This window comes from Macrotis lagotis, chromosome 1, assembly GCF_037893015.1.
Source record: "Macrotis lagotis isolate mMagLag1 chromosome 1, bilby.v1.9.chrom.fasta, whole genome shotgun sequence".
NCBI lineage: Eukaryota > Metazoa > Chordata > Mammalia > Peramelemorphia > Peramelidae > Macrotis > Macrotis lagotis.
In genome coordinates, this window is record NC_133658.1 from 435862336 (window position 1) to 435984231 (window position 121896).

General features: G+C 36.6%; 2 protein-coding genes across 4 annotated transcripts; one reads left to right on the top strand and one right to left on the bottom strand.

Annotated features, from left to right (window-relative positions):
* Nucleotides 1-23505: 23505 nt before the first annotated feature.
* RAD50 (RAD50 double strand break repair protein) lies at nucleotides 23506-104365 on the bottom strand. The gene is made up of 26 exons (XM_074213270.1): nucleotides 104191-104365; nucleotides 103510-103681; nucleotides 99539-99622; nucleotides 95480-95631; nucleotides 92139-92324; nucleotides 89026-89230; nucleotides 86007-86135; nucleotides 85578-85743; nucleotides 82520-82713; nucleotides 82026-82232; nucleotides 79365-79547; nucleotides 78819-78976; nucleotides 74988-75163; nucleotides 74322-74559; nucleotides 63826-64015; nucleotides 61942-62068; nucleotides 53819-54012; nucleotides 52320-52430; nucleotides 51093-51185; nucleotides 50903-51016; nucleotides 46253-46380; nucleotides 40582-40806; nucleotides 32141-32226; nucleotides 30925-31067; nucleotides 28343-28476; nucleotides 23506-23843 (listed from the first exon to the last, which is right to left on the bottom strand). Exons 2-26 carry the CDS (start codon nucleotides 103636-103638, stop codon nucleotides 23657-23659), a joined length of 3939 nt encoding a protein of 1312 aa, XP_074069371.1. The 5' UTR covers nucleotides 103639-103681; nucleotides 104191-104365; the 3' UTR covers nucleotides 23506-23656.
* A 108-nt stretch (nucleotides 104366-104473) lies between these two features.
* On the top strand, nucleotides 104474-118629 carry IL5 (interleukin 5). Of its 3 annotated transcripts, XM_074213271.1 has the most exons (4): nucleotides 114053-115956; nucleotides 116175-116207; nucleotides 117203-117331; nucleotides 117417-118629. In XM_074213271.1, the coding sequence occupies exons 1-4, from the start codon at nucleotides 115804-115806 to the stop codon at nucleotides 117504-117506; spliced, it is 405 nt and encodes a 134-aa protein (XP_074069372.1). In that variant the 5' UTR covers nucleotides 114053-115803; the 3' UTR covers nucleotides 117507-118629. The 3 variants fall into 3 exon arrangements, 1 of the variants encoding a protein (XP_074069372.1); XR_012473891.1 differs by lacking the exons at nucleotides 114053-115956; nucleotides 117203-117331 and adding an exon at nucleotides 104474-104964 and having other exon boundaries at nucleotides 117417-117503; XR_012473890.1 differs by lacking the exons at nucleotides 114053-115956; nucleotides 117417-118629 and adding an exon at nucleotides 104474-104964 and having other exon boundaries at nucleotides 117203-117255.
* Nucleotides 118630-121896: the final 3267 nt, after the last annotated feature.

Consider the following 121896-nt stretch of genomic DNA (forward strand, 5'->3'; position numbering starts at 1 on the left):
AATAGTAGGAACAGGAGCAACTAGGTGGTGTAGTGGATAGAGCACTGACCCCAGAGTCAGGAGGACCCGAGTTCAAATTTGGCCTCAGATGTTGGCTACTTACTAGCTGTATGACCTTGGGCAAGTCTTTTAACCCTATTGCCTTGCAAAAACAAAAATAAAAGCAACTAAATAGTAGGAGCAAAAGATGTGGTGCATTCATGGTAACTAGAATGTAAGGCAGAATGAGAGAAGTTTCCAAAGAAATGTGAAGACAAGTGTGGCAGAGCACTCCAGCTGAAGGTTCCAGGAGAGTTATATTCTGCTTGCTAATCTCTTGACCCAGAGGAGGGAGAGATGAGAGGAATTCTCCCTTGAAAGAATCTGCATTGACACTCCCTATCCATTGGTTCCTCTGGATCCTCCAGCACCACCCTCTGGATCCAGGAGAATTCTCAGTTGTCACATTGCTAATCCTCATCCTTCAGTGGTCAGAGCTGTGGTTTACATAAACTTTACAGGAAGACATCTATTGTAGCAAGTTAGGTTAACAGTATCAAAAAATCTTTATCTCTTTTAAAAGTGGTTGAATGATAATTCTTTTTAAGGTTTTTCTGCCCTTGTCTCATATCCTCTCGTATGGGACCTATGCCCCTGACTGATTTTGTTCTTATTTGACTCAAAAGAAGTTCAGTAGGAAATTGAGGTGGGAGAGAAGAAATGATAAGATGGATGTCATACTTGACTCTCAAGAGTGGTTGGTTGGTGCTCTGACATGCCTTGTTTCTTTCATCTCTTTACCAGTACTTAGTACAATGTCTTACACCTGGTAGGTGCTTTAATAAGTGTTTCTTAGTTTATTGATTGCATGAGCCCTTTCAGCTACAAACTCTACTCTGTATGTGATCCAAGATTCTCTCTCTACTTCAGCAGAGGTTCATATTTTATTCTCACTTCTAGAATTGATCCGTGCTCATCTTTCTATTCCCTGCCTCCCCAACCTTCTCCACCTCCACCTCCCCAGCACAGGATTTTCTCTGCACAATGTTTGTTAAATTAGACAGAATACTCCCATTGCTACTGAAAGTCTAGGAACCTTGATTAGCTATGTTTACCTCTTTGTTCTCTTCCTCTCCAATTTTGAGGCTCAAATGGGCAACGTTTAAAAAGATAGCTGCAAAAGTTAAGGGGTAATCTTGGCAACAAACTAACTAGTCTGCAACATTAAGGTGGGGGAAATGAACTTGGAGGAAGATCATGCATTCCAAAGTCCCTGAGAAATGGCTTTCATTTCTTGAACTCAGCTAGGTGTGTAACATCTGAAGAAAGTTTGTTTTATAAAGCAAAGAGTTGAGGGGAGAGAGAGAGAGAGAGAGAGAGAGAGAGTCTGTCAAGAATTCCCTTGTTAGGATAGATAGGGTATACAATACAGGGTTTTTGTAGCCTTGGGAGAATGGGCAATGATTCAGTGGAGCCAGGAGGACTCTATCTTTTTGAGGTCAAATCTGACCTCAGAAACTTACTAACTGTGTGACCCTGGGCAAGTCATTACACCCCTTTTTTGCCTCAGTTTCCTCATCTGTAAACTATCTAGGAGAAGGAAATAACAAACCACTTTTTTTTTTGTCAAGAAAACCCCACATTGGGTCACACATAATCAGACCTGACTGAAAATAACAACCACAACAAAAGTCTCAGGGGATGGAATTTGGTCAATAAGATAAGCTAAGACATCAAGTAAAACCCATGGTTTCTAAACTAGAAAGGAAGAAAAAGTCAGCCCAAGGGAACAAACTAGGGATACTCTTGTTTTTGGTGACAGTATCTAATCTTGTCTCTCTTACCTCTTTGAAGTTAACTTGCCACACCAAACTTGAATTGCAAGATACCTGAGGAAATGAAACATAATTCCCATGAGGAGATGCTCTGGCACAGGGTTCAGCCTCCTTTTTCCCTTGACCAAGACATCCTGGTCAACAGTCTAACACAGTAACCCATGCAATTGGTTTCCTTGCCAGGGAGGGTGGGAAAAGGACTCTTCTTTGGCCTCTCAGTGTCCAACTGCTCTTATCGTTAATGCTCCCCAAATCACCCATCCACCTCTTCCCACCCCCATGTCCTGTCATGGAAAGAACATAAGCTGTGGAGTTAGAATACCTAGCTCAGAAGACTTTGGCTCAGCTGTTCCATAGCTCTATAACCTTAAGAAAATCATATCCTACCTTAGGCATTAGTTGCCTCAGTTTGGATGAGATGAGCTCTAAAGCTTATGAACCTAAAATCCTGGACTTCACATTCCAGGTCCATTGAAATCCCCTTCTATCTGTCCCCCAAGCTGGATTGATCTTTTCCCTGTGGTCGTAGAACCTAAAAAACTAGTAAATACTTAAATGCTGTGGCTACAGGTATTTCTGGAACCTTAATGAATCCCAGTTCATTCTCTCAGTTTAAAGTTTAATTCTATTAGGTCGGCTGATTGAGTGAAAGGAGTGATCAGCAAAGCTAACATGTTAAAAAAAATAATGCCTCCCCCCCCAACTATGAGTTGTCTTGGGTTGGCTCTTTTTACCAACAGGTGACTTCTCTCTTTCTTTAATATTGACCTGGTGACCCGAGCATAAAAGGCCAGGCTGCTTATTCCAAACCCCAAAAGTCACAGAACCCATCTCACCACCTCCAGTGACTACCACATATCCTAAATATCCCCTGATTATAGGATGATCACAGACCCCCTCCACACAATCCCAGTCACTCACCACTTTGGGGTTTTTATTTAAAGAGTGAAGCTGTTTGATGACTTCATTCATGGTCCAGTTGTGGAAAGGATTGGAGGCAATATAACCTTCCAAGCAAGTTAGAAGAATGATCCCTTTAACCCAGAGAGCCATCTTCATCCCAACCTCTACTCTGATCTTTGTGAATTGTTGAAGAAAGCGAAATAACTTCTTAAACTGCAGCTGTGGTGACCCCTCTGTCTGCTAGTGACTTTTATAGACAGAGGTAGTGACATGTGACTTTTGCCTCCATTCTGATAAGTGGCGAAGAGAATCTGGAAACCACATCTTTTTTTTTTTCTAATAAAAATCATTTATCTTGATTTTACTCTGCGGAAAATCCATTGTCCCATAAAGGAAAGGGTTTGATTTTATATGGAAGTATTAGAAAGACGTATTTTAAGAAAAAAGTTTCCATGGCTGATACTTTTTTCCAGACTTAAGTGCTTAGTAGCAAATACCTCATTAGGGGATGTGACTTTTGAGGGGGTGACTTGCTTGTTCTCATGGCAATTGAATGTCATCATTAGCTATTTCTCTATTCCATTGATGTCAACATTACCCCTTCTAAACTGTTTTAACTTTGACCTTCTTATGCTCCTTCTGAATTAATCCCCTGAGAACTTCAGATATTGGTGCTTATGTATAGTTCAGTGTCTATGGAACTATGCTGGTAAAGCTCATATCACAGAGTTACAGATCTGAAAAGACTTGGGAAGTCATCTAGAACAGAACTGCTTCCTGACCGAACTCTCCCATCACTAACCTGTACCCCTCCTTTAGGCCGGAAGTATATAAGTTAGATGGTACAGTTGATGGAGTTCTAGGCCTTGGAGCTTAGAAGACTCATCTTCTTGAGTTCAAATTTGATTTCAGACACCTACTAGCTGTGTGACACTGGGCAAGTCATTTAACCCTGTCTGCCTCAGTTTCCTCATCTGTAAAATGAACTGGAAAAGGAAATGACAATCTACTCTAGAATTCTTTTTGAGAAAATGGGGTCATGAAGAATTGGACTCAACTGAAGAACAACTGAACAATTGAAAAACTATTACAAGGGAAGGGAAATTTCTACTGTTTGAAGGAGATTCCACAGTCTTGTCGGGGAACTCTTAAACCTAGCTCCTCTCTTTCACTGTAAATTAACTCCTGCTTTACAAAGCCTAGAGAAAAAAGTGGAGACAGCATCTGTCCATATGGTGCCAAAGTTTTGGAATGGGAGTCCTAAGTGACTTCATCTTTCTGGTTCCCAATCTCACCATCTACAAAATGAGAGGATTTGAGCTGGATGGTTTCTGTGGTCTCTTCTAGCTCTTGGATTCTGTTGTTCACTAAGGAGCCTGCCAGATCCTATGATCATAGATTTGGAGCTGTAAAAGGACCTTAGGAGTCCTCTAGTTCCCCACCACCACCATTTTACCAATGAGGAAACAGAAGCCCAGGCCAGAGAGGTCTTATAGCTAATAAGTATCTGAGGTAGTCTAAATCAGAAGTTTCCCAAGTCCTTCAATACCTAAGCCAAATATTTATTTACATTCAAATAGTGTTCAGTTTACCTCCAAGATCCTGCTCTATTTTCTATATTTGCAGAATAATCAATAAAGAAAAGTCTCAGTAATCTTTGTATCTCAGCCTCCTCAGCCATTAATTGATGAGTTTATGATAAATTCTTCCTGTTAAATCTATGAGTATGTGTGTAGATACCTCAACCTTCTTTTTTATCTTCCTTCATTTTCATATTTGTCCTTTGAAAACTTCCCCTGAGTAGCCCTCCTAAAATATTTGCGTATTTTGTGCTGATTTCAAGGTTTCTGTCCTCAACCTATAACTGTTAAGATTTTGACAATTACATGCTCCTTCCTCAGCCTGTTATCCTGTCCATTCACCACCACTTCTTCAGCCTCTGCATAGATTTAGGCTTTTTTTCTTCTGGGACAATGTCCTTTACCAGGGGTGGGGGATTGGGAGAGAAGAGAAGAAATATGAATCTCAATGGTTCCCAAGGTAGTCTGTCTCTGGAGTTGTAAATAAGAACAACCAAGGTCTCACACTAAAGTACTAGAATTTCTGTCTCCTCATCCCACTCCCATACCATTTGAGGAGCTGAGAAGCCACTTGACCTGGGACAAACATTTATACTTAGAGCTCTTTAGTACTAGAATGGACTGAAAAAAAAAGAGGAGAGAGAAAGAAGAAAAAGATAATGATAAAAATGTGTGGTAAAGGGGAAATTCCCTTGCAGTATAGTAGGGATATGTGGGCAGGGGACTTTTAGGGGTGAGACAGGGGGATGAGGAAGGGAGAGGCTGCATACTTTGTAGGAAAGAAGTAAAGAAATATATGAAGAGTAGCTGAATGGCACAGTGGATAGAGCACCAGCTTTGGAGTCAGGAGGACCTGAGTTCAAATCCAACCTCAGTTAATCCAACCTTTGTTAATATCCTTCCTAAATCATGATACCCAGAACTAAGGAACTAAACAGAATGACCCAGGTGCATTCTGACCTTACAGGGCATAGCCAATCTATCAACTTTCTTGTTCTAGAAACTATGTCTCTTAAGATTATATTAAATTTTATGATTGTACACCCTTATCAGACATATTGCTGTCATGGGGAAGGGAGAGGGAAGGGAGAAGGTAGAAAAATGTGAAAATTAAAAACTTACAAAAAGATAAATGTTGAAAACTATCTGCATGTAATTGAAAAAATAAAATAAAATTACAATAAAATATTATATTGGGTTTTTGGGGTGCTATATTACATAGTTGATTCATACTGATTTTATATTCCCCTAAGACCCCTCCTTTTTTCCCCTCATAGGAATTTTTATGTACCATTGAGACCAGATACTATCATTTGCCTTTCTTTGTAGCCCCAGAGCTTAGTTCAATGTCTGAAATTCAAGAGGTACTTAATAAATGTTTATTGACTATACTGAGGGGTTGATTTTTTAAAATGTGATAATATTTCATAATTTAATATAAGAGCTTTTAAATTTCATCTTAGCATAGTTTTATTTAATTTTGGGATAGCATATTATAATAGAAAGAGAACTAGATTTGGCATCAAATCTGGGTTCAAATCTCAACTCTGCTATTTATGTCAAACACATGTCAAGCTATTTAATTTCTTTGAATCTATAAATCTCTTCTTTGCAAAAATAAAATATGGCTTCTAAGAAATTCATCCAGTTTGGTCTATCACCCTACTCTGTCTTCTGTAAATTTCTTTTTTAAAAAATTTTATTTATTTAAGACAATGCAGTTAAGTGAGTTGCCCAAGGTCACACAGCTAGGCAATTATTAAGTGTCTGAGGTTGGATTTGAACTCACGTCCTCCTGACTCTAGGGCCGGTGTTCTATCCACTGTACCACCTAGCTGCCCCCACATCTATAAATTTCAAAAGTCCATTGGCTGAGTATTTAGTCACTGATAAAAATGTTGAAAATATATGACCAAGGTCAGCTCCCACTAGAATTCCAATTTTGCTGTTGTTTAATTGTGTCTGACTCTTTGTGACCCCATTTAGGGTTTTCTTGGCAAAGATACTAGAGTGGTTTTTCATTTCCTTCTCTACATCATTTTACAGATGAGGAAACTGGGGCAAACAGGTTTGAATGACTTGCCCACAGTCACACAGTAAGTATTTGAGGTCAAATTTGAACTCAGATGTTTCTGACTTCAGGCCTGGCACTCTATCCACAGTACCACCTACTAGTCAATTAATGTCTCATCTTTGATCTTAATTACTGAACTAATTATGAATCCATTTTACTGTACTATAAACCTGCATAATTCCTCAATTTTGTCCAGGAGGATAACATAACTTAGTTATTTTTTTGTGAAATGTAGGTTTACTTCATCTATAATATTCCCCTAATCTACCTAGTAATCTAGTTTTTTTAAAAAAAAATGCTTAGCATCAATTGCTTTTTTTCTCTAAGGATACATTGTGTTTTGATATAACACACTTCGCAATAAACCCCCCAACAAGAGTGACTACAAAGTATATTCCCTGAAGAAAATTAAGTAGAATTACCTAATATAGTATGACTGCAAGAGATCATACACGTCATTTTCCAATTGTGTAGTTTGCAGATTATTAACAGAAAGGAAGGATGTTTGCTGTAGCTCTGATAGTATGTCACCACCACTACCTGTTGTAGTTAATCTGAGTCTTATTACCTCTTCATCTTGTCTTTATTTATGTTATTACATCTACATTGCTCTCTTTATTCTGTATTATTTCATACAAATCTTCCCATGGTCTTCTGAATTCTTCCTATTCATTATTCTGACAGCATAGTAACATTCTATTGTATACATGTACCATAATTGGTTCAGCCATTCCCTACTTTGGATATATGTGTTTTGTTTCCAGCTTTTGTTTCTTTTTTCTTTTTGCAAAAACTAGTACTGTTATAAAATAGAATGGAATGTAAAAGTATTTATTAAACACACTATGCTAAGCTCTAGTAATACATACAGAAAAAAAAAGTTCCTACTCTCAAGGAGACCACTTTCTAATTATGGGAGACAACACATGGAGGAAGGTTCATTTTGCAGGGCAAATAGTAAGGCCCAGTTGACCTTAGGGAGCAATAACAGGCCCACTGTCTTACTGGAAGAATTGTACTTGGTTACTCACTATTTAGCCAAGCAGTGTGAGCTATATCTTTGACCAATGACTATTAGAAAGGGGATTTGATCCCCAGAGTTGAGTGCAGCAATGTTACCTCCACTGAGAATATGGAAGAGGTATGGAAAAAGAGCAACATCCAATTTGGAGGAGTGGCCAGTACTGAGTGGGAACTAGGGAACAAGGATCCAGACAGGAAAAGGTGAATAGAATCTGAATACTTTTGTCTTTTCTTTCTGTAAAGAAGTTTCTTGTAAGCTCAGCAGTTGGGATATCTAGGTTAAAAGGGTTTGAATTATTTTATAACTTTTCTTACCATATTGATTCCCAAATGTTTTCCCAAATATTTGATCCAGGTCACAGCTATTCACAGCAGTGAGTAGGTGTTATCTTTGTTACCACAATCCTTCCATTAAGTTTTCTTAGCTTTGTTAATTTGATGAACATAATTTGTGATTATTTGTGATTTTTAACAGTTTTATGTTGTGGAAGATAGTTTGTCTTTCTCCTTTTGAAAACTATTTGCTAATGTCTTTTTGTCATTTTTCTTAATAGACAATTTATTCTTGAAGTTTTGCTTGACTTGTAGTAATCACCACTTCTATTCCTATATAAATGTTCATGAATTATCCTTTTAATAATATGTCCTAGAACAAATAGGAAGAATCTTTGCAGCAAATTTCTCTGAAAAAGGTCTCATTTCCAAGATACGTAGGGAAGTGATTCAAATTTATAAGAATAGGACCAATGGATAAGTGGTCAAGGGATATGAACAGGCAGTTTTCAGAGGAAGAAAGCCATGTGAAAAATGCTTCAAATCACTAATAAGGAGAAAAATGAAAATTAAAACAACTATCTCACACTGGATTAGCAAAATTGGCAAAAAGAAAAAGAAAATGACAAATACTAGAGGGACTGTAGGAAAAATAGGCTATAATAATTGTACTGTTGGTTGAAAAATAACTTGATCTTCCAATTATGGAAAGAATTTGGAACTATGCTGCCAAAGTTACTAAAGGTTCAAACTTTTTGACCTAGAGATACCCTTACTAATCTATACTCCCAAGAGATCAAAGTAAGAGGAAAAGGACCCTTATTTTACAAAAATATCCATAAAAGTTCTTTCTTTATGGTGATACAGAATTGTAAACTAAAGGGGGATGTCAATTGGGGATGGCTGAATTCATTATAGTATATGAATATAGGAATACAATATTGTACTAGAAAAAAATGAAGAAGAGATCAATTTAAAACAAACCTGAGAAGACTTATATGAACTGATACACAGTGAAGAGAACAGAACCAAGAGAATAATTTATATAACAACAACACCATTGTACAGAAAAACAACTTTGATATATTTAAGAACTCTAATCAATACAATGAATAACCATGATTCTAGACAAATGATGATAAGTATAGTACCCACCTCCTTACAGAGAGGTGATAGAACTATGGTGCAGATTGAGATATATGATTTGGACATAACCAATGGGGAAACTTGTTTTATTTGGTTAGGTATATTTTTAATAAGGGTTTTATTTTTGTTTTCCTTTTCCAGTGAGATAAGGAAGGTAGAGAAAATAAATTTTATTCATTGAAAAAAATTATATTAAAAAGATTCTAGAATTTACCAAGAATAGATTCAAGGTCCTTGACTTGCTTGAAGACCATACCATCACCCACTTTTTGAACACTGGGACACTTGCCCCTTTGCAAGTCTAAGGCACATCTTTCATTCTCCATGACTTTTAAATGATTGCCAATACCTTCTCAGATTACCATCACTAGAATTTTTATGCCTTGGTGACTTGACATGTAACGGGGCTGCTAAGGCACTCTCTTACCATTTGTTCACTTATCTTAGAATTCAATTCCCTGGTGATTATTTTTTTTTATTCTAAACTTCCCAGTCTAAAATTCATTCTTCTTGGTAAAGAAAAATTGAAACAAATCAAAATCGAAGAGTTCTGCTTTTATTATATCATCTCTTATTCTTGTTTTAACCCCGAAGTTCCATCCCTTGTATCTAACATACCTTTTTTAATAACACATTTTTAATAACACATTCTTGTTTCTATAAGTTCTGTGTTTCCACAGATATTTCATTTTATAGCATTCCCTTTTTTTTTGCATTCCCTTTTTATCCTCATCAGAATAATCTGTTTGATTCTTTGGAATCCCATTCCTAAGAATTTCCCATTATTCTTGGACCAATTTCCCCTATAGATACCATTCAGCTGAGGCTACAGGGCTGGTGATCTGTACTATTTCCTGACCTTTGCCTAGTCATTTTGATTTGCTTAAGTTCAGTTCTGGGGGAAGTCTGACTTCTCAACTCAGAAAATATTCTCCCCATTCTCATATTTATTGTACATTACTCCCCCTCCTTAGCTTCTCTAGTCAAAGTGACTAATATTGTCTCTAGTCTAGAGTCAATATACACATACACATACAAACAAAAAGGGAAAAAATAACCAATACAGAATATGAATCAAGTATAGAAAAGATTATTATTTCCCTCACAAAAAAGCAATTATAATCAAAAGAGAATCCCAGTTTGACTTAAAAGAATGATTTAAATAGGTTTAAATATCTTAACTTATTACTATGCCCCCATCTCTACCTTTTTGATCTGCTCATCCTAAATATATCTTCACCTCTGGGGCCCCTTGTCTAGGGAGTTCCAGTATGAAGCAACTATTTGAAGAAATTTCCAGGCCATCCATGCTCATTTTTCTCCAGACTCTATTCTTCGCCCTTTGGACTTTTTCATTTTCATCTTCTATTTGAGCGTCCTCCCTCTATACCCCTCGCTTTCCAGATTCAACTGATATAACTTAATCTTCCTCCATTACAATGTAAGCTCCCTATGGGTAGAGACAGTTTTTTTTTTTTTGGAGGGAGGAGGCAATATGTTTGTGTTTTCAGTACTTAGCACAATGCTGGTACATAATAAGTACCTAAAAAAAGGTTTTATCTACTTGTCGATCTATTATTTCTAATTGACTGTTGTGAAGATTCAAGCCTCAATGATACATAAACCATTCACCATCACCTCATCCCCCAGATTACTAATTAACCATGTTACATTTCATCTCAATTGGCTTTGTTCCAATCAAGGAGTGTGATTGTTTCTTTCTGAGACCTGCTCTTCCCTGGATGCCATCTCTCTCCTGCTACTGTGTATTAAGTTTCTTCCTACTGCTGCTTCAGTACCAAGGAAGAGGAAAACATCAGCGATATTGAATGCAAAGATATAGAGGCAGGAGAAAGGAGTATCCTGGAGAGGACCAAGAGAGTTAGCTGAATTGAAGAGAGCATAAGAAGACTGGAACAGTGGGAGAAGCGAAGAGCTTTAAATGCTAAACAAGGACTTTGATATTTGATCCTACCTGGAGCTTTAGGATAATCACATTTTTGTGACTATATTGTAATCATATAGTTGGCATTCCCTAGCCAATTTGTGTATATAACCTCTGCCTCCCCAGACAGGCTGAGATGAGGGAAATGATCATCTTAATAAATGGTTGATATTTGTTCGGGATAGTAAATTCAATAAATAAAAAAATTGCTTTAAATAATTTGAGTTAATAAATAGCTTGCTCAGGAGATGCCTGGAAATTTCACCTCTCTCTCTCTCTCTCTCTCTCTCTCTCTCTCTCTCTCTCTCTCTCTCTCCTTCTTTCTTTCTTTCCTTCTCTAAAGCTGCAACATTTTTCACAAACTAATCACTGAGCCCAGCAGTTGTTCAGATGGATGCAGAACATGATGTGGGGTTGAGGTCTGACTTTCCTGTGCTCTTCTTGATTCTGCTGGGCAGATGTCGGGGGTGGGGCGATTGAAGGGGTGGCAAAAATTTCCACCAGATCCACTTTCTGTGGGCACTGACCATGGAGCTCCTACAGAGAAAAAGGAGGAAAGAAGAGAGAAGGGGTAGAGACAATCCTGCTGCTGCTTTGTTAAGGTGTATATATAATTTACTACCTCTTTCATATTCATTCATTCATCTGACATTTATTGAATACTCCTTGGCATTGCCTGAGGCCCTATGACAGACAATGAAGTTCACTTTGGGATGTAAGAGTATCATGGAGGCTGAGAAGTATAGTTTGGAGTAGTCTCAGAAATCCCTGAGTGTCTCCTGATCAAATATGCTAGTACCAAATAGATTAGAAACCTGATGCCTCCACTTCCTAACTAACCATCCTTTTCTCTCCCTTGCAACTGGAGTTTGGTCTTCCTTCCTTCCCTCCCTTCCTCTCTTTCTCCAAAAGTAGATTCACTAATGCAGTTCCAGAGAGCTCTGAACTGGGGCAGGATCTAATATGGGGGATGGAGGTAGGAGGAACCCAGACTGGGACAAACAATCCTCTGCCTATTTATTCTTCAAGGTTTCTCAGCTGACTCATAAGTCTAAGGATACAACCCCACCAGACAGCCATGATCCAAAGCAACCAGGCAGGTCAAGCATTTGAGGACTCTACCAATACAAATCAACCTTGAACCTTATAATTACCTACCTTCAATCATCAAATCTCCTACTTCTACCCACTCCTACTCTCCCTTATCTGCAATAACAGCTTTTGCCCCAGTTGCCAAAAATCAAACCTCCTCCCCAGCTTCAGATGCCCACTCCCATATTCTCATACCCCTCAATTGTATAACCCCTAAAGTCCTCCAGACCTACCCACTTCTTCCCCCGTGTCCTCTGACTCTTAGAATTCCATTCTGCCTCTTCTCCTTTTGTCATCCTAGAGGACACCCTGACACATGTTGACATCTCCTTATATACCCAACTTTCAAGTTACTCAATCTATTCAGTTCCCATGATCTACTGTTCCACTCTACCTCAACTACTCACAGAAGTGTCCTTGATCTTGCCATCATCCATAAGTGTTCCACATCTATGTTTAAAACTGTACATTTTCTTTAACCGATGTCTCTAAAACAGACACCTTGGGGATACACTCTACCCTATATCATCTTGCTTCTAGGGGAGAGTGGGCTAGTAGGTAGCACAGTTTTCACAAAGGAATAGTTCCAACAATTTCATATCCAGATGCAGCATGACTTTCTGGATGAATCCTCATCTCAGTCATCATTGGAATGAATCCCAAAGGTTGCTCCTGAGGGCAACACAGTGCTGAAATGGCTACAAAACCAAAAACAGACTTTATTCCAAGAATACTTGATTTTTTTGTATTTTAGATAACCAAGTGGCCAGATGCCTCATTCTCTTTTCAGAATTTACAAGATTATAGTTTCCAGATTATTCTTCACCTAAACAAAAGAACAAACAATAAGACAGGTAAAATACTGCTAACCATATTCATAGGGCCACATATAAACCTCAGAGGAAGAGATTTCAAGACCTCTCCTTATTCAGCATTGTCTCTTAGAACACCATCAGTGAAGAAGTCAGATTGTAAGCAGAAGTCCAACAAATTACAACCTAACACAACCAATCACAACCAATCACAACCAAACCAATAAGCTAATACCTACTGTGTGGTGAACAGAATAGAACCAATTACAGAATTTCTATGCCTTCTACAAATTTCTCCAAGACACTCCTACAACATGCCATCTCTTATGGAAGTAGATTTCCACAAGGGAAGTTGCATCAGCTGAGTATGTTAACATAATTTGTGCATGCTCATAGAGACTGACTCGCTAGTCAGTCCCACTTTACCCTTCAATGAAAAGAAATGAGGTCATGCAAGGAGAGATCCCTCTGCTCCCTTCTTTAAATATAAGGAATATAATTATAAAATATAGTTACATCCCTTTGATGGAATATACTTTTCTAGTTTACTAGTTTCTCCTTCACTCCAGGCTCTGATGATAACTCTTTGAATTGCCAAGGCCAACCCCTTTTACATATAGCCTTGATCCTGTCCCCTCCTATCTCCTTCAACAGATTGCTCCCTCCTCTAACATCACCACTCTTTCAAATCTTCATTTTCTCTCTCTAATGACTCCTTTCTCACCTCCTTCCAGCATGTTAATTCTTTATTTTACTACCATACCCATCAGCAATTGTCCTATACCTTATCCCTTTCTCATCTACAATCTTTGAAAAAGTCATCTACACTGGATGTCTCCACTTCCTCTATTCTCAACTTTTGTATTCTGGAATCTGATCTCATCATTCAACAAGAATTGTTCTTTCTAAAGTTGTCAATAGTTTCTTAATTATCAAATCTAATGATTTCTTCTTAATCCTCATCCTTCTCAATTTCTTTGTAGTATTCAGCGCTATTGACCAGCTTCTCATCTTGGATACTCTCTCCTTTCTAGCTTTTCATGATTCTGCTTTCTTTTGAGTCCATTCTCACCTACCTGATTCTTCTCAGTCTTTTTTTGCTGGATCTTTATCCATGTCTTCCCCATGTCCCCACAAGACTGTCTTGGTCTATTCTCCCTCTCTATTCTTTTATTTAGTAATCTCACAAGTTCCTATAGGTTGTTCAATGATCTCTATTTCTAAGATTCTATTTATCTTAATATCTCTCCTGATATCTAGTCTCCTATCATGAACTACTTGTTAGACATTTTGAAAAATTTAGGTATCTTAAACTCAACACGTTTAAAACAGAACTTCTTATCTTTTCCCTTCAACTCTTCTAAACTTCTATTATTACTGCAGGGATCACCATCCATCATTCAGTTGGAGAATGGTCAAATACAAGTCAGCAACTTGGTGTTATTCTCCACTATTCTCTCTAATGATGTTTTGCCCTTCATTCTCAAAGAAGACCATGATATCAGGGAGGTACTGCCATGACAAGGATGTGAATTGGATTTGAGTGAGGGAGTACTGTACTAAGTTACCAGTCTCACCTTCTCCTCCAGAACCATCTGGATTCAATAGCCAGATATAAATCAGGATAACTGGAGATGGCCCTGGGTGCCATCAGGGTAAAGTGACTTGCCCAGGGTCACTCAACTAGTAAAGTGTTAAATATCTGAGGTTGGATTTGAACTCCCATTCTCCTGACTCCAAGTTCAGTACTCTATCCACTGTGCCACCTAGTTGCTCTACTACTCTCTCTAGTACTTCCAATATACCTAATCAGCTGCAAAATAATAACCATAACATCTCTTCCTATGACCTCTTTTTCTGTTGCTATGGGTACCCCTCTAGTTCAGGTTTGATCATCCATTACTTTATTCTATAAGTCTCTTACTAGATCTTGTTCAAAATGCCTCAGATATCTCTCCACTCTAATATATCCTCCTCTACTCAGCTGTCAGAGTGATTTTTCTAAAACTTAGGTCAGACCATATCAAGTCCCACCTTAGTAAACACCACTGACTAATTATTACTTCAAGGATAAAATATAAAGTTGTTATGTATTTCACTCTCTTCACAACCTGGTCCCTTCCTACCTTTTTAATCTTCTGAACTTCTTCTGTGTACTGGATAATTCAGTTACATGGACCTATTGCTGCTCCTCATACAAAATCTGACACTCCATTTCCCCTTGCTCTGCTTTTGTGCTGGTTGTCTTCCCTTCCCAATTTCTCTGAAAAATCTCTGGCTTCCCTTAAGATTTAGCTCCAAGGCCATCTCTTCCAGGAGATCTTTCCTGGGCCCCAGCTTCTTTAAATTATTTTCCCACTTTTTGTTCAGAGTTATGTTTTGTCTCTCCAATTAGTATGTAAGCTCCTTGATGGCAGGGTCTAATTTTGCTTTTTCTTTTATTCCCATTGCTTAACATAGTGCTAAGTATATTGTAAACACTTAAATATCAAATTTGATGAAAGGTGATAGATTCAGGATGTGAGAATCATGGCTGGTCATGGCATTGATTAGAATTCTTCAGTCTTTCAAAGTTATTTATTTAAAACTAATTATAACTAGTACTCTGCATGAGTTCATACAAATTCATCACTCTTTTTAGCACAATGGAATTCCATTATATTTAAATGCCATAATTTGTTCAGCTGATGAGCAGTCCCTTAGTTTCCAGTGTTTCCTACTACACTCCAGGAGAAATACAAAATGCTTTGTTCAGTATATAAAACTCATTATAACTTAGCCTTCTCCTACTTTCCTGACTTCTTACATCTTCCTCCCCGAGCACACTTTTCAATCTAATAACCCTTGTCTCCCAGAAGTTCCACAAACAAGACACTCTATCTTTTAGCTCCAGACATTCTCTCTGTCTGCCATGCCTAGAATACTGTCCCTCCTCCACTGGACTATTCACCAAGAACAAACAAATAAACAACAGCAAGGACAAGCAGCCTTTCTTTAATTCTAACACATTTCCTCTTTTAATTATTTTCTATTTATTTTGAATAAAGCTTGCTTTGTGTGTGTATATATATATATATATATATATAATATTTGAATATTGTTCCCACCTCCTCCCCATCCCCATTAGATTTTTGTAAGTTCCTTGAGAAAAGAGACTATCTTTTACCTCTTTTTGTATCTTGTACAGTGCTTGTAACAATAAATGTTTATTAAAATAATTCCCTGCAACAACAAAAAGAGCTCCTACAAATAGTTCTGTATATATGGATCCTTTTCCTCTTCTTTTTTTAAATTTTTTTTAATTTTGTAACATTCAATTTTGATTAATCTATTTCATGTTGGTTTTCAGTTCTGAATCTGTGTTCCTATATACAAAATGATCTAAACATACATGTTCTTTTCATAGTTTGCTTTTCTCCTGGCTGATCCTAGCATGACCTTCACATGCTCTTAGGTTCTAGGTAAACTGGACCACTCTTTGCTTTTCCCCCATCCTATTGCCCCTCCCCCATGGAGTTCACTCCACACTTCTATATACCTTTCCACACTTCTTTTGCCCATTGAATTCCTATTTTTCTAACCTACTTCTTTCAGGAAGTCTTTTTTGTTTGTTTGTTTTTGCAAGGCAGTGGGGTTAAGAGACTTTCCCAAGGCTACATAGCTAGGTAATTTTTAAGTGTTTGAGGTTGCACTTGAACTCAGGTCTGTCCTCCTGTCTCCAGGGGTCGATGTCTTTCAGAAAGTCTTATCAAATCAATGGGGAATGCCCTCCTCAAAACTGCTACTTTCTTTTGTATTGGAAGGCACTTAACATATGATGAATTTAATTGCTGTCTTTATTTGTGTCTTAAACTCCATCAGACAAGAAGTTTCGGAGTACAGGAACTAGGGTTCATTGTAGTTCCCCCACTAATCAGTACTCTGTTTTGTTGATATTAGGCCTTAATAAATTTGTATTGAGTGTACTGTATTATTGTTGTTGGTGGTGGTGAATTGTCTCTGTCATATATGACTCTTTGTGACCCCATTTGAGGTTTTCTTGGTAAAGATACTAGAATGGTTTGCCATTCCTTCTCCAGCTCATTTTACAGATAAGGAAACTAAGGCCAACAGGGTTAAGTGCCTTGCCCAGGGTCACACAAGTTGTATCCATGGTTAAATTTAAACTCAGGCCTTCCTGATTCCAAGAAGGCATTCTATCTGAGTCACTAAGCTACTTGTGGCTATCATGTCATATAATATTGTATTGTACTGTGTACTCTGCTGTAATGAATTAGGCTGCATTGCCATTGCCTTACTCTATCAAAAACCCCTTGGAAAATTTTTTCATATATTTTATTTGAATACAATTCCTGGGGAAAGGGAACAAGTCCAAACATATGTAAGTCTTATAAACAATCCATGCCAATTCAATTCACTAAGTATTTATCAAGTGCCTACTATGAACTAGGCCCCCTTGTAAGGCTCTGGGGATACAAAGACGGAAATAAAACAATCCCCTTGCCCTCGAGCAAGTCATTGAGTGGGACTTCCCTGACCTGTGAGGCTGAGTTACACACCCACATATGTGGGCTCCAGCTCTGAGGGTATCACTGACCAGCAAAGGAGTAGGTAGAACCTACTGAGAAGTTGATGTTTTGATGAGATAAAGAAGAAAAATGAGTAATGAGTTAATGGCACAGCTGGGATTTGTCATTTGGGAGATGAAACAAGATGCCCCTGATTTTATCAGTTCCAACTAGTGGGATTCTTTATTAATCATCTCTCTAATGCCTTCCACAAAGGTCCTACTCTGATGTCACATTGTGGTATGGAAGTCCTGGAGGGTCATTAGAGACTCTGGAAGTCTGCTTCAGTGCCTATCCCCATGTGATGTCTTAAGATATTAGCCTAGCTTGTTAGTACAATGGATAGCTTCCTGGGCCCAGAATCAGGAAGATCTGGGTTGAAATGTATCTCAGACACTTACTGTGTGACCATGGGCAAGTCATTTAATCCCATTTACCTCAATTTCCCATCCATAAAATGAGAACACACTGGACAAAGAAATGACAAACCACTCCAATCATTTTGCCAAGAAAAAAGTCCATGGATGGGGTCATGAAGAGTTGGACATGACTGAACAACAAAGTGGGAAAGATCTAAACTGTAATATTGGTAAAAAAGCACTTAGCAAGGTGGCAGTATATATCAATGCTTATTTTCTTCTCTCCTCCTCTAAATATAGAACAGCCAGTAACTAATAATGTTGTGGGATATTTTGGCTTAAAATAAAATCAGAAGATTTAAGGAAATTCCAACGTAAGTGGTCAGAAAGTTCACTGATTCTTCTTGAAGGGTCAAAAGAGAGATAAGGAAGCTATCAAATGATTAAATCAAATGATTAAAGTACTACAAAATGTTTCAGATGTCTATTTTTTCATTCCTATAACTTTTTATGAGAAGTGACCTCAAGGATGGGAGGAATTTGAAGGAGAGAAGACCAGAGTGGCAGGAAGAATTTTGTGGACTACTGCTTAAATCAAATTTAAAGTAATTTTTCAGTTGGACAATAATCACATATATTTCTGGGAATGTATCTTTGCAGAATGGAGGAAAGGTAGTAGTTTAAAAAGTTTCATATACTGGGAGAATCTTATCAAAAGAAAATTTCTTTTGACCAATTTGGCAAAATCTCTCTGGAGAGGCATTTCAAGAGCCAGTTGAGGGGAGAGAAGCAATCTATATCAACTATTGGGGGCAGAGGATTCCATGGTTGGTTGGTTGTTTTCTGGTTCATCTTTCCTTGAAGACTTTGTGCATAGTTGTTCTTTGCCCTTCAGTTTCAAAGAAGACTAATGATTGCTTTCGGGTTCATCTTTGCACCTAGTTGTTGCTGCTGTAAGTCCTTTGTTTTCAAAGAGGACCAATGACATCACAGGATAGTCTTTACTCTTGTGTGCCTTCAAGTGCAGCAGTTAAACATGAAGTTGTCAGCCTCACACTCTCTTTCAGTTATTGAAGTCCAGTCGCAAGACAAAAATCTAGAGAATTGGTGATGGCTCAGGATGCAATCAATGACCTTGGTATCTTTGATGTCTTGCCAAGCTCTAAATGCTCCAGAGGCTACTTTAGCTGTCCTCATGGCCATCAGATGAACACCAAAGGTGAATGAGCAGCTATGAAAAGGGCTTGGCAAACCCTCACACACAAAGTGTTACTCCTTCTTGAACAACCATACATTCCATAAAGTAGATATTTAATAAATGTTTGAATTACCAATGGTCATTTTTTTTAAAAAAGTGAGATAATGGATATCATCCAGTTAATGCATGATTGTAAAAGGAGGACCAGTCTTGTTGCAAGAATAAAGGAAGACATATGTACAATCTGAGGGCTTTATAGGTTCCTATGGAATGTTACAATGAAAAGAGAAAGAACTCATCCTTTATTTATTGAGGCAGTTGATGTTGTAACTTACCCAGCTACTATCTTGGCTGAATTTGAACTCAGGTCCTCCTGACTCCAGGATTGGTGCTCTATCAAGGGTAGATTCTATATTGAAAATTTATTGGAGAACTTGAACAAGAATCTCAGAATTTGAGTTGGAAGGACCCCAAAGCCTTCCAAACAAATTCCCAGAATCCCTTTTACAACATTCCCAATAAGTGGTCATCAAGAATAAAATGCCAGGCATGTGAGTTTTTTGATGTGTTTGTTTTTTTTTTAATCTCAGATAATGGGGTTAGGGAGGTAAAGCAAAATAAATGTGTCAATTTGGCAGCTGTGTGGAAGACAAATAGAATGAGGAGACACAGGAACCGGGGTAAAGATTAGCAATCTATAAACAGGTATAGGCATGGTTTCCCCTGAAGGGAAGAGTTTGGATTTGAAATACTATGGAATTTGAATTTACAGGAGTCAACGATTAGATATGAAAAAGATTGAAAGATTACTCTGAGGTTGTAAAGCTGAGTGACTAGGAGAATGGTGGGCCTGATAGAAACAGGAAAATTTGGAGGAAGAGCAGATTGGAATGGGAGGGAGAGGAAAGAACAAGATCTAAATAATATTGAGTTTGAGATGTTAGTGGGATAGCTAGGTGAAGTTTAGGAGGCAATTAGTGATGCAATACTAGAGTTCTGGAAAGAAATTGGGTTTTCATATGTACTTTATCAAATCATGTGGGCAGATTAATTGACTCCATAGAATGGGGCAAGATCACTAAAGGATATTTGATGACAGCTAAGGATAGAGCTATGCAAAATCCCTTTGCTTAGGGCCTGGAGATTGTGAGTGCAGATAGGCTGAAAAAACAAACACAATAGTCAGCTGAGAAGGAAAGCTAGGAGTGTGACAGAAGCTAAAGGAAGAGAGAATATTCAGGACAGTGTGGTTAGATCTTCTAATTTATCTATGGCCCATTGGTTTGGAATCTCAGTCCCATATTTATCAGCCTTTCTTCAATGTAAAAATATTGGATTTAATCAGTTCTTACAAAAAAAATTTAATTAGTAACATTTTTTAAAAATACTGTGTGTACAAGTGGGAAGTTTACATCATTTTAGTTTCTTATCCTCAGGCAATATGGGCTTCCACATACAAAAACCCATTCTTCCTTTATCCTTTGGGTATGTCATACTATTCCTGAGATAAATATCAATCAGGGATGGCAGCTAATCACGTAGCCTGGTTTTTACCTTTGGCCTGGGTATCAGGAATGAAAAAATTATAAGACTCCAATCTGGTTATGACTCTGTGGTACACTTCATTTCTGAAATGTACATCCAGACTATTGACTCAGAAACCTGACTGGCAGACAAATGGAAGTCCCCACTGAGGACTGCTAACCACATCACCCCTACCCTACACGTCCCCATGACACCAGGCCAAGTGTGAGCCAAAATGCTGTACCCATGTCAGGAAGCAAATTTCAGAAAACTTAATTCTCTGGCTCCTCATCCACTCAGGAAAACTAGGTCAGAAGCATTTGGAAAGCCTTTTCTTTCAAAATCAGAAATAGGCATGTTAGAAAAGGGTAGCTTTTATAGTGGAGGAATTCCATTTTGGACATGTTTAATGTTAACATGCAGCTAGATACCTACTGGGTGTTAGTGATGTGAGACTAGAACACAGAAGAGAAAAGGGATGGATATAGAATCTGATTCATCATTAGAATAGTTTGCATTTATAGAAAGCTTTAAGGTTTACACTTCACCTAGAATGTAAATAACTTTACACTAATAGAATGTAAGCACTTTAAGGTCAAGGAGTTTTTTGTCTTGGTATCCTAGTACTTGGCATAAAATTCTGTAAGATGTGTTATCCCTGTATTAGAGATAAGAAAGACAAGTATCAGAGAGGTTGCCCTCATCAAATAGCCAATAACAATGTAAGGATGGACTCAAACCCATGTCTTCCTGACTCTAGGGTCTATCTTTTATGCTATGAATGCTTTCCTTTTGTCTAGATGACATTTGAACCTAGAGGTACTTAAGAAATCACTGAGAAGCTTGAGAGAAAATAAAAGGTCCCAGAACCTATCCACAGTTAGGGTGGTGATTCAGCACAAAAGATTGAGGAACTGCTAACCAGGTAGGAGAACCAAGCAAGAGTCCTGGTCCAAATACCCAGGGAGAATATCCAGGAAGAAGTGGTGAGCAGGATCAATAACAGGTTAGGAAAGATAAGGCTCAGGATGTGTGGGTCTACCTCTGTCCATGGCACCACCCAGATCAACAGGTCTGAAATGTGGCCACTTTATGTGGTAGAGGTGGAGGTGGAGGTGGGGTAGGTGGTGAAGGTGTTGCTGTCTCTGGAACTTGATTTTGCAGGTGTGAAAAGCTGCCAGTAACTAGTGAAGAAACGAAAATCCTCCCACAGATATTTTGTTTCTAGGAATTTTTTTAACAGTCAAGTGATGAATTAAAGTTCAAAATGATGGCATTTTCTTTAAATGAAGTAATTTCCTCCCGTCAAAGGATATACCGGCCACAGAATTAACCCAAAAGATGCTTCACTGGTAGTTGTCACCCCAATCCCTCCAACAGCAGAGGAAATCTTACAGGATCTTAGAGAGCCTGAAAGCATTTCAGAGGCCAGAGGCCACCTTTCTAACCCTCTCATTTTTGCAGAGAAAACAAGCTTAGGTAAGTTAAGGATTTGCTCAAGGTTACATAGGTGAGAAGTATCAGAAAGAGGATTTCAGCCTATTTTCTGCTTAAGTCAGAATTCCTACAATACCATCTTGTTGGGCATTTTGGAATTGGGTTTGCAAGTGGGGTGAATCTGGTAGGGGCCTGCAAGGAACCTTTTGATAACTGATCCAAAATACTTATTAAAACTGTTTTGATATTAATCTTTTCCCCAGCTATGATTATTGTGTTTGTTTTATAAATAGCTTCCTGTTTTCCCAGAGAAAGGAATGGTCTCTTCAATGTTTCTTACTCATAGGTAAGAAATGTCTGCCAACAGGTATTCATTAAATGCATATTGTTTGCAGAATACTGTGATGAGCCCTGGAGAAATAAGAAATGACATCTGAGTTGGGTTTTAAAGGATGGGCAGAAATTCAATGAGAAATTAGAAGGTAAAGACAGATGAGAATCCTGTCTTTGCTATTTACTTTTGTGTAATCCTGGGAAAGTCACTTGACCTTTCCAGATTTATTTCCTCATCTATAAAATGAGAGAATTAAGATGAGGTGATCTTTTAAGATCTCTTCCAGTTCTAAGTCCTAAACATATGCAATTATTGTCTAAAGTAAATTACCCAACATTAAATCATTCCTATTTTTGTCATAAAAATCAAATTTTCACATTTCTCCTAGAGATATTTCTAATGGCCAACTGAAGTCTTGACTAGAAACTGGGGTTGATTTTGATAACAGGTAGAAGGGGGGAAAGCCCTAGAATATCCTGTAATCTATCTTCAGTGGACCAAAGTTCTTAACCTGTTTTTGGCAGTAGGTGAGACTACAAATCCCTTTTCAGAATGTTTTTAAATATACAGAAATTACAAATCAAATGTATCAAAATGCAATGATCAAATTATTAAAAACAACAACAAATTCACTGACCCTAAGTTAACAGTCCTCACATTAGACCCTGGATAGTGTTTTCTAAATAATATACATCTTAGTTATTTCCTGCCACATAGTAATTAGCAAAGAGGGGTAATTGAGGTGCCCCATAATAGTTCTTCCTCTGGTTTTCACTTTAAGTAAAGAGGAAATGCATCTTAATCAGCTGGAATCAACTAATGAAGTTATGATTTTGATAATGTTAAATTATATAATTTTAGTTGCTCAGATCTATTTTAAACTATTGCTGATCTTGACTACAAGTTGGTACTTCCCATGAAGGAAGTTCTTTCTTGGGTAACCAGGGTATACAGGAGGGTTTCTATTTCCTGCCAAGAACAATGCAATTCTCCCCTATGTCCCTCTGAACACCCATTATGGAGCCATATAATGTAAATGCAGAAAACAGACACAAATCTGAAAGAGCACAGAGACTCCCAATTTGGAAAATTCCATAGCACTTGATTATTTTCAAAGCATCTTTTCATGTAATGATTTCAATTCAAGAAACAAGAACAAAGAGAGGCGAGCAGGACAGATACTTCAGAATTCCCATGATACCCATGAGGAAATTGAGGCTTAGAATGAGGAAGGGATTTAGCTAAGTTCACAAAGAAAGTTCCTGGCAGAGTTGGGACTAGAAACTGCCAGGGATGGCTTTCCCCTATACTCTACTGTAGTTATGGGTATATATTAGTGTGCCTCTTATGTATCAGAAAAATCACTTGCATGTTTAAAATCCCAGTGAGACATTCAAAGAATTAGTAAATAAGATAAATGCCATTTAAAATTAAACATCATTTTTATTACATTCAAACTGTCCAGAAATGTTCAGAAGCTCAGGTCTGGGCGGCTTGAGGCAACTAGCAGGTTCTTGTTATTCTTGCTTGTCAAAATACAGAAGCTCTGAAAGGCAGAGCTACCTAAAAAGACTTTAATGAACATAAGAGCCCAGGGAGCTGACATTACATTTGATTATCTCTGAGCACTGGTCAATGTTCTTTCTAATCCTGTAGAATTTCTCTACATACTCAGAACGACCCAAAAGTTCCACGAAGTCTTCATCATGGGTGATTACAAGAAGTTGGAAGTTGCGCTGTTGAGAACGACTTTTTATTATTCTGGAACAAAAGATTTACAACATGTTACCAAAGGTACAAGAATCCTTTCTCCAGAGCATGCACTGCAACTACAGGAAGCCTCTACCCTGCTGTGCTTAGTCAATAATGATGCCCCCCCCCCCCGATCTGTCACAACTTTTTCTTAACTCTCTACAATACATATTATGAGATGAAGTGTGGGTACCTCATTCTGTTACTAGAATGTGAACTCTTTGAGGTTAGGGATCAAATAGCAAGACCCCTGAATAAACATTTGCTGCATTGTATAGATCTGAGCAAAAATAGGCTGTCTTTTGTGTGGTTCACAGTGTACCAGTATGAATGATGACCACTACATGTTTTCCTAACTAGTGTCTTAATCTCTCCTGTTGGAAAGATGGGAGGTTGTGTATGTGTGTGTGTGGGGGGGGAGGTCCATCCTCTATAGGGCCAGGTAAGAGAGGAGTTGAGGATAGAGATTAAGGAGCTTTATATTACAATTTGAAGATTGTTGCTAAATCTGGATGACACATTTATAGTTCATTTTATAAGGAAATAGGTCTAGAGCAGTTAGATGAGTTGCCCAAGGTCACAGATGTCTATATAGGAGGATCAATTAAAAAACCAGATTTCCCTGACTCTAAATACATCTTTTTACTATGTTACACTGCCTCAAAAATCTGGCAGCCTCACTTGAATTCCAATTGCCTACATGAAAGAAGAGTTACTTAGTCATGAACAGTAGCAGTTGTGACCCAGAAATTCTAATCATTCTAAAGAGTTAAGAGAAATGAAAGAGACATTTAAATACCTAGCTTCATTTAACAGAATAACTTGGTCTCACTCACTCTCCTTGCTTTGGGAATTTCCCAGACTTGTCTGCTTTTCTTCTCTGGTGATGTTAAAAACAAAATTATAGATGATGGATGGGGAAGAACACAAGCTGTCCCCAAAAGTTTTCTTAGGAGTTGGGTCTACTTAGAAATGAGTCCCAACTAGTTATCAGATCTATCACTGCTATGACACACAGAAGTTAGTGAGTAGGCGGGTTGGGAAAATTTTGTACTTCTTTGTGGGGAGAGCTGAACACATAGGTTAAGAAGTTTGCTCAGATTTAGTGGGGCAGCATGACGTTTCAGAAAAATGTTAACCCATGTCATAGATAGGGCTTTGAGTGGTGGCTGTCTTAGTCTAGAACACTGCACCCAAATACAGCCAGCACAAAAGTTGACAGATGATGAGAGGATGGAGAAAAATTCTATCAACAACTATTCAATAGCTTGTAATCACATCAATTATCTAACTCTGAATGCCCCCACAAGGAGGGATGGGCAAAGAGGAAATGCCCTGTCAAACATGTGCAACATCACCAATAGGAGAAGTGGAGGTAATGACAATGACTACCTTTCAGGATGTATACATCTTAAAATACAAAAAACAAGTTCTTCCCTCATCCCTAACAACACAGGTGACAAAACGGAAACAATTTTGTAATCTTTACCTAATGTTACTATTTAAAATTATCTTACTCTGTCTGCCTGACATACCATACAATGCCATAAATGAATTATTGTTTATTTTCATTTTTATCATAAATTTTTTAAAAATGGAAAATATGTTTATTTTTGAGGGTATATAATGTATTTCCATTGAAATTCTGGGGCCAGTGGAGCACAAGTATTCATCCAGCAGGTCTTACTCATCTGAACAGCTTCAACTACAGACAGGCCTTGCTAACAGCAGCTTCCTTACCACACATGCCAAAGGATGATCAATTTTTTGACCACAATGACTCTCAGAGACTATTTACCCAATTAAAGAGGGTTTGTACTCTGATATAGGGAAGAATAACCTTATCTATGAAATCACAGATCCTTGAAATATTAAAATATTTATAACCCCCTACTTCCTCTCTAAACAAGAATTTCATTTCAAAATAAGGATTGTCTAGTCATAATTTCACTGGTCTGATATAGAAATGATTTCATCCCCTAACTTGGCAGAAACTGGAAATTGTAGCTATTAAAGAATATTTTGTTAAATCAAGAAAACAAAGAGTGGGTGTCTTTGTCCACATTTCTCCCACTAATAGATATTTGGTTAAAGTGATTCAACTTTTTAATATTAAACACCTGTCAGACGTTCAGATAAAATTAGCCTATCTTGAGCTGTTTACATGTTAATGCCAATGATGTTCAAATTAAACAAGGTATCCCAGGGTATGAACAGTTGGGATGACCTGGGATCTCAATTTCTCTGATCCATCTTGGCTGTGTCCCTAAACAAGTTATATAACCCCTTTGCAATCAAGTCTTAGATTCCAAGTTGTAGAGAAGTGCTGATCTGCCTTGGTCAAAGACAATTCCTCACTGGGTGCTCCCTAATGAAATTATGATCAGGACCAATGAAGAGTGGTGCAACTGTTCTGGGGATACACAACAAACTGTCTTGCTTTTAAGGGATCCATAGGGAGGGAGTAGGGATCAAAAAATTTTAAGGAAAAGTGGGGAGCGGGCTCTGAAGCAATCCTGTTAAGGTCTGAGGGTCAAGGAAAGTAGCCAGGATGTACTGGGGAAATCAATCTTGTCGATTCTGCCTCTATCATGCTTCTACAATTATCTTTACTCTGTTACCACTCTTAACCCATCTCCCCTGAAGGGGCACCAGAGGTCCCTAACAATTCTCTGCTTTACAGCCCTAATTTCCACCTGTCTCTCTCACTATTGCTGTCCCCACCCTCTATGCTCCCCCTTTAGCTTCAGGATGAATGGACTTTCCTGATCGTCCCCAACTGAGGACTGATGTCTCTCCCCTTCCTTGATTCTTCTTGTAGGAATAGAAATAAGGACTAGGCCTGTGATTTCAAAGAAATAGGAAACTCTCTCTGCCATTGTAGTAAGCCTTTCCAATATAAGTGATAGTTGTAGAGTTGCCTAGAACACCAAGAAGTAAAAAAAAAAATGTGGGGGCAGCTAGGTAGTGCAGTGGATAGAGCACCAGCCCTGGAGTCAGGAGTACCTGAGTTCAAATCCAGACTCAGACATTTAGTAATTACCTAGCTGTGTGGCCTTGGGCAAGCCACTTAACCCCATAGCCTTGCAAAACCCTAAAAAAAAAAAAATGTGCCCAGCTAGGGTCACACAACTTGTATATGCTAGAGGCAGGATTTGAACTCAGGTCTTCTTATGGTTCTGAGGTCACTTCTCTACTTACTGACCCTTATTTTACTTCTCTTAGTAGAAAGTCAATTTTAGAAGAGGAAAGAGAGAACAAACAGAGCAGAGCATCTTGCACAGAACAGTTGTTTAATGAACATGTGCTTTGGTGTCTGGGGATAGAAGTTAGGGTAGATAATATGATCAGATCGTGAAGCAAACCTGTTCAGAAAGGAGAATGCCAGGAGGACAACAGGATCTGGGCAGGGATTTCTGGACTGAGGCCAGGCTGTATCATAAGGTTCTTTCATATTTTAGTCAAGGAGCAGAGAAACCTGGGGAGACTTATTTGAACTGCTATAAAATGAAGCAGAACCTGGAGAATAATTATGCAATGACTACAAACTGTAAAGGAAAAGAATGTTAAAAAATTTAAGAACTTTATCTAGAAGACTGATTATGAAACATGTTCCTCATCTCTTGACAGAGAGGTTGAGATGGATTATAAATGTGGAATGAGGCATATACTTTCATATATATATAAAACCAATGTAGGATTTTTTTTTCTGCCTGATTATATTTGTCATTGTTTCTTTCATTTTTGAAAGGACCATGATATCAGAAAGATGATTCTTTGATATGTACATTAAATGGATTTGAGTGAAGGGATGCTGTGAAAAGTCACCAGCCTCACTTTTTCCTCTGGAGCCTTCTGGGTCCAGCCAGATATGGCCCTGGATACAAGGAATATGTGACTTGTCTAAGGTCATACAACTAGTAAATGTCAAGTGTCTGAGGTCATTTTTGAATTCAAGTTCTCTTGATTCCAACTACTGTACCACCTAATTACACTAGATGCAGTTATACTTACTTGTTACAAGAAAGGGCTTTAAATCTTTTTTGGGTGGGGTGGGAACAGGAATAGGAGGGAAAAGAAAAATAGAAAGAAATTTAGAAGGGATCACAAATAAACAAGGCAGTGTTATTACCATGTTAAATTTAATATATACTCAAAAAACTGAAGTTGCCTATTATAGATTCATAGTTGGACATACAATCTGCATTTTCTGTTCTTTGTGTACAGATATATTCGTGTTTTCTGATACTGGTAAAGAAAAAAAATCAAAAGAAGGAAAAAATATCCAACCTCTTTCCTGAAGACGGCCTAATGTGTGATTAGTTAAGAAAAACAACAGCTGAATATTTTTTTAAACTTCCAACAATCAAACCTTTATATTTTAAATTAAATTCTTCATGAAGCCTCAGTTTTTACTCAAAGTTTATTTTAAATGAGCACTTACCTATCTCGATTTTATTTAAGTTATTGCTATCAAACAATAGCTTCCCCATATAATAAACACTTACTCCACCAGTGCATGTGCAAGAGATTCAATGTTTTCTCTATCAAGGTTTGTTGTAGGCTCATCCAAGGCAAGAATGCCACAGTTTAAACAGAAGGTTTCTGCAAGGGCCAAGCGAATGATAAGAGAAGCAAGCACCTGAGGAAACATCAAGGATGGTTAGAGCTGAGTTTGAGGTGTAAAAAAATACCCAGAAGAAACAGGTATTGGAATCTGAGCCTAGAAGACAGACCTCTGTGTAAATGTCTTAATTGTCATACCCAACCAACAAGTCTTAGGAGGTGGTAAATCTCAAGGCCTCAACCACTCAGGCTATATTATGGATAAGCCAAAGTTCACAAGAACTTTGTGAAGATTCCAGCGAGGATTATATACTGAGAATCTAATACTACCAGAGAAGCAGGGTCATGTAAGGGAATAAAGTCTTGGAGTTAGGAATACTTGGAGGGGTTAGGAATACTTGGAGGGAAATCCTATGTCTAAACAGTGGCGCTCTCTCTCTCTCTCTCTCTTTATATATATATATATATATATATATATATATATATATATATATATATATGCATGCATATGCATATATCAGTGGAGAAAGATTCCTCATTAAGAGTTCCCTACATCAGTGAAATCATAGCTCCAGACAGAAAACAAGAAATGAAAGAAACTCCAAATCAAAACTAAAAAAAAGGTGGAAAAAAAAGGACAGATAAGAATAAGATAAAAATAGTAGCTAATGGAAACCTATGAACAGGTTCTTATTAAGATCCTCTTGACTAGTGAGGTAAAAAAATATGATTATACTATGGCCACATATAGTTATGACTAGGAAGTTTGATAATTTCTCCCAGTGCATTTTAAACCATTTCTAATGCTGTCCTTAGCAAAGGGAAAAGGTTATTTTTCCTCTATAAAGATTAAAAAAAATTTATAGTAATATGTTACTATTCTAATCTGGACAGAGTTCAAATATTTTAAATTTCAATTCTTTCAATAAAGTAGCATCACAGGTGCTACTTTATTGCTTTTTTAATGTTTTACTTCTCCTTTAGATTCTTTAATATTTGCCACTTCTATTTTAAATAGTAGCTATCTGAATTGAACCCAATTGCTCTATGCCTGATTCAGGGATCACAATGTAATTCTATCTTCTGGATTTCCGTGTGACTTCTCCCAGATATACAAACTAATACATAATTCATGCTAGAAGCAGAATCAATTAACCTTATAGATATTTTTTGTTAGATCTTTAAGGGATGGCATTTATAGTTATTCATTATGTATTTATGGGCAGATATTCTTAGGAAAATGTGAATGAAGCCAATGTCCCAGAGATAATGTCAGCAAGTCCAAAGAGACAAACATGCCAGCTGGCACTGCTATTTTTTCACAAAGTGTGAGTTCAATACATACCTCATATGCTACTACTAGGTTTCTGGTTTGCTAACATGACCAATTATGCTTCCTAAACCAATGAAGACTTCTAGAAAAGGCAGAGGGGCAAAAGGCACTAGACTTGGAATTAAGAGGATCTGGTGTCAAATCCTAACTTGTATGTAGCCTCTCAGTCTCAGTTTCCTTATCTGTAAAATGACAGGCCCTGCCCTTATGGTCTTCAGGGTCCCTTCCAGTTCTAACACTTTGAACCCATGATCTAATTCCTTTCCAAGAGTATCCTATAAACTTTCTGTTATTGTAACATAATAGAGTTTTTAGTATCTTATGGCATTTACTTATGACTTGCTCCATTTTCTCATCCGGTATTAATATAATTTCTTATTTTTGTTGGTTTGTGTATTATATATTTTTTGCAGATACTCATCCAATCTCTTTAATGACAGGATCAGAATCCCAGAATATCTTGACAGGCTTGAATACTAGACTAAGATTCAACAAGGATAAATAAAAGTCTTGAACTTGGGTTAAAAACATCATTTCAGTGTGAAGTGGCAGGATAATAAAAACAACTAATATGACTTTGGGCTACACTAATAGAGGCACACGTTTCTAAGGAGGGCTTTACTGAGTGTTCTGCTCTGGGCACCTGGTTTTAAGAGGGTAACTCATAAGAGAAAATAGGATGGGGAAGAGGTCTTGAGTCTACATCATAAAATAATAGGTGAAAACCAATGGGGAAAGAGATGACTCAAAGGGAGATGAGAGTTGTCTTCATGTATCTGAAAAGGGGAGTAGCCAAAGGGCAGAACCAGGAACAGTGAAGGTTTGTATCAAGAACACCAATAATCAGAGCTATTCCAAAATGAAATATACTCTTTCATGAGTGCAGTGTCCTCCTCAGTGAAGGATTTGGAACAAAAGACTGGCATTGGGGATGTCAAGGAAGATATAACCAGGATCAGATGGACAAGAAAATCAAAGGGATTAAGTAACCTGACCAGGGTTACCTGGACAGCACCAGAGTGAAGAAGAAAATCCAGATTTCTCCTGCCTCCGAGTCCCATACTCTATCACTCATACTACTTATCTCTCTGGATCAGAATTTATATTTCTCATTTTTGCTTAGAAAGTATCACAAGATCCCTTTTAACTCTATCTTTACATGTCATTGCTAAAACAATTTTGTACACGTACCTTCTGCCCAGCACTGCACCGTCCTCGCATATCCAAGGCTGTATCTCCTTTTAGCATTACTACTCTATAGTTGTAACTCCTCCTTTTGTCAGAAGCTGAAATGTTTTCATCTGTATCAGATCGAATTTCTATGTATTCAATATCTGATATGATTTAAAAAGGAATTTGAGAGAAAAAAAGAATGTTTTTTGTGAAGAAAACATTGAGCAATATGGGAATTAACCAAATAACAACAGTAGCTTCCTACTGCCTCTAGAATCAAATACAATTGTCATATGACTTCTCAGTTCTACACGTGTGACATACTATTACCTCCTGACTCAATGCCTTTGAATTGGCTGCCCCCACGTCCACCTCATCCACAACACACAGAATTCCTCCTTCCTTCAAGATATAGCTTAAGCAACACCTTCGATATGAAGGTATGTTTCTGCCCTCCCATATTTATTTTCTTTATATTTAATATAAATACACACACACACACACACACACATATTTAAAGATGGGCTCATCTCCCCTGTGAGAATGTAAGCTCCTTCTATGAAAGGATTGCTTCATGCTTTGTGCTGATGTCCTCAGAGCCTTGCTTCTGGCTGGCTGGCACAGAATAAGTAGGTGCTTCTTGGTTAACTGAAAAAAATTTCTAATTTGTTTTAGAAAGGCTTGCTGACAGATGATGTAAGTTTTAAGTATCACTATTAAAGTGGCACTCTGGGTGGGGTTCACAATACAACATTTTTATGCTTCTCTTAAAATCTGAAGTTGAATCTTTTTGAAACTGATTGCCAAAGTCAGGAAGTTGTAATCACATGATGCTAAAAGCAAGGTTAGGGAACCCTTTCTGCCTTTTCTAGTTCCACTATCAATTTTCTCATGATGGTTTTCTCCTTATCTGAATTAGGCTTATCCATACATATCTACATTCTTCGAAAGAATGCAAGCCCAAACCTTTTTTTTCCTATTACAGCTCAGGCTAATTGATATTTGCATTGTAGCCAAATTTTGTAAAGTCTGACCAGATAGATGGTGAACAGAAATTACTGTCTTATCTTCTTGGTATAGTATCATACCAAGATAAGAAGTCTAATGAATTCTCAGAAAGAAAGTTAGTGGGGAAAATAGGAAGTAATAATGGAAAGAGAGTGATAAAGAAGAGGCCTTAAGAATTGAACAACACTGAAGGAATAGGGCCATTAATTAATTAAATATGAATCACCTTGGCCTCGGTAGGTACTTCGCCAAAGATCACGAATAATTTTATTGATTTCTTCCATTTTCATGCTATGAAACTTCATTATTGCACTGAGAAGAGAAAATAATTTACCAATAAAAAAATTTATATTTATAACCCCTAATTATAAAACAGCTACATCAACTTTATTTCATTTCATTCAAGTTTCCCCTCTATTCCCCTCCAGGAAATCTTAAATTGGTCATCTTTGTTCCAAGAATCAACTAAGAAATTAACTAAGAAATTAATTTCACTAAGCTGCTTCTTAAATATTTTAGAAAGTATATTTCTTTCAGAAGTTTTAACAAATTCTTCTAAGTTATCGAAGATAAAGGGAAAGATCTCTGTCCTCTTCTTCCACTTACCACTAGTGTAAAGTACAATAATTGCTTATTAAATAGTCTTTCCAAGGTTGGAATCAGGTCAAGGGGAACTAAGATATAGATAACTCTAATTTATAGGACAAGTCTTTGATTTTTCAATTCTTACTACCTTACACTGAAGCTAAGAAGCTGAGTAATGAAGGAGAAAAATCATTCCATAGTTCATCTTGTATTTAAGCTGGATAACAGCTGTTCTTATTTCTCCAAACTAGAGTCTAGACAATTGGGACTTAGGGATATGACCACCACTTAATATAAAACTGATCATCTGCCTATTCTGCTAATTTAGCAAAGGGAACAATTATTAATGGGTAAAGTGTGATATTTTCTAACAGGAATTCATATACTGGCAGAAGCACTAAAGGAAAACTTCCTTAAAGGGAGAAAGAGCTAAAAAATAAAATTTCAATTGGGAAAAAAAGGCAGAAAAAGCTGATTGATATGCAATGGCAAAGCAGGCCTTATGGGGGGTTGTTCCTGGAGTCCCCAGTTCTGCTGCCTTCTTCTCTTACCTTAGACAAAGCCTATAGAGCTTCAGTTTTTTTTGTCACCCAATATCTGGCCTGGGTCTTCTAAATATTTTGTCTTTTGGACAACTTGTTCCAGTTGAGAAGCCGTAATACAGAAGAGATAATACTATTTGGACTAAGGTGTTTTAGATGCCAAAAAATAAACCTCAAACATCTGCACATTTTAATCCCACATTTTATTCAGCTGTGATAAATCTTCCCCATTTGTGCTAAGGTACCTTTTCTCGGTTTTATTTGGTAAACTGATAGCTTTTCAACTCCAAAGAAAGAAAAAGATAGCTACAATTAAAGTGACATGACTGGCTGCAGTGAAATTTTCAATTATCTTTCAACAAAAGATTCTCAAGTTTCCTTGGACAACTTAGAGATCTTAAAAATCCTACATAGAGGCAGACATTATTACTCTTAGGTTCAAATACATACAAAGGATGTGAGGTGGATCTTACTTCCATAGCGGGTTTCTTATCTGATTGCACAAAAATGAAACTTAACTTTATGCTACTTACTTCGGCAAAATCATTTCATGATCTTTTGATTCACCAGCAAAAGAAACAAGAAATGACTCAACATAAAATACATTTTTAAATATTATCAGATGAAGGATTATAATGCAAATTATAAAAAGAACTGGAAAAAAACAGCAAGTGACTAAAACCCACTCTCAGCTTGTTGATGAAGATGCCATCTGTTGCTTTATAATCACCCACATTTTCTTTACTTTTAATACCTATTCATAAGATATTTTCATTCACTCATCACATTCCAACTCCCAAACTTCAAAGTATTTCGTTCTGGGACCATCATGAAAAGGGAATTCCTATATCTTTTATAACATGAATCTAATATTTTAAAAATACAAATTTCTTCATTCAAACTTAAAAATCTACTTCAACTAACACTGAAACCAACTTATCCATGGTAGAAATAAAATCCTTTTGTTTCCCTTTCATTCCTACCTTGGCTATGAAATGTAAACTTCAACAGCATTAGAACATAGGTGGAGGGAAGAAGGGAGAGGCATTGTCTGATTTTTGAACTCAAAGTTTCTTAGAGATAAGGAGATTATTTAATAATCAGAAGGACCCCAAAGAGAATGTCAGATATTTCGTGAGGTCTGGTATGACTTAAAACATTTTTTAAAATGTTTTGAAATCTTAAAGAAAACCACATATAACTCATAATTATAATAATAATTTTTGTCCTTCATTCTTGAAGAAGACCATGGTATCAGAGATGATGCCATGACAAGCACATGAACTGGATTTGAGTGGGGTGGTACTGTGCTAAGTCACTAGCCTTACTTTCTCCTCCAGAGTCATCTGAACCCATTGGCCAGATATGAATCAGGATTACTGGAGATGACCCTGGATGTGAGGCAATCAGGGTTAAGTGACTTGCCCAAGGTCACACAGATAATAAATGTCTGAGGCTGGATTCAAACTTCTGTCCTCTTGATTTGAAGGCCAGAACTCTATTCAGTGTGCTACCTATCTGTCCACACTCAGAATATTATGTAATGGGGAAATATACTGACTATAAAATTCAACCAATTTACTGAGTGAGTGCAAGGCTGTGTTTGAAGATGAGGGGGAAACAGGTTGAATAAAGACATATCTACTTCCTTGTGAGCTTTTACATAGTCCACTGAGAAGATGCACCTAAAGAGACCTATAATACAAGGCAAAAGGAAAAGTGCACAAAGGGAATGTAGACTGTTATGACTGTTCAGAAGAGGGAAAGATCACAGGTGGGGGCAGAAGTGGTGAAGGGAGGGTTCCTAACTGATGTTAAGGCAGATTCATCAGGCAATGGCATGGAGAATGAGATAGAGGATAGAGAAACTATTCAAGTTACTGTTATAAACTGGGGAAAGAGGAATAATAAAATATTAATTTTTTTTTAGGTTTTTGCAAGGCAAATGGGGCTAAATGGCTTGCCCAAGGCCACACAGCTAGGTCATTACTAAATGTCTGAGACTGGATTTGAACCCAGGTCCTCCTGACTCCAAGGCCGGTGCTTTATCCATTATGTCACCTAGCCGCCCCTTAGGAATAATAAAATAACAGTAAAGGTTGACATTTATATGATTTTTTTTGGTTTTTGCAAGGCAATGGGGTTAAATGACTTGCCCAAGGTCACACAGCTAGGTAGTTATCAAGTGTCTGAGGCCGGATTTGAACTCAGGTCCTCCTGACTCCAGGGCCAATGCTCTATTCATTGTGCCACCTAGCTGCCCCAACATTTATATAACATTTGATGGTCACAAAGTGCTTTACATAATCTCACTTGACTATCAACAATTTAATAAAGAAGGTATTGCAATATTACTATCCCCATTTTGGAGATGAGGAAACTAGAGAGGTAACTATTTTGTGCAATCCTACAATTACAAAATCAGAGCCAGCATTCAAAACAGCATCTCCTGAGTCCAAATGTATTGCTGTTTCATATTGTATGATGATCAACTGTGAAAGCCTTGGCTATTCTCAGCAATACGATGATCCAAAGGATTTATGAAAAATACTTTCGATCTCCAGGGAAAGAAATGATGGAATTTTAATGCAGACCAAAGCATACTTTTAAAACTTTCTTATTATTTTTTGCCTTTTTTGGTCTGCATTTTCTGTCACAACATGCTAATGTAGAAATGTTTTACATGATTGCTAATGTCGATTTATATCTAATCGTTTACCTTTTCAAGGGAGGAGAAAGGAGGGGAATGGCAAAGAATTTGGAACTCAAAATTTTAAAAAAACAAATATTAAAAATATTTTGTTTATGTATAATTGAGAAAAAAAGAAATAAACATTAAAAAGTATATAGCTGTTTCCACCATATCATACTGCCTCTTGGGATGGTGGTAATCATTTCAAGTAACAAAGGATCATACATCCCTGCAGAGGCCAATGGCTTTTCATGTTTCCATAATACTTCCGTAAGTGCTGAAATGTGTGCTGAAGTCAAGGCACTGTGCCAGTACTGTTAAGTCTCCTTTCTTTTCCCATTCCTTGGCAAATTATGCTTGCTTGATTGGCTCCCTGATATCTTTAACTATTTCATTAACAATACACAAAGTAGGAGAGGAGGTAGCTAGCTGGTGCAGTGGATAGAGCTCTGGCCCTGCATTTCAGAGGACCTGAGTTCAAATATGGCCTCAGATAATTAATAATTACCTAGCTGTGTGACCTTGGGCAAGTCATTTAACCCCATTGCCTTGCAAAAAAAAGTTTAAAAAAGTAGAACAATACAAAATGGACTACAGCAAAAAGTTAATTTTAATAGGCAGATATGGGAAAAAAAGTGGAAAGAAATTTATTTCATTCAGTGAGTTAGCTACTAAACAGTCATTTACTTATTCCTTACTTGCTGGAAATAGTTCCTGTCCTCAAGAAGGTCACTTTTTTTTCTTTATCTTTTTTAGGTTTTTGCAAGGCAAATGGGGTTAAGTGGCTTGCCCAAGGACTCATAGCTAGGTAATTATTAAGTGTCTGAAGCCGGATTTGAACTCAGGTACTCCTGACTACAGGGCTGCACTACCTAGCCACCCCAAGGTCATTTTTCTAATGGAGGAGGTATGTAAATAAATATATTGAAAGTAGATGAAGGGGTGGCTAGGTGGCGCAGTGGATAGAGCACCGGCCTTGGAGTCAGGAGTACTTGAGTTCAAATCCGGCCTCAGACACTTAATAATTACCTAGAGGTGTGGCCTTGGGCAAGCCACTTAACCCCATTGCCTTGAAAAATCTTAAAAAAAAAAGAAAAGAAAGTAGATGGAAAGAGACAGCTAGGTGGTGAGAATGACACCAAGGTAACAAGCCTGAAGGAAGATGGAGGGTATCTTCAACCTAATAGGAAAGACGGAAAGTAAAAGAGTTTGAAGAGAAAGACAATCTGTTTTGGATAGGCTGGTTTGGGATATCCACAAGCTATCCAGTACAAATTGTCTAAAAGTCAGTTGGCGATGAGAAACCGGATCTTGTGAAAGAGTAGAACTGGATATGTAATTCTAGGAATCAGAAGATAACTGAAACCATGGGAACTGATGAAATCACCAAGTGAAATTGCATTGAGGAAAAAAAGAGAAGAGAGTACAGGACAGAGCATTTGTGAATATCCATGGTTAGTGGACATATAAGGAGACAGAAGCATGGTCAGAGAGGCAGATAGGTAGAAAGAGAACCAAAGGAGAAGTATTAGGAAAATTTAGAGAGGAGGGAGTACCCAAAAGGAGAAAACAATCAAGAAAGTCAAACCCAACGAAGAGGTCAAGAAAAGTCAACACTGAGAAAAGGCTTTTCAATTTGGAGATTGAGAAATCATTGGTAACTTAGGAGAGGCAGTTAATGATGTCTATGCATCTTTCATCCCTTTACAAAGATGAATGAAAGATCTATTCTGTCCAAAGTAGAATGCTAGAGACTGGGGAGACAATTTAGGTGAGAAATTCATGAAGCTTACAGTCAGTAAGAGGATAATACATAAACACAAAGCAGTTATGCTAAACATTACATGATTAGTGCATTAGAGAACTGCAAAATAAAGTGCTCTCTAAGGTCCAAGGGTGAAGGTCAGCTTTAGCTGTTACTTAAGAGTTCAACCTTAAAGGACTGCTTGTTCTGTAACCAGTGAATATAGGGTCTTTCCTTTCTTGTCATACAAAAAGTCATGAGGCAGAAGAGAAAATTTGCTCTGTTTAGTAATATGTTCCAAATTCAGGGTGAATATTAATTGATACATTATATATCCCAAAGTGAGAGGGGGAATGGATTTTTCTTACATGTACATTTAGACTCAGAATTCTCTGACCAATGAAGATATTTAGTCTCAGTGATTTTTTAGGATGATTACTAATAACAGATACCAATCAGCTTTTCTTAAAAATGCAAAGCTAATTTCCTGCATTGCCTGAAATAAACACACAAATGCAACCCTAAACTGAATTCAGGCTTAACTTTAAGAGGTAAAAAAAAAAAGTATCTGGGGCTATGTTTTCTTGAAGAGAGAAAAGCTGAATTCAGTTTTTGCAGGAAAACTTGTACAAAACGGGGTTGCTGGGTTCCCTTCAGTTCAGTCTACTAATAGGTCACTGAGTTCTTATACAGCACATGGCTTGGCAAGGCTTATGAATATGAATCTCTGCCATCAGGAACTTTCAGCCTAAAATGAAGAATTAAGATAAATATACAAATAATTGTAATACAATGCAGAATACAGTTAAGTGGTACAAGAATGGTACAGAACAAGGTAAGGAGTTCAGAAGGGGAAGTGAGATCCATTTAAATAGGATTGAGGAGGGAAGTGGCACTTGAAATAGACTTTGAAGAATGGGGAAGATTTCATCAGGAGAAGATGAGGGGTTGGAGAGGTGAGGAGCAAGGATATAAGGAAATGGGCAATTTTGGATGAGGAAATGACATTGAGGAAAGGTGTAAAAGGCAAAGAAGTGCAGAAATGAAAAGGTGGTTTGATTTGATAGGAGAGTAAGGGAAAACAGGTAGGCTACAGGGACTCTTGAATCCTGAAATAAGTAATCTGAACTTTATCCTGGCAAATGGGACTCACTGAAGTTTTCTGAGCAGAATACTGACTTTTTCCCCAATAATAAAAACCTTAGTGTTATCTTTAATTCTTTCCTCATCTGACTTCTTTTGTCATTTACCAGGTCCTATCATATCTATCCCTTCTTTCCTCCCACTGCCATCACATTAAGGACCCTCACCTAGATAATCAGTGAAGGGCTTTAAAAAAATAGAGGCATTTATATTTGTTCCTGTCCCTCCCTATTCTTACTCATGCCACATCACAAAGTCTTGTCCTTACTATCTCCACAACACATTATGTGTCCATCCCTTTCTCTGCACAACACCCCTTCAGTCAAATCCTTATCACCTCTCACCTGGACTACCTGTAATAAGAATCCTAATCAGTATCCTTACTTTCCCACACTAATTCACACACTTACAAAAGTGATTTTCCTAAATCAGAGTATAAATTGGACCCTCTTTTACTAAAACTCTAGTGTTTCTCTATTACTTCTAGGAACACATATAAATACCTCTATTTTTTAAAAGTCCTTTCCAAATTAGCTCCAAACCTGCCTTTCCAGTCTTTTTTAATTACCTCCCTTAATGTACTCTATAATCCAACTAAACTGACCTTCTTACTGTTCCTCATAATCTTAGAGGTAAAGAATTTGAGCACCAAGGAGGTTAATAAACCCAGCTCACTGAGGTAATACATGTCAGAGGTTAGCTGTGAAGCCAGGTCCTCTGGCTCCAAATCTGTTCTTTCTACATAATATACTGCTTCACCAACATGTTTTGAACATAATAGTTCTACATCTTTAAATGTTGATCAATCAACTTTTAAAAGCTTATTTTAAAAGACAGGTCCCATTACAACAAAAACTCATACCAAGAGCCCTTTTATTGCAAACCACAGTCAAACAACAAACTATTAATATAAACACCTAATCAATCCTTCTGAAATTTCTAAGACTGAATATAACCCAAATAAAATCCTCAACCTTTCAATGTGTAGATAGTGGTTTTTTAAAACTCCAAAGGCCCATCCATGTGTAATTCACCTCATGATTTCCATGTACCCTACAGAGTCTGGGCATACCACTTTGTGGCTTATTTTTCTACCATGTCTATTCCCTTTTTATGTATTTGAGATCCTAAAGAATAGTTCTTTGAGATGAGACTATTTATAGAGTTGTGGATTTATGTAAATTTGTATTAAACAAATTCAACTTTATATAAAGAATTCTGAAAGAAATCTGCATTCCAAAAACCACCTACTTAACTTGATTAAAAAGTACAGAGCTTTCTCCCACTCTAAGCTGAGTGCTTCAAGACCTGCCTCCCTCCCCTCCAGCTGAAAACAGAACAACAGATGCCAGGATAGCTGCTGCCAGATTGGGGACTTGACTTGTTAAGTTCAGTGCTAAGAAAGGTACCTTTACCTCATCCTACCCATGTAGCCACCATTTGTCCCCTGTGTCCTTGAACTGTGTGTCCCTATCACATCCCCTCAAGTATTCTCTTTTCTAAGATAAACAGGTCTAGTTCCTTCTAATGATCTTTGTATGGTCCAAATTCAAGGTTCTCTACCAAACTGACTGCTTTCTCTGGAGATATTTCAGCTTACCAAAACCTTTCCTAAAATGCGCAATGGAATACAGTGCAGACATGATTCTACCAAGGATGAAGATTCACCAAAGGAGAATCAAAGGGTTAAACAAATATCTAGTGAACTCCTTTCACTTGTGTATGGAATCTTTCCTACCTTTTTTCCTCCTTTCTCTTCTCACACCTGCAGGCAAATTTGTATTAGAGTAAAAATCACTTTACTTAGGTATCTGTGGAATAGTCTACTTATGCAATTCAAGAACTGCTCATGTACAGGTAAAGATGTAAATTTCTGGAGAATTAACAAAAAAAATTGAATAACTAGAGAACTGTGTATTCTTTGAAGGAAATAAGAATCAGGTCTATAAAATGATACTTACTGGTCCAGTGCCTTGTAATAAATGTCGAGGTCCTTGTTCACAAGTTCTGTTGTTCTCATCACAATCATCATTTCTCTGTACTTTTCCTCGGCATCACAAAACTGTGGTTCCCGCAGTTCTCTCTTAAAATGAATAATTTCTTCCTCATAGCCTTTTTGTCGACCTAATGCTAAACTGTGATTTCTTTTCAGTGTTTCTATTTTTTCTTCTAATGTCTGATATTCACTGAAAAGGAAGGAAAAAATTAAAACTTCATTGAAAATCACTATGTGATTCACAACAGCTTCAAGAAAAAAACTTGAAAAAAATTCAATTTGGTAAGTCTTTAGTAAATATCTCCTCTGTGAAAAGCACTGTGCTGGGGCTAGAGATGTGCAAACAGGAACAAAATACCCTCTGATCAAAAGGAATATACATTTCACTGAGAATATCTGATATACACACATATTAACTACTGTACAAAGAAAGCTGAAGAGGAAAATTGTTTTAATATGGGAGATGGGGGAAGGTTTCCTGAAGAAGGGATCACCTGTGAAAACTTTTAAAGACAAGGAGAAAAACTGCTTCTCAGACATGAGGAGTGGCTTATAGGACTGTTTGGAAACAGGAGATGGACTGTCAGTTTTGGTGAACAACTCCCTAGTCTAGTTTCACAAAATCTTAGAACATCAAGAGACAGAAAGGACCTCCAAGAATATCTGGTCCAGTTCATAGACTCTGTGGTACATGATTGACACACTGGCGTGTCCTTTCTTTCAGCTGTAGCTGTTTCATATATACACTGAAGGAAGGGAACCTACAATATCCTTAGGAAATTCATGTTATTTTTGGATATGAGTTTTTTTCTTTCCTCAAGCCTAAATTTATTTCTTTGTAATGTCTAACCATTGCCCCTGTTTCTGTCTCATGGGGCCAAGAAAAACAAGTTTATTCCCTCATCTATATGGCAGCCCTTCAAATACTTAAAACTATCACATCCCCTCAAGTATTCTCTTTTCCAAGATAAACAGGTCTAGTTCCTTCTAATGATCTTTGTATGGCCCAAATTCAAGGTTCTCTACCAAACTGACTGCTTTCTCTGGAGATATTTCAGCTTACCAAAACCTTTCCTAAAATGTGCAATGGAATACAGTGCAGACATGATTCTATCAAGGATGAAGATTCACCAAAGGTAGAGATGAAAAAATAGGAAACAATGATCAGAGAAGAACTATCAAAGATCAGAATCAGGAAGGTAGCATTTACAGGTAACATAGTTATAAGTATGATTATCCCTACTGATGTTTGCAGTGGAATGAAGATTAAAGTCAGAGGAACTGAGGAGAATGATGAATTGGGTAACCAGATTAGGATCACAGATCTAAAGCTGGAAGGGATTTTAGAAGTCATTTAGTCTAACCCTCTACAGTATAAGGAAGAAAACTGAAGCTCACCTAAGTTAAATTACTTCCCCAATATTACACAGCTAGTGGCAGAATCATAATGTAAATCCGGGTTCCCTGTCCTCAAAGTCTGCTGTAGCAACCTGTCTCCCTCTCTTTGGGAAAACGTAAATCACTTTCAATCACTCCAAGACACATCCTGAAGCAAACACTATATATTAAAAAATAAATCAATGGGGGTGACTAGGTGGCACAGTGGATAGAGCACCAGCCCTGGAATCAGGAGTACCTGAGTTCAAATCTGGTCTCAGACCCTTAATAATTACCTAGCTGTGTGGCCTTGGGCAAGCCACGTAATCCCACTGCCTTGCAAAAACTTAAAAAAAACCCAACAATGTTTTTACATTGACTGCTATGAATCATGGAATAAATTTCAAGTAAGTCAAGGGTCAATGGAAAGCTGTGGAGTGATCATTCCCTAATTATTAAATGGTCAAAGTATATGAACAGTTTTTCAATAAAGAAATGAAAACTGTATAGTCAGATGAAAAAATGCTTTAAATCAATGTTAGAGAACCAAAAATTAATACAACTTTGAGATATCTTACACTTATCAGATTTGCTAAAATGGGATAGTGACAAATCTTGGAGGGAATATAGAAGAATTGGGACACTCATTCACTGCTGGTGGAATTGTGAACCAATTCAACCATTTTGGAGAGCAATCCGAAATTATGTCCAAAGAGTAATAAAACTGTGCATACTCTTTGACCCAGCTGTACCACTATTAGATCTGTTTGCCAAGGTAATTAGGGAAAAAAGGGAAAAGAATCTATATGTTCTAAAATAGTTATAGCAGCTCTCTTTCTGGAGGCATAGAACTAGAAATTGAAGGGATGGCTAAATAAGCTGTGGTAAATGATCATGATGGAAAACTACTCTGCTACAAGAAATGGTGAGCTGGTTGATTTTAGATAAACTTGTAAAGACTTGCATAAAATAATGAAGAGTGATATGAGCAGAACCAAGAGCACATTATATACAATAGCAATAATATTGTTACATTTTGAGTATTACAAATACTCAACTAAAAAAAGACCTATGAAGGAAGAAGTTATCCACTTCTAGAGAAAGAACTGATAAACAGAAGTATGTATAGAATGGTATCTGTGTCTAATGGTGGTCTTCCCTAGTGTGGGGTGAGCAGGGAGGTAGGAAGAAAAAAAAATACACAGCAGAGAACAAAAGAAAACTTAAAAGGGAGTAAAGAGGGGCAGCTGGGTGACACTCTGGAATCATGAGGACCTGAATTTGAAAGTGATCCCAGACATTTGATACTTTGTAGCTGTGTGACCTTGGGCAAGTCACTTAACCTCATTGTTGCATCAAAAATAAAAAAAAAACAGCAAAGAAAAGTAGGGCAGCTTTAAAAACAATGTATAGTATTTATTACATAGTTTTTAAAAAAGTAAACAGTGAAAGAATTCTCTTTTTGTGTGTGTTATGTACATAGATTTACTTTTTATCTTTTTGTATTTAAGTTCACAATGAATAAAATTTTTAAAAAATAAAGATATAGAAAGTGGATATAAATAAGGTATAGCATTACTATCAATAACAGCAAGAAGTGGCATAAAATAAATCATTCAAGATGTATCTGACAGTAAAAGGAGAGGAGATAGTTAGGAAGCAAGGGTAAAGAATAAGTGATACATAGATAATCTTTTTTGCAAGGCAATTGGGTTAAGTGACTTGCCCAAAGTCACATGGCTAAGTAAGTATTAAGTGCCTGAGGCCATATTTGAACTCAGGTCCTCCTGACTCCAGGGCCCATCCTGTAATTACTGCACCACCAGGCTGCTCTTTGAGATACATACGTACATACATATATACATACAGACACATTTACACACACATTTATAAAATTTTATATAATCCTCATAACAACCTATTTGCTTGAGGAACTGAGGCTAAGAATCAATTAATAAAAGACAATCTCTCAGTTTCCCCTCTCTCTCTAAAATGGAAATAATAGATTGTTACAGAGAGGGAATAAATTCTATAAATAATTCTCCTTAAATGAATCTAAGAACTTATCAACATGGGTACTCCCTTCACTGGTATAGTCTACTCACTCTTTTCCATCCTGTAGTTATTCAATATTTTACCATAAATTCTCATGGCACCTATCCAAATTGTTGGTGGTATTGCTCTAGTTCTTTTAATATTTTGTGACTACCAATGTAACACGTGGGCTGTCTTACCACATGTAGTGTACTTTCTTTTTTGGCAATATTTTGTGGCTTACTTATGTCCAATATGTGACTCCAAATTCCCCTCTGGATCAAATGCAATTCTGATTCTTCAGATATTATAGCATTCATGATTCATAAGACTATAGCATTACCATAATGATGCTTTTGTGGCAAAGGAAGAATTAAAATCACGGCATGATTTCCCAAATGCAATGTAATAGGACCTTTTCTAAAAAAAATTTCAGACCTGGTTCTATATTTATCTTTGGTATGCACTCAATATTTACATACTTATAGACAAACAGACCAACTCTGTGAGCTATTGTTCAACTACATAATGTAACCTGGGTAATGTGCATTCTTTACTATTGTTTTAGTTTGAATGGTTATGTTGATCTCTTTCAAGTAACCATGGATCTCAGTAAAGAGATTTAGTATGCTTGAGCATAAAATAGTAAGCAAAACGCCATTCATAAATAGAAGTACATGGAGAACCTTGCTATGACAAAGAATCTTTTGTCTGGTATCTTCCATGACAATGGTGCACCTATTTCCTTATTTTATGCCTTACTGATACTCAATAGATTAATGAGTTGGTTAATTCATGGTTGAATTCAGTCATGAAATCTTGTATAATTTAAATATGTAGATAAGAGACACAAAGTGTCTTTATAGCTATAATCTATTTAATTAAGTTGAATATCTTTTTTGAGTAATCAATAAATAACAAATTCAGCAAAAGCTTATATTCTGCTATAAAAAATCATTGACAAAACATATTTCCTTATGTTTTCATTTAAATTACCTTTAAACCATGCATTATTTTCATGAAATTTTAGAGAGAGATGAACATGAGTTGTAGTTGTTGTAAATTTTTTCCCCCCTTCAAATGCTGTCCACAAATTTTTTCTATTATTTTGAAATCTTCTCTTCTTTAAAATACCTTAAAAATCAGGCCAGGAGTGCTTTAAAAATTGTGTCATTCTGAGTATGATAACATTCAGAATGCCTTTGTTCAGATCCAGCCACTTCTGACTTGATCTTCTGAAGTGCTGCTACCACATTTCCTTACAGAGGAGCACTAGGTCCAGATTTGACGATAGAGACTGCAATGGAAATGCTGAAACTCCTATTTGCTGTTCTCTTTCTAGTTTCATTGACAAATAACATTGGGATGATCTGAGCTAAGAAAATCATCATGAGAGACTGGAGAGAGTTCTGTACTTGGAATCAAGAGTCCTGTGTAGAAATCTTGTTTCCAGATCCTTAGGAACTGTGTGATAATAGGCAAGACTCAATGAAGCTGACAATCCCTGTCCCACTTCACACATGCACAAAGACCTGGAAAGTATTCCTGATCTCTGCTTTTCAATCTTTTGCTTTCTTCCAGGCTCACTTCAACCACCACTTCTTTCTCCAACCCTTTTTTGATGCCCTGTTTATTGGGGGTTCTCTTCCTTGTCAACTTAGCTCATATATAAAGCTTTGGTGTTCAAGGAATAAAACTTCCTTAAAGACAAGAACAGTTTCATTTTCCTCTTTCTCTCTAGTGACTAATGACCTTTGTAGATTTGTAGCTTATCTATAATGCATAATCTTAGAGAACTGCTTGTGAAGAGTGGGGAAGACCATGCAACACTGAGAGTTTAGTAATTTGCTTATGTTCATCTAGCTAGGGTTAGAGTCTGGTCTTGAATTTAGATTTGCCTGACTCAAGGCTGACCCTCTAACTACCTTACCACACTGCTTTTCTCTTGTGCCTAAATATATGATCCTTAATAAATGTTTATTTGAATTAAATAGTTTAGTTTTTCTAAATTAATATACTTTTTCTAAACTTTTATCGATTCTTTGATCTTCCTTGAAATTTCTCTCATTTTCTAAAAATAATGAATACTTTTCTATCAACTCAAGAATTCTTTAATGTTATGTGAATTTAAAATGTATCAAAATTAAATTGTAAAGGCTTTGAATTGTTTTTCATTAATGAAAATTTTTAAACAAATTAAAGAATAAACTTTTAAAAGCTCCTACTTTTTCAGTTGTAAAACCTGCATTTGTCCCATCTCCTTTAAGTGCCGCTTTCTTTCTTCTTCAACTTCTTTCAGTTCCTCATTTCTCTTTCTCAGAGTAAGATTATCTTGTAGCCACCTTTCCTGCACCTAGAGACAGACAGTAAGTCAGAGACTACATATCACCCACTGATACAGGGCATTTCAAAGGGGAAATACTATTTTTCCATTTATTTAAAACCATGTTACAGACAACTATAGACTGGAAAATGGAATACAGATGATGTAATGTAGGATTTGACATCAGAAGACCTTGGTTCAAATTCCAGCTCTGTCACTTAAAATGAGAGGGCTGGTGTCAATGACATCATTCCAATGTTCTTTTCAGTTCTTAATGTGGCACAAACATAAAACAGCTTTTACAAGTCCTTAGTGGCAATACTCTAAACAGCCATAAGATGGCAACACCATGCTTTGCATCAGAAGCTCTCCCATTATATGACAATTCTGAATTGGAATGAGGACCAGCCTCTCCTGATAATTTCTCTTCTCTGGGTTATCATGAAGTTGCTCCCTCTGGGTCTCTTTCTACCTGTCTGACCATTTTTTCCCAGTCTCTTTTGCTAAATCTTCACCAAAGTCGTGATCACTAATGATTGGTGTTTGTCAAGAATCTATTCTGAGCCCGATTCTCTTCTATCACTTGATGATTTCATCAGCTCCCATGAGTTCAATTTTTATTTCTATGCAGATTAATACTAGATCTATATACCCAGACTCATCTCTCTCCTGAGCTTCAGTCTCACATCATCAATTGACTTTTGGACATTTCAAAAGAGATATCTATTAAAAAAAAAAAAAGAAATATCTAAAACTCAACACATCCAAAACACAGTTCAATTTTTCCCCACAAACCTAGCCTCCTTCAAATTTCCTTATTTCTGTTCAAGATAACACTGGATTCAGTTTCTTGGGTCTGCCATCTCAGTATTGTATTTGACTTCTCATTCTCCCTTAATATATATCTTGTCGATCACTAAATATAGTGCTCTTTCCATTGTACTCTCTTGCTTTTCTAACAAAATGTTTTTTGTCTGTGGGTACTGGGGAGTTGGTAGGGAGCACAGAAGAGAGGAATAAAGAAAAAAATTAGTTTCTATCAAATAGCACGAGAAAATGTACCCAAATGTAATTGCTGCCTTAACTTCTAGTTAAATGTCATGTAAATGTTTCCTCTTTCTGTGTGCTAAATGGATTCATTTTTTCCATTCCTTTTCCTGTATATTTTATATTACATATTACTGAATAGATTTTCTGTTCCTTATTCTTATCAATGAGTAAAATGTTGTACATTTTCTCTAAAATAAAGGCTTCACCCATATACAAACTGTCAGAAAACAAAGGAAGTAATCATCAATCCAAATTCTAAGATTTTCTTGGAGTTTCAATACTCAAATTTAATATGCTCCTCTAGCTTTATAGGAAATCTTCCTATGCTTCCACAATATTATAAAGCAAACATTTTTAACTGAAGGGAATGTTAATATTCAATCTGAAGGTAATGTTAATATTCAGTCTTACAAAAAATTAAGTTGGCTATTCGGCCTGACAAGTCCAATTCTTTCACTTGTGTCCCTGAATTCATCTTCCCTAATCTCTTCTAGGACTATCTTTACAAAATGTCTACAAAAATGTCTAAGTTGTCACTGTAAGCTATCATCCTGCGTAACTTTTTTTTCCCTAGACAAACCTCTGAAGAGTTGCTTATACTTATTTTCATGTCCTCATGTCAGCTTCTTATAATTTGTCTTCCTACCCCACTAAACTATTGAAATTAGTTTCTCAGGAGCCAAGATGGTGGCACAAAACTAGGAGGCTCCCTGAGTTTTTCCTGAAACAGCTGAAATGAAGCCTCTAAATAGACCCTAAAGTGACAAGAACCCACAAAAAACCAGAGTGAAACAAGATCTCAACTCAATATATCATGGAGGAACTTCAGAAAAGATCTGACTCATGTGGGTAAAAGGAGAGCCCAGAGTAAGCAAGAGAACTGGGAAGCCAGCAAGAGGCTCTTAGCCACAGAGCAACTCAGATCCTAACTCAGCAGATGATTTAGTGAAGGTACTAATCCCAGCTTGGAAGACAAAGTTTGACCCTGGGAATGTTAGTGCAACATGCAGGGCTGGGAACAAACCACTAGCACCAGAGCAGAAAGCCAGGGGAACCAGACCCATAACAAAAAACTTGGGACTGTTCCCCCTCTACTCCAGGAGCAGAGCTCAACTATCAAAATGAGCAAAAAAACCCAAAAAACCCCCACAAAAGTGCTAATCATAGGAAGCTATTATTCTGATGGGGATGATAAAAATGCCTTTTCAGAAGAGGAAAGCAGTGACAAAATGCCTACAAGAGAAGAAAGGCATTTATATATTGTTCTCAACTCCAAAAGGACCTCTTAGAAGAGCTCAAAAAGGATTCAAAGAAGAGAGGAAGAAGAAAAATTGAGAAAAGAAATGAGAGTCATGCAGGAGAATCATGAAAAATTGACTGAAGAAAGCAATAGCTATAAAAGTAAAGTTGGTCAAATGGAAAAAAGAAATCAACTCCTTTAAAAGTAAAATTGACCAGGGTGACTAGGTGGTGCAGTGGATAGAGCACCGGCCCTGGAGTCAGGAGTACCTGGGTTCAAATCTGACCTCAGACACTTAATAATGACTGAGCTGTGAGACCTTGGACAAGCCACTTAACCCCATTTGCCTTGCAAAAACCTAAAAAAAAAAAAAAAAAAAAAGACAAAAAAGTAAAATTGACCAAACCCAAACATACCTACTTTCATTGAGAAATAAAGTACTATCCTTTCCAGTTACCTAACTATAGAACCTCCTTTTTGATTCTTCTCTTTCCCTGCCCATATTCAACCAGTTACTAGATTTTATTGATTCTACTTCTACAACAACTTCTCCATTATACAATCACTCCCCAAATTCAGACTCCTATCATCTTACACTTGGACTCTTAATAGGTCTTCTCCCAAATCTCTCTCTCTCCACATCAACCATCAACATGTCAAATCTGTGCTCAAAAACCTTCAGTGGCTACCTACTGCCTACCTATACACACACACACACACACACACACACAGACATATACATATATCTATATATTCACTATCTGTATATGTGTATATAAGTTTATATATGTGGACATATAGATAGATAATTGAATAGCCTAAATAGATAATTGAACAGTCTGGTGGTATTTAAGGCCCCTCCCCCAATCTGCTTTCCACTTCCATTCCCAGACTTCACTTATATGATCCCCCTGGGTATACTCTATGTTAAAGAAATTAGCTCACTAGTTTTTCCCCTAAATTGGCATTCCATCTTTTATCTCTGTAGATTTGCAAGACTGTCCTTCATGTCTGAAATGCCCTATTCTTCCACCTCTTAGAATGTTTAGCTTCCTTCAAAGTTTTTAGTTCAGGTATCTCTTTTTGGATCAATCATTTATTAAACATCTTTCTTTCAGGTACCTGAATGATTCCTATTCTTGTGAAGTCAGAAGTCTGGTGACTCATATGGGGGTCACCCAGTTACTGTTTGAACACCAGATTTAAATTCAGGTCTTCCTGCCTCTAAATATTTTCTAACATCTTGTCCAAGATTTGATTGTAGCAATTATACTAATATCTTCTCACCTCTGTATGATTTAGCAACCAACTCATAAAAAGTCAATGATTTTTTAAATTTCACTGAGTTTCCTATTTAAGTAAGCAATCGCTTCAAAAGTTGCAAAATATTTTTATACATTTCATTAAAACCTATAATATTCTGTTATGCATTTGATTCAATTTTCACAAAGTCATATAAGATACATTAAAAATTACAGCAGAAATCCTCTATAAATTTGACATTTCATCATATCCTTAGAAACTTTTGGACCTATGTTTAAGGGAGATGAAGACAAGCTTACTGAGACAGTTTTCATAGATAAACTTATTTTATAAGTATTTCTTTTTTTTTTTTTGGATTCTTTTTTTTGTTTGCTTTCTTTTTTGCAAGGCAATGGTCACACAGCCAGGCAATTATTAAGTTATCTGAGGCCAGCTCTGAACTCAGGTACTCCTGATTCCAGGACCAGTGCTCTATCCACTGCGCCACCTGGCCGCCCCTATAAGCATTTCTAAAAGAAAGGATGACTTGATAAACTAATCAGTTAAATCAAGCATTAAAACATGATAAAAACAACAAATTCATGGTAAAAACAACAGAAGCAAAAGTCTAATGGATGTCCATAGACAACTTTAGTTAAAGAGCTCTAGCTCTGGAGACATTAGAATTGGGCTCAAGTTATGGCTCTGACACTATTTGTGTGGTTTTAGAAAGTCACATAACTTCCTTTGGTACCCATTTCCTCATCTGTAAAATGAAGTGGAGGTTTCTGGAATCCCTTCTAGATATATGATCTTAAATCTCAGAGATAAACCTTTTGCTCTTGTAAAAATATTAACTGTAAATAAATATCAGAAGAAAAATGATTTGATATGAAGTATTTATTTTACAAACCACTTTTAAGAAATATGTAATATGGAAAGCTAGTTCAAACCTTCTCATCATTTAAATTACATGGCTTATGCCTTATCATTAAGTCAAAGGCTACAAAGAATACCTACCTTTTGCATATCAATGTCTTGCCTCATTGTTCCCATTTCCTTACTTATTTTATCTTTCTGTTTTTCACATTCATTTAACTGACTTATTACTTTATTGAGTTCAGCTTCTTTTTGCTACAAAAAAGAGAAATTTGTAAGTATATGGAAATTTTCTTAAGCTTATTAAAATTATTTTTAGGTTTTAAATTACCATTTTATAGCTGTCTTTTCCATCTTGAATATAGTTCTCAATGTCTTTCATATAATTAGAGATGTTTTTAACCTTCTCTTTGATATCATTTAACTGTGGGAAGACATTAATTCATTAGTTTAAACCATTTCTTAGCATAGCACACAGAGATATTCAAAGCATTAAAAACAATTATTTCCCTCATGAAATTCTTGATATGTCTGGGTATACATAGAATTGAACTGAAGCCAAGCTAAGACTAGAAGTTAGGTTTCAACTTGTTGCACTGCTTTGCATTGGTTATGACCCCATTCTCAAACCCTCATTTCCTAAAATGGAGGATTCAACCAATAATCCCAAACCCTGTTAACCCTAATATTTCATATTTCCCTAAATTGCAAAAATCCAATATGATGAGATTATGAGATCATGATTAAATCTGCCATTATAACTATGATAAACTTAAATGAAAGTATTTTTTCAATGTAAACAAGTTTGCTTTTCTTTTAAGGACAATACAGTTCAAAATCATATATCATCCTTTTAAATAAGATTTTATAAAGAAGTTCATATCCTAACTTAATATTGTCTTTGTCAACCATCTTTCTCCATTTCTAATTAAGTCAGATGTTTGCTCAATGTAAGTTTTATAGGTTCTTTTGAACATAAGTCCTTTAGGCAACCAACCAACTGAGTGGATCCCCTGTGACAAACTTTTGGGAGAAGACAGACAAGAACCATATGGGACCGCTATCTGTATCAATGGAAGGAATTGAATCAATAGATCAGAAGTCCATTAGAGGATTTGTATAAGCAAAGGTACACTGAAAGATTGGTTGTTTTAATAGTATGGATACTCTTAGTCAACCTATTGTGATGAATCTAGCTTTCCCTAATATTTTAATAGAGGTTGATCCTTCAACAACACACTTTTGACTTATTTCCAGGTCTATGCTCAAAGCTTCTTCAGATTAGTGAGTTAGATTCAGCAGACACTGTGTTTTGCTGCAAACCTTTTTAAAAATTCAGCCAAAAACACAGGATGGACCAAGAGAACATAAGACCCCAAGACAAAAATAATCTAAACAGAACTACTAGAATCACAAAATAATTAGTACCAAAAACACCTCAGAGATCATCTAATTGAGCACTATCATTTGAAAAAGGAGGAAACTGTTCATGAATACTTTAAGGCAAAAAGTAATTTCATGAAAAAAGAATACACAATTTTTCCAAATGAAGTCTTACTTTTTCCTGCACAGCACTGTTACTTGTATTCTTTTTGTTAATTAATTCTTCTTTTTCTTGCTGCAGTTTTCCCAGAGTGGCTTCCAAAGGACATAGTTGTTCTTTTGAATCCTAAAAAAAAAAAAAGAAAAAAAAAAAAAGCATTAAGGAAGAGTGGCTTCATATTATTCCATGATCTTTACTATGAAATGTCTCTGGGATGATTCTTGGTGCTAATTTAACAGAGATTTTTTAATAGGTACAGCAGTTTTATGGGTGAGATGGTAGCCTTCATTTGTTTGTGCCTTGTTCTTGATAATCTACATAGTCTTCAGAGACTAGATCTGAAGAAAAGAAAGTTTCATTTGCTTTCTCAAGAAACAGCAGACTCAAAAATCTCACACCAAAAGTGGCAAGAGTCAGAGAGCTGTATCTAAAGTACAGTCAAGAAAAAATATACAGAGTCCCCCCACCATCACCCCACTTCTCCCTAAACCTCCTCTCCTTTAGTCCATTGGCTGGGCTTTTGAGGGGGTACAATCTATTCACTGAAATTTATCCCAGCAATAGACACAAAGAAAACATGAAATGTTTTCATATTTTTCTCACCGAATGGTAAGGTAATTTAGGACCTTCATAATTATCTCAACTAAAATGAAATAATGTCTATGGGCAGGATGTCCTTCCAGTTTGCAAAAATAGTATTACCATAAAGCAAGTGACTCTGAGTCTTCTTTGGAATGCAAGGTTTTCTTGACAAAAATATTTCTTAACCCTGAGAGGACTTCACCAGGAAAGTTCCCACACAGAACTATAAAGACATTTAAGTAATACTTGCCAAGTTTAATGAATATAACAACTTCGATAGTAAACATTTAAATTCAACTTAAAATGGTTTAATATCTCAAGTTGTAACACAATCCCAGAAGTTTAAGAGTTGAAAACAACCAGAAGACTAAGAGTTCTTAATCTAAGATGCATGATTATGACACTGTTTTATAAGATATTTTCATAAGAGTCTAATAAAGTAAGTAGTTTTCTTCGTAATCCTATATTTTTGTTTTATCATTCTGAAACAGGATCTAGTAGGCTTAACTAGATTGCCAAAGGAATTCCCTAACATAAAAGTAGTTAAAGACCCTAGGTCTAATCTAACCGAAGCAGGAATTCTAATCCCTAACAGGTGGTCATACAGGCTTTACTTAAATAATGGGAAATTTACTCTGTAAAAATGAATCGACATCTTTGACAACTTAATTGTTAGGAATTGATTCTTTACATTGAGCTGAAACTTGCTGTCTCAGCTCGACACTGATCCTATTTACTGCCCTCTCGAACCAAAATACATTTATACCTTCTTCCACAAAATAGGTCTTAAATAATAGAAGACATTTTTCATTTCTTCCCTTAAGTCATCTTGAAAACTGAAGGGGTAAACCAGGGGAAAAATCAAATAATAATTGCTTGGTAGTTTCCAAAGTATTTTCACATATATTGCATATCAATTTATATATTCTTACTTTTATTTCTCGATGTAAGGACTGAACTTCTGTAGTCAATTCTACTGTCTGTTCCTCCAGTTGCTGTCGACGTTGCAAATTACTAGATATCTGAAGTTTTTCTGATTTAAGTTCATTTACCGTACTTTTTAGCTGTTGGATTTGTTCTTGTTGATCCTGTATAAGCTTACGATTCAACTCAATTTTACTGGAAACTACAATGAAAATAATGGATGCCATCAAAAGTGAAAATATTGCATCACTCAACATTTACATTATAAATCAAGGAAAATATTAGAAGTCAATTTTCAGCAAAAAGTCCTGTCGGTGGAGCCAAGATGGCAGCATGAAGGCAGTATTTCCTGGGAACTCCTTCCCCTCCAAAATTCCAAAAGCTGTCAAATTAAGACTCTAGCCAAAATTTAGAGGGACAGAACCCACAGAAAGAATGAGTGATACATTCTCCCAGTCCAAGATAGCTTAGAGGCTCTGAAGGAAAGGTCTGTTTCACCAGGACCAAGAGCTGGTGCAGCCCAGCCCAGCCCAGCCCAGCCCAGCCCAGCCCAGCCCAGCCCAGAGATCACAAGGAACAGCTTGAGGGGGCTGTGAGAGAACTCTGCTACACCAGAATGAATGTGGAGTGAGGAGCACTGGTTGCAGAACCTGCAGCAAGAATCGGGAGAAATCAGCCTGCACTTCCAGAGCACAGCCCACAGAAGGTAAGGGGATCAGGGGAGACTACAGAAATCTCTCTGCTCTCTCTGGGGCAGGCCTCTGTTGTTCACCTACACTCAGGTCCAGGTTGCAGTTTGGCCATCCATACTAAGATAGCAGGGCAGAGGGGAGTACCTGTGGTCATCTACATAACAAAACACAAGGAAGAGAGCGTAAGACCTTGAAGAAAGTTCCCAGTGGGGTATCCCAAAAAAGCCCCAAACGTTGGAAATGCTGTAAATTAGTCTTGGGCTGAGGACATGAGTAAACAACAGAAAAAGAAGAATCTGACCATAGAAAATTACTTGAGTCCCATGGAAGATCAAAACACAAAATTGAAGCTTCCATATCCAAAACCTCCAAGAAAAATAGAAAATGGGCTCAAACTATGGATGAGCTCAAAAAAGACTTTGAAAAGTAATTAAGGGAGGTGGGAGGTGGAGGAAAAATTGGGAGGATAAATCAGAGTGATGCAGAAAAATCATGAAAACCAAATCAGCAGCTTGGTGAAAGGAATATAATATGTTAAAGAAAATAATATGTTAAAAACCAGTTTAGACCAAATGGAAAAAAAGCAAAATACAAGGCAAATGAGGAGAATGCCTTTAAAATCAGAATTGGCCAGCTGGAAAAGGAGATAAAAAAGGTCTCTGAAGAAAATAACTCCTTCAAATGTAGAATGGAACTAAAGAAAACTGATGACTTTGTGAGAAATCAGGAAGAAATAAAACTCTTCCCCCAAAAAAAGCCAAAAATTAGAAGAAAATGAAATATCTCACTGGAAAAACAACTGGCCTTGAAAAGAGATCCAGAAAAAATAATTTAAAAATTATTGGACTGCCTGAAAGTCATGACCAGGAAAAGAGCCTAGACTTTATTTTTCAAGAAATAATACAGCAAAATTGCCCTGAGATCACAGAAGTAGAGAGTAAAATAGAAATTGAGGGAATTCACTAGTCACCTCCTGAAAGAGATCTCAAAAGAAAAACTTCCAGGAATATTATAACCAAATTCCAAAACTCCCAAGTCAAAGAGAAAATACTAAAAGCTGCCAGAAATAAACAATTCAACTACCAAGGCTCCACAGTCAGGATTACACAGCATCTGGCAGTATCTACATTAAGGGCTCATAGGGCTTGGAATTTGATATTCTGGAAGGGAAATGATTTTGGTTTACAATCAAGAATCAACTACCTGGGTGGCTAGGTGGCATAGTGGATAAAGCACCGGCCTTGGAGTCAGTAGTACCTGGCTTCAAATCCAGTCTAAGACACTTAATAATTACCTAGCTGTGTGGCCTTGGGCAAGCCACTTAACCCCATTTGCCTTGCAAAAACCTAAAAAAAAAAAAAAATCAACTACCCAGCAAAACTGAACATCATCTTTCAGGGGAAAAGATGGACTTTCAATGAAACAAGGGACTTTCAAACTTTCCTATTGAAACAACAACAGCTGAACAGTAAGTTTGATCTTCAAGTACAGGACTCTAGTAAGCCATAGAGGGGGTGGAAGAGAAGGACTCACTATGAGGAACTTAATGATATTGAACTGTTTGTATTTCTGCATGGGAAGAAGATATTGATAACTCATAAGAACTTTCTCATTTATAAGAGCTGTTTGAAGGAGCCTATATAGACAGGGCAAAGGAAGGAGCGGAATATAATGGTATAATATAGTAAAAAGATGGAGTCAATAGGTGATAAAGGGAAGTACTGGGAGGAAGAGAAAGGAGAGGAAGAAGGAGCTAAGAAATTTTACATAAGAGTCAAGAAAAGTTTTCTCAATGGAATGGAACGGAATGCGGGAATGAGTGAGCCTTCATTCTCATCAGAAATGGCTCAGAGAAGAATAACATACACATTTAATAGGGTATAGAAATCTAGCTCACACTAGAGGAAAAATGAGAAGAGAGAGATGGGATAAAGGGGAATGGGGGAGGGAAAGGGGGATTAGGTGATAGAAGAGAGGGAAGATTGTGGGAGAGGGTACTCAGATACAACACATTTTTGGACAGGGACAGGATGAAAGGAGAGAGAGAATTGAATAAATGAGAGTGGGGAGGAATAGAGTGGAGAGAAATATGGCTAGTAATAGCAACTGTGGAAAAAATATTGAAGCAACTTCTCTGGTGGACTTATGATAAAGAAGACAACTCAACCCAGAGACAGAGCCATTGGAATCCGAACATGGACTGAAGTACATTTTTTTCCTCTTTCTCACTATTCTTGAGGTTTCTCATCTTCTGGGGGGGGGGGGGTTATGTTTACTCTTGTAACAAAATTATTGTAATAACATAAAATAAATAAACCAAAATTATACTTGGGGGGGGAAAAAGCACCCTAGCCAAGAATTACAATAATACAGAAGTTAGAAGCATGAAAAGACATGAAAACTATGCACTATGTGAATTGCCCTGGCCATATGCATTTTTTTGCACAAATCCCTTATTAACACATTACTTGAAGTTTGGGGCACTCTCCTCAATGGTGTCCATTTGGGGGAGAACAAATTTTAGGATTATCAAGAGAAAGATTTGTAATTATCATTTTTGCTAATCCTTTGGAATAAATGCCTTTGAGAAAAAAATGCTGATCTGGATGCTCTCAGAAAAATCAAGAAAGATATACACGTGATACAAAGTAACAGTAACATTGGAAAATGATTTAACTATTCTCAGCAGTACAAATATCCAAGACTCTAAAGAACTTATGATGAAAAATTTTCCCAGAGAAAGAACTGATAGTGTCTGGATACAGACTGAAACATTCTTTTTTTTAACTTTATTTTCATTTTTTTTGCAAGGCAAATGGGGTTAAGTGGCTTGCCCAAGGCCACACAGCTAGGTAAATATTAAGTGTCTGAGACCGGATTTGAAACCAGGTACTCCTGACTCAGGGGCCAGTGCTTTATCCACTGCACCACCTAGCTGCCCCTACTCTATTTTTATTTTAGTTTTGCAAGGCAATGGGGCAAAGTGGCTTGCTCAAGGCCACATGGCTAGGTAATTATTAAGTGTCTGAGGCCAGATTTGAATGCAGGTACTCCTGACTCCAAGGCCAGTGCTCTATCCACTGAGCCACCTAGCCTCCCCCCAATTTTTTTTTGCAAGGCAAATAGTAACGGTTAAATGGCTTGCCCAAGGCCACACAGCTAGGTAATTATTATTAAGTGTCTGAGACCGGATTTAAACCCAGGTACTCCTGACTCCAGGGCCGGTGCTTTATCCACTGAGCCACCTAGCCACCCCTACTTTATTTTTCTTAAGGATTTTTTTGGTCTTCTTTTACCACATGACTTATGGAAATTTTTTTTAAAAAAATTCTTCATAAACTTTGAAGTGTTACATAAAAAAGTCCTGTCAGGCTATATATTAAGTAATTCGTTTAAAAGCATTATTATTTTTGTTGTTGTTGTCACAGACACTGTATGAGGAACATCAAGAAAGTCAGTGGACTTCTGGCCAAGAGATGGAGAGAAGACAGGCACAGTTCTAAAGTCTCCTGATCTTTCCCCATCTATCATATGAAACAAACCTCTTAACAGAAATCCAACCCACAAAACCCAGAAAGAAAAGCCAGGAGAAAGAAAATCTACCTCAGGATTTGTCTCCCGCAGCAGCCTTGGGCAAATCCGGGCGTGAGTCTGGGCGCAGAGGGTGGATCAGCCAGATTAGTGGCTGAATTGGAGCCAGGGACTCTGAGGGCCTGAAAGATGAACCTGCTGGATCAACAGTGGGGCTAGATGGCGGGGGCTTGAGTCAACTAGGGAGCAGAGGAGCTGGTGTTGGCGCTGACACTCTGGAGTTTATCAACAGGGCTGGGGGGAGAGTTCTGGTGCAGGAGAGCTGCAGACACCATCCCTGGGCTCCTCAGGTCTAAGGAACTCTGAGTCCACGCCTCCATTGCAGCTGAGGCCCCTTCCCAGAACAAACAATAGCAGACTCCTTCTACCTCAGGCACAGATGTGTGAGCAGAAGAACCAGCCCAGCTGACAATAGGGAGAGGAATGACCTCACACAAGGGTAAAGCCCAGCATTGATTGAAGGCAAAAGGATTCTATAGCTTTGATGCCTCCCTTCAAGCTAAGGGAGAAGGCCTCAATCAAGGTCACAGACACTCCAGAGAAAGCAACCAGCACCTCCTACTGGCTAGCCAGAGAAATTGCATGCAGTGAGTAAAGCCTCTAGTGATCCCAAGACCTTGTGAACCAGACCCTCCCCAACTCAAGGTCTTAGCAAAAATGAAGAAGGGTCAGCAGAAAGGTGGATCCATAGACAAATTCTTGGAAGGAAAAGTCCCTAACTCAGAGAGACCTAGAACCTCTGAGGAGACTATGATCTGGTCTTCAGCACAGAAGACTTCCTTGAAGAAATAAGGAAGGAGTTTAAAAATCAACTGGAAAATTTGGGAGAGACAATTAATACCTTGCAACACGAAAACAAATCCTTAGAAAATACAAATACAAAATGCAAATAAATCTCTCAGATCCTCAATTGGACAAATACAAAATGAGAATACATCTCTCAGATCCTCAATTGGACAAATACAAAATGAGAATAAATCTCTCAGATCATCAATTGGACAAATACAAAATGAGAATAATTCTCTCAGATCCTCAATTGGGCAAATGTAAAAAGAAAATAATTCTCTCAAAAACTCAATTGGTCAAATGGAAAGCTCTTTCAAAAGTAGAACTGACCAACTGGAAAAGGAGTTTCAAGAGGTTAATGAAGAAAACTGCTCCCTAAAAGAAAGAATGAAGTCTGCAGAAACTAATGATTTCATGAGACAGTAAGCACCAGTTAAAACGAAAACAAAAAATAGAAAAAAATAGAAGAAAATGTAAAATACGTCATCAGCAAAACCACTGACCTCAAATAGGTCGAGGAGGGGCAACCTGAGAATTACTGGACTTCCTGAAAACACTGAAGAAAAAAAAAAATCCTGGACTTAATATTACAGGATCTAGTGATGGAAAATTGTCCTGATAGCATGGAACCAGCAAAGCAGTCATTGAAAGAATACATCAATCCCCTTCTGAAAAAGATCCTAAAATGAAAACACCAAGAAATGATATGGCCAAACTCCAGAAGTATCAGATAAAAGAGAAAATCCTGCAAGCAGCCAGAAAGAAACAATTTAAATCAAGGAGCCACAGTAAGGATTATGCAGGACCTGGCTGCATCAACACTAAGGGATCAAAGGGCCTGGAACTAGATATTTGAAAGAGCAAGGGAGTTTGGAACACAGCCAAGAATCCACTATCCCACAAAGTTGAGCCTTCTCTTCCAGGGGGAAAAAGATGGACATTTAATGAAATAGAAGAATCCCAAAAATTCCTGATGAAAAGACCAGAGTTAAATAGAAAATTTGGACATAAAACAGGAGGTTCAAGAGACACATGAAAAAGTAAAAAAAGGGGGGGGGCAGTAAAAGAAAAAAAACTGCTATCCAATAAGTTGAAACTAGCTATATCCCAGCATGGGGAAAAAGATTCTCATAAATCTTGAGAATTGTAATTCTAACAGAGAGAATATACCCAGCCAGAAGTGAGACATTCATGACCTATCCACGGGACTGCTAACCAATGGGATGTAACTGGCTGCAATCCCACTTGGGAGAAAGACTCTAATAACTCTCAAGAATTTTAACTCTATTAGATAGAATGTACTTAGCTAGAAGTGACAGATACTCAGAATTTTCTATGACTCAGACAGAATGATCTAAAAAATGCTACCTCCTTAAAAAGAGGGACAGGAAGGGGAGGAGGGAGGGGATTGAATGAGTAAATCTCATTACACTAAGAGGTACAAAATACCTATGGTAATAGAGGGGAAGAAGGGAGGAGATGAGAAACACCTGAATCTTCTTCTCATCAGACTTGGCTTAAAATCAACTTACACATACTTAGTTAATTTAAAAAACATCTAACCTTTCAAGTATTAAAAGGGGAAAAGGGGAGGGGGATGGAGAAAGGGAGGGGGGAGGGGAACAAGGGGAACTAACAAAAGGAAGGGAAGGGAAAAGGGAAAAAGAGAAAGGGGAATGAAATGGGAGGGGGTGATATAGGAGGGTAAACACACTGAAGGGGGTGATATTCAGAAACAAAATACTAGGGAATATGGAAGGGGGGAAGGGGGGAAAAATACAAACAGAGGGAAGATAGCATGGAGGGCAATAAAGAATTAGTCATCATAACTTTGAATGTGAATGGGATGAACTCTCCCTTAAAATGTAAGTGAATAGCAGAGTGGATTAAAAACCAGAATCCTAGAATTTGCTGCTTACAAGAAACTCATTTGAAGCACAGAGATACATATAGGGTAAAGGTAAAATATATTTTACTTCAGCTGAAGTGAAAAAAGCAGGGGTAGCTGCTCATTCCATCAGTGCAACAACCAGGGACAATTTTGGGCTCTCTGCAATGGAGAATACCATCTGTATCCAGATAAAGAGCTGTGGAGTTTGAACAAATTTCAAGGACTATTCCCTTTAATTTAGAAAAAAAAAAACCAGATATCTTATTGTCTGATCTTGTTATCTCTTATACTTTTTGTTTCTTCCTTAAGGTTGTGATTTCTCTCTCATCACACTCAATATGGATCAATGTACAACATGAAAACAAAATAAAGACTGACAGATTGCTTTCCGTGGGGGGGGGGGGGAGAGTAAGATTGGGAGAAAAATTGTAAAACTCAAAACTCAAATAAAATCTTTAAAAATAAAAAAAATTTAAAAAAAGGAAGTCAGTGGAATTTACTGAGAAGAGTCATGATTTAGAAATTAACTCTGGCAGTCACATAAAAAATGGAGTGAAATAGTGCAAGTGAAAAGTAATGAGAATATGAATTAGGGTGATGATTATATGAGGGAAACTGATATGGAGGTAGATGCAACAAGACTTGATAAGTCATTAAATCTGTGGGATGAAGGTAAGTGAGAAGTCAAAAATGACCCTCTATTCTCTAGTCTCTGAGAATAGATGAACTTTTTCCTTACAAGTAATCCTTCCACTTACACCCTTAAGCCCCTCTCCTCCCCTCAGGCACTATACTCTAACAGTCAACCTCTTCCTACATATTAGCTCATTCCTATTGCCTACAAAGACATCCATATCTACTTTTAAAAATTCATATTTAACCAGATCCTATCCTCAAGTTATCATCTCTTATTTCTACTCTTTCCCAGGTAATTCCTAGAAAAAGCAGTCTTGTTGCTTTTAGTTTCTCTCCTTCACTCACTTCTCAAACCACATCAATCACCTGAAATTACTCTCAAAATTTAGTCATGATTTCTTAATTTTCCACTCAAATGACTTAGAAATTTGCCTTTCTATAGCATTTGACAAAGTCGACAAGGATGAATAAGTAAAAGAGGCATTTTATAAACTAAAAGTTGCCATTTTGGGAAGACTGAATTTTTTTGTCTTACCTGTGTCCAATCTATGCTGCTTTTCTTGCTTTTCCTGGTTTACTTGTTGAACAGTTCGATCCAAATCTACTCCTTGTAGTTTAGCAACTTGTTGTGCAATTTTTCGTTCAACATCTCGAAGTTCCATCTTAGATATAATAAAATTATTTCATTAAAAATATTTTGTACAATACAGGGAATGCATTTTGTTATTTAGAATCTTTAAATTGAATAGGTATAATAGAAGCCTATAGCAGGGCGGCAAAGACTATATAAGCAGAGAAAGGTTCGTATATAAGAGATTTTGTGAAGGTAGAAATGACAAGACTTGGCAGTAGATTGGATATAGGTTTTGATGGAGAATAAGGAACCTAGATAACACTTAGGTTAGGATAACTCCCAGGTGAATGGGAGGATGATTGTACTTCAATAACAAAGGAGTTAGGAATGGTCAGAGGAAAAAGATAATGTGTTTGGATATGTAAATTTGAGATGTCAATAGGATATCTCATTTAAGATGTTCAAAGAGCAATTGGTGTTGTGAGATCCCTGCTCAGGACAGAAACTAGGCCTAGATATAGAGATCACAAAGCAAGATAGTATAGACAGGTCACAAGATAGATTCTTAGGGGATATCCATGAGGCCATGACCTGGAGGAAGACCTAGGAAGATCTTCTCAGAAGGTTTCTTCTGAGAAGGAATACACAGGAAGAAAATCAGGAATAAGGAATGTCATAAAAATCTAAAGAGAACAGAGTATCCAGATGATGGAAAAAAGTATTAAAACTGTTGAGATGACAAAAAGTAAGAGATCACTAGGATGTATGACAAGAGCAATTTCAGTTGAATGATAAAGGTCAGAAAGAATACAGAAGTTTTAGAAAAAGAGTAAGAGAAGAAAAACTGGAGGTACCAATTGTATATGAGTTTCTCAAGAAGTTTATCAACAAACAAGTAGAGAGATATAGGGAGGTTTTAAATCCTGCCAGACCTTGCACTCTGATGGTAACCTCAAAGACCCATGATTTACAAGCTTAATTAATTTTTAGGAAATTGAGTTAATAAAATAATAAATGCTAGGAAATGTAAAAATTAGTAAATTAAAATCAGTTAGAAATGAAAATGACATACAAAAGAAAATATAAAAAATGAAAACTTGATTTAATATTTTTAACCAATTTCATCTTTATACAGTGCAAAACCAAAGACTTCTTCAATGAAGTTCTGCTTTTGATGTACTGCTCACCTATCCTCTTTTATTTTCAGTTAATTCATCAAATGTCTAAGTATCATAACCTCCTTATTTTTTAGCATTCTTTTAAATTTGAAAATTTAATTCCTTCAGTCATAATATTTCAGCTTTCCTGAAAAAGAATGTAGGATTACCTACATGTCTAATACCATGTGGAAATTATAAAGTTATGATTATGAGGATAATAGCAAGTATACTGCACTGTAACTCTCATTTTATTGAACTTTATATAAACTCTCATCCTATAATGGAACTTTATATAAACTCTCATGTTATATATGGAAGGCCCTGCTACAGGAAGAAATCCCTAACAAGACATTTTATACAATTATATGCAAGATTTTTACAAAAAGTCAAAAATAAGCTGTATTTCAGTATTTCCATTTAAAATCACATCATGTTGACCACTTCCTTCTCATATAAAATTTATCCATAATTAGTTGCTGGAAAAGGTCAATGAATTGGATAAGGGAACTGAAGAACAAGACAAAGAACTGGTAAGAGCAAATCTAAAAGTTAGCTTGAGGGACCACTGTATCTACAAGTTAATAGGTATAGGACACCTGATGAAAATAATGGAAACCAGGAAATTATAAAAAAAAAAATTCTATAGAGGTTTTATCATGCCCTCCAAAAGCAACTTTTTACATACCTGTAACCTTTCCATGATAGTAACATCTGTTAAACATGCTTTAGCACTTTCCTCTTCAGGTATTATTGTACCTAAGAGAGTCTCTTGTTCTTCTATTTCACCTTTTAGATGTTGTATATCTCTGTTCACATTCTGTAATTTATTCCTCAATTCTGGTATTTCTCTTTCCTTCAAGTCAATTATGTTTTGTCTTCATAAAAAAAACCCAACAATAAAAACTGTAAGTAAAGCCTCAAGTTCAACAATTATATTCTATATACACTTACTGAGTTTTGTATTATATGCAAGGCATTGTGTTAAATTTCTGTTTTTAATTTTAAAAATATATTTTAAGCTATTATTGATTCCTAATACTATGGGCACTTCCCAACATACTTACCTCTTTCACTGAACCCTTCCTTTTTAAAGAAAAACTGTAAAGCAAAACTATCAAACATAACAACCACATCAAAGTATATATGCAACATTCTTTACCTAGAATCTCCCACCTTCTATAAAGGAGGGATGGTATTTCATCATCTTCCGGACCAGGAGAACATTAAAGTAAATTAGAATTTGGCTCTTTCAGCACTATAGTCATGGTGAATATTGTTCTCCTTTTCTGTTAACCTAATTAGATCTATTTTTCAAGTAAAAGGTTCCTAATAAAAATCATGAATATTAGATATATTGCTATATTTCAACCAAATCAAAACCATTTTGAAATGAACAAAATGGGATTGTGCGCTCTCTCTCTCTCTTATGCATACTTTGCAATAATCCATTTTTTCTATTTTTTCCCTAAGTCTCTTTTTTTAAATTAAAGATTTTATTTATTTTGAGTTTTACAATTTTCCCCATAATCTTACTTCTCTTTCCCCACCCCCCACAGAAGGTAATTTGTCAGTCTTTACATTGTTTCCATGGTATACACTGATCCAAATTGAGTGTGATGAGAGAGAAATCATATCCTTAAGGAAGAAACATAAAGTATAAGAGATAGCAAGATCAGAAAATAAGATAGCAGTTTGTTTTTTTTCCCTAAATTTAAGGTAATAGTCCTTGGTCTTTGTTCAAACTCCACAGTTCTTTCTCTGGATACAAATGGTATTCTCCATTGCAGAGAGCCCCAAATTGTCCCTGATTGTTGCATTGATAGAATGAGCCAGTCCATCAAGGTTGATCATTGCCCCCATGTTGCTGTTAGGGTGTACAATGTTTTTCTGGTTTTTCTCATCTCACTCAGCATCAGTTCATGCAAATCCCTCCAGGCTTCCCTGAATTCCCATCCCTCCTGGTTTCTAATAGAACAACAGTGTTCCATGACACACATATACCACAGTTTGCTAAGCCATTCCCCAAATGAAGGACATTTACATGATTTCCAATTCTTACAATAATCCATTGGGGGGGGGGGCTTAAACCATTATAACAAGCTATCTCTGCTCCAGAGATGCTCTTTCATATCTATAATCTTCCATGTTAGAATTTTCTGTTGGAAGCCAGGTAACTCCTTGTGCATGATGATCGAGACAGGAAACAAGTCAGATGATCTGAGCAACCTTGCTCCTCTCTAGTAAACCCCTGGTCTTCCACTGCATCACTAACCTAGTCCTTGCACCCTATTTGCATACATCAACTAATTTTGCTTCTTCACAACTTTTGTCCATTGTTTCTAATTCTATCTATTGTAACCAAACCGGACAAATTAAAGCCTTTTTCTACAAGACAACTCTTCAGATAATTGAAACTGTGTCCTACTAATATTTCTTCAATTTAAACATTCTTACTTTCTTCAACCAATACCATAATCTCAAGGTCCCTTACAATCCTCATAACTGTGCTCTGGACATTCTCTGTTTATAAATGACCTTCAATGGGCACTGACACAAACAAAATTCTAAATATGACTTAATCAGAACAGATTACTGGACTAGTCCTTGAAACAGCCCCATTAAATGCAGTCTAAAGTTCAATTAGCTCTCTCTTGACTTGCCACATTAGACTCTTGATTCATATTAATTTTACATATCTAATTGATGTTCAATACTTTCTCAACTAACTTTCAATTATCTTTCCCCTCTGATTGGAAAGGTTACAGGGCAAAGCTTTAAAACTTCTCCCAAAGTCTACCTCTTAAAAGGGTTGAACAAATTCCCTGGTAACTACATTTTCCATCAGCAGCTGTTTGGCTTCAAATTCATGGAACACCATGCCTCTGTGTCTTAGTACCCCATGGTGGATGCTTCCTCCTGGATGCTTCCTCCTACTTCCCAGTTTTTCAATTTCCTTTTGTATGCTGTCTTCTCTAAAGATTATAAGCCCCTTGAAGGCAAGAACCTTAGGGCAGTGAGGTAGCTCAGTGGATTGAGCACTGGCCTTGGAGTTAGGAGGACAGGAGTCCAAATCCAACCTCAGACACTTGCCACTTACGACTGAGTGAACTTGGGCAAGTCACTTAACCTTGACTGTCTCACATCCAGGGCTATCTCCATCATCCTGATTCATAGCTGGCCACTGAATCCAGCTGGCTCTGAAGGAGAAAGTGAGGCTAGTGACTCAGCACAGCCCTCAAATCCAATCCAATTCATGTGCTTGTCATGGCATCACCTCCCTGATATCATGGCCTTCTTTGAGAATGAAGAATACTAGAGAGTGTAGGAATGGACTGTTCCTTAGAATAATTAGCAGTAACTATCTGAAACCATCAACAAGCATTATATTCAATGGGGAGAGGCTAGAGGCTTCCCAATAAGATCAAGGGTGAAACAAGGGTTCCCATTATCACCATTACTATTCAATATCATATGAGAAATGTTAGCATCAGAAATTAGAGAAGAGAAAGAAATTGAAGGACTTACAATTGGAAAGGGAGAGACAAAACTCTCACTCTTTGCAGGTGACATGATGGTCTACCTAGAGAATCCCAAGAAATCATCCAAAAAACTACTGGAAACAATTAGCAATTTTAGCAAAGTTGCAGGTTATAAAATAAACCCTCATGAATCCTCAACTTTTCTATATATATTTAGCAAGATACAGCAGGAAGGGCTAGAAAGAGAAATCCCATTCAAAGTAACCTCAGACAATATAAAATATCTGGGAGTCTATTTGCCAAGGCAGACTCAGAAACTTTTTGAAAACAATTATACAACAGTTCTCACACAAATTAAATCAGATTTAAATAACTAGGCAAATATCAACAGCTCATGGATAGGTACAGCTAATATAATAAATGACAATTCTACCAAAACTAAACTACCTGTTTAGTGCCCTACCAATCAAAATTCCAAAAAGTTACTTTAATAAGTTAGAAAAAAATTGCAAGTAAATTCGGATGGAGAAATAAAAAGTCAAGAAGTTCCAGGAATTTAATGAAAAAAAGTACAAAAGAAGGGGGCTTAGCCCTACCTGATCTAAAATTATATTATAAAGCATCAGTCATCAAAACTAAGAAACAGAGTGATAGACCAGTGGAATAGACTACGTGCAAAAGCAGGAGATGATTATAGTAATCTGCTGTTTGATAAACCCAAAGAGTCCAGCCATTGGGATAAAAACTCTCTCTTTGATAAATACTGCTGAGAAAATTGGAAGTTAGTGTGGAAGAAACTTAGATTAGACCAACACCTAACACCCTTTACCAAGATAAGATTCAAACGGTTACAGGATTTAGACATAAAAAGCAATACTATAAGCAAATCAGAAGATCAAGGACTAGTTTACCTGTCAGATCTATGGAAAGGGGAGCAGTTTATGACTAAGGAAGAGATGGAGAACATTGCCAAAAACAAATTAGATGATTTTAATTACATTAAATTAAAAAGCGTTTGCACAGATAAACTCACTGTAACCAAGATCAAAAGAAATGTAGTAAACTGGGAAACAATCTTTACAACTAATGATTCTGACAAAGGACTCATTTCTAAAATATACAGAGGGGGTGGCTAGGTGGCGCACAGGCCCTGGAGTCAGGAGTACCTGGGTTCAAATCCGGGCTCAGACACTTAATAATTACCTAGCTGTGTAGCCTTGGGCAAGCCACTTAACCCCATTTGCCTTGCAAAAAAAAAAAACCAAAACCCTAAAATATACAGAGAATTGAGTCATATTTTTTTTAAAAAAAAAAGCCATTCCCCAAATGACAAATGGTCAAAGGATATGCAAAGTCAATTTACAGATGAGGAAGTCAAAGCAATCTACAGCCATATGAAAAATTGCTCTAAATCATTAATTATTAGAGAAATGTAAATCAAAGTTTCTCTGAGGTACCACCTCACACCTCTCAGACTGGCCAATATGACCAGAAAGGATAATGATCATTGTTGGAAGGGTTGTGGGAAATCTGGGACACTATTACGCTGTTGGTGGAGCTGTGAACTTATCCAACCTTTCTGGAGAGCAATTTGGAACTATGCCCAAAGGGCAACAAAAATGTGCATACCCTTTGATCCAGCAATACCACTACTGGGTCTATACCCTGAAAAGATGAGGGAAAAGGGTAAAAACATCACTTGTACAAAACTATTCGTAGCAGCCCTATTTGTGGTAGCAAAGAATTGGAAATCAAGTAAATGTCCTTCAATTGGGGGATGGCTTAGCAAACTGTGGTATATGGATGTCATGGAACACTATTGTTCTATTAGAAACCAGGAGAAAAAAAACCTGAAAGAAACTAGGAGAAATGGGAATTCAGGGAAGCCTGGAGGGATTTGCAAGAACTGATGCTGAGATGAGCAGAACCAGAAAAACATTGTACACCCTAACAGCAACATGGGGGTGATGTTCAACCTTGATGGACTTGCTCATTCCATCAATGCAACAACCAGGGACAATTTTGGGCTGTCTGCAGTGGAGAATACCATCTGTATCCAAATAAAGAGCTGTGGAGTTTGAACAAATTTCAAGGACTATTCCCTTTAATTTAGAAAAAAAACAGATACCTTATTGCCTGATCTTGTTATCTCTTATACTTTTTGTTTCTTCCTTAAGGATGTGATTTATCACACTCAATTTGGATCAATGTACAACATAGAAACAAAATAAAAACTGACAGATTCCTTTCCGTGGGGGGGGGGGTGAGGGGAGGGAAGTAAGATCGAGAGAAAAATTGTAAAACTCAAAACTCAAATAAAATCTTAAAAAAAAAAAGAGTAGGGCGGCTAGGTGGCACAGTGGATAAAGCACCAGCCCTGGAGTCAGGAGTACCTGGGTTCAAATCTGATCTTAAACACTTATTACCTAGCCATGTGGCCTTGGGCAAGCCATTTAACCCCATTTGCCTTGCAAAAAAAAAAAAACCTAAAAAAAAGAGACAAAAAAAATGAAGGACAAAAATCATGATCCCAAGCATTATCACAGTGCCTCCCCCATAGTAGGTGCTTAAAGTTTATTTCATTTGATAATAGTCCCATAAAACTCAAATTATTTTTAAATCAGTGACTATCTAGCCATTTCTCCCCAAACTCAAACTCATGGAGTTGAAATCTTTACATTTAAAAAGAAGTATGATATAGCAAATAGAATGCAGGACTTGTTAAGACCTGGGCTGAAATCTACCTCCACCATTTCTGAGAAGTGTTACCCTGGACAAGCCAAGTAACCTCTCCTAGTCTTAGATTCCATATCTGTGATATGGGAGGCATTATATCTGTCTAAATCTGATGCTCTCTTTAATTCTATATTTCTGATTAAAAATTGGTCTCTTAGCCTCTTAACTAATAACTATAAATATGAATGTTGTCTCAGTGTATAAAAAATGTCTGTCTGCTATGTAAGGTCTGTCTCCTGCTTCTAAAATGTTGACTGGGTTTATGTCAATACTACCTTGAAAGCTCAGTGATAGCACCAATAAATTCCTTCACCTGGATCAACAAACCTCAAGATAAAGAGACATCATCTTGGATAAGGAGAGAGCAATTCTATTGTTTTTTGAAAACATTTTCTCTCCAGCCTAATTTGAAGCAAATATTATAAGATATGAGAGGATCATGTTGTAAAATTATGTCATCTACATGAAATCTCATTGGCTACCTGAATTAGTTTTATGATTCTTTTTCTCTTCTGTATAAAAATGCCCCCAGAATTTTGTATCAGAGTTGGTATTTATAAGGATGTCATCCACCCATGGGTTATTAGTAAGATCCTAGAGAATAAAATTTCATTTTTAAAACTAACTTTGTTACTGCATTTTTTTAGCCTAAGAAAATTATGGTTAACATATTTGTTCCACTTATCCCTCATAATTGTGACACTGAAATGAGAAAATATATGTAAAATGCCTTATAAATAACTTTTTTTTTAAATAGTGATTTAAAATTTGCTTCTTTGAGAATGAAGGACAAACATCATGATCCCCAGCACTTAACACAGTCATTCATCTGAAATTCACAACAACTCTAAGGGGTAGATAACACAGGTATTACAATTATAGAGCTGGAAAAGAACCTGTGTAGCCATCTAGTTCAACTCACATTTGAAAAGGAACCTCTAGTATAATATATTCTACCAGTCATAACAAAATGGCCATCCGATCTTTGCCAGGAAACTAGCCCACTTCCTATAAGGTAGTGTATTTCACTTAATAATTTTTGAAACTTTTCCCCAGGTTTCTGATCTGCCCTCCAGGGTTAATTAAACAGAATTAAGTTAATCCTCCATTTACATAATAGCCCTTTAAAAACCTAATGTTGCTTTTCTCTCTCTTCTCCAAATTAACCATCCTCTATTTCTTTGATCAGTCCTCAAATGGTATAGACTTTCATCATTGTAATTGTCCTCCTTTGGACTAAATTGTGGCATCAAGAACTGAACTATAGGGGGGGGGGGCTAGATGGCGCAGTGGATAGAGCACAGGCCCTGGAGTCAGGAGTACCTGAGTTCAAATCTGGCCTCAAACACTTAATAATTGCCTAGCTCTGTGTTCTTGGGCAAGTCGCTTAACCCCATTGCCTAAAATTAAAAAAAAAAACAAAACTGAACTATATAATACTCCAGATGTAGGCTGACTCAAGGCTAAAAACACAGGGATCATCACTGTTATTACTGAAACACTGCTTTCTTGCAAGATCACACCCACATATATTTTTCTTGATAGCCACCCAAATATGATTGCTGATTTAGCTGATGTCCACTAAAACTCCCAAATCTTTTAGTGCTTAGTATAGTGCCTAGCACAAAGCATGCTCTTTTTCTTTTGTCATGATAAACTTGAAAAACACCAACAAACAGGAATACTGCCATATATTAAAAAAAAACAACAAGATGATGATGGAACTGAAAGTGAATCTCCTTTACCTATAACTTCCAAATAAATTAGTTCCAAACCAATGCTACTTGTCTGTTTCCTCATAAACTTCCTTCTTTTTTTCTTCTGTGCACTGATTTTAAGTGGGGCACTGATTGGGGGGGGGGGATAGTTTGAAAAAAAAACTTTTAAAAAAATTGGCAAAAATCTACTTCCTTACTTTTCCATACCCTCTAGAATTGTGGCTGGTCATTATACAAATCACTTTAAATTTTTCTCTGACTTCTCAATTTACTCTGTATTAGTTCATAGTAACTTTCCAGGTTACAAAAACTGTCTTTTAATCTTTCTTTTAGCATAATCTTAATCCATTTTATTTATTCTCCAACTGATGACAGTTCTCTTGTCACCACATAAAGTTATAAATACATTTGTATATCCTTATTAAAGGAGGATTTTCTTAATCAACTTTTCCTCTAATTCCCTATTTCCTTCTATATGTGTATAAGTAAATGTATGTATGTTTATTCTTCTCTCCTTTGACCAGTTCAGGTGAGAGTGAAGCTCAAGTGTTAGCTACTCCTCCAACTCCTTCCTCCCTTTTGTACAGAGGAGCAACTTATGCACCCAGTTCTGTGAGATAATTTCCTCTTTCCATTCTTCTTTTAAGATCAAGATACAACAGAACCACTCTCAGGCTCTCTCAGTCTAATTAGACTCCTAAGGATTCACACTATCTCCCCCATTATTTGAATCTAAATACTTTATTCCTGTTTAGTTCCATGATCATTATTCATTCATGTTTAACTTTTTTATTAAACATGTCTCCTGAGTTTGAACCTCAAAAATTTCTATGCACCTCTGATCTTTGCAACAGGAAAGCTTGGAAGTCCTCTATTTCATTAAAAATCTATTTTTTTCCCTCTGAAGACTTGCAGTTTTGCTACAAAAAATTATTCTTGGTTGCAAGGTGGTATATTTTAAGTTCTCTGCTCCTTTACAGAGGTAAGTAATTATAAGACTCTGACTGTGGCTCCTTGATACTTGAATTCTTTCTTCCTAGTTGCTTTGACTTGGCCATGATGGGAGTTTACATTTTGGGGCTTCTTATGGGAGGTTATCAGTGACTTATGTTTCCAGTTTGATTCTAGAGATTTGGTTCTCTGGTTCTAAGAGATTTGGGAAGTTTTCTTTTATGATTTCTTGAAATAAGATGACTAGGCTCTTTTTATTGGTCATAGTTTTTATGTACTCCAGTGATTCTTATATTATCTTTCCTTGATAGATTTTTCAGGTCATTTGATTTTGCTTTAAATTTTCTTCCTTTTTTTCCAGTCTTTTTACTTTGCCTTATCATTTCTTATTGTCACATGAAGTCATTAGTTTTTATTTGCTCCAATCTAATTTTCAAGGAGCTTATTTCTTGGCCAAGGTTGCTTATTCTTGTGCCAAACTCCTAATCTTCTTTCTCATTCTTTCTTCCATAGCTCTCATTTCTTTCCTACTTTTTCCTCTCCTCCATTTATCTGGTTTTTAAAATAATCTTTTAGCTTTTAAAAAAAAAAACAAACTTCTAGCTTTATCACTCCCAGAAATTCTAGATGTATTTGTGACTAAGCTATGTTCTTTGAGGTTTTTGCTGGAAAATGTTCTGATGTCACTTTCTCCTTATCTGTCATGTTAAGTTTTTTATAGTGGGATTCTTTATTGGTTTGCTTATTCTTACAACCTACTTTCTGATTTTGGATTTTATGTTAGGGCTAGGCTTTGTGTACTTCTGGATAGAATGTCTGTGCTAGTCTTGCTAATACAAGCTTCCTATGGTATAGAATTATAAATTGGGATACAAGCTGTGTTATTCTAGTATCTCAGGGATAGCCCAAGCAAGGAACCTGGAAGCTTTCCATAAACTTTTCCTGATCTTAGCCAAGGCAAGTATGATCACTCTGCAAGTTACTAACCTGGATTCGAGTCTGAGGAACTCTATTTGAAACTCCAAAAGACTGCTGCTAGACTCAGTCACTAGCAGCAAGTTGGGAAGCTATGCTAGTTCAGAGTGACAGAATTGCAGGGTCCCCTTTGCTCTGGGATTTCTACTCTGGTTATTCTACTGAAGGCTTCAAGTTGGCTAAAAGTTAACTTTGACTTCCTGTTTTGTTTCCGATTTCAGAGCCACATGACTGCTCTTTGTTTCTTCATTCAATATACAGCCTAGAGCCTGGGACCACTCCTTACTTGGGAATACCACTCCTGTATTCAAGTCTCCTTCTTGGTCTACCCTGGATCTATGACCCAGACCTGAGTAGTGACAAACCTGACAGTTTCACCTTCCCACTCCCTACACAAGCCAGAAGTGCCCCAGCATGGTCTGAGATACTTCTTATTCTTGAACTCAGTCTCCTTATTCCTCTTTCAGTTCTGGGGTGTTGGAAAGATCTCAGCTGAGTACTTAAAGCATGCTCCTTTGATAAACCTTGTCCCTAGTATCTATACATCTGTCACCCCAAGATCACCTGGGTTAAAAAAAAAATGACTCCTCTGACTTTCTGATAGACTTCCCAATAATGATTTGGTCTAGTGTATTTTCTAGATCTATTTGGAATTTTTTGTTTTATTTTGTTTTGTGGTAGTTTTTTTGAAGGGAGTGAGGGTGCTGGGGAGGAAGACAGGAAGGGAACTTTGCTGTATTTCTTCTTGCTCCATTGCCATAGTAAGCTTTTTTTTTTGGCAAGGCAAACAGGGGTTAAGTGGCTTGCCCAAGGCCACACAGCTAGGTAATTATTAAGTGTCCGAGACCAGATTTGAACCCAGGTACTCCTGACTCCAGGGCCGGTGCTTTATCCACTACGCCACCTAGCCGCCCCCTATATAGTAAGCTCTTAATAAAAAGTTTGCTAACCTGAATTTTGTTTTGCAAAAATATATACCCTATGAGTAACTTTGAAGGATTCAGTAAAAATGATTATCTGTTTCATGACTGTTTAAAAAACTTTCCACTTAGAAGGATTTACTTTTGAAAAACTAATTTCTTTTAACAATAAAAATAACAACATGAGGCAATGAATAACAGCCCGATAAATTCACCAGTATGCCTAATACTTCATTCTGGATGGAAAAAAAATTAATTTAATTTCTCATCTCAGCTGTATTTTAGAAAGGATTAGCTAACAAAAATTGATTGGCATGGGTGCATTTTATACATACAGTGCTACTATAAGACAAATATCCATGGTTATTTTTTTAAACCTTGTTGGATTTGGGGCTTTTTTACCTTATTGGTTTAAGTCCCATCATTTCATCACGCCTTTTTTCTCTTCTCTTCAGCTCAGCTTCTGTTGACTTGAGTTTGTCAGGAGCAAGGCGTAGCTTGGATTGCAAATCACTTATCACATCTTGTAGTTCAGCCTCAGTCTGAAAAACTCTTTGACATACAGGGCAGCATGATTGGTTTTCATCTGTTAGCTGAGTAATAAATTGGGAGTAAACTGCTGTTGCTCCAGCAAGCATTGCTGTTTTAAAGAAAGGAAAATAAAATTTTCTAAATTTGGTATTTTATAAACCATATTTCACATATCTGAAATATGTTGTCCTCTTTTACACAATGAGTATGAATGTTAATTATTCCTTGAATGTATATACTATTAAAAAACCTCAGCTGCCTCAATTGTTTTGGGAATGATAATTCTTGAACTTACCTCACATAGTTACTGTGAGGATCAAATGAGATATTAGCACACTGCCTGGCACATAGTAGGTACTATATAAGTGCTTATTCCTTTCCCTTCTCCCGCAAAGAATCAAAAAGTCACTTATTTAAATTTTCTTTTATCAAAGATTCCTAAATATCATTTGTGCAAATTACTTTTTTGATTTAAAAAATACGATAAAGGGCATTCCAGGCATATTTCAATAGTTTAAAAAAAATCATAAAATTTACCTCGCTGCTTAGAAGATTTTTCAATTTCATCCATTAGTTTGTCCAAATCACTTTCAAAATCTTGACTCCCACAAATATCAAATAGTTTGTCTTCATATTTGGACAATTGTTCTTCCTTCTGCTTGAGTTCATTGTTGATGTGATTTTTATTTTGTTCTGCTGAAGCTAGTTCTTTACTGAAATAGAAATGGATCTGCTTTTAAAACTTAGCTTTGTTCTTAAAATATATAAGAGAAACAGAATTAGAATAATTTAAGATATATGGTTAAAAGTTGAATCAAAATAATTTTTTCCACAAAATTTATATACATATATATTTATACACACATATTTTATTTATGCATATCTCAGAGAAAATATGACAAGAACTAAGAATATAAAAATAACTATAGGAACACTCTTTGATGGGGTAGAAGCTGAACAAGATAAGTAAAATGGTATCAAGAAACATAAATAAAACTGAACTCTGTGACTAAAGATGGTATATAGGCAACTAACTTCAACAAAACTTGATAAGCACCTGGTTAGGTTAGCAAGGGACAAATTTAGTACATATGATAGAGAAAACAGATTGAGTGAATCCATTATTTATTGTCCACTAAGGTGGGCTTTTGTGTTAGGAGTTTGATGAAGATTATTTCTAAGCATAATATTTTTAAGCAATTGAGATGCTAAATTATTCAATTATAGACTAGTGAAAATAAAGTTGTAATCACATCCAAGTTTAACCCCCTGATCTACTCTGTTCCAGGGACTATACTAGGTGCCAGAGATACAAAGACAAAAATGAAACAGTCCTTCGTCCTAGGGATAATGCAGTCATATATAAGAATATAGAAGTAAACAAACTATCTATAGCACTTACTAGATGTTACTAGTGCTATAGATAACACTTACCAAGGGATTTATAACAATTCTTTTTGTAGTAGTAAAGAGATAAAAATAAAGGGGATAGCCATCTCCTGGAGAATGTCTAAATAAATTATGGTATATGAGTGTGAAGGAGAATTAATATAGCATAAGAAATAATTAAACAGATGGTTTCAGAGAAACTTGGGAAGAGCTGTATTAACTAATGCTGAATGAAGTGAACAGAAGAGAACAATTTACACAGTATCGTTTAAAACACCAACTTTCAGACTTGAGAACTCTGATCAATGCAAAGACTAACAGTAAATTCAGAGGAACAATGATGAAGCCACCTCTCTTAACAGAGAAATGATAAACTCAAGATGTGAATTAAAACATATTTTTTCAGACATAGCCAATGAAGCAATTTGTTTTGTTTGACTGCATATTTTTTAATGAGGCTAAAAGAATCTTTTTTTCTCTTCTCTCTTTTTGTTCCAAAAGAGAGGATAAGTCATTGGGATGGCTTTTTAAAAATAACAGAGTACAGAATGAAGGGCAGAAGTAAGAACTCAGATGCAGGACAACTTCAAAAGCTACAGATTAAATTTCTTATATACTTAAATAGAAAAACAATATGTATATAATATAAAATTTCATGTACAATTCTCTTTTGCTGTTCTAATATATACAGAAATGCCCATTTTATTTGTTTTGGTTTTTTGGAGGGGTCAAGTTAAGAATAAAAATAAGTTTAAAAAAATAAATTCAAAATAAAAACCAAGTGTTTCAAGAGGGAGGATAACAATACCTTTGGGGTAAGGATGAAGAAAGGTTTCATGTAGAAGACAGTGGTTTAGCTGAGCTTTAAAGAAGTAAGGGATTCAGGAGGGAGTTCATTCTTAACCAATGCAACAGCACAAAAATGAGCAATAAAGTACTATGTGTAAAGAACAGCAAGGACAGTTTGATTGGCTCACAGTATGTGTGAATGATAATGATATGAGTCTGGAAAGGCAAATGGGGCAAGATTGTGAAAGGTCTTAAAAACCAAATAAGGGGTAAAAGTAATAAGGAACCACTGGGGATGATATGCTCAGACATGTACTAAAGGAAAAACACTGACAGTTATATGAAGGATGAATTGAAATAGGTGAGATTTCAATCAGGGAGATCAATCAGCTTTTGCCTCCAACAATTCAGAAGAAACAAAGTACTGAGGTAGAAACTATAAAAAGAAATTGTCAGGAACAAGTAATGTCAAGGAGGCTATAAATATCAAGACTTGACAACTGATTGGATATGTAAGATGAGAAAATCTGAGTGAGATAGTGAATTGGGGAGTGGGGATGACAATGATTCTCTCAATTAAGATGGGGAAGTTCTGAATAGGGCTGGGTTTGGGGTAAAGATAATGAATTCTATTTTGGATATGTTGGGTCTGAGATGTCTATGGGACATCTAGTTTGAAATGCTCACTGGACAACTTATGATGTGGCAATAGATATCAGGAGAGAGACTGGGACTGAACATACTGATCTGTAAGTTATATACACAGAGATGATAAGCAAAGTCATGAAAGTTAATGAGATCAGAAAGGGAAAGAGAGAAAGCAGTATAAAGGACAAGCCTTGTGATATGGACTCTTAGGGGCCATATTGTAGATGATTCAGAAGTTTGATAAGTCAGATAGGAAGAGAAACAGGAGAAGGGAATGCTATGTTAAATCAGAATATCTAGGAGAAAAGCATGGTCAGCACTGTCAGATGTTACAAAGATCAAGAAAGATGAGGACTGAGAAAAGACTATCAAATCAGACAATTAGAAATCATTGTTAATCTTGAAAAAAACAGCTTCAGTAACAAAATAAGATTGGAAACAAGATCATAATGACTGGAAACTAAACTGAGAAGTGAGAGAGAGCAAAAGAAGTGAAGGCAACAATAGTAAACAGTTTTCCTATGAGTGTGACTGAGAAATTTGGCTATGATACAGAATGAGAGTTTCAGGGATTGGTAGAGTCTACAACATTTATTTAAAAAGTATTTCATATTAGGATCATGAAAACTAATAATGAAAATAATAGGAATCTGATTTTCTTAGTCTCTTAAACACCTATACAAGATTTCATAGGGAAAAATAGAACATATCATTATTTTATAACTGCCTAATGAAACTCCATATTTTCATATATAGAGATAAACAAGTATACAGGGATAAGAACTAGATCTGTGATTTTATTGGTATAGAAAACTTCCAAGTGAGGATACTTCTACCAAAGCAGGTTAGCACACCTATTGCCATATATAGTCTTAAGAGATCCATCTCTGGGGGCAGCCATCTCTGGGTGGCACAGGGACACCTTCAGGAGTCAGGAGGACCTGAGTTCAAATTTGACCTCAGATACTTAATAATTGCCTAGCTGTGTGATTTTGGGCAAGTTACTTAACCCCATTGCCTTAAACAAATAAATAATTTTAAAAAAAAGAGATCTTTAGCACTGAGAGATCAAGGGACTTAGTTGCCCTGAGTCATACAGCCAATATATGTTAAGAGTCATAGGCTTAAGGACAGTCCTTTCTATCCATCTAACTATACTGCATGTATATATATGTGAATATATGCAACTTGCAAAATGATAAATATCCTACTGAATGTATCAATAGTGTGGAAATGCTGAACTAATAGGAAGATTTGGGTTCAAATATGGCCATAGACAGTAGGTAGCTGATCCTAGGAGTCATTCAATAATTCCTCAGCTTTAAAGGAGGGATAATAAATGTCTATCTCGGAGTTGTCATGGAGATGAAATGAGATAATGCACCTCAAAAAGTTGGAAAATCTTAAGATGCTATATGATGCCAATGATTAAAATTATGCCATTTTACTGCAATAACTGTTTTAGGAACCATTTTTTAAAACTGGCCCAATATTTTAAAAAAAAAACTCCTACAGTAAGTAACAAATGAATAACTTACTTACTTAAATTTGGCAAGTCTGTCCCTTGTCTGATTAATTTCTTTTGATTTACTATGAAGCCAGTCTTCAAGTTGTTTTTTGTTGGGAAAATAGCCTAACAATGACGTTAATTCATCATTGTGTCTAGATTTTATTTTCCTTATTTGTTCATCTTTGTCAGCCTATGGGAAAAAAAATTTATTTTTAATGGAAATGCATCTTACAGTTTTGATATGCCAATTATGATACCAAATGAAATATCATTTCACTATCATTGGACCAAAGATTTCACTGGTATAGGGAACTCCCAAGTGAGGCAACTCCAGTCACCAATAGAGGTCAACATCTTCTCTGAAGCAAAATTGCCTACTGTACCCCGAGGCAAGATTTTTGTTTTGCCTAGGGTCACAAATCACATAGGCAATATTTGTCAGAAATGGAATATGAACCCAGGTATTCTAGGCTTTGATGCCATTTCTCTATCTGCTACAATACATTGCCTCATCTGTTACTAATGCCAAATGAAAATTTCAATACAGCATTAACATCACTAGACTTAAGATACAATACTTTGTCTCTGGTCAGCATTTCCATTTGAGTTCTTGTCATGGTGTGGTGGTTTAATTGTTCCATTTCCTGGTCTAATTTACGAAGGTTTCTGTCCAGGTCTCCTTTCTCCCGTAATAGTGCTGGTACTTCTTCTTTTAGTGCTGCTATATTACTATTTTTCTCTGCCTTGCTAAGTTCAAGTTCCTAAGGAAAGAAAATAGCATTACTTCTGAGTAGTAGCAAATAACAAGAAGTTGGAGAGTCTATTAGAAAGTTATTGATTCCGCAAAAAGAGGCAAAACTATCTAGGTTTGGTCAAAAACACAGCCCATTCCAATGGAGACTTTATCAATTCATAGAATGGAGCAACTGATCTAAAAATATCTAAGAAATGTGCCATATATATTTGCCCCTAGATCACGCTCTCCTGTTCTGCAAAGCATATTGCATCAGCAATCATCTCAAGTTTTCATCCTTCCTTCTCTCTTCTCTTCTCTTCTCTTCTCTTCTCTTCTCTTCTCTTCTCTTCTCTTCTCTCTCTCTCTCTCTCTCTCCTGGGTTTTTCACCAATCCTTTCAAATATATCAAGATTATTTTAGGGGCAGCTAGGTGGCACAGTGGTTAGAGCACTGGCCCTGGGGTCAGGAGGACCTGAGTTCAAATATGACCTCAGACACTTAGTAATTGCCTAGCTGTGTAACCTTGGGCAAGTCACTCTTAACCCCATTGCCTTAGAGGGAAAAAAAAAAAAAGAATATTTTAAAAAATCTTCACTAGATGCCAATATTCCCTCAAACTATCATCATATGTCTCTCTTCCCTTTCTCAGCCAAACGCCTTAAAAAAGTTCTTCCTTCTCATTCCTCAACTTTCAGTAATTTAGCTTCTAAGACCTCATACTGAACTGAAACTACTCTCTCCAAAGAAACCAACAGTCTCTTAACTGCCATATCTGATCTTTTTCTCAGCCCTCATCTTTCCCATATTATTGAATACATATGATACTGTTGATCACTTTTCCTCCTGGACGCCATCTCTTCTCTAGATTTTCAGGACACCATCCTGTCCTGATTTTCTTCTTACCTGTGTGACATCTTTTCTATCACTTTTGTGAGCTTATTATCCTTAATAATCTCTTATAAGAGACCCTCTTTTCCTTCTCTTTACAATCTCTTTCTCAGTATAACCCCATCAGTTTCCATAGTTTAATTATCAACTTCACATACATAACTAAGAGATCTATATAGTTAATCCCAGTCTCTCCCCTGAGATTCAGTCCATATAACAAGCCTACTGGACATTCTAACCTGAAGGTCCTAGAAATATTTTAATATTTCAAAATCAATATAGCCAAAACAGAATTCTTTATCTTTTGCTCTAAATATTCTCCTCTTCCAAATATCATTAATTCTGCTGAAAACATCACTATTGTTCCAGTCTTTATACTCAATTCAATATTCACCTTCACCCCATATCCAATCAGTCTTCACAACTCCACAACAATTTTTATTTCTCTCCTTTTCTCTACTCACACAGCCAGCAACTTAATTCACAACCATATTATCTCTCACCTAGCTTAGTGCAAGTTTCAAAATGCTGCCAAAGTAATTCTCTTTAAGCACAGACATTACTACAAGATTCCCTACTCAAGATGTTCTCTACTCCCTTCAGAATCAACTATCAGTTCCTCTGTTTAGAAAATCCTTCACAAATTGGTCCTAAACTATCTTTCTAGGGGCAGCTAGGTGTGGCGCAGTGGATAGAGCATTAACCCTGGAGTCAGGAGTACCTGAGTTCAATTCCAGCCTCAGACACTTAATAATTACCTAGCTGTGTGACCTTGGGCAAGCCACTTAACCTGATTGACTTGCAAAAACCTAAAAAAAAACCCCAACTAAACTATCTTTCTACTTTCCCTAAATATTACTCCCATGCCTGTGTTCAGTGCCCCAGGCAGACAGACTTTCTTCCACTCCAATCTCCACACCTTTGCACTGGCTATCCTCCAAGCCTGAAATTCAGGCTCTTCTCAACAGCATAAAGTCTTCTCTTCTTTTCAAGATTCAACTGAAGTATCACCTGCTAAAAAAAATGTTTTCTGAACTCCTTCCCACCTGAACCTATCTTGTATTTAATTATTCTGTATTTATTTACACTTTATATTTATTATGTGTACACTTAAGTATGTATTTGTTGTTTCTGTTAGTACATAAGGCCAACTTAAAATTGTTTCTTTTTTTGTACTAGTATAAGGAGCATCTATTTCCTAAAAAAATAGTGAAACTGAAAGCCATTTTTAGAAAAACGTAAGAAATAATAAGAAATACGGGGAAAGAACTATGTTTGATCTCCCAACAGTCTGTGTCCATGTGCTTATATTTTGATTTCTTTTGGTACAAGTTGAGAAACACTGAGAACATTTAAGTTTATTACCACAGACTGAAATAACTGTTCTTTCAGGGAGACTGCAGCTACTCTAAAGGCCTGGATATGGTTGAGATGGGAGGAGGGGAAAGTCTCTAAGAAACTTTTCCAAAAAGCTATGCAAATTAATGCTTATTTACACTAACAATTTGTTAACAATACCATGCCTGTGTCAGCAAACATGATAAAATTTGAGCATAGAGTAGGCTTATTAAGTCATTAGGTCTATTCCTTAATTACTTTTAGGTAAATATCTTACAGTTTTTACTAGTTCCTGGTCCAATTCAAGAATTCTGTCCGAAGATCCCTCTAGTTCTTGCAGTTCATATTTCACATTTTTCAGTTCTGTCTGTTTCTTATTTTGAATTTCCAGTTTCAGTTCAATTATTCTTTCCAGGCCAGTTTTCTTATCCCTTATTTCATCTATCTGTTTCTGTTTCATATTTTCTTTTCCTGAAAATTCATTCTAAATACAAATATAAAAAAAAATATTAGCAATTTTGTCATTATGTACTTCAATATATAAGGGATATTCACTTATGACTTAAAATATAAAGGTTTCAATCTTTTTATAATCCCTTCACAAAAAAGTTCCTTTAATATAGTTCAATAAAAGTTTTAATATATCGCATAGCCAAGATACATATTATCTTCAAAGATCTCACATTAAATGCCAGTGAAAAATTAATACTCAAATTAGACAATGCAAACAGATGAAAAATACCACAGACTGACATATCATAAAATGTTTACCATCATTCGTCTATTAGTTTCTGTTTCTCTTTCTTCTATGTCCTTCACAAGTTTCTGAAAATTTTTAATCTGTCTTTCATTAAATGGTGCTCTCTCATAACCATCTAATTCTAAATGAGTTGCCAAGGACTGTATTAATGAATCTCTAGCTCGGATGTTCTGTTGATGGCGATCTGCTTGTAGTTGTAGACGACCTTTACATGAAAAGAAGTACAAGAATCAGTAAATATGCATAAAAAATTAAGAGCCAAGGCTTTAATTTTTTTATCTTATTCTTTCTAATTACATGTAAAAATGATTTTTAACATTCATTATTTTTAAAAAGCTGAGTTTCATATTCTCCCTCTCCCTTCCCACACCCTCCCTTGAGAAAGCTGGCAATTTCATATAGATTATACATTTGCTCATGCAAAACATTTCCATATCAGCTATGTTGTAAAAGAAACAGAAAGTTTTAAACATATAAACAGTTTTTTATGCTTCAATCTGCCTTCAAATTCCATCAGTTCTTTCTCTGAAGGTAGACAACATTTTTCATCATAAGTCCTTCGGAACTGAATCTCTGTCTTGGTCAGATATAAGTAAGTCTAATTTTTAACATTTGATTCTAAATTTGTTACTATGAAAATGTCATGTACAATGCTTTTCAAGAGCATATATTCCAATCAAACTTTTTTTAATAGGGATAGAAAATTGTACCAAAATTAATCTGGAGGAACAAAAGGTTAAGAGTATCAAGGGAACTAATGAAAGGAAAATTCAAAGGAAAGTGGCCTAGCCATACCAGATGGAAAACTATATTAGAAAGTGGCAGTCGGGGCAGCTAGGTGGTGCAGTAGATAAAGCACCAGCCCTGGAGTCAGGAGTACCTGAGTTAAAATCTGGCCTCAGACACTTAATAATTACCTAGCTGTGTGGCCTTGGGCAAGCCACTTAAACCCACTGACTTGCCCCCCCCCCAAAAAAAAAACAAAACTAAAATAAAAGTGGCAGTCTTCACTATCTGGTATTAGTTAAGAAATAGAGAAGTAGATCACTGGAATAGATAAGGTATAAACAAAAGTAATAAATGGCTATTATTTGATATCTACTATTAGATAATCTCTTATTTGATAAATCCAAAGACTATAATTTCTGGGATAAGAATTCACTATTTGACAAAAATAATGGGAAAATTAGGAAATTTGGAAAACAGTATGGCAAAAAGTGGGCATGGACCAACATCTCCCACCCTATACCAAGACTGAAATAGGTACAGGATTTAGAAATAAAAAAACGAAATCATAAGTCAATTAGGAGAACAAGGAATAGTTTATCTGTCTGATCTATGGAAAGGGGAACCGTTTATAACCAAAAGAAGAGATAGAGAACATTCGAAAATGTAAAATGGATAATTTCAATTACATTAAATTAAAAAGCTTTCGCATGAATAAAACTAATGCAACCAAGATTAGAAACAATTTTCATAGCTAGTGCTTCTGATAAAGGACTCGTTTTTAAAATATAGAAAGAACTAAGTCAAATTTATAAGAATGCAAGCCCTTCTCCTAATTGACAAATGAACAAGGGAATATGAATAGGCAGTTTTCAGATGAAGAAATTAAAGTCACCTATAGTCATAAAAAAATGGTCTAAATCATTATTAGAGAATGCAAATTGAAACAACTCTGAGGTACCACCTTACACCTGTCAGATTGGCTAAAATGACAAAAAAAGGAAAATGATAAATAGAAGGCAATGTGGGAAAATCAGAACACTAATGCACTATTGATGGAGTTATGAACTGATTCAACCATTCTGGAGAGCAATTTGGAAGCTCCAGACCTTCAGTGCCACAACCAATGCCTCTGCTCCCTAGTTGGCCAATCAAGCTCTCCCTGCTTTTAGGCTTTCAGGCTCTAGTCAGCCCTGATCAGGCTAGTCAAATTCTCAGGCTCTGACCCTGTCCCATGCTCCCAGCTGAGTCAGCCCTCTAAGCCCAGCTCACCCACCATCCTTAAGGACAAACCTTGATATAGATTTCTTCTCCTAGTTTCGCTTTCTGGGTTTTGTGGATGGGATTTCTGTTAAGAGGTTTGTTTCATATTATTTATGAGGGAAGATCAGGAGATTAGAGTCCCCTTTAGTAGCTTAATCTTAAGGAAAAGTATAGCACTTAAGATTATTGGCCCACATGTTTCTTAATTATTATCCACTAAGCAATTTTGTAAGTGTCTTCTAGCATGAAATTATATAAACATCATTTTCCCATGTATTTTTGACATAATTAAGAAGTTGAGTTTAAAGTACAGTTGTGTTGCTGTTTTTTAATATGCAGTCTCCTGCTCTCAAATTGTCATTATAGCATTATAGCATTTTATACTTCCTTAAAATATTTTTTTAATTCCCAAGATATTTATTAACAGTATTTCAATTGTGATTTCATCAAGAATATGTGATTTCCTGAGTTCAAATCTAAACTCAGACACTTATCTTTACTTAGCTGTGGGACCCTGGGCAAGTCATTTAACATCATTGCCTTGGAGAAAGCAAAAAAATAAAAATAAAAAGAATCTGTGATTTCATGAGTACATCAGGATGGGATATGAAACCCCTCTCATAACATAAACCACAACCCTATACCAACTGAAATGTCTATAAATCTTAGAAAAGAGATTCTTATCTTGGGGATCTGTAAATGTAGATTAAATTTTTTTCTGTAGCCAAATTTCAATGTAATTTCTTTCCTTTGTAATTTTAAGTATTTTATTTTATGCATTTAAAAGAATATTCTGAGGAGTCTATAGGTTGCACCAAATGGCCAAAGAGATTCATGAGACACAAAAAAAGATCAAGAACACCTGGCTTAGAGAGTTGCCCAGAGCTCAGAAAGGTTCAATTATCCACCTATGGCACATGACTACAAGATATCAGAAGTATGATTTGAACCCAAGTCTTCTTGCTGGTTCCAAGTCCAGTATTCTATCTTTTCCCCCAGAGTATCTCTCTAGCAATAACACCAAGTCATATTAAATACATTGGCTCTCCCAATGAATAAAGCTCAAATAGACTAATCTACCCTGTTCCACAAGCAGTTCTGATTTTTCATGATTCAGCAGTTTAGACTCTTTATTTGTTCTGTCCAGCTCTCGCTGACAGTCAATCAGTCTCCTTTCCTTTTCTCTCACTGTTCTCTGGTGATTATGGTACATATCATTTAGCTGTTCATCAGTCCCTTGAAATACCTAGGCAAAACCAGAATAAACAGTTTTAAAATAAAAATGTAAGAGGATATTAGCATTATTTTAACTAGCAGTAATTTGTGCATATAAGTCATTATTTTGGGAGGGAAAAACCTCAAAGCCCCAAAACTCACTATTACCTATACAAAAAATATTAATATCAAAACAATTATCTTTTTCTAAAAGAATAAGGCAATGTCATGGTTTAACAATAATCTCTTTTATACAATTTATATTCCAAGGTAGAATAAAATTTCAGTACAAACCTTCTCCATTTTCTGTTCTAGTTCATTGTTGTCCTTTTCCATTTGCTTCTTTCTACTATCTAGAGCTTTAATGTCATTGTCAAGTCTCACTATTTTAGAAAGATTCTGTTCAATTTCTTTTAGATGAGTCTGAAAATGAAATAAAACTCTTCATACATGAAACTTACCATAGCTTAATTGTTCATTTAAAACATTTTAAGTGCTCATAAAACTTAATTTAATTGAACACACTGCATTTAATAGCAGAGATTTCTAAAGTGGGAAATTTTTATTTTAGATGAAACAAGAAATAAGTTTTTTCACATACCCCATAAAAACAACAAGAATATCTCCAGCCCAGTATTAAGACTTAAGAGAAACCAAGAGAAATAGCCTTTAAAAAAAAATGAAATATATATGAGTATTAACAACACATAAGACATATAAGAGGTCTATGAAAAACAATTAAAAATAATTTTGACAGAAATCAAGGCAAAACAGTTGAGAGGATAGGAGCAGATATAAGGTACAGTGAAGTACTGGGTCTGAAGACAGGAAGAATCAAATTCAAATTCAGTTTTTCAGATATTAGCTTGTGTGACCTGAGCAAGTCACTTAACATCTGGTTTGCCTCAGTTTATTCATCTAGTTAATGATGATGAAGATGACAACATCATCTACCCCACAGGGTTGTTGTGAAGATCAAATATTTGTAAAGTGCTTAACATAGTGGTTGACACATAATAGGCATTATATAAATGCTAGCTATTATCATATTCCTGTACAACATTAGGCAAAGCAAATACATTTATCTAAATTGTTGATTTAAAGTAATACAAAATAAAATAACAACTAAGGTTATAGGGCAATGGTTTGATTTGCAAGGAGTAAGTTCCTTATGTGTATTTGTGAAATAAGTAAATAAATGAATTGAATTATGGATAAGAAGGATTGTCATAGTATACTTAACTCTAGAAGGAATGTTAAAAATTTAAAAAATCTCAAAGCATTCTGCTCAGGAATGAATGAAAAAGCACTTATTAAACACTTAACATATGCCAAGCAATATTATAAGGACATAAGCTCTTAAGTTTTACTTTGAAAGAGATGAAAATAACACATATAGGGAGGGTTATAATGACTAAAGAGAGGGAAATTTTTTGCTTGGAAAATTACAAGAATGGGTTGGGGGAGCCAAAGAGTACAACTGTATAGTGTTATTCCAAAGTCACCAATGATCTCTTCATTGCCAAATCTGATGTATTTTCTCCATCCCCATCCTTGTCTCTCTGTAGCATAAGAAATGCTTGTTCACTCTCTACTCTTGCATAGTCTCTCTTCTCCATGGGTTTTCAAGTCCCAGATAATGTTAAGATTATGAACTTTGGGAGCCTGGAAAGATTGTGGTACCTTTGCCAGAAATAAGGACATTTGGAAGAGGGGAAGTTTAGGAGAAAAGACTGTTTTAGATATGCTGTTTGTGATGTCTAGTTTGAAATGTGCAATAGGGAACTGATAATATAGGACTAAAGATTAGAAGAGACACAGGGCTAAATATACAGATCTGTGAATTATCTGCTTAGTTGATAATTACACCCATGGGAGCTGATGGGGGGGGTGAAGAGAAAGGTGGGGGGGGGAGAGAGAGAGAGAGAGAGAGAGAGAGAGAGAGAGAGAGAGAGAGAGAGAGAGAGAGAGAGATGATATATACCAAAGAGAAGAGAATTTAGTTCAAATTCTTGGTGAATACCCACAGTCAGAAGGCATAATGTGGTTGATGAAACCACAAGAGACAGAAGAGTCAAGACAGGGAGAAGAATCAGGAAAGAGTAGTATCACAAAAACCCACCCAAATATAATCATCCAAGGCTTGTCATTTCTATTTCCTGCACCATCCCTTCAGGTCTCTTCCCCAGCCATCAGCCTAGTTGAAACTACTATCACTTCTTGACTAAATAACTAGAAGAACTCTTAATCAGTCTCCCTACTTCAGATCCTTTATACCCATCTCATCCTCTACAAAGCTGCCAAAGTTATTTTGATAAAATGCAGGTTCTCCCCCATGATTGATTTATTCACTAAACTGGAATGATTCCATATGACTCTTGGATCCAATACAAACTCTTGTTTAATTCACAACCTGTTAAGGCAAAAAGTCCAATATGAAGTCAGATCGGTCTTCTTGCTCTTCCTCCCACCTCCAGGCCTGAGCGCTGACCTAGAACCCTCTCTGGTCTCACACTTGGAATCCCTTTTCTGATATCTCAGTTGCCTTGGGTCCCCTCCTCCAAACCATATTTAATTTATATCTTGTAGGTATTCTTCATATCATCTTTATTTACATGAAAGTTGTCTCCTTCATAAATGGTAAGTTCTGCACAGCTAAAGACTTTGTGTTTGTCACCAATGATCTCCTCATTGCCAAATCTGATGTATTTTGTTTAAATATTAAATAACATGTCTGGCATATATACGCTCACTGATGGATTTTCAACATTAGATTCTAATAGATGGGAAGAGTAACCAATGATTAGGAAATGATGAAACCAATTACAGTTGAGACATATACACATACAGTTGATGAATACAATGGTATAATACTACTACTACATGGTAAGAAATTGAAGATCAGAGAAGTATGAAATTTAAACAAAAACAATACTAAGAGGCAAGAAAAAACTCTCTAAACATGGGAGATCATATTGATACTGCACTTTTTTTTTCTTTTGGTGAGGCACTGAGGTTAAGTGATTGTTCTAAGGTCACACAGCCACTGAGTTTTGAACTCAAGTCCTCCTGAATACATGGTCAGTGCTCTATTCACTGCATCAACTAATTGTCCCCCTGGTATTGTACTTTCAAAGTTAAAGCACATATCATTCCTTTTCATTAATCAATAGAAGATGACAGGAGGAAGAGAGCAGAGAGTTCACCATCAGCTAAAGCAGTATAAGAAAGTTTCATAAAAGAGGTCAGTTCAATTTAGATGCCCACTGTGTTCATCTCCTTAAGCAAAACCCTTATTCCAAGAGTAGATTACCTTCAGAGGTCCAAGCTCATTATCATAGGACTTAACAATCTCCTTAGATGTTGCTAACTGAGCTTCCTTGCTGACAATCTGACCACGAATCTCACAAGCTTTTTCCATATTCTGTTTCAAGTACTTTAGTTCAGTCTGACATTCCTTTACCCGCACACTTTGGGTGAGACGTACTGAACGAAGTGTCTCCAAAGCTTTAATATACCTGAAAAAAAAGTAATTAAAAAAAGCATCTTTTTAACATTTTTTTCTTACAATAGTTAATAGCACGACTTAATTATGAATCAAATGAAACATTTTAAAGAGTTGACAAAATTGGGGGGTAGGGGAAGGAAGTAAGATTAGGGGAAAAATTATAAAACTCAAATAAAATCTTTTAAAAAAATTTAAAAAAGAGTTGACAAAATTATTTAAATAGATGCAATTTTACTAATAAACTATGTATGAGTGGGCTGAGTCAAGATGGTGGCATTAAGGTGGCATTTCTGACCCCCCAAACGCCAAAAACCAACAAATGATGGCTCTAGCCAAAATTTTAGAGGGGCAGAACCCATAGAAAGACTAAGTGATATATTTTCCCAATCCAAGATAACTTAGAAGTTCTGCAGAAAAGGTGTGTTTCACCAGGACCGGGGGTTGGAAAAAAAGCTGCAGCACAGCCCAGCCCAGCCAAAGGGCTGGTGAGAAAACTCTGCTGCACCAGAATGAGTGTGGAATGAGGAACACTGGCCACAGAATCTGCAGTGAGAATCTGGAGAAAGCCTGCACCCCCCAGAGACAGTAAGGGAAGTCTGCAGAGATTTCTCTGCTCTCCCTGGGGTAGGGCTCTGCTTACACTCAGATATTGCAGTTTGGGCCTCCATACTAAATAACCAAGCTGGATCTCTCCTTATAGTCCCAGGACAGAGGGTAGTGCTGTGGTCATCTACATATCAAAGTACAGGCTAGAGACCATAAGAACTAAAGAGGAATAAAAGTCCCAGTGGGGTATCCCCCCCCCCCCAAAAAACTCCAAACCCTTGGAAGTGCTGTAAATTAGTCTTGGGCTGAGGAAATGAGTAACAACAGAAAAAGAAGAATCTGACCATAAGAATTACTTTAGTCCCATGGAAGATCAAAACACACTCAGATGACAACAAAATCGAAGCTTCTGTATCCAAAACCTCCAAGAGAAATAGAAAATGGACTCAGACTATGGATGAGCTTAAAAAAGACTTTGAAAAGCAATTAAGGGAGGTGGAGGAAAAATTGGGAGAGAAATAAGAACGATGCAGAATAACCATGAAAACCAAATCAAAAGCTTGGTGAAAGATATACAAAAAAAATACTGAAGAAAATATGTTAAAAACTAGTTTAGGCCTAATGGAAAAAGCAAAACAGAAGGCAAATGAGAAGAGAAGAATGCCTTAAAAAGCAGAATTGGCCAGCTGGAAAAGGAGATAAAAAAGGTCTCTGAAGAAAATAACTCCTTCAAATGGAAAATGGAACTAAAGGAAGCTGATGACTTTGCAAGAAATCAGGAAGAAATAAAACTCTTCCAAAAAAAAGTCAAAAACTAGAAGAAAATGTGAAATATCTCATTGGAAAAACAACCAACCTTAAAAATAGATCCAGAAGAAATAATTTAAAAATGACTGGGCTATCTGAAAGCCACGAGAAGGGTCTAGACTTCATTTTTCAAGAAATAATACAGCAAAATTGCCCTGAGATCCTAGAAGCTAAGGGTAAAATAGAAATTGAGAGAATTCATCAGTCACCCCCTGAAAGAGATCCCAAAAGAAAAACTTCCAAGAATATTATAGCCAAATTCCAAAACTCCCAAATTAAAAAGAAAATTCTAAAAGCTGCCAGAAACAAGCAATTCAACTACAAAGGCTCCATAGTCAGAATTACACAGGATCTGGCTCATAGGGCTGGGAATTTGATATTCCAGAAGGCAAAAGATCTTGGTTTACAACTGAGAATCAACTACCCAGCAAAACTGAACATCTGCTTTCAGGGGGGAAAAAGATGGACTTTCAATAAAACAGGGGACTTGCAAACTTTCTTATTGAAATGACCAGAGCTGAACAGAAAGTTTGATCTCCAAATACAGGACTCTGGTGAACCATAGAGGGAATGGAGGAGAGGGACTATGAGGAACTTGATGATGTTGAACTGTTTGTATTCCTGCATGGGAAGAAGATATTGATAACTCATATGAACTTTCTCATTTATAAGAGCTGCTAGAATGAACATATATAGACAAGACATAGGAAGGAGCAGAATATAATGGCATGATGTGGTAAAGGAATGGAGTCAATGGGTGATGGGGGAAAGTACTGGGAGGAAGGAAAATGAGATGAAGAAGCTGAGAGATTTCACATAAGAGTCAAGAAAAAGCTTTTTCAATGGAGTGGAGGGGGGGAAGGCAAGGGGAAATGAGTGAGCCTTCATTCTCATCAGAAATGGCTCAGGGAGGAAATGACATACACACTTAATAGGGTGAGGAAATCTATCTTGCCCTGGAGAAGGATGGGAGGAAAGGGACAGGATAAGGGGAGGGAAGAGGGGAATAGGTGACAGAAAAGTGGGAAGATCAAAGGAAAGGGTACTCAGATTCAACACACTTTTGGACAGGGCCAGGATGAAAGGAGAGAGAGAGAATGGAATAAATGAGAGTGGGGAGAAATAGTGTGGAGGTACAGCTAGTAATATCAACTGAGGGAAAAAAATTGAAGCAACTTCTCTGGTGGACGTATGATAAAGAAGGCAACTCACCCCAGAGACAGAGCCAACTGAAATCTGAACACAGAATGAAGTACAATTTTTTTTCTCTCTCTATTGTTGAGGTTTCTCATCTTCTTGGGGGACGGGGTATGTTTATTCTTATGTTTACTCTTATAACATTTAATTTACATCAATGTATGGCATGGAAACAATGTAGAGACTCAGACAGCCTTCTGTGGGGGAGGGAGGGAAGGGAGGAGGGGGGAAAAAATTGTAGAATTCAGAGCCTTACAAAAAATGATGGGTACATCTTTCTATTGTATATAATTGGAAAACAAATAAAATGTTAAAATGTTAAAAAAAAAAACAAACTGTATTATATAGAATTACAAAATGTTACAAACCTTGTTGCTGAGAAGATTTCATCAAATTTCTGTTTCAGGGCTTTCCCTTCACTTAAAGGCCAATTGGAATCTTCTTGATGGCAGAAAATAACATTATTCAGTACAGATTTGGAAACTCCAAGGGAACTGATCATCTCTCGGTCAATTTCTGCACACTTAGAGCTGAGGCTTACCTTTTCACCATGCCTACAGATGATGATCAAGAAGAGCCATTTTAGATTTGTATACTGAAATACAGATTATAAAGTATCTTAATGTGAATCATTATATTCTATTCTCAAAACCCCATAACCTAGGTAGAGCATATATTACTATCATCTTCATTTTACAGATGAGGAAACCAAGGCTCAATGAGGCTCATAATCACAAGAGACAAAAAGTCTGAATTAAAAAAAAATTAAGTGAGGAGAATCTGCAAACTACATATTGGCAAACATAATTTCTATGTAGATAAAATTTTGAAACATATTATCATAGGGTTGTGAACATTTAGAAAAGGAAGCACTGATCAAATAAAAGATCAAGAATAAGTCATACCAAGCAAACCTCATTTCCTTTTTTGCTAGTAGATTGTTAGAATAAGAGAATATTGAAGACTCAACTTAGATTTCAGCAAAATATTTAATTAAGTCCTTGATATTATCCTTGCAGAAAGAGGGAATGTGGATTAGACAAAAATAAAGTTAGGAATATTTGGAAATGCCTGAATCACTTGACCTCAATTTGACGTGAGATTCTTAATGAAGAACTTAACATTTTTATCAATGAATTGGATGAAGATATACAATATGTCTATCAAATTTTCAGAAGATATTAAGCTAAGAGACACAGATAACATAATGAATGGCATACTATGGGTTGAAAAAGAGTTCAATGGGTTAGAACAATGAGACAAACTAAAAATATGAACTTTAATAGAGAAAAAGATAAAATTCTACACTTTAAAAAAGCATTTTGGGCAGCTAGGTGGTGCAGTGGAAAAGCACCAGCCCTGGAGTCAGGAGTACCTGGGTTCAAATCCAGTCTCAGACACTTAATAATTACCTAGCTGTGTGGCCTTGGGCAAGCCACTTAACCCCATTTGCCTTGCAAAAACCTAAAAAAAAAAAAAAAAAAAAAAAAAAAAAAAAAAAAAAAAGCATTTTCACAAATACATGTGGGAGATTACAACTACCCTCATATAATATAAAATCTAGCCAAACTTGACTACTATATATTCTTAGAACTTATGTTTCTTGCATCTGTGTACTTACACATCCTGAACCCTGTCGCCCTAGAATGCATGTGCTCCTCTTCAATTCTCACTATAGTTATCCCTTCCACATCTTTACCTTCCATATATTGATTTTCTCCTTCCCAGTTTTAATATAACATGGGGGCATAAGAAATTAAATGGGAATTTTATGAGAGTTTTGCAGAAATTAAGGACAACATATAAAAGACCAGCAGACAACATAGAGTCTATGACCAATACTTAATACAAATTTGACAATAAGGTACTGTAAACACCCCATAAAAGAAAAAGAAAAACTTTAGACTTGTTCTCTAGTACTAAGGGAAAGTCAAAAAATTTTAAACACATTTTTCAGATTGCAGTGGCACTGTGCCCCTAACTTCCCCAATGCAGAAAAGGATAACTGTATTAGAAGACACTTTTTTGATGAGAAAAATATTTCCCTCCAAAATGTACAAAAATTGACTCTATAATTTAAAAATAACATTTAAATGATAAAGCCAAATATTTAATATATCAGTTTAATAATTCAGTAATGATATAGCTTAGAATGATACTTATATTCACTTACATTTCTTAATGCAAAGTAAAAGAAACAAGTATTAAACTGACCAATGAATTACAAGAATATCTCTGAAGACAACATAAGACTTACTAGAAATAGAAAGACAGAGGTCAAAAATAGCTAAATTAATTTTCTCAAGTAAGTCTTCATCACTCTTGTCAATTACTTAATCTTTCCTGACTCCAATTTACTCTCTAAAGTAGTTACTCCAAACCTTTTCCTTTCTCCTCCAGACTCCTCCCCCTACCTTTTTCTCTATTCTGCTCAACAAAGAATCAGTTTCCTACTTTACTAACAAAATGCAAACCACTCATCATTAGAATATTGACTGATCAAACTGTGATACATGAATGTAATAATTATGGTAACATAAGAAATAACAAATATGAAAAATTCAGAGAAACTTGAAAAGACTTGTATGCAGATCTGATATTATCCCCTCACTCAATAAACTCCACTGGTTTCCTAAAGCTTCCAGGAGCAAATACAAAACTTTCTGTTTAGGATTCAAAGTCCTTTATAAGAGGGCTACTCTTCAACCTTTCAAGCATTCTTATACCTTACTCCCCTCCTCCATGCACTCTATGAACCAGTGATACCAGTTTCCTTGCTCATTCATAACCAAGACACTCCATCTCTTGGGACTAGGTGGTTTCTCTGAAACTGTCTTCCATGTCTTCCATGCCTGAAACATTCTTCCTTCCTGCATTGTGATTAATGACCTCCATGACTTTTTTTTAAGTCTCAACTAAAATCCTACCTGCTACAGGAAATCTCCCCTAACCCATCTTAATCCTTAAAGCCTTCCCTCTTTTAATTATTTCCTATTTATCCTTTATATTCCCATTAGATTGTAAGTTCCTTAAGGGCAGGGAATATCTTTAGCCTGTTTTTGAATCCACAGCATTTAGTACAATGCATAGAACATAGCAGATGCTTAATAAATGTTTATTATGTATAGGTATTGCATTCCCCCCAGCAGAATGTAAGTTGCAGATGGCAGAAAGCATTTTATGACTGTCTAATTATGCTAACATAGCAAAGCACTTTTCTTATTGAACCTCTTAACAATCCTCTAGGATGTTATAATCAACCATATTTTACAGATGAAGAAACCATGGTAGAAAAATTAGGAACTTTCCCAGTCACACAGATGTTCAACAGCATTGTTGTGTTCAAAACCCAGAGCCTGCTGAATCCAAGTCCAGCACTGGCACTACCCCATGCTGCTTAAAGATGCTTCGATAGTTGTTGACTTTAACTGAATTTCCTGTTTATCTTGTTTTTCACCTCAGCTACAGACATAATAACCCAATCTTTTTTTTCAATTAAGCAGTATTACTCTTTGAATTATACTGTAGAAGCATGGCAACATCTTCTTAAGCCTTTAAAAGGCAGCATTCAGTTTATTACTGTTTTATATTAAATGATGCCTGAACGACAGTGAAGACTTCTCAAAATTCATAAATTTATGCAATGGAAAAAATGATCTTCTTATGAACAGAAAACGAAAAGAAAAAGAAACATGAAACAAGAACTTACTTTGTTCTAGTAATTACTCCTTCCAGGGTCTTAAATTCTGTCTTTTTACTTTTCTGAGTACACACCATTGACCTTTGCACAGCTACAAGTTCCCCATTGACATCACGAAACTGTAGACGAATCTGAGCTTTAACATCTGTTTCTTGAGCAACCTTTGATTTAAACCAAAGAAAATCAATTTTTCAGAAAAAAAAAATTCATTTTACCCTTTATACTTTCTGTAAAGACACAAAATCAATTAAAAGATATGTGCACCAGGAAAGAACAGTTCAGTTTTATTTAGTTTCCTCAAAATTTATAGTATTTAAATAACACCCCCAATTGACATCTATCTTGCCTTTTCAGAACTTTCATACTTCACTCTGCCATATAATATTTGCTCCAACTGAACCAAGTCCTATCTTTGTGGATGTTCACTCATACTGTTCCACACACCAAGAATATCTTTCTTGCCTTACTACTGTATCTAAGTTCTTCATTTAAAGTCCAATTCAAATGTCACTAATTAGAATCACCAAACCTTCCCTATACTCTTGCCATGCACCACTATCATCTTCCCTTAAGTAAAGAATTTTTATTATTGGATTTCACAGATTGCTTAAGTGTCCTTAGGCACTTATGAAATTTCTTGCATTATGGTTATCTATGAATAAATCGTTTCTACCTACTAGACTCTAAGCTCTATGAAAGCAAGAAACTCTTTGCCTATAATTTCTAGTTTCTCTATCATCTTGAAGAGCTACTTATTAAATGTACCAGAAAGAATCATAAAAACAAGGATCTAGTTTCCTCTAAATACCATCTCCTATCTTTGAGATCAGAGGTAGGAATCTTATGTATTATAGGTCACTAACCCAAAGAAACAAAAACTTAATTGAAAGATACATAATTGAATTATATTAATTTAGGCTTTCTTTTAAGGCAGATATAAAACATTTCTCTCCTTTACTTTAAACATTAAAAACTAAGAAAAAGAAAGTCATTACATTGAATCAAATCTTTAAGAAAAATCTAAGAGAAATGATTTCTAATGAGGACAGAGTCTAAACTTTGAGTAAGTCTTGTGACCTTTCTGGGCACCAGTTCTATCATCCACAAATGAGGAAAGTGAACTAAATAAAGTCCCTTCCAGTTCTTTCTGTGTTAGTTTAAAAGGGGCACTTGATCTAATGAATTTCTCAGATAACACAAGGAACTTGTCAACCAACTTAGATTTTTTTTTTTGCAAGGCAAATGGGGTTAAGTGGCTTGCCCAAGGCCACACAGCTAGGTAATTATTAAGTGTCTGAGGTCAGATTTGAACTCTGGAACTCCTGACTCCAGGGCCAGTGCTCTATCCACTGCGCCACCTAGTCAGCCCCAACTTAGGTGTTTTTAAAAGACAAATGGAAAAGAGAGGAGCAAGGGCAGATAAAAGGAAATCAATATGAAAGTCTGTCACTGACCTGTAAGAGCAAAAAAACTGTTAGAGCTAAGAATGAGCTGGGGCTCCCAAAGAAAAGTGATGACAACAAAAAAAATCTTCCATTTATTCTGGGGAAAGTAAAAGACTAAGGAAGATATTCAACTGCTCTAAAATAGGGCAGTGTTAAAGGCAAAGTTGCTACTCTTTTATTTTGCTTTTCTTTACTTTTCTGGAGAAACTCTCTGGACTGAAAAAAAAATATTTCCAGTTGAAACTAGGATGAACAGATACTAACAGAGAACCTAATTGCTTTTCATGAACTCAAGCTAATAAATCCAAATAAATTACATTCACTCATTCACTTAATAAGCATTTATTATATGCCTATTATGCACCAAACAATATGCTAAGCATAGAGATTTTAAGGACAAACATGAAACAGTTCCTGACCCCTAGAAACTCACATTCTACTGGAACCAATAATATATACTTAAGTAGAGACAAAATAAATACAGAATAAATAAATGGTAATTTTAGCTAAATTAGTGACTGGTGGGAGGGAAGGCAATAAAAGGGCAAACAACTAGGCACTGAGTACAGAAACAAAAAAATAGGCTCTATCCAGGAACTAAAAGAACTGGCACATTGAATGACTGTCTATAAGTTTTAAAAGATTATGAAGCACAGAAGAGGTATAATAAGACCAACATGTCCCAATCTGAAGATATAAAGAGAGTGGGGACCTTCAAACCACAGACTAATGCGGTTGACTGATATTCCTGGAAAAATTCTAGACTACATTATTAAAGTTAATGAACATCTAGAAAAAGAAGTGATGACCACAGAGAGCTGGGATGGATTCAATAATCACATATCTAGTCATACTACATCATGTTGCTTTTTGACAATGTGCTTGGGAGAGAAAGACAACAGACATAGATTTCACTCAAATCTATAAGAAAATCTCTCATGCTATCCTTTTAGATAAGACAGGCTGAATAATTAGATCCAAAGAGTCACTGATGGCTTGATAACAATTTGGATGGAAGTTTCCAGGTGATCACCTGAGGAGATCTGTCCTTGACTTTGTGGTAGCTGACATTTTTATTAGTAACCTGAATAATGATTGGGATGACATACTCATCAAAAATGTTAATGACAAAAAGCTTTAAGGGATAGCTAACATTCTAGGTGACATTCATGAAGCAAAGAAACAGATCTTGGATTGAAACTAATAAAAGTGAAATTTAATATAAATGTCAATCTCCTGCTTAACCCATAAATCAACTTCATAATTACTATGGGATAGACAAGCACAGCATGAAAAATATCTGAGGTTCTAAAAACTAGAAGTGGACTAAAAACTCAACAAATCAGATGTATGATATAGCAGTACCAAAAAGGAATGCTCTCTGAAGATGCACTGGGAGAAGCCTAGTGTTTAAGACTAGGGAGATGCATACATACAATTACATGTTAAACACAAATGTACATGTACAACATTCACTAGACAGTTTGTTGCTGGGGGGGGCAGGGAGAGGGGGAGAAAACTGTAACTTATAAATATGAAAATGGATGAATATTGAAAAACTTTCATAACATGTAGTTGGAAAAACAAAATAAAATATTAATCAAAAAACTTTTTTTTAAAAGATTAGTGTGGTAACAGCCTTACTGTACTCTATGCTGGTCAGATCACAGATAGATTTGTACATTCAAGGGTGGCTAGGTGGCGCAGTGGACAGAGCACTGGCCTTGGAGTCAGGAGTACCTGAGTTTAAATCTGGCCTCAGACACTTAATAATTATGTAACCATGTGGCCTTGGGCAAGCCACTTAACCCCATTGCCTTGCAAAATCTGAAAGAAAAAGATCTGTACGTTCAATTATGATGGGAGAACACTGCAGAAAAGACACAGCTAAGCAGGCAATCACACAAGTCAAGACCACCAAGATAGTGAAAGAACTAGAAATAATGCCATTTGAGAAGTGGTTGAAAGAACTAGGGATGTGCAGCCTGGAGAAGACAAGTGAAGGAGATAATCATGATAGCAATCTTTTTAGAACAAGTTCTTCCAAAAGTCTTAGAGCAGTTTTAACACATTGGGGGACACCCCCCATTTAGATAGGGTTGCAATATGGAAAAGGGGATTAGATTTGTCTGGTCTGGTCCCAACAAACAAATTTAAGAATGAGGGGCAGAATTTGCAAAGAAGCCAATTTAGGATTGATATAAGAACAACCTCCTAATAAATACATCTGTCCAAAAGTGCAATGAGATATTTCATACCGGTTTAAAGAACTCCCTTGCCAGAAATCTTCAAACAAACATAGGATGATAATCTTTCAAGTATATTACTGGGAGGGGGGAGAAGGGGAGGGTTCATATGCAGATACAGGTTGAACTAAATGGTTTTTAGGATCCCTCTCAAAACAATGATTTTTGTCATTACAAACACTAGAAACACATGAAATAAGTGAAATGATTATGACAAGAGATAGAGCCTTACTATTTTCTTCAGAAATGTTATGTTTAAAAGCCACTCAAATTTCTGTTATAAAGCAACCTATTGTGTCATTATTTTGGTTAACATTTTTTTTAAAGTTTATCAGAAAAACACAAATTTCCTTTGCATATACAAATATTCTTCTTACCTTTGGATCATAAACAAATGTATTTCCTTTGGTACCAGGAGGGAAATCTCCAGTAGAAATATACTTCAGACATTCAATGATGGTCTAAATACATGAAAAATGATATTAATAGGATGAGCTTATTCAAAAAGGACTTTCAGTTTTCTCAAATGCAAAATGAGCCTGATAAAATAAATGACCCCTAAGGTTCATTCTACTAATTTTTTTAGTATTATTTAGTATTTTAGTATTTAGTATTATCTATTTTTTATTTAGTATTTTACTTTTCATTAATTACATGTAAAAACTATTTTTAATGTTCATTTTAAAAACTTAAGTTTCAAATTCTCTCCTTTTCTCCCTCCCCCTCATTGAGAAAGCAAGCAATTTGATATAGGCTATTAAATACGTAGTCAAGCAAAACAGTGCCATAATAGTCATGGTGTAAAAGAACATAGATTCCCCCCCCTCAAAAAAAAAAAGAAACACTCCCAAAAAAATAAAGTTTAAAAAAAAGTATGCTTCAATCTATATTCTGAAAACTATCAGTTCTTTCTCTGAGGATGGATAGTATTCATCTTAAGTCCTTCAAGGTTGTCTTGAGTTACTGCATTGCTGAGAAAAAAAAGTCATTCACAGGAGATCATCCTATACTATTGTTGTTACTTTGTACACAGTACATTTCACTTTGCAGCAGCTCACAGGTAAATCTTTCCAGCTTTTTCTGAGAGCATCCTGCTCATCATTGCTTATAGCACGATAACAGTTCTTTTTTTTTTATTTTTGTAAGTCAGTGGGGTTGTGACTTGCCCAAGGTCACATAGCTACTAAGTGTCTGAGGTTGAATTTGAACTCAGATCCTCCTGACTCCAGGGCCTGTGCTCTATCTACTACATTACCTAGCTGCCCTCTAATAGCATTTCTAAGGTTAATTCTAGCTCTAAAGCTGTAATTCTATAACCAAGAGACAATATTTGTAAACAGCACAAAGCCTGACACATAGTAGACCCTTGAAAAAATGTTTTGTCTCCTCTTCCTTATAATCCTGTGACAAAAGGTCTCTTAATTTAGTTATTCTATATACTTCAAAGACATCTAACAAATACCTATATGTCTACTGCACACATAACTTTGCACCAGAGATATAAGGAATACAAAGAGTACTATATACGGTCCCTGTCACTGCACACAGAAGTCACTTAAAAACTGTTTGTTAAAAAGCATTTTTTCAATATACTTACAATTTCGTTCATATATGTAAAATTTAATAACAAAATTAACTTGAGAAAAGCAATACAAGAAATATCACAATAAAGTTTAAATATACCAAATGAATGAAATAAACAATTAATATAAGGACATAGTAACACATATTGGTTATACTGTAAGAAATCAGAGGATTTGTGAAATTAAAGATTGAGAAGGAAAAAGGTTGTCTGGGGTTAGACTTCAGATGGTCTTATAAGTGGTATATTTTTAATTTAAGTGGGAAAGATGTTATCTTTTATCATAAGACATAAACTATATGCTGAGTTTGGTTGATATTATCAACACAACCTCTCAGATCTATCCCCTATCCTTACTACTTCCAGGTCTTTACAAATTCTACCTGAACTATTTTTTTCTTTTTAGGTTTTTTTGCAAGGCAAATGGGGTTAAGTGGATTGCCCAAGGCCACACAGCTAGATAATTAAGTGTCTAAGACCGGACTTGAACCCAGGTACTCCTGACTCCAGGGCCCGTGCTTTATCCACTGCGCCACCTAGCTGCCCCCCACCTGAACTATTTTAACAACTTTTTGTTTTTTGTTTTTATAGGATTTTGCAAGGCAAATGGAGTTAAGTAGCTTGCTAAAGGCCACACAACTAGGTAATTAGTAAGTGTCTGAGACCGAATTTGAACTCAGGTATTCCTGACTCCAGGGCCGGTGTTCTATCCACTGCGCCACCTAGGGGCCCCTATTTTAACAACTCTTAACAGGTCTTCCTGCCTTTATCTCTCCCTTAATGTGTCACTCTATCATATCACATTCCTGACCAAATATTTAGTTCCCCACTACTTAGTAGATCAAGTCCAAATTCCTTAGTCTACCATTCAAAGTCCTCTATAATACAGGTCTGATGAGTATTCCCAGTTTTACTTTACATCTTTCCTTTCATAAATACTATTTAATTTGTATTATAATTACTTTCTTATGTCTTATCTCCTCCTGTCTATTAGATTATGCACTACTTGAATTCAGGGACTATGTCTTATTCATCCCTGTATTCTCAGTACCCAGTAGTCTTTGCAAATAGTAGGTACTTCATTTGTTGAACTAAATTTTTTGATAGAATAAAGCTATTCTCATAATCACATCAAAATTTTTAATTTAAACTAGCCATATTCAGTGCCACACAGGTTTAAAAGTTGCTTAACAATGTTTCACATTTAATTTACCTATATTTTATTTCATTCTACATTTTCTACAACAAATATATATGTGGATTTCTATTTGGGGGGGCCAAGGCAATGAGGTTAAGTGTCTTGCCCAAAGTCAAACAGTTAGGTAATTATTATTAAGTATCTGGGGTTGCATTTGAATACAGGTCCTCCTGATTGCAGGGCCCGTATTCTATCCACTTCGAAACCAAGCTGCCCTTTGGATTTATTTCTATTTTTAAACCATATATTACAAGTACCAACAACATCAAGAGTAAGGATGCTAAGGTAAAGAAATAGTAAATGTCAATAAATATTAAATAATCAAGTATCAGGTCAAAGGAAAGAATAGTTATCTTAAATATTTTTCAGGGCCTTTCTTCATAAAACCTTGCCAGAGATGAAAGGATACTTTGAAGTCATCTAAGTTCAACTCCTCATTTCATACAGAGGAAATTGAGGCTCAAGGAAGTTAAATGACTGACTAAAGGGTAGTTTTAAAGGTGGAATCTGAATCTAAGTGCTCTGACTAGAGGCACTGCTCTTTTTCCTGTACTGAAATACTTAGAGAAACAATCTACAAGAAAATCTTTCTAGTTTCTTAATTGAGTAAATATTCTTAATAAGGTCCAAGGAAATAAATCTTGGAAGAATTTTGTTTTAAAGTAATAAAATACTTTAAAAGAATGACACTACATAATTCATTCTCATTTGGAGATTTTTTTTTTCCAGAACGTAAAACCCTTTAGCTTGGATTGAAAAATTCTGAAATTACTTACCAGATCACCTTCCACCACTCTTATTCAATAAGCACCAATGACTTCTTGTTGCCCCCCAAAATACAAAATACTGTTTGGCTTTCAAAGTTCTTCATAACCCAGCCCCCTCCTACCTTTTCAGTCTCCTTACACCTTGCTCCTTGACATGTCTTTAATTTTTTGACACTGGTCTGCTGGTGGTCCATCTGTCTAAATCCCTGGCATCTTTTCTGACTGTCCCCAGGATGCATTTAAAATCCTCCCTCCTCCCTCCCCCACTCTGAAGTTTTGTTTTTGTTGTTTTGTTTTTTAGATTTTTCAAGGCAATGGGGTTAAGTGGCTTGCCCAAGGCCACACAACTAGGTAATTATTAAGTGTCTGAGGTCGGATTTGAACCCAGGTATCCCTGACTCCAAGGCCAGTGCTCTATCCATTGCCCCCCCCCCCACTCTGAATACTGACATCCTTGGCTTCTTTTTAAGTCCTCCCCATAAAACAATACCAACCTCTAAGAAGCCTTTCCCAATCCCTTTTAATTCTAGTGCTTTCCATCTGGTAATTATTTCCTATTTATACTGAATTTAGCTTGCTTTGCTTTTTGCATGTTGCCACCCCCATTAGATTGTAAATTTAACAGCAGGGATTATCTTCTGCCTCTTTTTAAGCCACAGCGCTTAACCACACGCTGCAGGTGATTAATGTTTATTAAACGCTCAACTGATCTTGTCTGCAGCACAGCACAGAACTAAAATTGTAATGAAACTTAAGTGAAAACTAGCTAATTTTTTTTTTGTATAGTCCAATAAGACTTACCGTCTTGCCTGCACCATTGGGTCCAACCAAAATTGTTAAAGGACTGAAGAAAGTGATCACTTGCTTATCCTTATCCTCTATTCCAAAACTCCTCACACCCATTATGCTCATCTTTTCGATCCTAGACATATTTCCAGTTTTTTCTTTTTTCAATATCAAGAATTTTGATGACCTAAGGCAGAAAAAAATTTTATTTTTGGAGCAAACTGCAGTCTCTAAGAATACTTTCCACTGTGCAATGGGGTGTACGAGTCATGTTCGGGACTTTGCACTAAGTTCTACTCAGTTCTTCCATCTGTGACTTAAGGTCAAAGCGGAGGGAGAGGGTCCATGGGCCTCACACCAGAAGCCTCGGTGTTAGGGACGGGTACACTCTGCCACTCAGGCCCTTGCACGTGGGCCTGGAGCTCAGGCGGAGCTGACGGGCAGGGAAGGAAGCGGGGATGGAGGAAGGGTGAGACAGGCCTAACGGGGACCCTGGCTGGCTGAGGGGGGTAGATGGGGAAGGGGTGAGACGCGCCAGCCAGGTGTGGAAAAGATGGGGAGGGGATTTAAGAGCCCGGGGGGGAGGGAGGGAGGTGCGGATAAGAGCGCGTGAGGGGGCCGAGGGACCACGGAACAAATGCGGGCGAAAGCGCAGCCCCCACAATTGGGGACCAGCCTGGGACCCCCACTTCCTACCGGCTACTTTCCTAGTGCCTGCGGAGGGCCGGGATCAGACTAGATGAGCGCAGGCCAGCCAAAATCCAATCTGTCCAATCACACACCGGAGCCTCCGCCCCAGCCCTTTCCGTCGCGCAGCCCCGCCCCTTCCGGTCTCTCTCTCTCTCTCTCTCTCTCTCTCTCTCTCTCTCTCTCTCTCTCTCTCTCGCGCGCGCGCGCGCGCGCGCTTCTTTCTCGTCTCTTCCACCCTAGACGTCGCAAACCGGAAGTCCAAGCTTTTCTCCGCCCCCATGACGCGGGGAGGATGCTAGAGGCGGAAGCGGCTCAGACCAGCATAAGCATCGCCCGCGAGGACTAGGGTGGAGCTCCAACTGCTGGGACGGGCTTGTGTCCGGCGCGGGCGCAGCTTCGCGGGTTGGCTGGGGCGCTGGGCAGATGGGCGGGACCCGCCACGGAAGGCCGGAGCGGCGGGCCAGGCCCAAGGAAGCCGCCCCGCGCCGGCCTCCGAGCTTAGACTGCCCCGGGATTCAGAGCCGACCAGTCACGGGGACGAGCCCTTCGTTTTACCGATGAGGAAACCGAGGCAGTGGCAGCAGATGTGCCCACCCCCACCCCCATCCCCGTGCCCAGCATAGCCAACCAGTAAATGTGGCTGAGGCGGAATGCCAACCGAGACCACGCCCCATCCTCTATGCAGTGCTGCTTCTGCAATTAAATAGCTATGCAAAAGGTTAATATCTCGAGTCGCCGAGGAAAAGCTTCAAAATTACACCCTCAAAAAATTAGGAACAAGTAGGTGATTATTCTTTTGCTCAAAATGAAGGAACTTAATTTATCGTTTTGTTTTCTACCTCTAATGGAGCGTCCATATGATAGTAAACTTCGTTTGCTTATTAACAACATTACTGTAAACGAGTTTGTATGTAGCAACATGTCAAATAGACCTTTCTTGTATCTGACGTGGGAAACATCTTTGTGCATTGAGTCAACATACAGAACATAGGATAAGGGTAGGGGCTTTGATTTTTATTGCCATGGGAACTACTGGGTGAGGACACTCCCTAGACTAATGCATTTTGGCACCTACTTTTGCAAACCTGGAACTTCTCTATTCACACTTTGTCTCTCTCAGCCTTTATAATAATGTTTGTCCTTTGTTTTCAAGAAGACCCTGACATCAGGGAGGTGATGCCATGACAAGCACATGAGTTTGATTTGAGTGAGGGGTTGCAGTGCAAAGTCACCAACCTCACTTTCTCCTCCAGAGTCATCTGGGTCCAGTGGCTAGATATGAATCAGGAAGATTAGGGATGGCCCTGGATATGAGGCAGTCAGGGTTAAGTGAGTTGTCCAAGGTTTCACACAGCTAGTACAGGCCAAGTGTCTGAGACTAGATTCAAACTCCCATCCTCCTGACTCCAAGGTCAGTGTTGTCTTAGGTGTTTAATAAACATCCAGAATGGTAGATATTTTTCAACTTCCCTAACAATCTTCCAATTATGTCCCTTAAAACCTGTATGGCTTTAATTAACCTTCCTGAATCTAAGTTTCCTCATCCGTAAAGTAAGAAAGCTAACTAAATGGCCTTGAATGTCTTTTCTCATTTAAAAGCTATGATCTGGGGTGGCTAGGTGGTGTAGTGGATAAAGCACCAGCCTTGGAGTCAGGAGTACCTGGGTTCAAATCCGACCTCAGACACTTAATAATTACCTAGCTTTGTGGCCTTGGGCAAGCCACTTAACCCCATTTGCCTTGCCAAAAACCTAAAAAAAAAAAAGCTATGATCCAAGATTGCCTGAAAGATTGGATACCTGATAAAATATTAATACTATAAACTTTCCTCCTTATGCAAAAAAAAAGTTATTAGTTGACTATTCTAACTTTTGTACCTAGATCTAAAAGAACATTTGGCCTAGTATATTGACATTAGTAAAAATATTAGTAATGTAGTTGAAAAAATATCTTTATCCTTAAAATCTGCCTTAAGTTCTCATTTTAGTTTAAGCTTTATGTTCTATATATGAAAGAAGCAGCATGCCTATTGGATAGAGACCACCTCAAAAAAAAAAAAAAAGAGAAACTTGGTCCTGCCTCTTGATTATTGACCTATCAGTTCTCTAGGAACCTTACTAAGATCCTAAGTTGTTGAGAAAGTGCTAGCTTACATTGAGGGGGGAGCTTATCGAGGAATTCCTCATAACAATGAACTTAGTCTCTCTATTTTTATCCTATGTTCTACATTCTAGGGTTCAGTACACTAAATAAGATGTTCCTTGTCTTAGAAACAAGAAAAGTTTTTTTAATCTGTTTGATGATGAAGAAAAATAAATTATTAGGTACAAACTTAAGAAAACCAGCTGAACTGATTTTATGAGATAGCCGAGACCACTGATTTGCTCTTCCTTCGGCTCCTAATACGTGATGCTTCTTTGTCAAGAGTTGGGGCACTATTTCATCCACACAGGTATAACAGTCTTGCCTGCCAGCTTTCAGTGTGAACAGTCCTCACATAGACTTATCTAACTCATTCAGCAGGGTTGTATAATTTCATTCCAAATCTCTATTTTCTTCATGTACCCTAGACTGTACACCCTGATTTGAGTACTAAAAATAATTTTGGAATTCCTATGGCTCCCTGTTTAGCATTTTACTCAAACTCACAGCTCCTATCCCCTAGATTTTTGGATTATATAAATATAATTAGAATGCCCATTATTATTTAAGAATTCTATCCAAAAAATGAGGGGAGAGTTAAGAATAACACATCAAGACCTAAAAAAGAACTGATGCAAAGTGAAGTGAGAACCAGGAGAAGATTGCAAAATAACAACTTTAGGTCAACCTGTTGATGAATCTCTGAACTTAACTGAATTACTCTTCAATGAATAAACAGTGATTCACCAGGTCTCTATATTCTTTAAGTCTTTTCAACTTGATAAGATTTGTCAGAGTTTGTAACTTGTAGGTATAACTTTCAAGAACCCAGTTCACCTAGTTCATGCCATGGGAATGCATGACAAGGAATGGTTATTCCTGCTCCCTTTTATGTTGGCAACCTGGATCCTCTAAACCTGGTACATTTTCCCTCAGGAAGCTCCGAGATATTGAAGAACATCTTGCTAATGCTCTAGCTCAGCTCCCACTGGCATAGTATGCCCTCAGGAATAATGGTGATGTCAAGTAAATTAAAATTTAAAAAACCAGACTCCATTAGCTTTTAGAAATAGGTATTTACAATGAAAGTATATTATGAAGGGGAGGCTTGGTGGTACAATGGATAGAGCACTGGCCCTGGAATCAGGAGGACCTGAGTTCAAATCCGGCCTCAGATACTTAATAATTACCTAGCTGTGTGGCCTTCGGCAAGTCACTTTTGCCTTGCAAAATCCTTAAAAAAAAAAAAGAGGGAAAGTTATAAAACATTCCCAAATGTTTGTGACATGATGTCTTACCAGTACATGCAGGACTGTCCAGGGGAAGTGGAGAAATGGATGACAGTCCTTTTACTGGAGTCTTTTTGATGTTTCCCTTAAATATAGTGCAGCATTTCTAATGGACTTCTTTTAGAGCAGGGATTCTAAATTTTTTGTCAGCCTCACATTCACAAGTACTTAAGTACCTTTCAAACTGGATCTCCTGGGAATACCCAAAACAGAATTTATTATCCTTTTTCTTAAATCCTCCCTTCTTCCAAACTTCACTATTTCTTTTGAAGGTACTACCATTCTTTTGAGTCTCCTGAATTTATAATTTTGCTATTATCGTTAACTCTTTACTCTTTCTTACTCCAGATATCCAAATAATTGCCAAATCTTGCTGTTTCTTTGTTCACTTCTTTCACATCCATCCTCTTCTCAACACTCTCACAGCCTATGTTTCCTGTTGTACTTAGAATCAAATATACTCTTACATTAACTTTTAAGACCCTTCATATTCATGGTACAATCTATCTTTCCAGTATCTTTGGACATTCTTTTCCCACCTCAATACTCTTGTGATCCAGTCAAACTGGCCTTTTTGTTCCTTACTGCCTCCTGTCCCCGCCCTAACACTGGCCATCTCAATCCCTGATCACACTCTTGCATCCAAATCCTTTTCTTCTTTCAAGTCACAATTCAAGAACTACCTTTATGAAACATTTTCTTGATCCCTTCAATTCCTACTATCCTTGTATTTATCTAATTTGTTTTTATTTGTATATCTTGACTTTATAAGGGCAGCTAAGTGGCACAATGGATAGAGTACCAGGTTGAGTTTAAATTTAGCTTCAGATACTCACTAGCTCTGTGACTGAGCATATCACTTAACCTTGTTTGCCTGTTTCCTCATTTATAAAATGAACTGGAGAAGGAAATGACAGTACATTCCAGTATCCAAGAAAACCCCAAATAGTGTCACAAAGAGTCAGACAGGACTGATCAATAAAAAAAAAAAACTTTTATTTTTTGTATATATATTTCTGTCCTTATTTCATTCCCCTTCTCCCCCAGGCCCACATTAGAATGTAAATGCCTTTTGAATAAAGGATTGTTTAATTCATTTTATTTGTATCTCCAGTTCTTAGCAAAAAAAATTTTATTTTTAATATTTAAATAAAATAAATATTTATCTATTGTTAGAAACAATCTCTCAAAAAATAAATCTAAACCTTAATGTTTGTGGGGAACCCCTGTTCATTTGAGTCCCCTGAACTCAAGTCGATTAAATTACAGGATGAAAGAGATGGTTGAGGTGATAAAATGTGTTAACCCTTTATAAACTCTGATTTTGTCTTCAAAATTGCCTGTTTGTCCCTTGTAATGGGTTTTACCTTTTCAGATTTCAAATGATCATTGTGAAGCAAGTGTAGGGGCAGCTAGCTGGTACATTGGATAGAGTTCTGACCCTGGAGTCAGAAAGACTCATTTTTGTGAGTTCAGATTTGACTTCAGATACTAGCTGTGTGATCCTGGACAAGTAACCTACCTGTTTGTCCCAGTTTCCATCTTATTTTCCAGTCATTTCTTAAAGTTTCATCTGTAAAATGTGCTGGAGAAGGAAATGGCAAACCACTCCAGAGCCTTTGACAAGAAAACCCCAAATAGGCTCACGAAGTGGCAGACTTGACTCAATAACACAACAACAAAAAAAATGTAAAAATGAGAGCTTACACTTTCTTATTCTCATTTAGGAGATGGGCAGCTAGGTGGTGCAGTGGATAGGGCACTAGCCTTGGAGTCAGTACAGAAGTTAAATCTAGCCTCAGATACTTAACACCAACTGTGTGACCTTGGACAAGTAATTTAACCTTGATTGCCTTGCATCCATGATCATCTTCAGTCATCCTGATTCATATCTGGCTACTGAACCCAGATGGCTCTGGAGGAGAAAGTGAGGCTGGTGACTTAGCACAGCCCCCTTCACTCAAATCCAGTTCATGTGTTTGTCATAGCATCATCTCCCCTAATGTCATAGTCTTTTTTGATAATGAAGGGAAAATGTCACCTCACTTTTAGAAAGTATTTCATAAATCAATGTGATGGAATGGTTGACTAGCCATCAGCTGCCTGAAGAATCAGCTACATCTCTGGTGACCTTTTAAAAACAAGTTCAGGGACAGCTAGATGGTAAAAATGGATAGAGCACCAGCCCTGGAGTCAGGAAGAACTGAGTTCAAATCCGGCCACAGACAATAATTACCTAGTTGTGTGACCTTGGGCAAGTCACTTAACCCCATTGCCTTGCCAAAAAACCCCGAATATGAACCAGAAAATTTATTTTAAAAAATTTTAAATAAAAGCAAGTTCAAAGATTGAAAAATAGGGGCCGCTAGGTGATGCAGTAGATAGAGCACTGGCCCTGGAGTCAGGAGTACCTGAGTTCAAATCTGGCCTCTTTAGACAATAATTACCTAGCTGTGTGACCTTGGGCAAGTCACTTAACCCCATTGCCTAAAAAAACAAAAATAAAAATCCCTCAAAGATTGAAAAAAAGAGTCATTTCTGACAGTCAAGGATTCCAATTGTAGAGGAAAAATCAGCTCTTCACAACTTGCTGTGTACTTCAACTGGAGTACAGTAGGAGGAGGGATTTCACCCCTATCTTCCTTCCTCATGGGCATTGTCAACTTGCAGGAGAAAAACTGGACCAATAGGAGATGCATCCAATAGAGAGAGAGAAGGTCTTTAGAGAAAAAAAATCAGACTCCAAGAGTACAGTGGAATGCAACCAGTATACTGTGTCCAGGAATTAGCATTAGAAAAGAAAAAAAAAAACCCTTAAGTATTTTTCCTATAGTATTTTCCTTTATGTATCTGTAAGACCCTTCACCCCTTGTTTATGGGGACTATATGATAACAACTGTCACATACTACTGCTATAGCAATTCAACAAATACTTTTGCTTTGACCTAATTCTGGTTAACTAATTCTGGATGGCAATGTAATATGTGGAGACTTTTTTTAGCTATTGTTTTAGAACTGTAGTACTATCTTTGATAGCTTAAGCCTGAGGTATTCATCCTCTAGGGAACCCAATCTCTGAGTGAAAGCTGGGAAGTAGATCAGAGAGGCCATTACACTTGCGTCATTAGAACCATTCATGATTTTCATCACTTTCATTGTGGCACAGGAAATTTAGTCACAGGACTTTTTTCTTCCAGTACCTTAAGGATTATGCTGAGGTCACAGAAAGGAATTTACTCATTAGAAACTTAATTTGAAAAACATAGTCATTGTCTATGTGGAAAGATAGAAATGATTTTCAGGTACTTCATCTCTCTTCCCTTTCCCCTTTAATATGATTCAGCAATATGATATGGCAGCTAAAAAAGGCTAATAACTTTAATAGACTTTTTAAAAAGTTTCCAATTACATATAAAAACAATTTTTAACATTTTTTTTAAATTTTGATTTCCAAATTCTCCTTTTCCTTGTTTCAGTGACAAATACACTCTTCCAAACTAAGGGTACTTTTAAAAGGGAAATGCAAAAATGGCTGACGTACATTAGAAGATGAATTCTTTCTTTTTCCCAAGGACTTAAACAATTCTCTGGACTTACAGCTTCACTTTGTAATTGAGATACCCCCAGAAGGTAGTGTACTTAGGACTGATAAAGAATCAGACTCCCCCCATGTATCATCACAGCTAGGTGGCGAAGTGGATAGAGCACTGGCCTTGGAGTCAAGAGGATGGGAGTTTGAATCTAATCTCAGACACTTGACTTGTACTAGTTGTGTGACCTTGGGCAAGTCACTTAACCCTGACTGCCTCGCATCCAGGGTCATCTCCAGTCATCCTGATTCATATCTAGCCACTGGACCTGGATAATTCTGGAGGAGAAAGTGAGGCCAGTGAATTAGCACAACACCCCTTACTCAGATTCAATTCATGTGCTTGTTATGGCACCTCCCTGATATGGTCTTTTTCAAGAATGGAGAACAAATATTTTTATTATTTTTATTAAAATTATTATCAATGGGGATTAGTGGGAATGTCCACTCCTTTCATGGGGAGACATCTTTAAAGATAAAACAAAGGCATCATCCTGATTTCATCATCAATTTACCAATCTCTCATAGTTATATCCCCATAAAAATATAGTGTCTAAAGCTAGAGGAAGAATGATACAGAGTATAGATCCTCTATACTTTGTCAAAGGTCAGATTTCATCTGGAATATTTTATCTGGTTCAAAATGGTTTATTTAAGGAATATTGACAAACTAGAAAGAAACCAGAGAAGGGCAATCAAGGGGACTCAAAAACCATCCCATGCTAAAATTATCTGCAGATAGTCTTAAGGAGTGGGGGGGAGGAAGGAGAGATTTGACAAATCTGGAGAAGAGGAGACTTCATATATTTGAGGGGCTATCATATAGAAGAGAGATGGGCTATTTCTAATGGAAAGCATACTGAACCTGTGGTCAGAAAAGACATCGGAGTCCCAACTTTGACCTTTTTAAACTGAATATGGGAAGGCCTGGGGAGAGAAGCATCTTTTATCAAATTTTCAGGGTGGTAAAGGAAAGCCCAGGTTGCCTCAGCCAATAATTGAAAGTTAAATGTTTCCTCTTGGGGATAACTCCTCAAAAGCTGACTCTGAGATGTTTGTGACAGCCCCACCCTTCTGCTAAAATGTGAGCTTATTGGATTTCTGGAATTATTAGCTTCTTCCTCAACTGTCCAGTTCCAGACCTATTCACCTACAGGTCATGAAACCTCAAAATAATGAGAAGCTCAAGGTCCAATTTGTTCCAGAAGCTTTTCCTAGACAAGGAATATGAGAATCTGAAAAAACCTTCCCAAGGAAGAGAGAGGGTAGTGAAACAAGTTCATTTCCTCATCTAACCTGAAGAGAAATAATATTAATGCTATCACTGACAAATACTAGTCCAACTGGTCCATCCAAGTAGTCACTGACAGACTCTACAGGAGGTATGAGCAAGTCAAGACTATCTTTTTAACTAATAGGGAAGATGTATCTAGAAAAATGTGTAAGAAAAAATGTGAGGGCTTTAGTGGGCTGCAAACAAGTCAAGAATATAGCATACTCTCCCTGCCCATATAAAAAAAAAAAAATTAATCCTATTCCAAGGGAGGTGATCGTCCGGCTGACCTCTGCCCAGATTGTACTGCATTTAGCATACTGTGTTCTATTCCAGGCATGATATTTTAGAAAGAATATTCATAAATTGATAAGTGTCCACAAGAAGGCAACCATATTAGTGAAAGACCTTGAGACTTAATAAAAAGGCTTCATAAAACTGTAGATATTTGGCCTGTAAAAGAAAAGACATAGGAGAGACCTGATAACAATCTTCAAATGTTTGAAGGACAATCAAGTGAAAAGAGGAGTTAGACTTTTTGTGCCGGGTCCCAGTGAGTGGAAATTGCAAAGACTGATTTTCAGGTTCAATGTAAGGAAAAATTTCTTGACAGGAAGTACTATCCAAAAGCAGATTGGGCTTCTTGGGAGATAATGGGGTCCCCCTCACTAAATAAAGATTTTCAAAGGGAATCTGGACAACCACCTAGGAATATTGGCAAAGGAATTCCTATACAAACTATACCAGATGTCATCCAGGGGCTCTTCCAACTCTGAGAGTCTGTAATTTTGTAAAAGCCTGGAGTACAATAGGATTTATTCTCCTTACAATGTTGTTTTGAGGAGCAAATGTGATCCCATTCTAAAAATGCCCTATTAATGTCATCTGTGACTATTCTGCTGGACTTCAGATGAAAGAACTTGGACTAAGAGGTAGAGGTTGAAATAGACCAGCTCAAAATGAGGAAAAATTCCCCAACAACCAGAGCATCCAAAATTTGTTGAGTTACCTGGGGGTTGTTAGTGAATTCCCTTCACTAGAAGTCTTTCAAGCAAAGACTGGATAACTATTTTGCAGGAGTGGTACAGACAGAATTCATGATTTGAACATGGATTATTCTAGATAACATTTTTTGACCCTTCCAGCTCTGATTTAACAGCATCTCCAAATTTTCCTATTTCTTCCAAACTAATTTTTTAAAACACATATAAAACCAAACAGAAATAAAACTTACAGGTGAAAAGTTCAGTGATAAAGATTTCAGTTCAAGATAATGCTGGCATTTTAGATAACATCAACACCAGTATTATTTTTAGTGACATTTCTTAAAAACACAACAATCTAAACTAGATAAAACAGTGTATAGTGTGTTAGATTTGGGAAACTATATTCAAATTCTTCCTCAGACATTTACTTGCCCTGGGCAAGTGGCTTGGCTTCGGTGTCCTCATCTATCAAATAGATGAATAGTAAGAATACCATCTTACAAGGTTGTTGTGAGAATAAAATGTGATTATTTGTAATGAACTTTAGGAACCTTAAAGCATTTTACAAGTTTATTATTTATTATTAATAACCTCAAGTTTAATAAAATTTAGTTGCCTTTTATTTTTTAATTTAAGTTCTTTTTTTTTGCAAGGCAATGGGGTTAAATGACTTGCTCAAAGTCACAAAGCTAGGTAATTATAATATGAGGCTGTATTTGAACTCAGGTCCTCCTGACCCCAGGCCTGGTGCTGTATCCACTGCACCACCTAGCTGCCCCAGTTGCCTTTTAATCAATATTCTGTTAATCAATTTTTTTCCTTTAATGTCTTGGTTGTACTTATTTACCTTTTGGAATTTATTGAATTTCCTACTTTGGCTAATGTTGCTTTTTTTTTAAACTGTAGCAGTACTTTGAGGGTGACCAAGGACTATAGGAATAACGGCTGTCTAAAAAGAACAGTTGGTGCAGCTAGGTGGCACAGTGGATAGAGTACCAGCCTTGGAGTCAGGAGGAACTGAGTTCAAATCCAGCCTTAGACACTTTATAAAGCTGTGTGACTTTGGGCAAGTCATTTAATCCCATTGCCTTGTAAAAACCAAAAACCCTCCAAAATAAAAAATAAAATAAAACTAAAAAGAACAGTCTACCCATTCCTTCATTTTAATGGAGAAGGAAGAAGAAATCTCTCAAGAAACAAGAAATCAGCAAGCACCCTGGGGGAGACTGTGAAGAGCTCCAGCAGAACTACTTTAATCACTGGTCACCCACAAGAAAGGATGCTAAATTCCTAAGAACTCATCATTTCCTTTAGATTCAAGACACAATCTCCTCTGTCAGCATGTAAAGTCCTTCCTAATCTAGCTTCAACTTACTTTGGCAAACTGATTACACATTTTCCCTACTCAAGTACACTTTAGGCTGGTTCTGCTTGGACTGCTCTCCCTCCTTCCTTCTGCTCCTGGGAACCCTAAGCTCCCTTCAAGATTGAGCTCAAATGCCATGTCTTTCAAGAGGCCTTCCCTGTTTTTCCTTACTTATTAGTGCCACCACACCATCACTTTACAGTTTTTAAAAATCAACCTGTGTTTATCTGTAAACATGTTGTTTGCCCCTATTAGAAAATAAGTCATTCTGATGTTTTTAGGGTTTTTTTTATGTTTTTGCAAGGCAGTGGGGCTTAAGTGGCTTGCCCAAGGCCACACAACTAGGTAATTATTAAGTATCTGAGGCCAAATTTGAACTCAAGTACTCCTGACTCTAGGGCCAATGCTCTTTCCACTGCGCCACCTAGCCACCCCAGTCAATCTGATCTTAACAAGGCAAACTTCTGGTTTTAGGAAGTATAATCAGAAGTGACTAAATGATATGAAAGAGGTTGGAGTATGAAAGAATTGGCATGAAAAATGGATAGAAGGCTTTTATTCTTGGAGCCAAGAAGATCTGGGTTCAAGTGCCCTCTGTGATACATACAGACTATGAACCCCTGAACAAGTGACTTAACATTATTAGTACTTAAGACAATGCTCTAAGACTGAGATACAGAGAAGATATTAATAGAGGGAATTTCCTCAATAATACTGAAATAACAGGTCTAGTTTCTTTTCTTATGAATCATTTTAGTAAAGTTAAGAAAAAGTTCTATCATTTTATGAGGAGATAAAAGCAGAATAATTAGAGGAGAAATGGAAATATTAGGTGCCCCTATTCAGAATTCCCTATCAGTAGCAAAGATCACTAGAAATTATTCATTTCCTCAAAGAGAGAGAGAATAAATTGGTCGGGGATATAGACCAGTAGTACACACTTTCTTTGCTGGAGATTAACCTTGAGCAGTTCAATGATGAAAATGCTTGTGTACCTTTGCCTTCCACTGCTGGCTCTTTGGGCAGGCTGTACTAATGGGATTACAACAGGAAATCCAGTGAGCACTCTGATCGCAGAAACTCTATCACTACTCAAAGCTCACCGAACCTTGCTGATAGGCAATGGGGTAATTTTGAATTCATTTAATAGACTCTTTTTTAAATGGTGTCATAATTTTGGTGGTTTGCTTACCATTTATTGTTGATATTAGTAATGAAATAATAGAATATTTCAGAGAAAAGTTTTGACAATTACATCTAACAGCTTTAAATTAAAGTCATTCTATTGCCAGTTATAGTGCTAAAGAATTTAAAAGCTAACTTTTGTATTTACTTTTATTTTTAGAATCTGAGGATTTCAATACCTGACCCAAAAACTGTAAGTGAAATTATGGTTACAGAATAATCATTGCATCTGTAAACAAATGTCATGTTTATGTAATATAAAACAGCAATTATTGTATGAAACTAAGTATTCTAAGCAGTTCTTATATATTGGTTTTAGAATTATAATGAAATTTGTAATATTTCTTTTTAATTAAGAGGCAGCCTAAGTGGTGGAAAGATGACTAGTCTTGGAGTCAGAAGTCCCCACATAGTCACAACTCTGATACTTACTATCTGTGTCATTGCAGACAAATTATTTATTGACAGATTCTCAGTTTTCACTTTGTAAATAGAATATTTACTTTGCCTACCATGAGAAAATCATTTTGTAAACCTTTAAAATAATATACATGTGGGGATTATTATTATCATTGTTAATAACTTTAAAAATAGAACGTGCTGCCTCTTGAGATGGTGAGCTCTATCTGTCAAGGATATCACACAGCTAATTCTTGCATGGCATTACATGACCAACCTGATCACTGTTAACTCTGAGATTCTCTGATTGTGTGTGTGTGTGTGTGAGAGAGAGAGAGAGAGACAGACAGACAGACAGACAGACACATACACAGAGAGAGAAAAGAAAAAGAATGCACATGTACTTTGCCTTTTATTCCAAGTGTTGCTAATAATAATTTACTATGGTATAATAACAACTTATAATTTGCTTGTTGACCAATTAATTGATATTTTTCTAAAGCACTTACCCATATATTGATGTGTTGATTTCTGACAGTCTTAGTAATACCAAACTACATGTAGTATTACACACATGTATAACACCCTAATTGAATTAGTCATGTTTGGGTTTGTCATTCCATAATATTAAAATTAAACAATGTATATTTCCAGTAGGCTATGTGTTACTTATAATATGAGAAGTGAACTAAGCAAAACTTTGGGAAACTGCAAGCATACAATCAGGCCCGAAAAAAGTATATAATTGAAAATAAGTATTTACCCTGTTTTTTGCTATGCTTTCTCTAGCATCCACTATGTATTGAAGAACTCTTTCAGGGAATAGAAACACTGAGGAACCAAACCATTGAAGAAAATGTGGCAGAACAAATTTTTCAAAACTTGTTTTTTCTAAAAGAATACATAACTGCCAAAGAAGTGAGTTGGAAGGATCAATGATATTTTATGTGACTGTGGTCCAAGAAGGAGCAGCCTCTAACAATACTATTTGTTCCTTTTTCAGAAACAGTGTGGAGGAGAAAGAAGAAAAGTAGAGCACTTCTTGAACTACCTGGAAGATGTCCTTCAAACAGTAAATACTGAATGGCAGTAGGAAGTTAAGAACAAAAGGAAAGACTATGATAGACTGATTGGGGGAGGTAAATGAACTCTGCCTGTCCCAGATGGAAGGCACTCCCAACAGCTCTTCCAAAACAAATGAAATCTCAGTTATTAGAAATATTTCATGTGAAAGAATATCTTTATTTTTATTTTATGATGCTCTTTCTGATTTCTTCATCATATGTTCAAATATCAGTTATATCCAACTGGACTTTTGGAAAATTCTGGAAATGAAATGATTCCTCAAAAAAAAGAGTAATCAAGTAAATAATACCAGATTGACTTACTAATTGGCAAATTTATCTATTTCTAAATGCAGCTTCTTTTTGCTGTTTTTCTCATCATAGCTTCCTCATTTGATGACAGCAACCTTGACTACACACCAGATTGTGTGGCTCAAGAAATTCATGGTCATACTTTATTTATTTGCTTTAATATGTTTGAATGTAGGGTCACTTGGACTTTTCCTGTTTGATTGTGGACTCTTATTTTCTAAACCTAGGTGTGGTATTTTGAATACACTGTCAGAAGTGACCAATGTATTGGTTATTTTTTTTTTGCTTAACTTTATTTTAACAGAAGAGTCACTGCCCAGGTGTGAGAGTACATGTGTATATAAATATATCCAAAAAATAGATATGATGTGGGAAAAAAAGCATCAATATAACTTTTTTTTTTAAATGAGAGGTATAGGGGCGGATAGAGCACAGGCCCTGGAGTCAGGAGTACCTGAGTTCAAATCCGTCCTCAGACACTTAATAATTACCTAGCTGTGTGGCCTTGGGCAAGCTACTTAACCCCATTGCCTTGAAAAAACCTAAAAAAAATAAATGAGAGGTTTAGACTAAATCCCTTGATATCATTCCCTACTTTCTCCTTTTATCCTCTAGTCTCTGATGGAGAATTGAACATGTTCCTCACTAAAGTCAACCCCTCAGCTTACTGTTTGGAGTTAAGTACTCTGAGCATCTTTTGTATTTTGCTTCTTTCTTATTGGTTTTAGGATTTTGAAAAGGCACTTACTAGTAATTTTTTTATTTTTTAATTTATTTTATATTTAATTTATGGAATAAAACAAACATTTCTATAATGTATAATAAAAAGGTGATTGCACATGAAACTGAAAATCTATTGTGTAAAACTTGTTATTCCTTTTAAATATATAATAAAGTTATTGGAAATTTCTTTCTCCCATTTTTTTTCCTTCTCCTTCTCCACTCCTTCCACTCTAATTGAGAGGTCACTTGGTATAGTGGAAAGATCTTGGAGTAAGAAGTCCCAACTCTGGATCCCATTCTCTCTAATTTTTAATCTGTCTTTATTTTATGAACCCTTTCCTAATGCCCACAAACATATTCAAGCCCCTCTAGCTTCAAAACAAAAACAAAACCAAAAAAAAAATCACCCTTCACCAGACCTTATCTTCCATTTTGGCTATCATCCTGAATTTCTTCTTTCTTTCTTAGCCAGACTTCTAAAGAATCTGTCTACATTCTTTGCCTCCACTTTCTTTCTCTACATTTACTTTTTAGTTCTATGTGATCTAGCTCTATACCCATTACTCAAATCAAAATTAATCTTTCCAACATTAACAAAGATTTCTTAATGACCAAATATGATGGGTTTTTTCCTCAGTTCTTATGTTTTTGACCAACATCTCTTCTCTAGGTTTTCATGACACTATCTTTTTCCTGGACCTCCTCCTAACTCTCTTATCACTCATCTATACCATACTTGTAATTGGACTTCATGCATGCCTAAATCACCCAAGACAAGGCATCCATGTGGGAAGAGGCAGAATCTTGCTTCTGAGAGAAACATATTATATTCCCAACTACATAGGTGGAAGCAGTCTCTTTCCAGTGGCTGCATAACTGGAAGAAGGTGAATCTTTAAAACTACCAGCCTGGGATAGTATTCTTTCTTTCTGCAGGGTCCAGAAGATAAAGTTCCTATTCACCAGAAGTTTAGGCAATATGGACCAAGTTGGGTGTAGGGGGAAGAGCAATCTTCCCCATCTCCCTTTTAGTTTATTAGTATTAAAAAGATGAGTTCATAATAAAGTTATTAAAGTGTTACAAGAACTGAAAAATATGATGAATACGAAGAAGCATGGCAAGACTCATGAACTGATGTAAAGTGAAGCAAGCAAAATCAAGAAAACTATGTATAATTACCATGTAAAAGAGGACAGTAAAAGTAATATAATAAAAGCTGAGTGCTCTGAAATTATAATGATCAAACTGGACCCAAGAAAAGAGTTATGAGAAGGCATTTTTCCTCACTTTTTTTTGCAGAGGTAAGAGACAATGGGTGGGGGAAACTATACATATCATATTTTTCTGTTATGTTGATTGGTTAGGTGGATTTTTCTTTTTTTCTCTTTGTTTTAAGTATATGATATTTTTGGAGGGAAATTGGGAGATGTGATGGAAAAACAAAATATATCAGTCAAAAACTTTTTTTCTTAAGAGAGGTCATTGTTTCATGGAGAAGCTTAGAGTCTTAAAATAACAGCACAATTTTCTAAAGGTAATTCTACTCACATTCTTCCAACTGTTAAATTCTGGGTCCAGCTCATTCTCCTATTTGCAGTATCTATCTAAGGTACTGGTGATCAAACTGTCTATTTGTATGGACAATGGACATTCTTCATCTACTTCAATCCTTGCTGATCCATATAGTCATCCTTTTATTCTTCTCTGATTTATTCTCTATCATAGTTTATATACTGACTATGCCAAACTTTTTCTCTTCTTTAATACCTTTTATACCATTATATCCTCTTCTTATCAGAGGACCTGTTCATTGAAAAGTTGAGGTCATCCTTCAATAGCTCCCTTTCTTCACTAATTTTACCCTTTTGAATGTCTTACTATTTCTTTCATCCCCCCCCCCATCTTCTCCCTTTTTGTTCTAGGCTTGGAGAAATATGTGGACCTTATCTTTGAGAGTACCAGTTCTTCTCAGCTCTTCTAGACACTGATCTTTGATGACTCAGAATGAGAGAATGAGGTTTTGTGCAACTGCCTCATTTAGATTCAATTCACAAGGAAGTCAAAGCATTTCCCTTGTTATGTCATTGGTCCTCTTTGAAAATGAAGGATGAACAACCCTTCTACTTCAATCTTTGGCAGTTTGCCCTTGTGATCTTCCTCTTCTCTTCCAGATATTCAACTACTCTTTATCAATTTCCTTCATCATTGACTTTAAATGTTCACAGATCTTCCCTATCTTTATCCCTCAATCTATCATCCTTTATCTCTCTTCCCTTTCTCACCCAAACTCTCAGAAAAAAAAAAAAAACTACTATCTAGGTTCTTGGTTCTATTTTTGAGTTCTATCATTCATTTATCAGCTTCATGAGACCTGAACACCATTCCCACTTCTAGGTCAAAATTTTTGTTATTCAGTTGTATCTCTTCATGATCCCATTTGAAGTTTTCTTGGCAAAGATATGGAGTAGTTTACCTTTGCCTTTTCTAGCTTATTTTACAGATAAGGAAACCAAGGCAAACAGTTAAATAACCTGCCTAGGGTCACACAACTAGTGTGATCATATTTGAACTCAGGTCTCCTGACCCTGATCTGGTATTCTATTCATTATACCACCTAATCATCAGGTTAAAACTATTGTTGGCAAATTTACCAAGTATCTTTTTATTGCTAAAGTCAATGACCTTTTCGGGCTTTCTCCTTGACCTCCCTATAGCATTTGATATTACTGATTACTCTCTCTTAATAGAATTTCTTCTCTTAGGGTTTTTGTGACATTGCTCTGTCTCTTTTCAATAATTTCTTCCTGTATGTCAGAATGATTATTTTCCTTTGCAGGATTATAATTCATAACCCAAAGCTGTGTTCTGGCCCACTTTTCTCTATAGCTTCTCTCTTGTTAGTATAATTAACTTTTTTGGATTCAACTATCATCTCTATGCCGATAATTTCCAATTTATATATCTAGGCTTTGACTCATTTCTCTTCTGAGCTCCTATCCTACAGCTCCAATGGTCTACTTGACATTTCCATCTGGACATTCCATCTCAAATTCAACATATCCAAAACAAAGGTAATTATCTATTTCCCTTAAATATAAATCCCCTAAAATTCCTCCCAATTTCTTTATTTCTACTAAAGAATCATTCCTCCAATTTCTCAGCTTCACAACTTAAGAATCATGCTCAACTCACATCCAGGCAATGGACCACTTTGTTGATCCCAATGCCTCAATATTTATCATATCTGTCCCCTTCTCTTCACTTATACCACAACCACCCTAGTCTAGTCAATCATTTCCTCTTGTTTATTCTATTGAAAAAGATTTCTAATTGGTCTTCCTCACCTGTCCTCTTCTATTCCCAATTCGTTCTCATACAGATGCC

Excerpts from the sequence above, each read along its gene's own strand:
- RAD50 (XM_074213270.1), bottom strand. The coding sequence starts at position 103,638 with ATGTCTAGGATCGAAAAGATGAGCATAATGGGTGTGAGGAGTTTTGGA. Across the intron at positions 82,233-82,519 it reads AAACTAATAGACGAATGATG|AATGAATTTTCAGGAAAAGA; the intron begins GTAAACATTTTA and ends ATTTGTATTTAG. Across the intron at positions 32,227-40,581 it reads TATTACAAGGCACTGGACCA|TGCAATAATGAAGTTTCATA; the intron begins GTAAGTATCATT and ends TTCTCTTCTCAG.
- IL5 (XM_074213271.1), top strand. The coding sequence starts at position 115,804 with ATGATGAAAATGCTTGTGTACCTTTGCCTTCCACTGCTGGCTCTTTGG. Across the intron at positions 116,208-117,202 it reads CAATACCTGACCCAAAAACT|CATCCACTATGTATTGAAGA; the intron begins GTAAGTGAAATT and ends TGCTTTCTCTAG. Across the intron at positions 117,332-117,416 it reads AATACATAACTGCCAAAGAA|AAACAGTGTGGAGGAGAAAG; the intron begins GTGAGTTGGAAG and ends TTCCTTTTTCAG.